A 119510-nucleotide genomic window follows, 5' to 3' on the forward strand; every position below is an offset into this window, starting at 1 on the left:
TAGACAGTGTTTTTCCCACAAATGTTTGAGTTTAGAATTTACTAAAGGAAATACGGTATTTTCCAGACTATAAGTCGCACTTTTTGTCATTGTTTGACTGAGGGTGTGACTTGTACTCAGGTGCGACTTATATATCAAAATATATCATTTCACATGTTTGTTATTTTCACGCTGACAGCTGCTAGAGGGCGCTCTAGGCTTATGTCCCATATCTGCTACTCCTGTACAACTAAAGATTTAAAAAAAAAAAACGGTAATCTAGCCACAGAAAGAAAGTTTGGAGTGAGCGAGTAACTTGTGAGGGACTGGCGAAAAGCGGAGGTTACTGCAATGAAGAAAGCAACAAAAGCTAATCGCGGGCTAAATGCTAGATGGCTACAGCTAGAGTAACAAGTTCACAAATGAGAGTTTGAACAATGGGATGCCGGGAGTGGCTTGTAAACAGTGCAGTTGCGCCTCCATGCCCTGGTAGTTACCAAGGCTGGTGCGACTTATACTCCAAAGCAACTTATACATGTTTTCTTCTTCTTCCTTATGCATTTTTTGACTGGTGCGACTTATACTCCGGAGCGACTTATAGTCTAGAAAATGCGGTAGCTAATTTTGTTCCACTACTGGGGGAAACAAAATCAGTTATAGTGCCTTTAATGCCTCTGGTTATGTTTAGAATGCCTTGATTTTAATATACACAAATCTTATCGCAATTGCAGAAAGATTCCTGGGTATTTTTTCCAAAATTGTGCAGCCTTGCAAGCCATAATGTACCGCTGCCCCTCTTGCCAGCTGAATTCTTTAGTCGTGTAGGAGGTAGTAGCCGCTCCTGCTGAGATAGGCACTATCGCCCCTAGGTAATAAATCTGGGATCACCATGTTTTATACCGTAGTTTCCTTGTCCCATCTGCTCTCTGTCAACAGACCTAAATGGGCGGGTTAGACCGAGGACAGGAAGCAACAGAGCAGAACATTACGAGGGTGCATTGGGCATTTGGGGGCTTCTGCAATGTGCCAAGTGTCGGGCCGTACAATATTGGAAAGATACATCATTGCAATTTTCTACTGACAAACATGGAGATTGTGCCTGGAAATGTTTTCAGCAGGGGGACGTTATAATGCTTCTATTATTTACGCTTTATTTGCAAGTTGTGAGCATTTAAATTGCAATTATCCTTCAACGCTGGTGTCAGAGTTTTTTTTTTTTTTGTTCCTTGTCCTGGGAGCTTAAGCGGGGGCCATGCTGCAGTGCCAATGCAGTATATACCACACACCGCTCTGATCATTCATCACACACGCACACACTCGGGCTGCTACTTCAATTTGATCCTGCGGAGAGATAAGTGAGAAAAAGACTGTTGAGCTTTAAATTTGAATAAAACGCTTTATGTTTTAGACCCAACAACATAACATCTAAAGGAACAGCAAGATTAATCACATTTGTAATTTGATGGTCAGATTTAGAAAATGGCAAAGGTTTCAATAATTCAAATCTATATCTTCCTGGGAAATCTTTAAGTGTTATATTAAAGGCCCTATACCTGATTCTTTTTAGCCATGTATTGTCCTCCTTCAGTATATTGTAAACTCAGACATTTGTGGAAAAAACAGGCTATTGTCTGCAGTATTACTTCTGTGACAGTGACCCTTCCAGTCACGAAACATTCATTTAAACTCATCTCTGTAAGGAACTGGGATGTTACTAATGTGTTTGGAAACATGAGAATGAGTTTCGACCACAACTAACAAGTAATTTACTTGCTTCCACTTTCATTGTATAGAAAAAGCAAGAAGGGCCTTTAATGTGACCCTTAAATAAGTTCATCAGTACTTTTTCTGGCTGTTTTTATGATGTCAAATTCTCTTAAATGTTCAGGACATGTTTTAAAATAGTGGTAGACATTTCAGAAACATTTGAATTAGCAATATATGCAAAAATATATTTTCCAATTGTAAATAAACATATAAATCAAATGAAAATAATTATCATCTGTATGTTTTTGTTGTTATTTTCGGAAACACTTTTTTTTTACTTTTACACTACCCTTGATACACTGTACCTCCCAAATTTTGTACAATATAATGTGAAGTGTAACAGTGTGTAAGGCTAGATACACAATGGAATAATGTGTATTAGTATTTTGGTGGTACATAATGTAATAAGACATCAAACCCAAACTGTAACCCTAACCTTAAGCCCCAACACTAAGGGTACTATGCCTTATTTCATCATGTACCTCCAAATAAAAGTACTAATACACATTATTCCATTGTGTATGAACTACATAGGTACAAGTTATTACAAATTGTTACAAAGATTGTATTGTATGACATTTAGTTTGGTACAATGTATGAAGGTAGTGCAAAATAAAGTGTGACATTTTTTGTCTTCATATTAGGTATCAAAAATCTAAACTGTCATTTTAGCCCCAGAAGAAACATCATCTTGAGTGATTTCCGCTTAATGTTTACACAGAATAAATTCAGACATTTTGAGAACATTTCCCACCCCAGAGTGCAACTTTGAATATTCTTTTTTTAATTTGGCCTCTCAAAACTGCGATGTTCTGTGATAACATCCTCGCTCCACACCAGTCATTAGTGATTAATCACTTGTTCTTGACGTTCAGCACAGATCAATAGGAAACAGTCATCTGACGGCCCGCTGGGTAATTGTTTCCTAGAACTCATTACAGAAGAACGAAGGTGGTTCGGATAGAGAAAGATCCACGAAGAACTTATGTTAACAAATAAAAAGTTGCCACACAAAAGCAGCCGGTGAGTCTGACGATACCAAGTATAAAAGCCTAAAAAACATCAAAAGAATCTTTGCAATAAAGTGATTTATTTATAAGAATATGTCAATCCTCAGTAATCAGTTATATGTTATTACATTCCACATAACATACCACTTTTGCCTTTTCATTTTGACCTATTTCACTTTAAGATAAATGTATGTAAGTTAGAAGAGAGAGGATGAGGCAGTGTGCACATCAGAGACTGGCAGACAATCGACCATGTAAACGGTCCAGCGAACAGACAAGAATCCTGGGAAATGTAGGAGTGCAGCACATTCAATTAAAACTGCTTTGTGCAGCGAGGTGTGTTGAGCCTCATTCATCACTGGCTTTTATAAACTTCCATTGTTTTCCACTCATCGATTTGGACTTTTCCGCCAACACAAAAAAAGACAAAACTTTCCCTAATTCATCGGCATCACAGTGCAGCCATACAGTATGATTCAATGATATATTATTGTTAACAAAATAGCAGCAAATGAACTCATACAGCGCTGATTTTGAAGTGTTGACTAAAAGTTGTAGTGAATTCTGATCTGAACATGATGAGTTTTAATAGATTCTTTGCTAATGAGAGGAGCATCGCCTTCTTAGACATAGTGTATCTTTCTATATTGCTCTCAGAACGTCACGGGTGATCACCTTAACGGGATTACACTGCAAATGCATAGGAACATAAACCTTAGACCTCTGACAGGAGCTGCTGTTGGGAGAAAATGAAAAATAAATCAGTATTTATAGGCGTCCTGAATAGAACATGAGCTTTGGGCTCCCTGATTTAGCAAAAAGGGCCAACTACCCCTTATAGAGACAGACAGTGCAGAATGGGAAAGGCTTCTTGAATTACAGGCTGCCTATAAATCCCAAGAGCTCTTCGGAACAGTGTAATCAGTGATGCGCCCCAAACAGGATAGGAGGACCTCTACTGTCCATTTAGATTTTCAAAGTGTATAATATCCTACTTTGCCAACAGCACGATCAATGAGTGTTTGAAGATCAGAGTTAAGACCAACAATGCATTGAAGTTAATACTCTGGTTAAAGTGCTTGTTAAATCCGGATCCATCCAAACAACACACACACGACTTCATTCAGTGCCGTTATACTGTCATGACATTGTTGATGAAGGCAGATCTCAGTTTGGATGTGGCATGAACAATAACTTTATGGTTTCATTAATTTGACAAAAAGCGAAAGGAAAAAAGACAACATAGCAGGCAGCATGTGGTCAACGCCGCGCGGTGACTGGTCATATTTAGTGTCTGAGATCATTTTGTCAAGTATTACTTTTCTCAAGTACGCACAAAACAATACTCTTAATCCAGCCTTTCTCAGACATCTTACAGTTTGTGCCATGAAAAGGTCCTCGGAGGAAGCATGATGAGAGAGTCGCTGTTTGGAGATGTTTTTACGTTGCTGTTCATCTATAGAGTAGTGCTTGAAGGTTTACTTGTCGGATTCTAGTTGATGACGTGTGTCTTTGCTTCTGAGGCCCGATGGAGTCCAAATGGTGCGGTGCCCAGGTGGTTTTGCTACGAGGTGACGATCTCTGCTCCCAAGTGCCATCTCTTCTGCGTCTCAGCAGCTGGAAAATATTCTGCAAAGAAACAAAACCCCAAACATGAAGTGAGAAAAAATGATTATGACACAAAGTAGGTGACAGGGACAAAGGCCACACATACCATCTTTACTGTAGTTCTTATTGTCCTTGTCTGTGGCATCCTCTTTCACCTGGGCACATAGGGAGTATTAGTATGTTCTTAATCCCTCAATGTGAAGGAAATAAAAAGGGCTTACCTCTGTTCTCCACTTTAGCTCACAGAAGACCCTCTCAAAGCACTCATGCATGTAGTTAAACTAAACAAGCAAAAGCAAAATGTCATTTATTTGCAGTTCAAATGTATTTCAAAGGTTATAGTAATCAACTCACGTATGGTGTGAATATCTTGACCCAGCGAGGCTTCTTCTCTCCGCGAGCGTACTCAAAGCAGAAGGCCATACCCTCCTCATCCGTGTCCCACCTCTGCATTTCCCCCCATTCGAACGTAATCACCTGGTTCTGCAACACACACGATCAAACACTATAGGAAACTGCAGGTCGAAAGGACACATCTTATTATAGCAAAACCGGAGTCGCTCTTGCCTCCAGTGTGCCCTCTTCAGTGCAAGCGTGCAGTTTAAAGTGCTGAATACTGATGGCTGTGATGACGTGGCCTTTACGTCGCGAGTCACACGAACAATGAGGAAACTGAATCTCATTGTAGCCCTCGCAAGTCCTCAGCAAATTTAAGTACTGAAAACAAAAGACACACAATAACATAGACAAGTGCAGTGAGATGGTTACGAATTCATTTAAATACAGTACAGCTAATAAACAAGTTTTGCAATTATATTTTCTTTATTGAAACGATGCGAACCAGGGATCTCTGACCTTTTTTAGCCGGTGATATTCTTTTAGATAATCAAATCAACAGAGAGCTACTTGTGTAATTATGCGACTAAGGAGGCCAAGATATTTCAACAAAATGATGGAATACTTTACTAAACCTCTTACCCTCCGCCTTAACCGAGCACATTTGCTCCAGTTTGGCATTACCCAGATCTAAAAGCTTTTTATACAAAGTGTCAAAACACCGTCAAAAACGAGGATGAAAGTACCACAAAAAAAGTTTTCAAAAAGAGTGAAAAAAAGTGACAAAAACGAAACAAAAAAGCGACAAAGAAGCAACAAAAACGTGCCGGAAAAGCAACAACAACACAACTAAAAAAACTTATGAAAACAAGATAAAAAACTACAAAAACCAGGGGGAAAAAAAGACCAAAACACGACATAAACGCTTAACAAATGTGACAAAAACACGCTGAAAATGCTACAAAAGTCACAATCAGTTGTGTTGGTCTTAGCTTTCAAATGAGACGCTACTCTGGTCTACAGTCTGTAAACTCCACTCAAGGAGCTTTTAGATTTAGGTAAAGCTGAACTAGAGAAAATCTGCTCGGTTAATTGGTTTGCAGATTCTATTTAAAGCAAAATTAAGTATCTCACGCCCCTAGAGGCCATAAGCGCCACTGCCGTAGCATGCTGCGTTTTTTTTACCTCATTGTCCGTGAGAGTAAATACTACGCTGATGGAAAAGACAAAGGGAGAGAGGGATATTGTACATCCAATTACACAATGGAGATAATTTTTTTCACTCAAACTTGGCTGCAAATACTGTTTAAGTGGCGCTAGCCCACAGTTAGCTTTGCCCGTTAGCCTGTTAGCTTCTTCTTCGTGATTCCATTAGTGTGTATTGGGGCCTCGAAGTTGCAATTGTGGTTTCCTGGCCAGAAACACTGGGGGAGATGAAAGACCCCCAATCATCCCATTAACACTTGTATCAGGATCTATTAAGGTGAACAAGTTACTTAGTACTGCTTTAAATGTTCAAAACAAAATGAAAATGCCTCTAAAGTCGTGTGAAGACATTATAGCCAAATAAATGTTTGTGAAAACCGAAGAATGAGTTGAGCCTTGATAAAAACTTTGAGGGAGTAACACAACATGAATATCTTAAGTTAAGGCTAAACTAAAAGAAAAAGAAATACCATTGACATCTTCTGCTGCTCCTCCAACTTCTGGAGCTGGTACGACTTCTGCTCAGCTTTGATAAAACCTTTGTTCACATCATCCACAGCCTGCAGAAAGCCAGCAATGAGTATTTTAGACATAAACAAAGGACGCTCACATTATCTCCACAACCTCACTCATCCCTATGTTGCCTCGACAACAGCAATGACATTGAAAGATTTACAGAGACGTTCTTTAACAGTGGACTAAACCATGACCTGATGGTAGAAGTAGGTGAGGGCGAGTGGGTTGTCGCTGAGCAGAACCTCCTCCTCTGTGGTGAAGAGCCACTTCCTCAGAGTGAGGCAGGTTCCTGGGACGGCTGAGGTATAGTTCTGCACGTACAGCTTATGGGGGAACTCGTTGGGGGCCAGTTTACGCACTAGAATTAAAGCGAGGCAAACAAAAGACAGGAGACATTAGCAATGGCGGTGAATATGGCAGCTCTGAAAAAGCAACTACTCACTGAAGGTGTGGCTGATGACCTCAAACAGAGCAAAGTAACTGTCCATTATACTATCCATGCCCAGTTTATTCACCGCAGCCTAAATGACACACAACAGTAAATAAGAGGAATCAACTGATAACAGGTCAGGTTTGTTTGACACTTTACCTGGTACACCTGGTCTGTGGTCGCATTTCTCCTCACTCTGACTGTAAGAGTGGTTTTATCTGGCATGGCTATTCTCAGCTCGACATCAGAGACACCGTTAAAGTTCTACAGTGATACAATTAGAAGAGGGGTTACGACTTTTCAATATCATAAAAACTCTTCTTCATAGGTTTTCTCACCTCGTCTGATTCTGATAGGAACTCTTGCATGATGTCACTTTCACCAATGATTCGAACAGAACAAACTGTCAAGAAAAGATAAAGTTATTATTGGAAAAAAACAAAGGCACCCTTCTCTTAATTAAGACATTTTTCTGACTGTTACTGCACATTGAACATTAAAGTAGTAGTTACTATGTAACTCATGCCCCTTATTAATTGTCCATGAGAGTAAATACTACGCTGAAAGAAAAGACAAAGGGAGAGAGGGATATTGTTCATCCAAATACACAATGGAGATATTTTTTCCACTCAAAGTTGGCTGTAAATACTGTTTAGTGGCACTAGCCCACAGTTAGCTTTGCCCGTTAGCTTCTTCTTCGTGATTCCATTAGTGTGTATTGGGGCCAGACCCCCAATCATCCCGTTAAAACTTGTATTATCCCCAGAGGGACTACGAAAAGGATTTAAGGTCTAAGTTACTTAGTACTGCTTTAATGCGAGACACTACAGGTGAATAGGGAAACTTTGTAAATTTACAGATATCAGTTTGAAACTATTGCTGTAGATCACTGGCATAAATATGAGAAAAAAATGTATTGAACCATCGAACCAGGTTTAAATTTATGGTTTTATTTTACTGGCATATTAGTTACAAATACTTTTCAGGGGGATTTTGGATATCTTGCTGCGTTTTAAAATAAGCGGTTTTATTAGTTCAAAAATCTGTTAAAAAATAAAATTAATTAAAAATTGGCCTGTTTTTTGACATTCAAAACTTCATCAATCAGGCTAGGAACTATATATTAAAAAATCCCTTTGAAAAAAGAAGTCTGTAGGTGCTACTGATGTGGAGCTGTCGTCACACAAATGTGGGGGATAATGCAATTTGAGAAAATGGCCGTTGAAATGACAATTTCTCATATCAATCTATGTGGAAACATTAAATCAGTGAAATTATTAAACATGTTATTGTGAAGATCAGGTTTAGATCAGTTTAGGTTAACAGTCTCCCCTTAAATATAAACCTGATTATACTCCATCAAAGGATTTGATGACATCAAATGGACAAAATGTTGATGCCAGGACAGTATTTCACAATGAACAGTCTACACACCTATTGAGAATCTTTAGAGCACGAGAGAATATTTTGCAGAGTGCTCTGACCCGTCAATAATAATGATCTTTGTGAGTAGTAACCTTGTGAGTGTGTAATCAGGTTGTCAGCTGACCTCTCTCTTTGAAAGCGTTTTGCAGAACAAGCAGTAATTATCCCATGTTATATCCTAATGGTGTAACTGCAGTTACTGTTTCTTACCTTTCTCTAAGTATTCCTCTAAGCCTCTGCGTCGTGCATCCAGCTGCTGCTCAGACAGGGTAAACGGCCATTTTCCAGGAAGTTTCGGGAAGGTGAAGTTTGCGAACTCTCTTTTGAGGTTTTGGTGTAAAATGACAAACTCCCGATAGCGCTTCGAGCACAACTGTCTGCCAGCCATGCACACGTTATAGGCCTGTGAGGAACAAAACAGCAAACATGAAAGAAGTTTAAAATCATGTTTAAACCTTTTAACCCCTGACTGAACTGAGCACTTTTTCTCCAGTTTGGCTTCACCCAAATCTAAAAGCATCTTGAACAAAGCGTCAAAACATCGGTGAAGACGAGGATGAAAATACAACCAAAAAAGCAACAAAAGAGCGACAAAAACACAATAAACATGCAACAAAAACATGATTAAAAAGTTAAGCAAAAAAGAGGCACAAAAAAGTTCCACAAACGTAACAAAGAAGCAACAAAATGCCACAAAAGCATCAATAACACAATACAAAAGTGGAAAAAACACAACAAAAAATTACAACAACCAGACAAAAAAAAAAGAGAGACAAAAACGCCTCAAAAATGTGACAATAACACATTGACAATGCAACAAAAAAGTCACAATTCGTTTTGTAGGTCTTAGCTTTCAAATGAGGGGTTACTCTGGCCTACAGTCTGTAAGCTCCAGTCGAGAAGCTTTTAGATTTGGGTAAAGAGGAACTGGAGAAAATGCATTCAGGTTAAGAGGTTTAGAAGAAATAAGAACAAAACTGAGCAGTGTAATGACTGTGCTAAAATGTCATAAACAAAATCATTTCATTGTTCCATTGTCATTAATATAAGATATTAAAATGCCAAAAGGCCATGAGGACTAACATGGGTCTAATAACAACAAATGAAGACAGACTAGAGGCGCTTTGCGTGTGAAATGTGTGGTATAAATAAACATGTCTTGCCTATTGTGATTATCTTGTTTTGAATGGTCCTCAAAATGACATCCGTAAGGGAAGAAAAAATAATGTGACTGAAACCCATGAATAATTAAAGAGAATTCTGTTAAGAAAAGGTTTGATTTGTTTATTCTGACCTGATCTGAACGTCATTGTTACATCTAAACATGAATAAGTAAATAATAGTAAATGATATAGGAGGTGTTACTTTGAACCGTCTTTACCAAACGAAGTGCTACTTAACACCTCGTTTTGATCCTACAATAAACAATGTTAACTGCGTGTAAGCGTATCCTCACCACAAACTTCTCCTGGTTAAGCTCTGTGTGTTTGTAGCTAGGCACAGAGATGGGCACAGCCTGTTTGTCGGAGTAGTCGTAGCAGGACTGGGCCGAGCCGTCGTCTCCGGGGTCTAGACAGTCGGCTTCCTGCGGCGGCACACACAGCACCATGAGCGCCAGCTCCCGCTCGCCGGCCCGGATCAGCTCCACCACCTGCTTATGGGTCGCCCCCTCAACGTTCACCCCATTGCTGACAAACACAGAGACAAGCAAAGCCTTAATGGAAGAGATAAAATGCATTAGAAATATTTTAAAGGGATGTTTCAGAGTTTGAACAGTTTAGTGGTGCTAGGCTAGTGCTAGGCTAGCGCATGTCTATGGTAACTAGTAGCCTGCATTAAAAACCTCTTCAAAATCATGGGGTAGTCCTCCAAACGTTGCCATATCTGATTTGGAGAAAGCTCCTTTGTGAATCCCACATGTAGTAACGCCGGCCGCAGATAAACAAACTACAGTAGATCCGGTAACCTAGCAGATCACTCCGCCGCTGCGTAGCTTACAACCAGGAAGCTGATGCTGCTCAAATATAAGTTCTTTTAAATGCAAAATGGTTATATTTCAAAAAAATATTCAGTCAACACATACGCTTATATCGGTAGTCTGGTGTTATAAGTGATTTGCCTCAGGTGCACTGTGCTTGGGTCAGACTGTTTTTAACGCAGGCTACTAGTTACCATAGACATGCACTAGCCTAGCACTAGCCTAGCGCCACTAAACTCTTCAAATAAAGGACTGCATGAAAAAAAACTCTCCAGAAAACAACAACACTGGATAACCAGGAAAAGGCCCTATGTCAAAAATCCTGAAATATCTCTTTAAAAGGAATACAAAAATAAAGTTTTACTGGGGTGAAATAGTTTGTATAATTTTAACTTAAGCCGTATGTGTGAGGCCATTATAGGGAAGCTTAGAAGGTACGTTTTCAAGGCAGGTTTAATGGTACAGGGTAAAGGTCCAGTCTCAAGTTATGGGGCAATGGATTCCAAAGTCGCACGCAAGTTGTAGTACACTCTCCTTGCAGTTGGGTCCAAATGACAGTGCCAAAGTAAATGGCCTGTAGTTAACTTTGCTTTAAAGCAGCCACACACCCATCTCTAAAGGCTCCGAGCATCGACTCTGGACTGTTGGATACTGTTAATGGGTAGTTTGGCAATTACAGGCCGGTATAAAAAGATGCAGAGTCTTAAGAGTTTTCCCTCAGCTGTGTATTATTCGTGTAAATGACAAGGCAAAAAGAGAGCATTGCCGAAAGGTAGTTTGAGTTGTGCTTGTAGACAATTGCCTTTAGTAACAGCACACGATAACTACCCTAGCTTTAAGATCCTGGTGAATATATTGTTATATCTTTGGTAATAAAGGGGAAGGCATTCATCGTGTTTGTGAGTTTGTCTATTTAGAAATGTTATGTTTTGATATAGTGTCGTATTTCATAATGCTAGCCTAATGTTAATCCGTATTTTAGTTTTTTGGGGGGGAGAAAAATAAGACAGAGGATTTTCCTGTTGTAACACACCCTCTGATTTGCCAAGTAAAGACAGTACAAGCGAGAGAATAATCAGTCTTATAAGGAGAACTGTCTCGTGTTTACTCATATATTATTCACAAACATGGAGCAATAATAATAATGGGCGGACAAGCTGCCAGGCTACTGCAGGGCATCCACTGACCGTGCATTGAGGAGAGCAACCAATTGGACGAGAGAGCCGTTCAGAGTGAGGCCAATCACGACTGAACTGGAGGCAAACCCCACTTTCTGCATCCCCCCCCCCCACCCCCCCACGGTTCACACAGGAGCATCACTGTGCTGCAGAGCTCACCCATAGCAACCAAATCAATCCCCCCCCCCCCCTAATAAAGCAGAAAGTGTCCGGCCAGATCACGCCCAAGAAAGTTGCACAGTAGACAAATTGATTATTGACAGGCAGCATCCAAAACACACTCGGGATTGACTTGTGTGTGTTACTAGTGATGATGCTTTGGCACAGGCAGGTCCATGTGTGCTGGGAATCACTAATGATGCCCGGCTCTGTTCTCTTAGGCAAACAGAGTCCTTCATTGATCTGGAAGAAACCGCCTTCCAAAGTGCAGATCGGTGCCGCAACGGAATAAATAAATAAAGCTGCTCTCAGCACTCACGAGGCAGGCGTTTCACCCTCGCAAAAACAACAAACACAAGTTATTAAGCACAACGTTATTGGGTTTTTTCATCACTTACACCTCGAGTATCCTGTCCCCCTTGGAGATCCCCGCTCGGTCCGCGGCTCCCCCGGGCAGGACGGCGCTGACATGCTGCAGAGGGGCGTACAGCTCCCCGTTGATGCTCCTCAGCTGCCCCCCCTCGCTCACCTGGCCGCGGACGTTGAAGCCGTAGCCCGAGTCCGACTTAACGATCCGCACGAGCCGTGGCCCCGAGGTGAGCGTTACCGTGGTGGTGGTGGTGCTGGTGGGGGTGACAGCCGTGGTGCTGGTGGGGGTGACAGCGGGAGTCTGACAGCTAGTGTACCGCGGGAGAGCCTGTGGCACCACCGGGGCCGCGGCCGAACAAAATCCCTGGTCCTCGCCGTCCGACATGTCTCAGGACAGATTCACCATTCACCCACAGGCCCCGGGTAGAGGCGGAATATCCCGCAAGAGTTGAGGCGCTAAGTAACAGGCTAATCAACACTGCTAGCTAGTGGCAGAGAGGAAACGAAACATCCTGAATGTTTCCGATGATTTCCGAGACCGCCCCGAAAACTCACGCACGCGCGCCCCGTTTTTAACCGCCTATTTATTTACTGTGAACAAGTGAAGAGTTCATCTGCAAAACAGTCTATGGCTAAAACAGATAAGTTTGGTAAAAAAAAAAAAAAAAAAAAAAAAGACAAATTAAACTAGCTAAAAATCCAAGAAAAAAATAACAAGAAATAAAAATAACATATCAACGGTTTCTCTTTGATTCACAGGCACAACATGGATCGCCATGAGCCTCGATTTGAGATTCACATCGTGCTCAACAGATGCATATTCTCCTTTCGCAGCTTTCTAATTCCTTTGCAGCATCAAGGCAAATAACCTCTTTACCCCTGCCTTAACCGAGCACATTTTCTCCAGTTTGGCTTTACCCAAATCTAAAAGCTTAAAGAAAACATCATCAGAATAGAGACACTACGTAAATAAAAAAATAAAAAAGCAACAAAAAGAAGCAATGAAAAAGCAACTATAAAACACAAAACATGACTAAAATGCAACTATAAAGTGACAACAACACGGCGACAACGCGACGAAGTTACAATCACTTTTGTAGGTCTTAGCTTTCAAATGAGGCGTTGTTCTCCAGTCGAGAAGCTTTTAAATTTGGGTAAAGCCAAACGGGAGAAAATGTGCTAGGTTCAGGTGGGGGTTAAGAGGTTAAAAGAGACCACAACAAAAGACTATAGGGGCTTTTCGACAGGACCAGACCGAAAGGGACCGGTGGGGTTTGAGGGTGTTTCGACAGCCAAAAGTGAACCCCTCCGCTCCCAAAGGGGGGTCCAAACCGCTCCAGTCCCAGATCACTTCAGCCATGGGGTCCAGAGAGGTTTTGCAAACTAGACCGTTTTGGGGGGATGCGGAAGGGGGGCTTGTCACCACTTTAGCAACTTGAGAAAAACTAGAGAAAAACTAGACTGAGGATTTTACTGTTTAACACACCCTCTGATTTGCAAAGTAGCCTACAGACAGTACAAGCGAGCCAATAATCAGTCTTATAAGGAGAACTGTCTCGTGTTTACTCATATATTATTCACAAACATGGGGCAATAAAAATAATGGGCGGACAAGCTGCCAGGCTACTGCAGGCTGCGGTTGTTGCCACATGAATATAAATGTTGAAAAAATTGGAGGGCTGGAGTGCTACTCGGATGTAAAAATGTGTATAAGTTTAGTCTTTTGGGTGCTCTTCAGTGCAGGGATCCGTTTCAGCAAAAAAACAAACAAACTGAGGCACTCCAAAGGTAGAAATATTAAAAAGCCTTTATTTAAACATGGCTAGATAAGGTAAAATTGCCAACGCGTTTCGGCTCTAGGCCTTCCTCAAGGCAGCCATCTCGAGCTTGCCCTGAGGAAGGCCTAAAGCCGAAACGCGTTGGCAATTTAACCTTATCTAGCCATGTTTAAACAAAGGCTTTTTCATATTTCTACCTTTGGAGTGCCTCAGTTTGTTTGATGAATATAAGTGTCTTTGGCCACTCCCATAACGACCCAGACCACTTTACCCTAAAGTCACTTGAAACACAAACTTGCGGGGGCTGCCCCTCCCTAAATGAACCGGTCTCAAGTGACCTGAACTGGTCTAGTCCTGTCGAAATCCCCCTTATTAAACAATGTAGAATTCATTTTTGTCAGTTCTTACGTTGGCCACAAGATGGCCAAAAGCCTTATGCGCGATTTCCACAAGACAAAGTGACCATTAAATGTCACTAAATTTCCCTGGTTGACAAAACTCCCTTTTCATTGACCTGAGCTGATTTAACTGCAGTTGAAGGACAAACTATACCCTTATAGTACAGGCTAAAAGTCCAAATATCGGTAGTGATTCACAGATGCTTATAAACACCCAGAAAAGAAGAGAATAGTGGAACAATGTGTAGCCTACAATGTGCTGATGATGAGTCTTAATAAAAATCCAATCCAATCCACTTTATTTATGTAGCACATTTAAACACCAAAATGTGTCCAAAGTGCTGCACATGCAACAAAATCAATAAAATCAAAACAATACAAATGAGCTCTACCGCTATATGGGTGTAAAACAATAAATATGAATAAAACAGTTTAAAAGAATAAATATAAATAAAAACACATTAAAAACTATAAATAAGAATAAAACTCAATAAAAAACTAAATAAAAAGACACAGGGGACCACACAACTTACGCGGTGCTAAAAGCCAGAGAATGAAAGTGAGTCTTAAGACGAGATTTAAAACACTCCGCGGTGGGGGCCGTACGGACGTGAAGGGGCAGAGCGTTCCACAGCTAAGGGCCGACAACGGCGAACGCTCTGTCCCCTCTGGTTTTACGGTTCGTCTTCGGAACCACGAGCTGGAGCTGGCCCTCAGACCTCAAAGCGCGTGGGGGGTGGTAAATTTGGAGGTCTGTGATATACTGCGGGGCCAGTCCATTCAGACCTTTAAAAACAAACAACAAAATTTTTAAATCTACTCTAAAATTAACAGGGAGCCAGTGCAAAGACGCAAGGATTGGGGTGATATGTTCACGTTTTTTGGTCCCTGTTAAAAGTCGTGACGCGGAGTTCTGGACTAACTGCAAGCGGGAAAGTGCTTTATGGCTGATGCCCGAGTAAAGTGCGTTGCAGTAGTCCAGACGACTTGAAATAAAAGCGTGCACGACTTGCTCAAAAAGATTAAAAGATAAAAACGGCTTAACTTTGGATAAAAGACGAAGATGATAAAAACCCGATTTTAAAACGCCATTGATCTGTTTATCAAATTTAAAATCACTGTCTATGGTGACGCCAAGGCTGGTGACTTTGGGACGCAAATAATTTTGTAGTGATCCCAAGTCCGTGAGGGTTGATCCAAATGTTATAATTTCTGTTTTTCCCTCATTCAGTTTAAAAAAATTCTGGGCTAACCAAGCCTTGACGTCACCTAGACAGTCGAGCAGGGGTGTCAGGGGGCTGTGGTCATTCTTGGCAAAGGGCATGTAAATTTGACAGTCATCTGCGTAAAAGTGGTAAGACATGCCATGCTTCTTAAAAATCTCTCCAAGTGGGAAGGGGTAAAGAGCAAAAAGAATGGGTCCCAGGATTGATCCCTGGGGGACTCCACAGTGAAGCGGGGCAGAAGACGAAGTGGAGTCCCCCAGCCTGACGGAGAACGACCTCTCTGACAGGTAGGACCTAAACCACTCCAACGCGGTCCCCCTGACACCCACACGATCTCTTAGGCGGTCTAAAATAATTGTGTGGTCGACTGTGTCAAACGCAGCCGTCAGGTCTAAAAGCACTAAAATGGGAGAGCCTCCAGAATCAGTCATTTAAAAACAGGTCATTAAAAACCTTTAAAAGTGCAGATTCAGTACTGTGCAAAGCTTTGTAGCCTGACTGATATAGGTCTAAAGTGCCATTTTCATCTACAAAAGGTTGCAACTGTGCAAAAACGCATTTCTCTAAGATTTTCGATACCAGGGGTAGTTTGGAGATTAGGCGATAATTTGCCAAATTTCCAGGGTCAACGTTAGGCTTTTTAATCAAAGGCTTTCTTACAAAAGGAGGGCACAATGCCAGAAACTAAGCTGCTGTTGATGATGTCCCTAACAGAAGAGCCAATGGTGTCCCAAACCTCTTTAAAAAAGCGAGGAGGGACCGGGTCTGTGGGACAGGAGGAGGGTTTAAGTTAAAAGAAAAAGAAACAAGAAACACCCACAACCATCTAGGCAAATCCTTTACAACCAAGTGTGTCAATTTCACCATTTCTTTCAATGAAAATAAAAACTTATAGTACTGAAGTGAATACCTAAAATAGCCGAATCAACAAACTTGCCCTGGCTCTGGCAACTTTTCAAGAGAAGCACACAAACTGTTCCCTCTTCATCTTGTCCTAAAGCAGTAAGGCACTTATTATTGATATTTCAATGTGTTTTGTCTGTGAATACAGCTCTTTATCAGCTTCCATGTCGTACTGTATATTAATCAGTTTCGACCCTCATCAACACTGTGTACTCATAAGATACTATTTTTATGTATCAATCTCTTGGTGGTAGTTTTGCTTTCCATATCCTGAAGACGTGATCATTTCCATTGCCTTGAAAAGTTATGGCAAAATGTACAAGTTGAAAGAGCACATTAAAGTACATTGTGCAATAATCAACCTCCTGCAACTACTGTATTTAACAGTTACATAGATATTGCTTTCTGTGACGCCCTTGTGTTGCCCCTCAGACATTCTGCCGTTATGCCTGAGGATACCAACCCATGCCAATGTAACAGTTAGTATATATCCGTGATGTCCTTGTGTTACTGCTCAGACATTCTGCCGTTATGCCTGAGGATAAATCATACCAGTGTCTGTGATAACAAACTTGTATATGACATAACATATTGGCAGCACATAAGCTCTTACACTAGTAAAAGTTGCTTTAAAATAATTTAGCTCACGTAGTAAGTAAAAAATGTTTTGACCAAAACAGTTAATCAAAAAGTTACTTGACCATCAAGTAACTATTTGAGCTTAAAAGTGTGATTTATTTTGTGATAGTATATAATATAATTCGAAAGACAAAACGTGTTAATGTCCACAAGAACACACAAACAAGACTGTGCCCAGTGTCTTTTAATTCGGTCATTTCACTTCAAATGGTCATTTAGAATCATTACACTTTTGCCTGACTCGGATCAAGACATGAACAGGTAGACACAACATACATGGCAAACTCTGTGAAATCAACTGTGCCGCTCCCATCAGCGTCCAGTGAGCTAAACATGCCTTTGGCATGTTCATTGCACTAAAGAAAAGAAAGACAGAGTTAACTTCAGCGTTGATTTACTTGGAGTGTAAACTCTATCTATAGGGCAGAGAATTTAAAGGGCATAAGTCACTGTCAGGTAACTAGGACAGGTAAAAATCACATTGAAATAACTTTTTTTTAATAATTAGTCATAATTATTAATTATTTCATAATTATAAGTATACAGTATAAGAGCAGAGAAAAGGTGTGCTGTCTAATCTGAGATTATGACATTACAACAAATTTTAGATCTGAAAACCACCACATAGAAGTAAATTTTTCTCATTTCTGAGAACTTGAAGCTGTATTCAAGACCTATGTATTTCCTTTTATGGCCATAGTTTGAACTGGAGTACAGATCTTAACATATTTAGCTGTTCGGTGCTTTGTTTTGTCCTGCTTAATGGGTTTTTACAGATTCTTTCTAATCACTGGTTTAGCAATAGGAACAGAGAACAGGCACAAATGAATTGAAGTGAAATTACAATTTCTCAATATTGTCAAAATAGTGGTAATGTAGTCTTAGGGGCATTCCTCTTGTCAGTTTAAGGATGAATGCGCTAAGTATGTCGTTCCCAATTGCAAGCAAATTTACAATCAAGTGAAGGGCTTGGAGATCTTCTGTTTTGAAATGTCTTTCAAGACCCTTGTGTCACTCCCATGGAGATACACTGCACTCCGCACTGCCCTCCATCTGGCATCATCTTGTGAAGCTATTCAAATTTCATCTTAATTATCTCTAAAAAATTGACTTTTACCATTAACTCTAAAGTGAATAATTTCGGATCAATTCTGATATATAGAGCCCATTTATCATTTCAACCATTTGACCAGATTTTCACTTGTGCCTTTTTAACTCTTCTCTCTTGAGCTGTACTTACCGAAAGATCTACTTTCAATTCATTGCGAAACATGATAGCCATTTGGTCCTTGGTCATTGTCACCCCATCTCCTGAATACGTCTTAAAGACGTTCCGGATCAACGCAATGCCCTGGAGGAGTTGTGACTGTGACATGATGGCTGCTGCAAGAATAAATCAATTGTAAGAGCACATAAGCAATTTGATTGTAATCACCAAGACACATACCGGGTCTGCTCAGCTCCTGTTGTTGCACAGATGTTGGTTTGAAGAATTTGTGAAAAGGGAACTGCGACAGGTTTTCTTATATAGGTCTCTAGGTCTATAGGTCGCCCCAGTGCTGTTATGCCAGGAGAAGATCATAACAATCCAGGTCAGAACTTGTCATATCGTGGATGTTCCCCATGAGAAAGACAGGCTTGATTAAAAAGACATTTATAAGCAAATGAGTAGTGACAACAAAACCCCACAGTAACAAGTTCAGACATAACCATATATTTCACTGGGTACTTAGCAACTCTTATGTTCACACGTATCACTGCCAATAATAAGAAGACCTTAGGCATCACCAAGGACAATATCAATCAATATCAGACTCCAAACATAATATGATTACCTGATGTTTTACCCAGTAAATGGCTTTCTTGTCCTCTATGCAATGGCTGTTTGTGGATATAGTGAAGAATTACCCCATAGAAATATCTGGCATACAAAATACCACAAATATGCATTACTCTCAGAGACTTGATTAGGTGTTGGCTTATCCAAGTGTCAACACAAACTGGTTTTAGGGCTGAAGACTGAGTAGCTGATGCAGATAATAAAAATCTAGCAGAAATTGAGAAGCATAGATGTGGGCATCAGCGGGTCACAACAGTTCTTTGTAGGTGCTTTTCCAGATTCTAGATAGAAACATTGTAGAAAGACAGAATAAGAAGGCAATCCGAGACACTCCTTCACGTGTCAACCACTGAGAGGTCTTAGTCAGGGCTCACCAATGTTGCCTTGACATTTTCTGACTTACTGTGCTCAAAGTGAATTGAGAAATGTGTTCATAAGGGACTCTGATACATGCTTAGACTATGTGCTTCACACTCCACCCTCAATGATGCTTTGTGCACAAAAGACAAGAAATTGTGAAATTGTCTTGTCAAACATTTTGATTTGATTTATTTCAAGGATAGCCCTGTTGAGATGAACTATCTCTTTTTCGGATCCTGAACAGAAAACAACATACACACAATAATCACATAACAATCACACAGTCTCATGTATTGCTCTGTCCATCCCCGCCCTCCCCCCAGATTGCCCTCATTTTTAATACAATACAATCTTAGGTAAAAAAAAAAAGAGGAAAAAAGCAGAAAGGTTAAATTGTTTGTACAGTAGGAAAATGTAACATTGACATTGACCAGTGGTTCCCAAACCTTCTGGCTGGGACCCCAAATCTGACATGTAAACAACTCGAGACCCCCATTGTATAAAGTTCAAGTTAATATGTATTTAAACAATTTGTTTTAAGTATTTGAATGGTTTTGAAAAATTATATTCTGTTATATACTCAAAAATATATCAAAAATAGTAGCAATTTTCTTTTCATTACATCTTGAAATCATTTGGGGACCCCCACCCAAGGCCTCGCGACCCCCCGAGGGGTCCCGACCCCCACTTTGGGAACCACTGACATTGGCATTTGAAATAATAATACAAGACTGTTGTGAATATATGAAAAGATGTAGTTGATCTATGTTCTATTGGTAAATTATTCCAATCAAATGAAGCTTTATAGCGAAAGCCTTTCTTTCCTGCCTCCTTTTTTACATGTGGCACTTGATAAAACGGACGGTCCAAATTTCTAAGTGCATATGATGACCTGAAAGGAACCATATGTTGTGTTAAATATGTAGGATAATCAAATCGAATGCATTTATAAATTAAAATAATCCAGTGGAGCCGTCTTCTGTCTTTGGGTTGGAGGCAGTTAAGTGTGTTATATTTAGTACAGTGATGAGTCAAATAATTACATCGGAGCAAAATCTGCAGAGCGAGTTTGTGAGTGTTGTCAGGTAAAGACAGTCTCCATAGTCTATTATTGGTAGTAGAGTTGCTGAGCTATCCTTTTCCTGAGGGTAAAACAGTAGAGGGATCTATATGGTTGACCAAGACAAGCATTTACTTTGTTTGTTATATGTTCAATATGGGGTTTAAATGTTAGTTCTTTTGCACTTCTTTTCTGCACAAAGTCAATTTTGGTCGACAAATGCTGGGACTAACGGGCACCTGCAGATTTCTCCATGGAGAGTAACTCTGCTAAAAGTGGGTCAAAGTCTCTTATAGAGGTTAGGAAATAATACGCTCAGTTTCACGGACACCATTTTTGATGTTAAAAACAGCAACAGGCAAGTCAGCATTTGTTGGCTTCAGTTTGGCTGCTTGCTTGATCTGCTTTAGTGTAAGTTAAATGGCTATTGGATTGTTCATCGCTTTCAGCTGATAAAGCAAGACGCGATAATGTTTGTTTTGTGAACTCACTTGACACAAAAGTAAGCATTTGCATTTGGACATTTGGACATAATGGCTTTTTGCGCGAATTGTAATATGTTGTTCTAAAATCGAAGGCGTATATTTCATCTATGTTTTACTGTTAATATCTAAAAAAGGTGTGCCTATCATGTCTTGGAAATGGAAGCGAGAGTGAATTGTAGCAACTCTTCAAATCATGCCTTAAAGTGATAGTCTGGAAGTCGACGTGTTTTACAAATGTTGTAAAATGTGCAAAATGAACCACCTGGTCTTGCATTTTGATGTAAAGTAAGTAATAATATATATTTATTATTTTTTTGCAAGGTCTATTCTTCCCAGATCTCAGCAACTAATCAGAGTCTATTATCCTCCCACGTTGACCAATGAGATGAGCTTTTCCTGTGAACCAGCCTGTCAGGTCCAATCAGGAGGCAGGGGGAGGAGCTTCATCGTTAACTTTTGAAAATCCTGTTCCTGCTCTCTTCATTTTGCTAACACGGAGGGCTTTCTGGTTAAAGAGGGGAGGAATTTGATTGTTATACTTTCAAATTGTACTTTATCTCTCCTCACTTTAAAAACGTACAGACTATCACTTTAAGATACACGTATTCCTCTTTAATTAGTTCTTGAAACTGGCACACATTATTTTTTATTATTAACACATCAAAGTTTGGTATTGCATTGTGTATTAAAAATAACAATAACATAAGGTTAGGTATTGGGTATCTTGGCACTGCTAAACAAGTTGGTGAATGAAACACGAGACTCCAGGTCCACCGCAGATGAGCAACAATGTGGCATTGTTAAATATTTGATGAGATCATGCTCTTTTCTCAAAGTCTCGACAAAACATGACAACGCATACTACATTTTGGACCAAATAATATTTAATATTATAACTGGCTTTCAATCCACACATGAACTGACAAAATAAAGATGTGCAAACGCTAGCCTAACTGACCTATTGAGACATTTTCTTCAGTTTTCTTCATTGTCCTCTCTGTTCTTGCCCCCCTTGCCTCCCTTGCCCATCTTAGATTGGTGGTAGCATTTAGCTAACACACACACACATCTGCAGAACTCCCTGAAGTTGACCTCGCCGTCGTGGTTCTTGTCGAGCATCTCCATGGCCTCGTTTATAGCCTCCCCACTGATCTTGTCCTGAAAACACACACACATGCAGGTCTGAGACTGTTTTATGGAATTTACTTTCACCATTTTTTCAGATGCTCTCCAAGTCTAAACTTGTTGGTGATTCTGCAATAATAATAATAATAATAATAATAATAATAATGATAATAATAATAATAATGATGATGATGATGATGATGAGAATGATAATGATGATGATGATAATAATAATAATAGCAGCGTCAATTCATTTTCCAGTTACCGTACTATCATCAGCTTTGCTTCTACTTTGGTGAGCACTCTCTGCAGAAGTGGGACTGAAGCCACTGACTTACACGTGTCATCCAAAACAACATCCTGTTCCATCTTTCTTATACAAAACTAACATTGCTCTAAAGTATCTGTAATGCAGTAATTGTTTACATGTTTCTAATATACTGTTACACTAAAGGTAGTGGTAAAAGTAAAGTAAGTACATCATAATATTGAATAAACAGCACTTTTACTTGAATATAGACCTACCTTCAACTCTGGACTCTGTATTTCTTTCTCCAGCAATTTCTTGAGCTCCTCTGGACTCAGCTGCTTCTTCTTTCCCCCTTCGTCGGCATACTCCATGAAGATGTCATGTATGGACATGATGATACTTTCCAAACGAGCCATACTGGAATCCAAACAAACACCATTTGTGCGCACATTTGTATAGTCTTCATGTTGCAACTACTCACCTTGTTCGCGTTCAGACCAGGTGATGATGTGTAGAGTCTGCACCGCTGAAGGAGTGGGGGACGGCTGTGGGAATAAACCCGCTCTTAAAGACCTGAGGAGGACAACCTGTACATACACACCAACTCTGATTCATGCGTGGAGAATGTGCGGCAGACTCCGCCCTCAAAGTAATTTAAGCCTGTCTCATCAATGGGAAACGAACAAATTAAAGATTCATTACAGTTTACTGCTCAGTCACGTCTAAATGAAAGTGCTAACGACCTACTTCATACTTTATCTACAACTGGGTTTCAGAGCGGAGTTCCCCAGTGCAGAGAGGGCACACTGTAGCCGGGATACATAAACAAATGGAAAACCTCAGTCACAGAGGCGTGCCACAAGTGGGGTGAGAGAAGGAGCTCCATATTTAGACCAAACATGCTGCTTTTTAAACCTAAAACTTGTGTCGTATAATTTGACAACTTTATGTGCACACACCTACCGTCTTGCCTGGCTGCATTGTTGCTGGTTTACACATGTTAAGCCTCCTTGACAGAACAGAGGCATTTTGTAACTCAAGATCCACCCCCACCACAAATTTTCCTCTTCTCTTTCCTTCACCTCTCCCCCGCTAAGTCTTTTCAAAGTGGACACTTTAACTTATTGGACGCTATCAGATTCTCTTTGCAGGGGACAGACGAGAAAAGAGAGTAAGAGGATTGTATGAAGTCTAAATCGCACAACAAAACGGTTACCTGTCCACACACTGCCTGTGGGATCAAAACCACTGGGGAGCAGAGGTAAAGTAACGAGACAGGCTATTTTTCACTGTCTGAATAAAATGCACTGTCATACTGTATTTTATTGAAGGAGTGGTCTATATATGAGAATAATTATGGATGGCTTTCTACCTCTAAATGTGACAGTGCCTTACCATTGTACCATTAACCGATCCACACTCAATGCACATACACAGTGGCTATACTGGGGACAAGGTTAAGTGAATAGTCTTGCCCAAGGACACAACATCAGTACTCGAGGACACTGCAGCCCAGGCACTTTTCCAGACACTCAAAGTCGCTGTACAGTCTCATTCTTACATTTATTACTAATTCATTCCAAACTCAGTTGTAGCAGCCCAGTGGCACAGCGGTTAAGTGCTCTCTGAAAGAAGGTACCAGGCTCAATTCCCACCCTGGCTGGACGGGAGCCTTTCTGTGTGGAGTTTTCAGGTTCTCCCTGTGTCTGTGTAGGTTTCTTCTGGTCACTCCAGTTTCCCCTATCACTAAAAACATGTACAATAGGCCAGGATGAATGAGAGTGTGCTTGATAGTGTGAGTTGGGGACAACGGATGGATGTTGCATGTTTCTCTCCCTGTGTCTGGATAGGTTTTCTCTGGGTGCTCTGGTTTCTCCCATTAACCCAATCATGCACAGTCGGTCAATCCTTCAGCCAGGTGATTCTGACCATCTGCCTGCCTTGCTCCTCATCTGGAGATGGGACCCCAGGCGCTGCATTGTGGTCACCCACTGCTCCTTCAGGGTTGCACATGCGGCATCGAAGGAAGGGTCAAATGCAGTGGACAAATTTCCTTCCCGGGACAATTAAATACACTTTAACCTTTACTTGCATGTGCCTTGTTTGTTCATTGACACGCATTATTATCCCCACCAAATAAACCATAGATAAAATAAATAAAGTAGATATATTTGTAGCCACAGCTGCCCTGGTGTAGACTATGAAGAGAAGCGGCCAATCTTCGCCATCGGCCCCTTCGACCACCACCAATCACTCTCGCCCAGCATTCACCCAGGCTAATAGGTGCTTCCTCATGGTCTTCCATCCAGGAACTGTAATAAGGTTAGTGCAATAAAGCCATAAATAGAATTGCTATATCCTATTATAAATGCTGAACCAAACGGACACAGTATACTACAATCAGATTTATATAAATGTCAAATGTCTGATTCCAATTAAATTTGATCTAAAAGTGCATTTCTGACATGGAATTCCTCAATTTGTCCAATCTTTTAGAGTTCAAACTGAGTGAGGAAAACTAATGTGTATTTGGTGCCATCTAGTGAGAACCCCAACTATCTACTATCCTTCAGTTGCTAATCTAGCCAAGGAAAGTTGTTTTTTGTATTGCATTTTTCATTTTGTTGTTGAAACACATTCCCTTTGGTGGATGCCATTATCATAGCCTTGGTTATTGTTTTAGATCAGCTGTAATAATGAGTAAGTTTAAGAAGTGATTAAGTTCTGAAACCCTAAAGCAGGGGTAGGCAAGTTTTCTTGGCGGAGGGCTGATTTTCTTTATCGTAAATAGACCGACGGCCGAAGCCGCTGATTAGCAGCCCAAAGTAAAGCACAACATTGGAAAAATTACCATCTTAAAGGAGATAAATGACTTAAAATTGCTTGCATTAGAGATCTTCTATGTTGAATTCGAGTCTAATTTGAAGTAATCTGAGATACAAATGTTTGCGCCAATGGAACAAATCAGACAAATAATTGTTTTTCACTTGAAAGGACACAAAGTTATCTGAATTAAGAGAACAACTACTACTAAAGGTTTTATCTTGTCTAAGACCAGACCAAATCTGCTCAAACCTTAGATTTAATCTGTTCATTCAAGTAAATTTATGTCATTTCTTCCTTAAAACGAGAGTGCACTTCTTTCAAATGCAAGTGTTGTACATCATATGTGACCTCATTGGGTGTGTTGACAGTATTTCTACCTTTTTTCTCCCATTTAACTCTAATAATGTTAAAAGTACTCTCTGATTTGTGTAATAATGTTTCTCAAAATCATCTTGAGGGCCAGAGGTTCTGTGCTGGAGGGCCAGATTTGGCCCCCGGGCCTGATGTTGCCAACCCCTGCCCCAAACCCTATCTTCTGTTCAATTATGTGCAGTTTTTTTTATAAGTTTGTAAGTCTGAATAAGTCCTAAATCATATTATAATGCTACTCTCACACCCTGATCTTATAGACCTGTATACGTTGAGTATTTTATACGTTTCATAGAAGAATCAGAAACAAATGCAAACACATTTTACCCAAGTTTTCCAAGAGTAAGAATGTTATCAGTATTCTGCTGAGGCACATAGTTGGTCTGTTTCTGATCCACTTGGTGCCAACACATTGACTCCAGATTTATCATTTCATAATCTGCCTCAGATTTGACCTCAGCACTATTCCCCACTGTCACTGAGCAAAACAGTTTTACAAACGAGAGTGCGTATTTAAATGAAGTTAAAACAAACAACCATTGCAGTTGCTGTTCATTATTTTATTAGTCACACATACTGTTTGTGTCAGTCAGTATTTTATCATAGTTTTCTACTTCTTTCCCTTATGTCCATGCAGTTTATTGTAATACTCGTCACAGGCCAAGCAAAGGCCGTTGGTGAGTGCGAGAAATTCTTCAAAGTCAATCTTGTCATCCTTGTTTTGGTCCAGATCTTTCATCATGCTCTCCACCACATTAGGGTTTTTCTGGGCCTGAGAGACAAAAAACAACACTTAACATTTTTTGTTTTGCTTTTTGAATACATGCCATACATTTTGATTAAAACACAGTCTTACTTTCAGGAAATTTGGCAGTTCTGTCTCAACAAGTTTTTTGAATTCTTTCTTGTTTAAGGTTGTTGCATCTTTGTCCTCCTTTGCGTATCGATGGAATACCTCAATAAGAGACTCCATAGATCCTTCCAAGGAAGTGACTCCAGCCATTGTTGCTGAAGAGAGAGCTGTTTAGTATTTAACTGTAAATTGACATAGTGTGGAAAAAGGGGAAAAGGAACAAAGTTAGGTGTTTCCTGAAACTACATTGTACAGAAGGTCTAGTGGGAGTGAGAGTTGGCTCCATCTCACATTCTTGTACACACAAGATACTACAAGATATACTGCAAGAGACTGATGGCACAAGAAACCACTGTAGTTAAAATGTTAGAAAATCTTCATATTTCCCGCTGTACTTTAGCTGAACTTTTGAAGTTAAACAGACACAAAAAGTTCAGGACATTCCAAGCTCTAAAAAGACACACACACATCCAGTTGGAGCATGCCTGGAGCATGAGGAAACTGTGTAATTCCTCAAAAATTTCCCCAAACCACAGCAGCAGTAAAAAGGTAAGCTCAAAGAGTATAAACAATCCTAATGTGTTGAAAACGTTAAATCAACATTGAATTAACAGGAACTTACCAGGATAAGAGCAGAGAGTAAGTTAAGAGGGTTGAGGATCCAGTGAAGGGGGCACGAATCAAGTTCTTCCGAGTTTTTATACAGTGGAACAACACGCCCAGTTCAGTGTGGGGAGAAGGAAGGGAGGAGGATGTAGCCAAAGCCGAGTGCAAATACCACACTCTCCACGACTGATAGAGGCCTACAAGAAGGCAGATCCCATAGAGCTATAGAATAATGCTGCGTAAAGAAGGTTTTGTATAGATTAAAGAAAAAACAAATCAGAAAATACTGAAATCCTTTTTACCAGCTTCAAACAAAGGAATGCAAAGTATAGCGGCGTATGTGTTATCATCATCTAACAATGTGACCACACCTCGCTAAGCTCACAGGGTGCTGAGAAAAGAGTGACGTAACCGACAAAGATTTTCTCTTCAAGTTTATTTATAAAACAAATGAAAAAGTTCTTATTCAAATTCAAACTTCAATGCTAACATTGCCCAGTTTGGGGGTCTGGAATGTGAACTGATGCATTAGTTAAACATTTGTTTGTTGACAAATGACATCACACATAGTGAAAGTGAGAGTATAATGCAGATGGTCAGTTCTTCCTCTTGCCCTTACTGGCAGCCTTTGCTGGGGTCACTGTGGGAACAGCAGCTTGGTAGAGGGCAGCAGACACTTTATTGATGTAGTACACGGCAAATAAAGAAAATATCAGGCTGTAAAGAGGAAAAATACAGGCACAATTATTAACAATTTAAACATTTTTGACATTTTTCATTATTTTATTCAATTTACCATGTGGTGACACAAACACGGTGAACCAGACCAGAGGCAAACAGTGAGAGGCACAGGCAGAGCAAAACTGGAAGGAGAAAAATGTAAATTTCACACTATATGAGATTCCTGCACATACAGTACATTAGATCTATACTGCCTTTATTACTTACTTTCTGGAAAAATCTTAGCTTGAAATCCCTTTCCAAAGATTAGATTTTCAAGATTATTAAATGCCTGGTCGAGACGTTCAGGAAATTATCTTTTGGATCAAGACATTTTTGAATACAGCAAACAAGAGGATTTCCCTCTAGAATCCCTGTGTGTGTGTTATTGTGTTCTGTGTAATGTGTATATAATACGTATAATCCATCATAATAATAACTATATGTAATAATATAATAACAACTTTAAAATGTGTGTTGTATTCTCCTCTAAGTACACACCTGTATATATTTTTTCTATCCATTCTACAAACCTGTAAATATCTGGTGAGTATTGGCTTAATATAAAGCACTGAATGAAAACAGCAGCAATAAATAAGTAACAAGGGGTAGACATTAATAAGCATTTTTGGCTTCAGCCCACTCCATTAGAGCAATGTTTTCTTATCTCTAATAACTGTTATTCTGTCTTGTTTAAAAAACCCAACTGTTCAAATAATGAATGATGATGATGCTGATGATGATGAAGATAATGAAACAAAGGATACAGTGAGGGAGCAGATGAAGAGGACTGAGCCCAGAAATCCTCCCAGAATGGTCAGCCACTCAGTGGAGCCCAGCTGTTTGCTGAACATCTGCATCCCAGCGAACACCAGCACAGACAGAAGACTGGACAGCACCAGGGATGTGCCTGTATTCACAGCTACACGGGAGAAAAGAGGCAGAAACAGAACTTTAAATATTGGGTATAGCGAGCACTACCTGTGCCCCCGAGCAGAGTTGGGGTCTGGAGTAACTGAATACAAGTATTTAGAATACCATGTGATCAGCTGCGCTCCAGGTACATTTGCCCTTTACAATGTGCTTTATAGCATTGCTATTTAGTGCTGAATAAGTTCACAACAGGCAGAGTTACAACCAAAGGTGGGTAGAGTAGCCAAAATATTTACTCAAGTTACAATAACATTACTTTGAAATAATGTGACTCAAGTACAAGTAAAGTGTAGTGATTCAAATAAATACTCAAGGTAAAGTAAAAAAGTACTTGAAGAAAATGTTACTTTGAGTGTAAAAGTCTGATTTATGTTTCAGTTGTGACATGAGTTATGAGAAACCAAAGTAATGTGAAATAATGTGAAAATCCTAACATTACAAACAAAATATCATATAAAAGGTATTTTCTGATGAACAAGGGGCACGAAACACAAACTACATTTTATGTCCACGTGAAGTTTTTGTAACTATAAAATTTACTTACAGTGGCACAACTTATTTTTTTTACTCAAATAAGGAGCAAGATACTCAATTACAAAATTACGCAAATAGAAGTAAAAAGTACTAAAAAACGACTGTAATAAATGCAGTTTCTTCAAAATGTTACTCGAGTCAAGTGCTTGTACTCGAGTAAATGTAACGGAGTACTACCCAGTTCTGCTATTGTAAGAATTCAGAATACAATACTCTGATTGGACAAAGGCAAATATTCAATATACTGTAGCTAAAAGCCATTTCAAAGGTTCCAACACTGGTGTGTCTGCTTCAGTGTTGGCCTGATTTTAAGCGCAGTGTTGCACATGAAGCAAAGGCCACGTCAGTGTCTCCACCAGATACACCAGACTCGGCACAGAACCAGCGCCACATTGTTTTACACGTCAAAGCAAGAGGATGAGGATTCAGAGAAATGCTCCCTCCGCATTAACAGGTTAACCACATTATAATCAACCAAAAACATGTTTTAAATCAACGACTCAGTTTGATATGAGGCGAACAGTACATTTGAGAGACGCGTCGAAAAAAGAAGCACGTTTAGCAATACTGCTTATAAATGCACGACTGTATGTAATACTTACCCATGTTTATAAACCAAAACAATCTGTGCAAATCCTGTATGAAATTAATTTCTTGGAGTCAGCTAATGTTACCGGCTACAGGAACTAAACCCGACCCGACTCAACGACCCGGAGCAGAAACACAGCGGACCAGTGGGCGGGGCCAGACTGTGGGCTTTTATTTGGATGAACCATAGATCCATGGATGAACCTGAACCACAGATTTATTATTTAAGACCTGAACCAACCAGAGACTGAACCCAGAACCCACTTTTAGTTCTTAGTCTGTGAGCACCATACAATATATTACTATAATATGTTTTTCATTACATGTTACATGCTGTTGCTAAAGAAGACTCCAAAAGACAAGTCACACATTTTGAATAAAACACGTTTATTTATTTTTTACAAAAATACTCCCCCCCCCGCACAGACTGAGACTTATAAAAATGGCTATTTGCAGAGTAGGATATTAAGCTAAAATAACACTAGTAAACCTTGTGATTGTTGTACAGTAAAAGCTCTATAAAACTATGAAACCTTTTTCTTAAAACCAAAGACAGCAATAAACAATGCGATCTCCACAACGGCAGGAAGGACACTGGAAGAAAAAAAAGACAAAAAAATTGTCACGTCCCACTTTCAAATGGTTCTCTTGTATAATAGACTTTGTTAAGAAATCCAAATAATGAACTATTAATGTAATTTGTTTTTTGGTCTTTAACAAAATAAATTCTTAATTAAACACACACCTGCAACAGGCAAAAATAACCCAGTACGTCCAGCATTCCCACTTTTCAAATACAAAAAAAGACAAGGAGACGGATGCACTGCAGTGCACAGCCAGGGCTGGTAGAGAGGTTTGTCAGGAAAAATAACCACATCAACACTACGTTTACCAACCTGCAAATGGCAAGGATCCACCAGTAGATGGTGCATTCCCATTGCTCAAAAAGATAGAAAAGTAGAGCTACTGAGGCACTGGCATGAGCTCCAATCGCTTTGATGGTACAAGTCACATTAAGTTGATTAGAGTCATGGAAATAACACAGACACAACAGGGTGCTTTACATACACAGTACTCTACATATTGAGCAATAATAACATAGTGACACTATTCAACAGGTCAAAAGATTTGATAAGGATACAAAGGAGTCCCTGACTGCAGTTGAACATGGACACTCCTGAGAAGAAACCCGCTAATTCTATGGCAAACAGACCAAGTGTGACAGAGAGTCCCACCACCAACCTGGAAAAAGATAAGAATACACAAATGTTGAAAATATTACAATTATAAGGCCTGACAAATCACTGTGAAGATTACATTGTCAAATTGTCGACTGGATTTGGGGTTTGGTTGAGTTGAGGACGTTTCACTTCTATTCACAGAAGCTAAATGTCTCTTGTGGTCAGAACGTAACACTGGACCCAAGCCAGAGCAGAAGGAAGGACTTTATTTGTAGGCCTAATGCGCCTTTCACAGACATAGCTACAAAGCGCTTTACATGGGACAATGTCGTAAGCTATTGTACATGTTTTTAGTGGTAAGGTACCCAGAGAAAACCTAGCCACACACGGGGAGAACATGCAAACTCCACACAGAAAGGCTAGAGAGAGGAAACCAAAACTGACAAATCTATTCAAGTTGTTTACAGTATTACTCAGTTAGCATGTCTGTGTTGTGCTCTGCCTCTGCCACTGAGCCAGTGTGCAAAGACGACCCACACCCATAAGCAACAATGGCTGTAATAATATCTTATGGTATCGTTCTTATCTTATACATGGGTATGTAAATAACACAACCTCTTTTATTTTAACCAGATCTTGTTCTTACCTTTTGTCCACCTCATCATATTGTTCTTGAGTGTATTCCAAAGGCAGACATGCCTTTACGTTATTTTCCTGTAAAACAAACAACCAAACAAGTTGTACTCAAGTTATATGATTGTAAACATAGCACACACATTTTGAAATCAATAAACATCTTTTGGACGTAATTATTTTATAGATTATTATGTTATATGGACTTACTCTCGACCAGAAGATAGTGATAACGATGACCAGATGGGCTATAATGGTGAGGAAGCGGGCAGGAATCAGGCTGCTCACCGCCGACATGTTCTTTCAAGAAACAAAACCGAGCTAATCCTTCCTTCATGAACACCAAATCTGATCTCTTTAGAAAAGACCGAAAGAGTATATAGGCCAATAGAAGAAAACAGAAATGTTATTGTTAGTCCACATCAGATTATTACATTAAATCTAAGTGAAGCTTCGTCAACCTGCGCGTTTATGAACAAAAACAGCGCGCCACGAACCACGTCGCTGCGTCGTCGTTGCTACAACAACCGCGATGAAGGTGCTTCACTATTTTCTGACCGGGGGGAAACAAAACTCTATTTGAGTTCCGCGCACGGACACCAACCACGACAAAAAATATTGCAGTGCCATCTAGTGGCTATATAGTGAACAGAAACAATAATTATTATAATTCACATGGTTACTCCAACGTTTTTCTCATGGCATAAGATAAGATAAGATGATACTTTATTGATCATGGGTTGGCATAGGGCCAATTAAAGAGGCAATCTAAAATATTTTATATCAAAATGATATATAATGTGGTTTTGAAAAAATAAACGTCTCATTCCACCTCCACCACTGCCGATGCTTCATGAGAAAATCGTTGTGGGTAGCACGCACACAGAGCGAGGTCCCAACGCAGAGTGCTGGTTTGGGCAGCATCACTTGGCTCGGTAGCTGCTTAGACTGAGGGCGAGGTATCAGCTCATGTATGAGGGATAGCATCCTACAGAATAGTCTACCATCCAATCTGAAGAAAAACAGCCTACAGAATCCGGATCGAAGCATGGCCGACGCTGAGCTACAAGCGTTCACGTCTATAATGGATGCGCTGGTTTGTCTATGCATGCTTATTATTCAGCTCCTGAATGACTTAACCGCTGTAATCTTTGTTTTATCCAGGCCGACACGTTTGATTAGGTCGAAGCTATTAGGACGCATAGCCTATAGCAAGATAGCCATAGTAGGTAGTCTGGAGGCTAAGAACTCCAATAATTTCAATGTAATCGACCCCAAAATGAAATAGGTTTCGAAAAAATTCAAGCGAAATGAAATAATACTTAATGCACGGGATAATGCACATAATATACATCAATGTGTTGTTTTTTGCTGGAGCACAGGCTGTTGGTGATGCAGGTTGTCATAGAGACGGGATGCAGGGTTGTGACGCTGGACCAGGCCTCAATGCCTTTTTTGTGTGTGGCTAAAGCAAGGCCTAAGTAACACGAAAAACGCATTTTTGCGTTTTATAATCAGTCAGTGTACGTAATGATATTCACAACATAGGCGGCTATAAGTTCATTTCGATTACTCAACAGTAAATTCTAGGATTGGATAAGAAAATATATACATGTTTTGAATCTCACAGTAAATTCACTTAGCTTTAATTACACAGCAAGAAAAGAGATCCATATTTATATCCGAATTACACATTTGTTTTTCTCTCCTTGTAGTCAAGCATGAAGAGCATGGAGAAGGAGCTGCACTGTCCTGTGTGTGATGGAATAGTGAAGCAGCCCATCCTTCTTCCCTGCCAGCACAGCGTGTGTCTCCTCTGTGCGGCCGAGGTCTTAGTGCAGAGAGGCTATCCTCCACCTGACCTCCCCCCTGAACCATTGTCTCCAGCCTCTACTCCCAACATGCGCTCTCCCCGCCAGGTCCGCAGACCCCCACCCAGGACACCAGACCGCCTCGAACATATTCTCAGAACAGGTAGACCTACAATCTTCTTTTCTTGACCACAAATCTCAAAGGTACAGCTTCAACATAAGCCTGAGTGGATTCTTAATAATAATTTGAACTTTTTGGTGCATGCCATTGTGCACTTCTCCCATGTGTCCATCATCTCCTTTTGTTCCTCATCCAGTGTGTGGGACGTATCCAGGGCGGCGCAGAAAGGACACCACTCCTCCCATGCTCTTCCCCTGCCCGTCCTGTCAGCAGGACGTGGAGCTGGGGGAGCGGGGTCTGACTGAGTGCCTGCGCAATCTCACTCTGGAACGCATTGTGCAAAGGTACCGTGTGAACAGTTTTAGCATTGATCCTGTGTTGAGAGTTTTCGTCAGTAACCATTCTCAGTCATGTGACTTATGGTTGGCTATCAGCAGTTTGAAACAGTGCCTATTTAAATTAAAATGGAATTAAAATGGAAACGAATGGACAACTCAAATAAATCTCTGTAGTGGTGGCCATAGTTTCAAACAGCTGATTTGCCAACCGAAATGACTGAGAATGGTCTATTGCTTCTGAGCATGTTTGCCATAAAGAACAAATGGAATACAGTAAGTGTAAGGCTGTTTATAACTAAAAGAGGCCTGACCTTCTGAGCAGACGAAGAAAGGAGTCCCGTCCCTTAGGTTGGAAACCACTGACCTAATGCATTAAGAAGAACTCCATTGTAGCTTTGAAAATAGTTCCCAACAAGAAACACATTTGCTCTTTTTTAGCTCAGAAACAGAGAGCACTCAGACAAAGTCTTGAACCCCCTTCTCTGACAGCGACAGCACATTCGGTCTCAGTTTAAATAGAAACAATACTATATAATAATACATTTTAATAATAATAGATTTTTTTTACTATAAAATAAGATATTTTATAGTCTTGAAAATAGTAAAATCTTCAACAACTGTTTCCTGTCCCAGGTCTTCAACCAATAAAGTGTTCTGTGTTCAGAAATAGTACAGAATGTTATGGGTGTTTCACAGCGGCAGGTCGGCGGAGCAGCTGCTCCCTTTAGGCCTGGTTTTGTTGGACAGGTCACACAAATGTGATGTTTTACTGCACAGGATGCTCTAACGAGCCAGCTGCTGTGATGTATTCAGGTCAGGCAGTTAAGAGTTGAACTCATAACTATGGAAAGTAAGCAGGACAAACTTGAGTACAGTTTCTCTTAGGTGTGCAGGTCTAAAGCTGTTCTTTATCTCTCTGTTGCTGTGTGTGCCTCAGGTACAGACACACCATCAGCCTGGGGAGTGTTGCCATCATGTGTGGCTTCTGTAAGCCTCCACAGTCTTTAGAGGCCACTAAAGGATGTGCTGACTGTAAAGCAAACTTTTGCAATGAATGTTTTAAACTCTACCACCCCTGGGGCACGCCCCGAGCTCAGCATGAGCACATATTACCAACAAACAACTTCCGACCGAAGGTTCGTGTGGTTTGGCGTTTTGGATTTCAGAGCATAGTCACTTTCAGGTTTTCACCCTAATTATTCTTTTGCCATAGGTCTTAACCTGTACCGTTCATGAGCAGGAGAAACTGCAGTGGTACTGCCGTAACTGTCAGAAGTTACTGTGCCAGTACTGCAAGCTCCGGCGTGTTCACCATGGACACAAAGTACTACCTATATCAGAGGCCTACCAAGCACTCAAAGTAAGTGTTTAGCCCTGCTGTACAATGTTTGGACTAAAGGAAGAAGCAATAACTCACCTCTCGTTACAGGACAAAGTCACCAAGCAGACCAATTTTATTTTGGCAAATCAAGATATTATAAAGAACCAGATTGCTCAGGTTGAGGCCACAATCAAACAAATGGAGGTAAAAGGGTTTGAATCCATTCAATTGAACATAATATATCTTTGTAGATATTGTATTCATGAGAAGGAAGCTGTTACACACAATTATGAGTAAAAACAAAATAGTGTTGAGAGTGTATAATGAGTCCCCTTTGTACAGGCCAACAGTGCAGTAGCGATGCAGTATCTAGTACAGAGTATCCGTGAGCTGGGGGCCACAGTTGCTGAGCGGCAGGCATCTTTGGCGTTGGCTCTGGAGGGCACACGGGGCCGCAGGGAGGAGGCTCTCTCCTGCCAGGTGTCGGAGCGGCGCAGTCTGCAGGAGAGTGGAGGGCTCATGGCCTTCACCCAGGAGCTGCTTAAAGAGACAGACCCACCGTGCTTTGTGCAGGCGTCCAGAGTCACACACAACAGGCAAGTGCAGCCAGAGCAGCCTTTAAAGTATGCTCTTAATGATCGGTACAGGTCAATTCTGTAACACTTTACACCAATCATGAAAGAATGACATCAGTAAAGAGTTGAGATTAAAAAAATATTCTTAAAGGGGCTAGATGCAAGTTGGCCATTTTATGCTCACTACTGCCACCTCAGGTCATGTGTGTAACTGCAGCTTCTATATTAAGCTTGTGCATGACAGCACTTCGGACCCAAATTAACACCTTTTTTAGTGACAGTGCAGGATTTTAGAGGCAGTTGTGGTGAACAGGTCTGGGCTCATTCTACACATTAGGACATTGTTGGAACGTGTAGGGGGAGGAAAATACTTAATTTGAACATTTTTTAAAACTCTGTATAGTCCCTTTAAGCTTCCATTTAAGTTCAGAAATCTCAGCCTATACTCCTTGCAGTATGTTACTTTCATTTGATAATTTTATCTAAGTACTGCAATGCAATGATTGTGTGCATTTTTAAACAAATAGTAATAACTACTACACCCTAGCTCAATCCAATCCAATTCACTTTATTTGTATAGCACAGTTAACCAACAGAGTGCTGCACATGAGATCCTAAAAACAACATACAATACTAATTTACTCTACCACAAAAGAAACAGATTCAAAATAAAACAAATGAGAATACATTTAAAAAGACAAAAAAAATAGATAAAACAATAAAACAAACAAGATAAAATAAATAACAGACACAGGGGAGAATAAAAATGGGTCTTAAGACGAGATTTAACACTCGCACAGTGTAACTAACTGTAACTAACTGACACAAAGCATCCACCTCCACCTGTATACTGTATAGTCTTATGTTGTTGTATGGTACAAAAGAAAATGTCATACTGAATGTGTGTGTGACAAATATACTTAACTGACTAAATTAGTAAATGCCTTTTTAATTTCTCTCTTTTCCTCACAGACTGGTAAAGGCCATAGAGAACCTGCAGAGTTTCACCCTCTCGGTGGACCCTTCGTTCAGACACTTCCATCTCGATGCCTCCAGAGAAGTCAAGCTCATCAGCAGTTTGAATTACATTCAGGGTTAGTCCTGTGATTATATTTCAATGTCATGTTTCGAATTGAGCAAGGCAAGTTTATTTGCAGGACACAAGTGTTCAGAGATAAAAGATAAAAGCTTTGCTCAGCGCAGATGGTAGAGCATAAACCCAAAGGTCGGCAGTTTGTTCATAGCTATCCCCTCTATGTACTTTTGTTGTTTCCTTGGGCAAGACACTTCTCCCTTGTATTAATGTGTGTGAATGGATAAGTGGTTTCTTGATGGAAAACGCACTGATTTTCCATTGGAGGTGTATAAATTGAAATGATAATTTAAATACAAATCAGTGTAAAATTAATTAAAAGCGGAGAGTGCAGATAAGGTACTTTTAGTTGTCACATGCAGAGCAAAACTTTGAACATACACTGGATACACTGGATTTAAACATTTTCGGAATTATTACTGTCTTCATATTATCTATCTGTAGCCCCAGTGGCCCCGGTCATTGATACCCAGAAGACGTTAGCGTATGACCAGCTGTTCGTGTGCTGGCGCCTGCCCCAGGACTCTGCCCCGGCTTGGCATTTCTCTGTGGAATACCAGCGGCGCTCCGGGGCGACTGGAGCCACGTGGGGCGGCACCCGGTCTCCCAATGCAGCTGTGTCCTGGCAGCGTCTGGACGAAGTGAGGGGGACCTCGGCAGTGATCGAGCGGCCGCAGATGGACAGTGTTTACGTGCTCAGGGTCAGAGGATGCAACAGGGCAGGCTTTGGAGAGTACAGTGAAGAGGTCTACCTGCACACGCCCCCTGCGCCTGGTGAGATGTTACAGTCAGCTATATTCCAGTCAGTATATTAAAGTGAATATAGGTCATGTTTAGTATTGATCATCTCCTATGTTTTGCTTTCTGACGATCCATCAACAGCTTTACATGCATTTTATCATTTATCATTGTTTGTGTTTTTATATTAAACTTTATGTATTTTTTTCTATTTATGTTCTTCATCTTTTTCCCAGTTCACGTAAATGCACCTAGTAGACAAGGTGACAGGTGAGTGTGTCTGCATATCATTCTTCTTGTTTGGGATCATCTAATCAGACATATTTACCATTTTTGTCTTCTTTTCTTCAAACTGAATGCTTTTCTTGTCGTAAATGTCTCCAACACTGCACTCTGATCCTAATTTTGTGACTTTCCCTCCGGCTGTTCCTGGTCTGTCCCCGTCTTCAGTTCTGAGTTTCTCCCTGGACTCTCGTTGGGGGCTTCACGCGGACCGCCTCGCTCTGGGTAAAGGACTGACTTATGCCCGCAGCGTCCCGGGGCTGTCGTTGCTGCAGGCAGCTGACCGTGCCCTCACCTCCTGCCACCTCACCTCTGACCTGCTGGTGGCGGACCTGGCCGTCACTCAGGGGCGACACTACTGGGCATGCTCAGTGGAGCCGGGCTCTTACCTGGTTAAGGTAAGGAGAGATTATTTAACGTTACATTTGTATTGTTATTCTCTTATCGATCATGACGCTGTTTTATGTCTTGCACAGGTGGGAGTGGGACAGGAGACCAAACTCCAGGAGTGGTTTCACCTTCCGCAGGACATGGCCAGCCCTCGGTAATTACCTCTTATAAACTGTAAACTTAGCGTGCATAGACCTTACTGTGTGGAGCTTGCATGGTCCTCCCGTGTCCCCTGCCTCACAACCTTGAAATGTAATTTTATTGTGCAGCGTATGTATAATGACAGATAAAGCACATCTGTTCAAGTTGGAACAGGATGTTAGTTTATTTACTGTACTTCTGTCTTTCTGGGTGCTCTGTAATGGAGAATTAGAGACCGTTTAAGAATATGTGTCTACATCAGGAGGTTTCAACCTTTGAACAAAGAAAGAAAGGATACTATTTCAAGAAAGAAGATTTATTTAATTTCCTGCTTAATTTTTTAGTGTTTGCAGATAACGCTATTATTTTGTGCACAAAAGGAAACTGCATCTATAAATGTGGCTTGTTTTGTCATGAGAGTAATGACATTTGACCAGTGGAAATGTAGAAAGATTTTGTTAAGCTACTTGGAAATGAGCTAATGGTAAATCCCAAACTAGCTGCCCTCTCTACTTTGAAGTATTCATGCCATTTGCTTTGCTAATGCATTTTGTGTCCCTTGTGCACCCCTGTAGCTGTGACCCGGACAGTGGCCATGACAGCGGAGCGGAGGATGCGCAGGATTCTCCCTCCTTCTGTTTCCTGACGATCGGCATGGGAAAGATCCTGCTCCCGCAGTCGCACACTCAGAGCCATGCCGACAGTCACAGCCAGGGGGCGGTGCTCTCTCACAGCAGCAGCGGCCACGGGTCTCTGTCCCACGGCCTGACCGCCCCTCTGCCCCCACGCCTCGGGGTCTGCATGGACTGTGACAAGGGCCGCGTCACCTTCTATGATGCCCACTCGCTGCGGGTGCTCTGGCACGGGCCCCTGGACTGCTCGGCCCCGGTGTGCCCTGCCTTCTGCTTCATTGGGGGCGGGGCTCTCCAGCTGCAGGACCTGGTGGCCAATCGGAATATAGAGGAGCCACTGCCGCGAAGGGTCACCATTCAGACAAGAGCAACCAACCTGGGGAAATAGCCAAAAATGGGTACACAATACTTCATAGTCAGGGCCGTTTCTAGTTATGTGGGGCCCTGTGCAAAGTCCTATCTGTGGGGCCCATTGAATAGTTTCAGTCATATCACTTTTCCTGTTATTAACCATTTTGAGGATTATTGAACATTCAAAAGAATATAAATCTATATTCAAAGGATGCAGTTGTAATGTGTGATCACATGAGACCCCTGGATGTACCCCAAAAATCTGGAAGCAGTCACTAATTTACCAGCAGTATAGAAAATAACACAAATATAACAACTTCTGACAATTGGTATTGGTAAGCTAGATGTTTTAGCCTTGGTGGGCCCCTTGTGGATGTGGGCCCTGTACATGATCACAACCTCTGAATAGCTAGAAGCGGCCCTGTCTATATTGACATGTGCAAGGTGTGTTCAGAGAAATAATAGAGACGCATAAACATAATAGAACTGATACACAGAAAAATGTTACAATTGAGCAATGTCTTCTTCTAAGGTTGAACCCCATCACAAAATCTTTTATCATTATTATTATTTATGACATCCTCGGATAATGGCGTTGAGAGTCCACATATAGTTTTGTGTTTTTTGAAATCTTTGGTTGAAAAAATCTCCTTATGGCATTTTTCACTGCACTCGTGTGATTATACAGTAAATAAGGGCTCTGATGAGGTGGGAACTCCTTGAACAAGGCAAAAATAATCTGATAAAAAAAAAAAAAAGTCTCAACACACCTTGTACTGTAATAAATGTTACTACATGGTTTCTAAAATGCCTTGAATTTATGTAACTTTGCAAATAGCGTGAACATTTAGTGATGCTTCTATACTTGAAACTCGCACTACAACCCAATAAGGCTTTTTATCCGACCGAATAATTGTATTTAGATACTAGATTGGCCTATGTTTCAGTGAATGTTACTTTGGCTCTTAATGTCTGTGAGGCACTTCTTAGAGAAAATATAATCCTTATCTGCAATATTTTAAACAAACTACAAATATGGAAAATTGTGCTTTATACATTTTGTTGGGATTTGATCAATTTAACCAGTTTGTGAAAAAAAATGTGTCTCTGTAATCTCAGCATATTAAGTGGCTCTATCAAAGCGTACCTTTAAGTTTACTTTTGAACATTTGCTGTAAGATAATGTGTTGCAGTGCGGACAAAGACTATGCAGTATGCGATTGACCACCTTCAAAACCTCTTTTGGCCCAGAGCAACAGGAGAATGAGCAGGCGGTGCCGACATGCAGACGAGCTGGTGGTTACTTGTAGAAGCATTGTAGATGACTTGTAATGTACTTTTTTATATTTTGCAACATTTTTGTATGAAGCATCAGCTATATCCACACTGTCTATGACAGGTTGTGAAAGTACTTTGATTGTAGGTGTAACCAGATTTTTGCCCCTCTTGATATTTTATATAAAGCTTCAGTTTTGCATTTCAAAAGGAAGCATGAAGTTTCCTGTTGGGGAAACACGTTTGCTATTTTCCCCAAGTGCATCTAAAATCCCAATCATGAAAATTCAGTGCAAACTGAATTTGACCAAACTTCCTTCAGTGGTAGAAGGCATGACAAAAGGAGGAATATGTGAGGAATGCTTTTGTGCTGGCTCCTGATTATAATATGCTGTAGGAAACTTTTAGATCACTTTTAATTTACTTTTTTCTGGTACTGCCACATCTTCTTGGCTCAGAATGGTTGATGCTTTCACCTGAAAATAGTCACGTTTCCCAAGAGCTTGCACACACGTGACATCATTCCTGTAGTGACAATGTTAGTGTGGTGTCACTTTAACTGATTGGGCTTTAGCTTGAAAAAACAGAACCGTTTCTGCCAGTTTAAACTAAAAACACATTACAAAAATTACATAATCTTCACTGAATTGTTTAATACGGGAACAAGTCAAAGTGAAGGCCATAAATTGCTGTAATATTGAATTGGAAGCTTCTATGGTAGAAATTGCCTTTTTTGGTTTAAGGTTAATAATATAATTACTGCCTACTGCCTATTCACATGAAACAATGAATGTCTTCTCAGCACAAATAACTGAAGATGAAGCAATATTCATGGCCAATATACTCACACTATGAAAAAGCGGTTGCATTTTTATTGTGTATTCTTGAACGTAAACCCAGCATATTTGCACGGCCTCACTAACAATATAAGGACATTTGGAAGTCACTATTTCACCACTGTAATATCTGAGTAAGATTGTAATGCCCGAGCAGACTGGCGATGACTGTACTTTGTGTTTTTGTTTGTTTGTTTGTACAAGCACTGGATGTTGTGACATAAATGGATGCTTGTAAGATAGTTGTCATATGTTACAGCTTAGCACATAAGTCTGTATCAACTTGAGTCTTCAGCAAATCAAGTAAAACAATAAATCGTACAATAAAAAGTGTGTCGATTTTTTGGCAATAGGCTTCAGTAACTACCCACATTTATTGAGTATTTAATACCCAAAAACAAGACCAAATTAGAAGTTTTACTGACTTTTTCAGTAACAACTACTCAAACACAGAAATACTCCCGTTGTTAACCCTAAGCCACATTAACAGGGATGTACCAGGAGGCCGCAGTGGGAGAGCCTGATGGACTGGTCTGATGTTTTCGACTCACAAACACACGCATGCTGCTGAGTGGGTTAAATATAGGTATGGTGCAACGTTGGAAGTTACTATCCATAACTGAATAACCGCGCAGCAGCCGTCATGAGCAAAGAAGTCAAAGTACATCACAAAACGGTAAAAAAAAAGCTTCAAATGATGAGGTGTGAAAATGCATTCTCCCAAATCATATTCAATAAATACATAAGAAAGATTTATTAATGACTCAGTGGTTACAGCACTTGTACACAGATGTGAAAGTCTGTGATTTGGACTTTCCATACAATTGTATAAAACTATAATATACCACCAATTTAAAGGTGCTGTACCAAATTCATAAACTGTAAGTTGTGGCTCAAACATCCCAATTCTCTACAGGGATGGTTTTCATCTATAAGCACCAGTTATGCAAACAAGTAATCTGCTACTAGTTGACAATGGATAACAGGGCTTTATAATCAGATGCACTGCCTTTTTCCACAAAAAGCTGCTGCAATTCCCAGTATAGGCCTCCTGAAGGGAAACATAACATCTAAATTCTATTGTACTAGGCTTGGGTAAGTGCTGAATACACAATACGTTCTTCAAGTAGCCTAATTTAAACTGGCCTCAATGTGAAAAGTGTTTGGCTCTAGATCACTGGTGGTAATAGTAGTATAGTGAGCCTGCCAGTGTCCTGTAGTACCAGAGCGATACCCAAAGGGGGCAGTATTGTCTGTGCGTTCTCAGGCGCCTGACTTTACCAAAGGAGAGGCCTGTCTGCAACTCTGCAACAGGTGCACCTTGTGTCAACACGGACTTATCACCCCGCGGATCTGTGGTGACATGTCAGAGATTACACACGGGCCGGCTTTTACAATGTACAATACACACTGGGCTTGTCTTTTGCCATTGGTTTGTGATTTGCATCAATTCTAGAGATCACTCACAGAGGGAGCAAACTGTACCTAACACATGTTCATTTCAGTAACTTTTCAAAACCTGTAGATTTAGTCACACCATGTATTATTTGTACCAAGTGCTTATACTGTTTTAATGCTTCAGTGTCTTGACTTAACATTGTTATTATGATGATGATGATTTTATAACAACAGTAATACTAACATGCTGATATATTGGGTGTAGGAATGAATAATTATACACAAGTGTAGCATTTTGTGAATGTTGACTTAATGTAAAGCATTGTTGCATCTCATTTAGACATGTAACTAACTTCATAAACTAAGTTAGTCCAGCAACCACATTATGCAAATTATTATAGATAGACTATATGAATGAGGGTGGGAGTAAATAGGTTTGTCTTCTTTCCACTCCTTTTCGAGCTAAAATTGTATTTATTTTATTTTGTTGGCCAATTATAGGGGCAAAGGAAGTGTGTTGTATGTAAAGGTAAAGATCTTGGACTGATATGGCATGTACCCATGTCTCTGTATTTGTTCTTGAACACTGAATAGTTTTGTTTAAATGGCTCTAAAGAAAATATTCAATTCAATTATATGTATTTATGGAGGCAAATGCAAATTAGTCAGTATGTTTTTCCTTTAAGTATTGTTACTTGAGTCATTTATTTGTGCTGTCCACCTTAAATGCATACAATGTTGTCATATTATACAATATACTGTAGGCATAGGCTCTTACTTGAGTACAATCTTTGGCTGCGTTGTCTTCCTCTGGACAGCCAGTATATCAGATAAATATAATGCAGGGAGTAAAACTATCCTGTTGATAGTGTAGTTGCATAATTTCCAGTTACAGGTCGAGGGTCACTGCATTTATGGTATTTTGCACATGATCCCCCATGACGTGCACGAAAGTGTGGAATGCACCTGAACTGTACATTTATGGCTGAAAGGAACACCATGTATTTCAGATGTGTTTCTAGTCGAACAAGGCCCCACGGTGTTGCTGTATAAGTTCTCTCCTCTGCTCTTCCCACAGGAATATATTTTGTTTTATATAGTTTCATTCAGATCAAATGTTTAATAATGGCACACTGAATAAACCCGTCAAGAGAAGTGAACAGCCCAAAAGTGCCCATATACCGGGAGAAGAATGTCAAGAATCAATGTTTGTCAATGTATGTCGGCATTTCAACCAACAAACCCCGTCCAAAATGCATTCTGCTTCAATCTTCCTTCATCTTGCCCAACTTTTCTTTAATCCCATCCAATTCAGAGTTCTCGAACACAACTCGGCCCATAGCTGTGAGAGATGCCAGAACCGAACACCAGATTCGACTGTAGCACTAAACCTGTGAAAAATGCTGAGTGTTGTGCAAAAAAAATACAAGTTGCACACAATCGCATGTGGCAAACTGAGAAATGTGCTCACTGTGCAGAAAGCTGTTTGTTATAGTGCCACACACACACACACACACCCGGAACAGCTGTGGCTCCTGTCTTGTCTCAGCACCTCTGCAAATCACTGCAGACGCTTGTAATTAGAGATTTATCTTTGAGATTCATTCACTAGGTTCATTACAAGGAGCTGTTTTAAAGAATAGTCTGGAAACATTATCTAATCGCTGAGAACAACAAGTCCTCCAAATCCATACGACACAAGTGGTCGTTTGTCTTATCCCTTAATTACGACCATATAAGACGTTTACTAAAACAGCGCCCCCAAGCTCCCATTGAGGGTATGTACATTACATTACATATAACCCAATTCAGAAACGACTTTATTTTACGTAGTGTTTTGCGATGACGATTCCAAAACTCAAACGCAAAGAAATAAATCACAAACTTGCCAAATGAGCCCCACATGCAATAAGTAAAGCAGCCCCAGATCTTCACCCCCGCCCACACCTGTGGAGGAACTGAACGTCCAGCGGTGCCAAAGGCTCTCCAAGCGCGCTCTGCGCTATTACGCATCACACCTCCCCAACCGCAGCAGCGGCTACAGGTCACCACTCTCATCATTTATTACATTATATGTGTGAGCTATAGGTTATCGCCATTTTACTCACAACAACAGCGACACCAAAGCACAACTCACCACTGACGCCTTCGTTTCTTCTCCTCCATATGCGTCACTGCCAACTCCATAAACTCTCCTGTCACTTCCATCTCTGTCCTCAAACGTCCTCGTGTCTCAGACTCCGTGTCTCCCGTACGTCCGGTTGTCCGGTGACCGCGGCGATCCTCGGATCCGCCCCGGGTTCCAGTGCGCATGATGCAGGGAAACACCGCTGTCACCCCGACAAAGTCGGGCCTCGGCTCCGCTGCTGTTCTCCACAAAGTCCCGCATCTCTGTCAGAGTTCCTCTTGAAAACGTGCTGCCAAATGTCCTGATCAAACTGATGTGGTTCATTTCTCCGCAGTTTCGTCATTTAAGGATAAAAATATAAAACATCACAGCTGTGTTTAGCTCGCGGGTTTTTCCAAGTAGATTTGACGGACACTCGCTCTGTCCAATGAAAACACGTGAATCAGCTCGAGGGCGTTTGGGCAGGTGAGCCTGCGCTCTGATTGGCTGAAGGGTCAGCTACGTCATATCCAGTAATATTTGTTAATAATTATCATCATTATATTATAAACAATCTGAAATAAACTGTTATAGAGCAATTCCTCTGATGTCTGTGATTTATATGAACAATGTTACACATTTTATTATTTTTCTATTCAAAATAAATGTCTTGGTCATAATAATCATTCTACCCATATGTGTTTCTATGACATAATGGGCTAAACACATGAGTGCAGATAAAGGTTAAGATCATTACAAAATGTGTCTCTGCATGTGGCCCCTCCTTCGACTCAGGCGAGCCGTCAGGAGCAGTGGGCAGGAGCGTGTAGCATCTGGGGACCATCTCCAGATGTGGAGCCAGGCTGATGGTCAGAATCACCTGCAGGAGGATTCACCTAATGCACATGTTTTATGTTTAAAGCAAATGTAATAGAGACACTGCAGATGTGAATGTTTTGTCATGTCTGATTGTGTGTGCGCAGATGAGCGGCACTGTCGCCAAGAAAAAAGACAAATCCCCCTCTGGGGCTAAAGACGTTTATCTTATCTTATCTTTTGTTGGGGTGCAGATGAACTCCACACTGAAAGGGAATTTAACCCAGGACCCTCTTGCTGTGAGGCCAGAGCACAAACCACTCAGCCACATGTGCCGCCCATCATGTAAATCATACAGGCGACTGTCACGTGTGTTTTAATAAAACATAGAAATGTAAACATGACTTTATCAAATAGTAATGAGGAGGTTGCATTATTTCTGATCTGTTTTGTGCAGAGGAACATCATCATCATTCCCTATGATGTAAACATCTAATGAACAGCTGCAGGGACAGATGTGCTTCATGGAGTTCTGGACAGTCCAATTGCGTCCAGTTCTTTAGGTTCCTTTGTGAGCCAGTGTACGACACTGAGATGGTCAAATGTACACGCTCACTTTTATGTTACATGACTTAACACTGGTGATCCACATGTGGCTGTGGCTCCTCCTGTGGCTCCACCGACATCACATATGATCAACCAACACACACATGCACCACATGTATGTGCGAACCCTCACGGTCCAGATGAAACGTGACATGATGAAAACTATAAGAATTATGTTTTTGTTTCTTAATTTTATCATAACCCCTGAGTAAATGTTTGTCTAATTAAGGTTTAGTGTTGATAAAGCAGAGAAAAAACATAAAACAATGTTGAAAATTCTGATATGTGTAAAAAATACCCCAGAAAAAAATAAATCACAATTATTTTGATGAGACACAAGAAAACAGGTTTAGATTCATTGCGCTTTGATTCATTTTCATTTTTTTCTTCAGTTTGCCGCTTGCAGATTTACTCAGTAAAAAGAGAACTACACTCGAGTACAGATACTACTTCAAAATAATATTACTTGAGTAAACAATTAAAAATATAAATAAATGGATCCCAGAAAGAATAGTTATTGCTGCGGTAAATACATAAATGCATAAGTAGTAGATGATAAGAAATGTACAAATAAATCAATCAAATCAAATACATAAACCCCTTTCTTTTTTCTTCCCACCTGTGCACCTTTTGCTATAGGGTTAAATCCTGCTTTAGTCCATATAAATCACAGGCATCAGAGGAAATGCTTTACAACAGTTTATTTCAGATTGTTTATAATATAATGATGATAATTATTAACAAATATTACTGGATATGACGTAGCTGACTCTTCAGCCAATCAGAGCGCAGGCTCACCTGCCCAAACGCCCTCAAGCTGATTCACGTGTTTTCATTGGACAGAGCGAGTGTCCGTCAAATCTAGTTGGAAAAACCCGCGAGCTAAACACAGCTGTGATGTTTTATATTTTTATCCTTAAATGACGAAACTGCGGAGAAATGAACCACATCAGTTTGATCAGGACATTTGGCAGCACGTTTTCAAGAGGAACTCTGACAGAGATGCGGGACTTTGTGGAGAACAGCAGCGGAGCCGAGGCCCGACTTTGTCGGGGTGACAGCGGTGTTTCCCTGCATCATGCGCACTGGAACCCGGGGCGGATCCGAGGATCGCCGCGGTCACCGGACAACCGGACGTACGGGAGACACGGAGTCTGAGACACGAGGACGTTTGAGGACAGAGATGGAAGCGGACAGGAGAGTTTATGGAGTTGGCAGTGACGCATATGGAGGAGAAGAAACGAAGGCGTCAATGGTGAGTTGTGCTTTGGTGTCGCTGTTGTTGTGAGTAAAATGGCGATAACCTATAGCTCACACATATAATGTAATAAATGATGAGAGTGGTGACCTGTAGCCGCTGCTGCGGTTGGGGAGGTGTGATGCGTAATAGCGCAGAGCGCGCTTGGAGAGCCTTTGGCACCGCTGGACGTTCAGTTCCTCCACAGGTGTGGGCGGGGGTGAAGATCTGGGGCTGCTTTACTTATTGCATGTGGGGCTCATTTGGCAAGTTTGTGATTTATTTCTGTGCGTTTGAGTTTTGGAATCGTCATCGCAAAACACTACGTAAAATAAAGTCGTTTCTGAATCGGGTTAAATGTAATGTAAATGTACATACCCTCAATGGGAGCTTGGGGGCGCTGTTTTAGTAAACGTCTTATATGGTCGTAATTAAGGGATAAGACAAACGACCACTTGTGTCGTTTTCTGTTGGAGGACAGTCTCGCTGAGAAGGATGAGGGAGACTAGGATTATGATTAGAGAGAGAGTCTGGTCCTGTGAAAAAAACGTTGTACCATAGGAATAATACAACAGAGTACCTGGATCAACATTTAACTTATGTTGCTTTGCTCCTTCCCTGTTAAACAGCATAAAGGTATTTTGCCAGGAGGTCTAGAATCTATTTTACAGGTTCTGACCCCAGTGAGTTGCACATGTTTTAATGACAGGAGAAAACAGAGCACCCAGAAGAAGCCTGGGCAGAAACAGGGGAAACATGCAAACTCCACACAGAACCTTCTTGCTGGACACCATTGGTTATTTTTGAAAACTGGATCCAAAACACAACATATTATCACACTTTTTTTTTTACTACGTTTTAACCTCTTAAACCTCCGCCTGAACCGAGCACATTTTCTCTAGTTCGGCTTTACCCAAATCTTAAAGCTTCTTGAAAAAAAAGTGTGGATGAAAATGCAACAAAGTGAGAAAAAAAAGACAAATAAGTGAGAAAAAAAAAGACAAAGAAGCAACAAAAGAGCGACTAAAACATGCCAGAGAAGCAACGATAATACAATAAAAAAGTGATGAGAAAACATGACAACAAAACTACGAAAACACGGAAGAAAAAAAACTGGGAAAGCACCTGAAAAAACGACAAAAACATGACTAAAGGACTGCGTAAAAAAACAAAAACAAAACTATGAAAACTCCACAAAAAATAGCGAAAACATGACAAAAAACTACGAAAACACCTCAAAAAAACATGAAAAAACAAATAAAAAACTGCGGAAAACCCCCCCCAATGAAAACAAAAAACATGGGGGGAAAAATTACAAAAACAACAAACTATAAAAACGAAACTACAAAAACATTAAAAAAAACTATGAAAACACAGATTAAAAAATAAAAAAAATAAAAAAAATAAAAAAAAATGAAAATACCACCAAAAAAAATAGCGGAAAAATGAGAAAAAAAAACAATGTAAAAAAATAAATGTAATAAAAACTACAAAAACTAAACTAAAAAACACATGGAAAAAGTTAGTGTTAGTTTTGTTGGTCTAAGCTTTCAAATGAGGCGTCACACTGTTGCTCTCCAGTCGAGAAGCCTTTAGATTTGGGTAAAGCCGAACTGGAGAATAATCTTCACCAGCTGATGTAATGTGGTGGTGCTTCTGCTGTTAAAGCCTCTCTGCACTCAAACTGCCTCCACAACAAAACAAGACAAACATAAAGCATGAAACAGCAAGGCTTAGTTGTCCAAAAGACTCGAGCCAGAACTCACATAACGCCGTCATTTTCAGTCATAAAAGTCCTGTCTCTATTTGTAATCTGTAATTAATTCACGATTTATCCGCTCTTTTTCTGCAGACGACCGACCATCTGTGCACTGAGGAAGGCGAATGAATATCTGTCACTGTCGGTGATTTGTGACCGGAGCTCAGCCATTTATATTGTACAGTAGACGCCTGTGGATCTGTCACATGGAGGCCTATAGAGTGAGGTACCTTTAACAGCTGCCAGTCAGGAAGTCAGCTGTGTGTGGGTCCGGAGGTGGAGGCTAGAACGAGGAGGCGTGCTCAGGCAGGTCCTCCAGCACCTCAGGCTGTGCTCCACGTACAGTTCTGTCGGATAATTTTAGACCTGCAAAATGTTAATTGTACAGCCATACGACGTCTGACTCTGCTGGTTCTGGTACACAGGGTACACACGCCGAGGTGGATGAAGTGTCTTGCTCCAGGGCACATTGGGTATTCTGCAAGAAGGGATAACGGGTCATCAAATGTGTTGTAGTTTTCACCACTAAAACAATTCATCAATACGTTTTACAGTTTGTTTCACTGTGGATTTTGTGACTAATATTTATGTAAGGGATAATCCCGCTTATACCATGGTCCCGCGAACTGAAATTGCTCATTGGGGCCTGCTTGCTTATTCTTTTAAATCAATTATCTCACTTTTTAAGCTGTTTTACCTTAAGCTAGTTCCAGCTCAATTGTTTAGCATTACCATGGAAACAGCTGCAGTGGAGAAAAAACATAAAAACTCTTAAAAAGAACCCTAATATTTCTGAAACTCAACGGAGAGTTACTGAACATAGCCTACTTATTTCTCAGACTCATTAGCCAAAAATGCCGCACCTACTAATAAAATGTTTTTTTTTGGGGGGGACTAAAGTCACTACTAGTACTTCCGGAGTTAGCGTTACACCATTAGCATTTTTCTCCACTAACCCGGATGTACCGATTTTGGCAAATAATACTTTTATAGCAGTAGGTTCAGCCTTTTTGGCTAATGGGTCTGATAAATAAGTATGTTCAGTAACTCTCTGTTGAGTTTCAGAAGTGTGGTATTAAAGAGTTTTTTGTAGTTTGCGGACCTGGAAGTAGAGCTGTGATGTCACCACTTAAAGGAATAGGCCACCGTTTTTACATACTAAGATATGTTCTTACCTCACTTTAGACGTGTTAATATATCCCCGTCTGGTCTTTGTCCGTGCGCTCTGTCACGCAAACGGAGCACATACGCAGCCTCTCCCACATGTCATATAGCTCCAAAAAAGCTCACGATAGAAGCTACCAAGCTCTTCCACGTGTTCCCTATTTAAATAAAGTTACGTGAAGTGTTTTCATGCGAAGTATATTTACACAGAAATGTAGCATGTCGATTTTATAAGCAGATAAAAATGGGGACTATATTGTGAGGCGTAATGATATGAGGAGTAAAACGTCCGCGCAGTAACTCCTAAAGGTTATTGACGGAAGTGAGCGGCGAAGTCTTTAGGAGTTACTACGCGGACGCTGTGCTCCTCGTATCATTACGCCTCACAATATAGTCCCCCTTTTTATTTGCTTATAAAATCGACATGCTACATTTCTGTGTAAATATACTTCGCATGAAAACACTTCACGTAACTTTATTTAAATAGGGAACACGTGGAAGAGCTTGGTAGCTTCTATCGTGAGCTTTTTCGGAGCTATGTGACATGTGGGAGAGGCTGCGTATGTGCTCCGTTTGCGTGACAGAGCGCGCGGACAAAGACCAGACGGGGATATATTAACTCGACTAAAGTGAGCTAAGAACATATCTTAGTATGTAAAAACGGTGGCCTATTCCTTTAAAGCTGGGGTATACCTGATTTTTCAACTTTGACATTTATTTTTTTGGCCCAAACTCGTTTCTAGCTCTTACAATCCCTCCTGCATGTCCAAATTGTTCTTGCAAATTGTTTATTTGCATGTTTCACGCCCGTGTACAGCTTTGAGCAGTGGAAAAGTGCAAAAGGGGTGGCCACCCCTAAAAAAAATGTTACTCATTTAGAGTAGTATTTCTATCTTCTATCGCTCAATAAATAATTAGGTGAAGACAATTTAACAATATCTGTTTTTTGCTGTGTTTATAACTCACCCTGAGGTGGTTAAAAACAAATTTACTTTTCAACAACAAAAAGTCAGGTAGCCCAGCTTATATAACTGTTATATAACTCTAAAAAAAAAAGAAGTGTTATTTAACTGTTGCTGGACTAGGTGTACATTATCACTTTTTAACGACACCCTCCAGCCAATCAAAATCGAGTATTCACACAGACCATGGTATAAATCAGTCTAAAAAGTAAGAGGAGTTTTGATGGTGGACAGCGGGGAAGGTGCGTGTGAGCAAAAACATTTCTGCTTAGGGCACCAAAATGGCTCGTAGCGGCCCCTGAAAAGGTCAGAAATGTATCATTGTGGGATCCAAATATTTCATAGGAGGATTTAAAGCTATATTCTCATGTAGTTACAAACTCTACTGATCGCCATTTTAACACTTTCTTTCCACAAGCTGTGATCACTTTCACCAAGGCACTTTCATTTTATGGACTTTTTACTGTACAGTCTTTTACCCTCAAGCGCATATGTGTATGTTTGTTTTTATGTTGTTTAATGTCCTTTAACATATCGACTTGCACATTTCGCACATTTTGTTCCAATGTGGTTTAATACAGCAAATGGCTAATAAACTGAATCTGAAACTACTTAACAGCACTCTCAGCATAATGGGAGGCAGGAAAAGATGGGAGTCTCTCCTCCACGAGAAAAAGCGAACACAACAGATAATAAATGATCACGTTAGTAAATTGGTGTTTGTCAATGTGCCCCTAACCACACAAATTCAATGTAACTTGTAATATGAGCATAATGGGCAGTGTGGGCCTTAAAAAAGCTGCATTTAGTTTGCAGATAAATGAACCTCTTTACCCCGGCCTTGAACCTGAAGCACATTTTCTTCTGTCAGCTTTGCCCAAAACGTTTACAGCCTCATTTGAAATTTAAGCTAAAACCTACAAAACTCATCTAAAGTAATCTTTTTCCTCATGTTGTTGCAGCGCAACACTTTTTTGTAATTTTTCTGTTACTCTTCTGTGTTTTTTCTCACATTCGTGTCACTCTTTTGTTGCATTTTCAACACTTTTTTGGGTGAAGCCAAACAGAAGAAAATGCACTCGGTTACGGCGGGGGGTAAGAGGTTAATAAACAAGAAACCAAGGCACTCTCCAGTGAAGTTAAAAAGCCTTTATTAGCCTAAAAGACCTTCATTGAGGGATAAACAGACTTAAAGGAGCTGTACCTGATTTTACAAAGAAACAGGGTCGCTCAAATTTCAAATTGCTATTTTCTGGTCCAAACTCATCTCAAACTTTCCTAATTCATTTACAACATCATAATTCGTCACAGGGACTGAATTTAAACCAGGTTTCACAACTTTCAGGGAGGAAAACTGTCACTTCACTGTAAAATATGCCTTATAGCCTGACATTTCATGACTGTTTAAAAGGCTTTAAAACCAGTATTTTTTGGATAAATGTCTGCTTTTGCCATATAGCCTTCTAAAGGACAAAACAAATGTTATTGCAATAACGGAAAATAAAAAAATCAAGGATAGCGCCTTTAAAGCAGTACTAAGTAACTCTTCCCCCTAGAGGCCATAAGCGCAACTGCAGGTGTAGTAGCAAGTTACGATTTTTTAACTTATTAATTGTCTTGGAGAGTAAATACTACGCCGACAGGAAAGACGAAGGGAGAGAGGGTTACTGTGCATCCAATTATACAATAGAAATATTTTTTTTCACTCAAACTTGGCTGTAAATACTGTTTAAAGTGACGTTAGCCCGCAGTTAGCTTTGCCCGTTAGCATGTTAGCTTCTTCTTCGTGATTCCATTAGTGTGTATTGCTTTCTCCGGACCGGTGGCAGTCAAATTGCAAACATGGTTTTCTGGTCAGAGACAACAGGGGAGATGAAAGACCCTCCAATCATCCCATAAACACTTGTATTACCCCCACAGGGACTACGAAAAGGATTTATTAAGGTAAACACGTTACTTAGTACTGCTTTAAAACACCATGTGGGCTACATACAAGTAACTCAGGGTTCCTCCACCTGTAACAGGAAGAGTGAGCACAGAGAGAAGCGGTAAATGTTTATTTCCAGTTCCTTTCTAACTTCTAAGTCATAAGCAAGGGGAAAGGATGCAGGAAAGGAGTGAAACCATATTCATACTCTTTCTATGTAACACTGCACCAAGGGAGCTGCAGATATTACCTACCCACATTTTAAATATACACAAGAAAAAATAATAAATTCATGAATTGTATCAAAGTTAATCAAGACAGGGTCCCCAAGCCACTTCCACACAGAGCTAGCCTGTGTCACTCAAACAAGATGATGATTTTTATCCCCCCCCCCACACATTTCTTTTTTCATATCAAAGCCCTGTCGTCCAGACTGTGCGCTGTTATCAAACATGACAGACTCTATATTTTGACTGTAATAAAATGAACGTGTGTTTCCCCTGACAGGCCGTAGCTCATTTCCAGTAAAGTGAGAAATGAAAGGTGAAAGCTGTACGTTCATCTGACAGTGTTTGAGTCCACACTGCGCCCCGTGACACCTTAATGATACCTCTGTCTGTACATCACTTTACGCTATGTTCCCATTAAGAGCGAGGGGCGGGGCTAAAGGAAGAAGGGACCAAAACAATTTAGACGAGAGAACATCGTGAACGGGACAGGGCTGTAAACGGCAACCTCAAATATGACGCTGTAGTAAATGTAAGTGAATGTAGCCTATGCATACAAAGAAGGTGATACAACCTGGGTGGCACAGACAGTGTTTGTAAAGGCTGTAGTTCTTCCTTCAAGTGCAGTGGTCCTAGGTTAGATTCCCTCTTTGCAAAATGGAGAGGGAATGAGGAGTTTAGATGGTGATCCAGTTCCCCTAATGAGCAGATGAAAAGTAAGTAAGTGCTTTATTTATCATAAAGCACTGAACAACAAAATAGGTGTTAGTCCTGAGCTGGCCAGGTGGAGGAAACATGGCTGGCTGCCTTCAGTGCTCCACTGATCCTCTGGAATGGCGCACCACCTCCTGGGTTTGTCCTTGTTTCAGAGCGTGGTGTCCTGCACTGATCAGCTCATCCACCTCCTCCTCCTTCCTCTTCCTCCTGCGCACTCCCAGTTTCCTCTTGTGACGCCTCCACTGTGCTGCCGATGTGGGGGCTCTTGGTGCTTCTTCAGTGTCTCAAAAGAAGACATTTGTAGGTCTCAAATGTCTTTAGCTCATAAGCTAGCTGTTTGTTTACTTTCTTCAGGACCATTACATTACAGCAAGATGACAAGACCTATACAACGAATAGCTTTTGCAACGGGACTGGCTGCTAGTTGGTCATTTCTATACTCACTACTGCCACCTCAGGTCTTATGCGTAACTGCAGTCTCTATTAAAGGGATTGGATGCAAGTTGGTCATTTTATACTCACTACTGCCACCTCAGGTCTTACGCGTAACTGCAGCTACTATATTAAGCTCGTGCATGACGGCACTTCAGACCCGAATTAACACCTTTTTGAGTGACAGTGCAGGATTATAGAGGCAGTTGTGGTGAATAGGTCTGAGCTCATTCTACACATTAGGACATTAATGGAACATGTAGGGGGAGGAAAATACATAATTTTAACATTTTTAAACTCTGCATAGTCCCGTTGACATTTAACTAAAATGTGCACCTGTTTCTGTTTATTTAGCCCACACCGGTACGTGCACATGTTCGGTGATGACTTTGTCTTTTAACAGGCGAGAGTCAAGTGGCAGAGAAAGGAGCTGAACCGTGGCATTTTTGTGACAAGTGTGTTGTGGTGGGCCCGCGGAGGGTTACCTCCTGTCAGGCCGTGCTTTGGGGGTCTGCTGATTATAAAACAAAAACATGGGGCTGGTAAAACTGGGAATAGAATGCCACTTGTGTGTGTGCACCTATAAATACCTTGTGTGCCAACTGCGAATACAAGCAGGGAATGCACATGAATATGCCATTACAGAGCAGCAGCATCAGTGTGGCATCACAGACAACACGAAAGTCCAAAGATTTCTATCATCTAAAAATAAGAAGTCAACTCAAGACGGCTATGTACTAAACAGTAAGAATATTAGGTGAAAATGTAATTAATGTACAAAGAAAGTAGACCTAATTTAAATACAGTATTGTTTATAAAGAAATACGTTTGTTCATGATGTATATTCAACACAACTTAGTGTCATTTTATACAACTGCTCTCGTGTCAGTGAGTTTTAAAGGCAGTGTCTCTCTCACCTCTGCACAGATAAATCATGGGGTTTTGACAGGTTCATGAGGCAGACGCGATGATCACAACAGATCATCTGAGTGAACAAAACAGGATGGAGGCACGGAGCTCAGCGCGAGGTCAGCATACCACAGTGTGAAGGAGCAGACAGCAGCGACAATAAAGAAATAGTGTCTGGGTTAACAGGACAAGAATACTTATAAATACCCATTAAAGTATCACAAGATGGACGTAGACATACTTTTTTAGCATGCATGATTGACTGTCCATTTGTGAACCATCCAAGAGAAATGATATGACGCACAGGCTGAGAGTGTGATGCAAAGTTGACTTTTTTTTTTCTTCATTAGCACGGAGTAGTATTAACACTTTAGATTACAGACCACACATTAAAGTGTAAGATTGAATAAAGGTTGCGTCTCACTTTAGATTACAGTCCACACTGGTGCATATTAGGTAAAGTGTATTTGTGCATTAGTTACATCATAATTGTCCCCAATATGCGAAACTTGTACGCCCTTTATAAAGCTGGCACATCTATAACGGTCTTATTTTATAAAAGTAGATATAGTTTAAAACAAACTTTTTGTGTGTGTCAAATTTAATGCTTTTTATTACCATGTTGGATGCCTAAATATTATATTTTGAATGCCCCAAATGCTAAAAATCTCAGCATTCCGTATGATTTGTAAACAGTCAATCAAACAAGGGCATGAAGGGAAATGTTGCGATCAAGAACTTGTTTTAGACCAGAGTTTTTGTTTTTTACATATGTATGCAATAAAAATAGTCGAGCGATGTCATTGTTGTGGGTTCTGTCTTTAAGGAGAAACTATATTTTCTAAGAAGTTAAGATTCAATGCCATTTTGGATCTGATTGAATGCTTTCATTTTGGCATAATTACTTTTAATGCTTTTCAGTGCCCCACAGAAACCCTGATATAGAATCTGAACTAAATTGTATGGAAGTTTTGCATTGCATTACCTTCCATACAAAGCTATCCTTGGTCCCAGTTTACTTCGCAGCATAGTAATAACATGGCAATAGGACGGAAATAACATTGCAACTATAGGAACAGCATGGGACTTGGGTCTTTATACTGACGTTTCCATATAGGACATCGTCTAAAAGAAAACCACAACAAACAAACAAACAAAAGTGAAAGGGGGGAGGGGTCCTAAAATGTCTGGAATGAAGGAGACATGCACATTCCTTTGCCCCGTTGTCCCCCCTCCAAACAGCAGCTGGGACAGGTGTGTTTTTAATGGTAGAAAGTGTCCTTGGCGTCCTGTTGTGGGGAGACTGTGTTTGTGCTGAGCCTGCACCCTGTCTGCGGCTCTCTGCATGTGAGCAAGAAGAAGAGCCCTGTGTAATTATAAACAACCAAAAAATTCCCTCTCAAACACACCCTAATGACCAGAATAGACACACGGGGTTGCAGGGAAGAGATCGGGAGACAATATCCCAATATCGCCCATGCAAAATACAGGAGTCAGCTCGTGTGTATTGTTTAAGGAGACAGTCTGTGGTGCAGGAAACAGAGAGATCCTGTTTATGAGGCAAAGGCATTGTTCGGCTGATTATACACCCCGCTCCCCGCTCACCCCTGGTACACGACTACAACACACTCGTATACAAAACATAGATCTTGTGTTACTACTTGGAGCACTCCCATAGACGAGAGCACAGCAGTGATTTCCCCTTTGACGCTTTAAACGCAGCCGCTGTGTCTGCTGAGGGGTGTGTCCAGAAGCAGGCGGCGTGTCCCTTTAAACAGGTCAAAACAGTGAGTTGCTGCTAATTTTAAATGACTGTGATTGTGAGGGCTGGACCAGGACTATAATGTATGTAGTCTAAACATTAGGGCTGGGACAATCCACTTTTGTCATGATCCGATACATATCACGATACTCGGAGGCCGATCCGATACAAATTGCAATACAATAAGTAATTATTATTTGTAATATGTTAACCTTAAAATGTATAAAAAGGAAAACAGTCATGTGTCTAAAGTCCATTTGACATTTAAGATCAAAAGTGCATTAACCTACAAAGTAGCAAAGCGCTGTTACTGGAAAACAAAGGAGTGCAGGATGAAAATGTCTTCTTTAAAAAAAAAGTGGCAAAAAGTGACAAAAATTAGACAAAAATGCGACAGAAAATATTTAAAATGCAACAAAAAATGGCCAAAAATGCGAGGGCAAATAAGTGACTTTTAAGTGACAAAAAAACATTTAAAAAGTGATGGCAACAACAAGGTTTGATCCGTTTTGTAGGTCTCCTCTTTCAAATGAGGTGTCCCGCTGGCCTATAGGCTCCAGTCGAGAAGCTTTTAGATTTGAGTAAAGCTGGACTGGAGAAAATGCGCTCGGTTAAGGGGCGGGGTAAGTGGTTCAATATAACAACATTGACCATAGTGCCTTACAAACGAGACCAGATACAAAATACAATAGGAAAAATTAAGGTGTTTCATATCCCCCAATATCACAACAGGAGTTGGCTTAACCTTTTAAGCCCCGCCTAAACCAAGTGCATTTTCTCCAGTTCAGCTTTACCCAAATCTAAAAGGTTACAGCCTATATGTTTACAGTGGGGGAATACAGTAGTTGGCCAAAATAGAAAGTATTGGGAACTGACCAAATACTTCCCCCCCCACTGTATATGTTGCACGATGGAATCGGAAAAAAAAAAAAATCCTAGTTGTGAACTTGTTTATAACAATGGCCAATAAAACATAGGCCAGTGTAAGGCCTCATTTGAAAGCTATGACCTAAAAACTCATCTAAACGGATCATTTTCCTGTTTCTGCGTCACTTTTTGGACATTTGTTTTCATCACTTTTTGTTGCATTTTCGTTACACATTTTTGTCAGTTTTTTGTCACTTTTCTGTTGTTTTTACGTCTTTTTTCTGTTGTGCCTTTATGGCTTTTTTGTTGCACTATCGCTGCTGTTTGGTTCACTTTGCGTTTTCTTGCTCTTTTCTCTTTTGTTGCCCTTTCAACCTTGTTTTCGTCTCATTTTTTGCTCATCTTTCATCTTGAACTGACCTGTCAAATAAAGCCTGTGGGCCAAACATTCCAAAAAAACAAAAACGAGGCCTAAACAAGACATGACAAAACTCTCATTCTGATTATGAAAAACCCTGGGTGGAAACACAGGATTATGGCTGTGTGACTCATTGCTTCTGATAATGTATTTCTATGGCAAATGCAGACCTCCATAGTGGTGTTGTTCTAGACTGTACACATGTTGAGTTTATATTGACTCACTGATAAGAGGTCCTGTTGCACTTTTTGCGCCGGAAAAATGAGCAAACTCCCTCCGCGTGTGTTTTCCAGCTAAAACATGACTAATGCGTTACCTTGAGGCTCCGGTGCCGTCTCTGACTGGATCTGGCAGCTTTATCTGAGCAGCATCATTCTCTCTTTGCTAATCGCAGATCAGATGAGCCTGACTCACATATGGTCTGTTCCGACAAGTCCAATATTAATCACTTTGTCTGCAGAGGAAAACAGCTCCATTGTTGATCAGTAAATACGAGTTGAGAAATCCAAGTTAAGATTAACCTCAGTCAGACCACAGTAGTTTTCCTTTTCATCTCAGTCATTTTTGGTTCTTGCCCAATTAAATCAACACTGGAAAGATTTTGTACATTTCTACATGCGCCTCAAGTCACACTTTTCTTTTGTTTTTGAATATGTTGAACACAATCAATGAAGTTTTTAAAGTGCATCATAAATAAAGTTTGTATGGTATGGTATTAAACTAAATAAATCTATCTATCCCATCCATCCATCCATCCATCCATCCATCCATCCATCCATCCATCCATCCATCCATCTATCTCATCTATCTATCTGTAATTAAAATGAATAAAGTGTAACAATTGCAGATGTTTGAGAACCCCAGTTACTGTTATTTTTACAATAGGCCTGGAGCAATAGACTCACTGTAGTTTATCTGTACAGTGATTACTAATTAACCTCATTATGGTGCTGCTCATTCTTCTTAAAGACATGTTTTTGCTGTTTATAAACACTGTGATCGCTCCCATATCAAGGTTTATATAGTCTATAGTTTATGGAGTTATTTGCGTGAATTGTGCAACTTTCTTTTTAACTCCATCTTGCTCTAGTGTTTCCCAATACAGTGGTACAGGGACAACTGGGACAAAGATAAATGTAACAGGAGCTGTAAATAATGTTTTAGTAACATTAACAAAGTGTATAAAAGAAAATGTTTATATATTGTAAGAAACAATAGATCATGAAACCACTGCTCTATGGCACATGTTGTGTCTGTACTCTACATGAGCAGGCTGTCCCTTAGAGCTCAGGAAGGCACACTAAAGTCACACATACACACACACTCTGTCTTGATCACAGGGTCCCGGGATGAGAACCTCTGGTCTGGCCTTTCCCACCGCTGCCCCGCGCACTATCAACACACCCGCAGCAAGGAGGTGGAGGTGAAGAAAGTGGCGACAGTCAATGGAAAGGACAGGCACTGTACATTACCGCTGCGCACAATGCTTACCTAAAAAGGAAAGAATAGGTTGCAACAATTTGTTAGGCAAATACGGTATTCTCATTAGTTATTGCTATGAACCCGTGTCAGTCTTACAAGCCAATGCAAAAGATTTATGGTGAGGCCATCAGATGTACAATGTAAGTGCATAGAAGAGTAAAGAATAGGGCTGGGTACTGTTAAACAATACCAGCATGGCTGATTCGCACTGCTGCCCCATCAAAGCAGCTCCTTTGTCTCCTCCTCTTACACAACGACCCCCGTCTCACACAAACAAACTAATCTGCTCTCATCTGTGGACACGCTCATTACAAAGCAGAAATCGCTGTTGCTACAAATGGGGTCAAGTTCACTTCTCTCCGAGTAAGCAAAGGTGGGTCATTGTGAGTTAACTCCTTTTGTACTCCCCCAAACTTTGTATTACAGCAATGTTACTGTCAGTCAACCTTATCACTTACATACTAGAATAATCACTCTTCACAATATGAGAAATTCGAGAAGCAATACAATCTTAAATCTGACATTATTTATGAGAGACTTGAACTTTATTATACTTTGCCTTACGATAGTTCCTTCTAGTCATTTATATATTTGCTTCTGCTCATACTGACATGTTTACATTGACTCTGAACAACAGGAAATAACGAAGCAGTCATATTTTTCAGTTAAAATGTATTAACAACATACCCTTAAGACTGAACAAAGTATAACAAACAATAACTTACTTTGACAACATATTGTAAACCAAATATATAATCACAATGTTTATAACCCCTGCAAAAGGCTTAGAAAAATATTACAAACAGGAAGTGGCTCTGTTACAAAAGAATCTATAGATAATCCTTATAAACATTATTAATATTTCACTGCTATTGATTGTTGTAAACATTGTGGGCGAGTGTCGTAAGGTCCATAAGGCGAGGTATGCAACTTCCTGATCCCCCTTGACCAGCTGTATCTGCACTAAGACATCTAGTAAAGCCAAAACAATCTTAGGACACACAAAGTAACAATGGCAACAATAGCAGCCGACAAGTGCGAGAAAAAGTCTTTGGCCAATCTGATGAGGGAAGATTAGACAGTCTACAGACATAAATGCTGGTGTTTCCCCCCAAACTTGAGCTATGATAAGGCACTTTAAGGACATACACATAACCGTATGCTGAACAGTTCAAAACGTAAGCTTAGTGTCTGATAGACGAAAGATTATTGTGCTTTGAGGCTCTTTTCATGTACCTTGCACTTGTTGAGCCTGTAACGCTTTTCCCAAGACTTTGTTTGACTTCAGTTCATTTTCACATAGCCATAGATTTGTAACCAGATGAGGTCGGACTATTTGAGGAAAATCTCCAGAACAAATACAATCGGATAATGCTGGTCAGGATGCCGGGCGTGTTGGGCACCTGTAACACAAGAGGAAACATGAGGAGATCACTTTATACAACAGATGATTTTTGATTAGTAAAAACTGTATGTTACTGACCACAATGTAGTAGTCGTCCAACTGAAGGCCATACAGCACCCAGGAGGTGGAGGTGAAGAAAGTGGCGACAGTCAATGGAAAGGACAGGCACTGTACATTACCGCTGCGCACAATGCTTACCTAAAAAGGAAAGAATAGGTTGCAACAATTTGTTAGGCAAATACGGTATTCTCATTAGTTATTGCTATGAACCCGTGTCAGTCTTACAAGCCAATGCAAAAGATTTATGGTGAGGCCATCAGATGTACAATGTAAGTGCATAGAAGAGTAAAGAATAGGGCTGGGTACTGTTAAACAATACCAGCATGGTATCGGGAAAAATAAAGCATCGAAAGGAGGTAGGCTACCGGAAAAATCAGCTTATATTGGTCAAGGAACAGCATTAAAGGAAGTCATTTGGTTGTTTCAGCATTTTTTTTAACTTATATTTGCCTCATTTTTTTAAACTTATTTTTGCTATTTTTTTATTTCAAATATTGTTCCTATTTCTCTAAATTTTTTCCAATTTTATGACCCAATTAATTTCCAATTTTTTCAACTATTTTCCTCCTTTTTTTATTATTACTATCATTATTATCATTATCATTATTATTATTATTATTATTATTATCATCATTATTATTATTATTCATTTATCAGTTTGTCCCAATTTTTTCTCCAAATTATTCCCCATTTTTCGCACATTTCATGACATTGGAGATGAACCCGATGTTGTAAATTTGCAGATCTTCCATTCCATTATAGTTCCGTTTCCTGGTTCAAGACGACAAATATTTTACTATATTTATCGGAAAGAGTATCTGTATCGAAAACCAAGTATCGTCAAAGTACCAGTATTGGAAAAAAAATTGACGGTACCCAACCCTAGTAAAGAACATGCCCAAATGGGAGTTCATGCAAAACAAAATTGAGAATACCTCATCTTCAACTTCTCAGCATGGCTACTAAATGAAAGCATTTTCCACTTTACAACACGTCTGGAAGTGTTTTATTAGAAACCTAAACTACATTAAGATGACACTGTATGAAAATGTCTATTTTATTGAAGGGGATTGTGCAAAGATACTGATATGCAAAGAATAACAGGATAAAGCAGATGAGAGGAAGAAAGGCAGGAAACTGGGGGCAGCTGGGAGAGCAGAGGCAGAAGGAGAGAAGGAGACAAACAGGAAAATGGACATGAACATGAGAAGACATAAAAGACAGAGTGGTCACCGGGGATAAATGCACGTGAACAGGTCACATTAAGGACTGAAGAGGCGAAATAAGTGCCGTGAAACAGAAACAAACATGCAGTGGAAAAATAACCCGTTTTCTAAGCACGTTAAGTTCAAGTAAAATGTGTGGGTATTTAAAAGTATTTCAAAATGTCTGAATTATGAATCACATATACTTTAACTTTGAGGTTTTTACAAATTATCACCAACAACGTTACCAGATCTGTGAGTGGAGACAGGTACATGCTGACTGTGATGGCACTACACGTGAGGCCGAGCTGGTTAAGCCGGGTGTCTCCCTCTGGTAGAAAAGAAGAGAAGTAGAACCAACCTCCAGCCAAAACTCCTCCAGCAAACAGCGTCTGAGCCAGGTAAGGCCTCTGCAAAAGAACAACAAAGCCTTGTATAAACAAGAGAAGGCTGCACACTGAACACAATGAGGCCTCAACAAGGAAACTATCATCTGTTTTATTTGTTTAAGGAAGGAATCGGCAACATTTAACTACCTTTTGCCACGCACTTGTTTTTGATGTTTTTTTCCTTTTTGTTGTGAACAAAGTTTAGTGTTTAGTGTTAGCTCAACAGGATAATAAAAGGTTGGAGACCCCTGGTTTAAGCTCATTAAAACGTTTTCCACATAATGGTATAGTGACAGTCCGCAGTACTGGGTCTCTATTTGGTCTCCAATTTGTTTGAGTGAAAATTCAAATCCAAAAAGCATCTAGTCTGATGTCAAGATTAGTCTGGCCTTGACTAACTACATCATAATAAAGGCAGTACACTCACCTTCGGTTTTGTGTAGTGAATGAACACGTTGATGTACAGTATCTGAAGTGTGGCCCCAATGACATTGACGAATACAATTGTTTGGTCACTTTTTAGGAGTCCATAATAAAGCCATCCCAAGTTACTGCGAAAAAAAAAAAAAAAATCAATCATAAATCAATCAACCAACAGCCCAAAACACATATTTGATAATGCACTCACTTAAGACACGTGGTGAGGAAAGGTAGGAACTGGATGTTATCGGTACTTCTGGTTTCCCGCATCTTCTTCAGGTCGGATCTAAAAATAAAAGGGGACACACATAGTACAGTCAGTACAGTACTAGAGTTACACACATTGCACAAATCACTCATTATCATTCATCTGCACGGTAGGCACGGTGTCCAGGTTCCGATTGACTAAAAATATGCATACACGATTATGTTTTAAGTCAAAGAGAAACCATTTGAAGTCCAAAAATCTAAAACTTACAGTCCTGTCGAGAACATTCCGACCGTAAACACGATACAAGCCCATGACAGAAGCGATAACAACTCCATGGAGCGAAAGAAAAAGAAAACAAATGCACACAACCGCACACTTCACCAATTTTATCCCTTTTTGGACTTATAAACAAATAAAAATGCTGCTAAGCCCGTGCTGACGTATGGTCTTCAGCTGTTGACTTCCGTGTTTGCAAAAGGAGTACTTTTTCCTGCACGCTGATTGGCTGCTGCGCTACACGGGCTTTTTTTTTTGTTATAAAAAAAAAAACTTTATTTAAAAAAACAGGTTTCAGTCGCCTATCGTGGATGAAACGTAAGTAAAACACTAAACAAATCAAAAATAAAGGAGTTTAATATTTTAACCAATAAACTTAGATGAAGTTCATGCCATAAGTTTTTTGGGAAGAGTACCCTGCTCAAGTAGCCATTACTGAAACAATTGCACGTTGTTTCTACTTTTACAACCTTAAGCAAATACTTTGTATTGGTAAAACTGTTAGCTATTTGAAATAGCTAACAGTTTTACCAATACAAATTTGATGTTTAAACTGCTTATTTAGAAGGATAACATGATCAGTTGCAAGTTCATCAGTTGTATAATTATCATTTTATTTCAGTGAAGCAGCAATTTTAATGAAGAAATATTGGGCAGAAAAGTTTTTTTATTTGAATTTTTTTTTAGGTAAAGTTCCACAGCAGCTTGACTCATTCATTTCCCATTGACTTAACATGGTCGGCACGGCAACAGTTTAAAATTGTTTGCCTTCATCTATGTCACTTCCTGTCTGTGTCCAATAAGGAAGTGACACTATAAACGTCACAAAAATGGCCAAACTAAAGAAAGCTGGGTACAATCTATGGCAAAATCTTAAATATAATTGTGTTAACTATATTTGAGCAAATATCATGTCTAATGTGTCATATGCACTTCAAGCTTCTTCCTTGTTTCCCGTTTTGAATACAAACCGTGATATTCTTTTATGCAGATGTATTATTATTTTTTTTCGTTTCCAATTTCAATTCCACAATGTTTTTTTTTTCTGTAAATAAAATATGTGCCAGAGGTTCTTATCTTACTGGATTTCATTGCCCAAGTGTACGTCATCGCCTCACCTTTTAAATGATTTTTTCCTCTGTTGGCATTATAGGCACAGCTGTCTGGGCTGACATCTTCTACTTGGAATGTAAATACATCTCCGTGAGCTCATGTTGGAGTAAAACATTACGTCTGGTCGTAGGTCAGTAAATACCACCATGTTAGCTCCACTCATTCACTCAAAGGTGACCCATGTATTGACCCACTGTATAGATACATAGGTGCTACATTGCCGCCATTTCTGAGATTATTTGATCATCTGCAGTGGATTTGTGCCATGACGTGATTATGGAAAGACCAACAAGTCGGTTTTGAGTTCTGTCTTTGAATGTAATGTTGTGTGGTTTGACATGAGGCAGCGACTTTTGACAGTTTTCAGTCAGTTCTTTGGGCAGGTAGGTTTGTACAGGGCGATTCTGTTCATTCCAATACACCACAATGTTCAACTCTCTCTCTCTGCATCTATATCTCTCGCTCTTTGTCTAACCACCACTGCAGATCTACAATTTAGAGGGAGGCACATACAATGTTGAATTTTAATGTTTAAGATTATTGTGAAAGAACTACAACACAGTTATGAACAAAACATTTGACCCTTCATGCACCTCACATTGCATTAAAAAAAAGGAAAGAAAACATTATTTTAGGATGTGTTAAGAAAATGAAAAAACGGCTCATTGCCCTAAGGCTCTGGACAAATCAATCAATTTCTATACAGTACAAAAAAAACTAGACAAAGTGCTCAGGATGTCAAGGATAGAATTAGTTATTTAAAAAGCCTTTATTGTGCTGGGCTGATGAATCTTAAAGTCTTTAAAACACATAGCTGGTTTCTTCCACGTGTATTGGCTCTAAACAAGCCTTTGTCAAGAAGTACAAAAAATATATAGATTTTTTAGTGTTATCTAAACTTTATAGTAGAAAATAAAGGGAGTTTAAAAATGTTAAAATGAAGTATTTTCCTCCACCTACATGTTCCAGCAATGTCCTAAGATGTAGAATGAGCCCAGACCTGTTCACCACAACTGCCTCTAAAATCCTGCACTGTCACGCAAAAAAGTTAGCCAGGCTAACGCCAGACTAAAATCACAAGTGATATTTAGTCTGGGGACCACCAATTCATTTTCTCGTAGGAGAGGTGTGGTGTACGATCGTCCATAGCCATTTATTGGGCGCTACGAATATCTATCATGTATCTGCACGTAGCCACAGCCATTCGTATCATCGTATCCGATGACGTATGACGTACCCGCTGTAAACTTTTGAGCTAAACTATTTAGAACATGGCCTAAAGCTTGATCGAAAAATAGCGTTGCGTCTGCTGCTGTCATGTTTGATCCGTAAATACACTTCTTTTAAAAATCCGTAAATAAACTACAAGCTTACGTGTATCGAATAGCGCGTCATCGTCTTGCCGTCCCTCCTCGTTCTCCGATTGGTTTCCAGATCCATGCGAAATTTTCGGCCATGGTCCCCAGGCTGCTGTGCAGTTCGAAATTATTCGAGCGCACACAGCAGTCTGGCGTTAGCCAAGTTACAAAAAAGTGTTAATTCGGTCCGAAGTGCCGTCATACACGAGCTTAATATAGAAGGTGCAGTTACACATATGACCAGAGTTGGCAGTAGTGAGTAGAAAATGGCCAACTTGTATCTAGCCCCTTTGAACCATACATTTTACTTACATTTTAATCACCATAATTTTTAAAGGTAAGGTAAAGGTGCTTTATTTGTCATTTGTCACATCAACTGTACAATGAAATTTGCTTTTGACCCATCCCTCGACGCCACCGGTCGACCCAGTGGGCAGTGCTGCGCCTGAGGACCCATCTCCAGATGTGGAGCCAGGCTGGTGGTCAGAAACACCTGGCTGCATGATGCACCTATTGCACATGTTTTTAGTGGCAAACCCTGACCTTTTAGCTGTGAAGCATGAGCGCTAACCGCTGCGCTACCGTGCCGCCCATATTTTTGCCTGTATCATGACATTTTGATTTGTCCTGAGATCCCTGGCCTTAAAAAATGGGAGCAGGCTGAATGAGTGTGAGTGCAGAGGCGAGAGTGACACATTCACAGCCAGTCGACACTTTGTGAGAGGGGCTCCGTCTCTGCGCTGTTGGCTCTCGCTTTCTGGCCCTCCTCTCTCTTGGCCTGCTTTCGCCTCCTCTGTTTGGTTTTCTGACTGTGAAACTAAAGCCAGGGCCAATGTGTTACTTACAGGGGATGAAAGGTGGAAGGGGCACAGGAGAAGGGAAGTTTGGCAAAGATGTAGATGTGGATTTATGGAGAGATCTGGGGAGTCCATAAAGTTCTAAACTGACCTTTGTTGTTAATGTTGCTCCCTCATATAAAAACATCTATAGTTTTGTTTAGTTCATGCATATTTCATTAATCTTGCATATGGATTTTCTCCTCAACAGCTCGAAACGCTCTTTTTCACTTTGTAATATCACAAGGTGATGCCCCCATTCTCCAAGTGCTCAAGTATGGTTTTAAATTCATATAACCTTTCCTATTTAAGTGAATTGCCTTCACTGCAAAGCAAGCCTTTGAGTGTTCATAAATTAGTGAATCATCTGTGCCTGTTTTCAACACATACATATTCTTTAGCTATTAAAAATGAGAATAAGATAAGACAAGATGATACTTTATTGATCTCACAGATGGAGAATACTCAGGTTTTGAGTCAATGCTTGATGAAAGCACATTTAATCAGGCTGCTGGTAAATATCAATGAGTGGAGTTTCAAAGATGAACAAGACAAATTTTAACATCACATTAGTTTTTATTTCACTAAAGTTTTTTTCACATTTTAAAACACTTTCTTATATTTTTTCCTATGTACAAATTTACATTATAAACATTTACAAAATGAAAAGTCCAATGTAATCGTTTTCAGGAAAGTCCCTTCAACTCTTTGTGCAAGTCAGATCACATTTATCAGTCTCTGTACCATGATAATGACGACACAACAGTTATGAGGAGAAACCATAATTACGGATGAATCTCAGCTCCCAAAGTTGCGTGTTGGTTGTGGCATAACCCGGATACAAAAGTGACTTGAACACTATGCTCTGTAGATTATTCACAATGAATTTGAGAGCCGATTGCTACACGACGACTATGACAACAGCTACCACTTAAGATGACATTAACAATAATACAAAGGACAATGACAAATACAGTGCATGGGGCTACGTGTACCAGTGATGACTTTGTCCAAACAGGTTTTTTTTTTCATCAAAAACATGTGCGTTCTATGGTCCATTATGAGAGTCCTCATATTGTAAAAGAAAAAAAAAAACATCTTCAAGGTTTTCTTCTTTGGAATGATCTACATTCCACATTCGCACGCCCACACTCTGACACACACTTCATTCATGTAAAAAATCTGTATAAAAAATGTCTCTTCATAGTCCCAATGACCAGCAATGGGTTTAAATAGTCTTTGATAAAGTCCTCCTTTCTTATTGTAGCCATAACGCTAATGCGACGGGCATCAATGTGAAGAATATTGACAAGGAGACCAAGTGTGTTCCCGAGCTGCCAATGCTCCTCTGGACATTGGGCTCCATCACATGAGGGTCATCTAAACAAGAAAAACAAAAGAAAGGGAGACATTGAGTAACAGCATAACAAACAACACACTTTCCACCGAGCTTATATTGATTGTATGTATAAGTGATTTGTATGGGGTCCTCACCTGCTGGGAGCCTGTTTGAAGGGTTGTGCACTCCTCCATTTGCTTGGAAGTTAATCTTTCCCGTATCAAAGGTGTTGCCAGTCTCCTCTGCTTTAGATTTGTCCATGTGTGTCTTCCCTTTATTCCCGACGACATCCACCTGAAGCCTCAGACACTCCTGGCCGTGGTGATGCATCGGCTTTGCTGCAGATAAACAAAAAACAATGACATTTTAGTGCTTTAGATCTCAAAATGTCACCTGCACTGATAACATTTTTGTTTGCATTTTTACGCTTGGGTCTTGTGCAGCCAGTGCAAAGGTTTGGTCTATGTTATATCTAGAATGTGATGTTAGATGGAGGAAAGAGGCCAGTGTTACTTGATGTGAAAATGAAGTTGTTTTGAAAGAAAAGGAAGTCTGCAAATGTCAAACCTTGCCATTGTTGTTTGTTTGGAATAAGCTCCGCAAACTTGCCATATTAAACTTTCAGCTTTTCAACTGACAACAAAAGTGCCAATGTGAGTGAGCAATCCTACCATTTTCTCATACCACTGTGAGAAAATAACTTTGTTTCATGTGGACAAAGATGCCAAACATCTGCACAATGAGAGGCAAACTCCACCACAGAATTCTAGCCTTCCCTCCATCTTAACATCCATTGATAGGCTCTCTATGTTTGAGAACACAATAAACAATAAATACTCACAGATATAGTAGTAGCTCTCTCCCTGTCGGAACTCCTTGCCCAGCGTGAAGGGGGTGAAGCGCTGGAACTTTTCGGAGAACTTTTCCGGGGCGTGTGGGGCGAAGGGGCGCGAGCACTCCCAGCGCAGCTGGTCGAAAGAGTGGGGCTTGCACACGTCGTAGTCCTCCTTCTCCACCATGTAGAGCACATATCGTTCGGCGGCGTGGGACGGCACCTCTCCGTGCGCGTAGTGGGGGCAGATGATGTCCAGATAGTCATTGATGCGCACTTCCACCGTGTACTCGTCCCAGAGGAAGCTGCACAGAGACAGGAAGGAGGGGGAGGTTAGTCACACAATGTAGTGTAGTAGCGGTGGGAGAACAGAATAAGATGATACTGTAATTGTTTCGAAGACGCCTAAACCATTTGGCGTGGTTGGAAATAACTTGATACATGAGTTGTTTTGCCAAGACTGGACGTATCAGGCTCATGTACAAATGGATAAAGCTAACAATAAGACAATCACACACATTTCTGATGGATTGCGATTGTGGATATATTGTTGGATTATAGATTATCAGCATAATCCCCCAAAGCTGTGACATTTTCATTTTTTTCCACTTCAGCCCATCCCTTTTCACTATAGGCTGATCGGTGTAGTCCTGTAACAGGTAGACACACGCATTGACAGTTGAAGCCCGTGTCCTGATTGCATGCGAACACGTGAACTTGTTTTGTTTTGTTGTTTTCATCACAGTGACACATTTGGAAAGAGCCGGATCAGGACGAACTGGTAAATTCTGTTCACGTCGATCCAAGAACACACCTCATGTGTCGTAAAACGTCCATCATCCTACTCACTGCGCACACGCCTTTTTCTTTATCTGCCCTGCAGCCCAGTCTCCACAAATCATGTCAGAGCCTTTACCACAGTTTCACTATTTTTAACCGGGGTGTGCACGGCTCCTACAGCCAATTTACCTCCGTCTGTGTCTCCAACTGTGCCATCAAAGACAAACCTCGCAGACAGACAGAGAGAAGACACTTCACCCTTTTCATCTTTACCTTTCATTTTGTTTTATTGCCTTCTTTTAGTGTCTCCCTATTCTCCAAAGAACTTGGTGCCACAGTAAAAAAACTAAACAAAAAAAACACAAGAACATGGCTGGAACTTTGTGTGCCGAAAACTAGACAAGACGCTGGAGTTTGTATCAAAAGTGTCCAAATAAGGTGAAGGTATTTGCTGTCCTAACATTTGGTGTGATATCTCAGTGCAGGTTAGCGACGAGTGGAACGCTAGCCGACTTCCAGCCAAAGTGCCAGGAGGTGAAGATAGATTGATATATACGCACAACTCTTATTACACCCTTAGGAGCAACAGGGCCCTAATCCAGCAACTCAATCTGCGTTTTAACTGCTGTGGACGTGTGCGGGGGGTGAAAGTGACAAGAGCTCCGGTGCGTCTACAGTTGTTTACGTGTGGTTTTGTAGGGCATCAAAGTGCTTCGTAGCCCCCTGTTGTTGCTGTTGTGACTCCCATGGCTTGGGCGCAGACAAACTGGCTCCAAAACACAGGCGTCCCCTCTCTCCCCAGCCCCTCCTGTCCTCAGTAGTTACCGCTGCTAACCGACCTGTCAAAACACGCTTTGTGCTGCGACCCGCTTTGAGCCACTAACAGGCTGTTCACCACTTTTCAGAAAGTTCCTGTTAGTGTGTTCGCAGGTGCATGTGCGGAATGAATACTTTGGTAGAATCTTAATTAGGCAAAGATCCTATTCTCTAATCATGTTCATGTATGTTTTGTTAGTAATAGAAGTGCAAACACTTGAAGCAGCTTTTGTGGTGTTTCCTGAAGTACATTCGTGGTTGTATATAGGCTGCGGTTTCTTCTTTCTCCTGTCCTTGTTAGTGTCCTCACCGACCTCTGCATGAAAATAGGCTTGCTTGTCAAAAGGCACCAAAAGGGATGGATTCTGTTGCTAATTTCATTCATAGCTGATAGTCATCGCTTTTTGAGAAAACTCCTCTTTCATCCGGCCCTACCTTCCACCCACCTTCCTCCCCCTTTTTCAATGCTCTGGCTAATTAAAAGCTGTTAGGGGTCTGGGTCGAAGTGTTCTTGAAAAAAGAAAAAAACAGCGGAGAAGGAATGAATGGGGTGTAATTATACTCTTTCCCTCCCCAAAGAAAGAATGACCAGAGGCTACAGGGCCTCTTCCACCTCTCCTACCTTACCCCCTGTGGAGCTCTCACTAACCAACACTAGGAAATAGGGCCCTTGCTGAGTGCTCTTGAGTTCTGTGCCCATTAGCATTTAGCTTCATTTGTTTATCATTCAATTACTGTTATCTTTATGCGACCACAAATCCACATGGAGCATCTAATCAAAGCATGACTCTGTTTTGTCCTGCTCTAGCTTATATATGCTAGTTTCTGTGTCTGTCTTTCCCATTTGGTTTAGAGCTAGTCCTTTTCTGTAAAATAGACATTGAAACCTATTGTTGGATGCAGCCCATCGCCCTGGCAACGACTACTACTACTTTTTTTATACGTCTGATCCTGCTTTTTGGTACAGCTTGATTTGTCATCTTGCTACGCTCCCACCGATCCTTCAAAAGCTCACCATTTGAAGCCCTCTGTCCTCACCACTACTGGCCCCTAGCTGACAGTTCTCAACATAGTGAGAGTCGCACGGACATGATAGCTGTGTGTGAGCAAGCGCCAGGTGTTGAAGCGCTGTTCGCAAACCTACTTTAGGCTCTCCTTCTTCGCCGCAGCACAGGAGAGGGATTCTCTGAAGACCCTTATCGAGGGCGACTCCCGCCTCGGGCTCATAGGCACATCTGTTCATAGAGCCCTCGCGGAGCCTGCAGTGTGCGAGAGCCGCTGAGGTGTGCGCAAACATGTAGGGTTGAAGGTGGCTGTAGCACCTCTTCCGCTCTCAAAGAGGTCACTTCTCACTTGATAGCGAACCTGGCTTGTGTGCGTCAGCAGCCGAGCGAGGTATAAAGAAGGAGCGAGGGTGATGTTATGACAGGGGGTGAGTTTCCCAACACTTGGAGCTTTGAAGTCCAGCTATTGTCTAGCTATTGTCTTTGCAGCCTGTCTCCTCCTTTGCACAGTGTGTCCCCTCCAGGCCTGCAATAATAATTTATGTTGTGGGAGAGGCAGCCCCCCCAGTAGTTATTTAGGATTTACGCTTTAGGTTTGTTAGAAATGCAACAAATATCTGATGGAGTGGGTGCAATTTGAAATGAACGCAATAACTACCCAATGACTTGGGAAAGAACTAGCTTGCAGAATGTCTTTGAGTTACATGTTTTTATACGCAACTTCGTTTTACATTTTGTGGCTTTTGAAAGCAAAATAGTGTTTCCATATTGTTCTAACGGCATATCCAAGCACGAATTAGCTGACTCTCTTTTACAACAAGGACCTAGTTACGTGCATTTCCGCGCCAAAATGATCAATGGTCCTTGTCATAACCTCCCTTTTCACTTCTTCATTAGGCTGGCTGATGATGTACGACCTGGCGCCCTACACCGTCCAATTTGGAGCCGACCACTTGGGCCCCGTGTCGCTCCAGTTGTCCCCCGAGCTCTCCCCTCTTTCGACCCAGCCAACTGACTTCTACGACGGCCTCCTGCGCTCATCTCTACAGGGAGCTCCTCTCACCGCGAGCCGGGTCACGGGGGCCAACGTTCAGGGTCACGACTTCTCACACATGGGCCTGCCCGAGTCGGCGGCGCTGGGAGATTTTTTTGGCCCCCTCGCACACAGTAAACAGATGCAGGTAATAATACGCGGTAAGTGCACTAAGGCAGGCATGTTGCGGTTCGAATTCCCCACTACTCGAGTTGCACTTTTACTATTGGGAGGCGTATGTGCACTGAATACTCCATTCATTTGCTGCGGTATGGCAGATTCGCGCCTCTGTCCGCACACACTGAGGAGCTGTCAGGGTTATAATGGGTTTAGCTTGCTCAGCGGTGGGCTATTAAATTAGAGCCAGTCTAGTACACAATGAAACGTCTCTTTACATTAGCTCCCGGTAAGTAATCCTCTATTTCTAATGTAGGCTTGGTCGAAAAGGTCCTATATTACGGGTGGTAGATGCATTTCATTCCTAGTTAAGGCTGCAAAACACTTTTAATGGTTGCAATAAGCCAATCATAAAGACTGAAATGATATATGTAATTTCCTTTGCAAGCAATGAAATATCTCGTCTTCATCAACCCTGTCGATGTTGTGATTCTGGTATTTTTTGGGGGGAATTCATGTTACTGGAAATGTTTATTATTCCTATTTTTTGTGTAGAGCTGTTGGGACTTTGTTGTAATCCACTCAGCGCTATGTTTAATCAGATGTAGGATCGCTCTACAGCACACTGTTAGCGCACAAGCGTCTAACATAAGGACAAGTGTTTCTTAATTGCCCGCATTTCCATTTTTGCCGTTGCTAAACTCTCCTCCCTCAATCCATCACTGTCCACTCTCTCCACCCTTCGTCTGCCTCTTCTTTTATCCGGACCAAATGATCCCTTCCCCCCCTCGTCCCTCCACTCCATTCTGCGCTGTCTCCTAAGTTGGACATAATATACCAGAGCGCTTCATCCAGGCTAATTTCCCCACACAAAATCCCTATTCTCCACTGGGTCACCCTTCACCCCGGCCTCCAATCCGCCTCCTCCCCAAATCTTTTCTCACACCGGGCCTTTTCTTCAGCCTTCCTCCATTATAGCGCCATGAATAGGAAAAGGCCAAATGGTATCATGCTTGGCTAATATGTTCTGCTTGGTTCAGCCAGGAGCTAGACCATATTATTCGCTGCGACTGAAAACAAGTTTGGTCAATTCCAACTTCTCTTATCTGAAAATAAATGTTATGTTGTTTTTTTTCCCCTTTAGGAGGCAGTAGTGTGCCGCTAGAGGACGCTGAGGTATGCTCGAAATGCCATGAATGAACTTGGCCTGCTTGCCCACACATAGTACTACGACTATGGGCAATGTTGTTGTGAAGAAATGCTATCTGGAGGTTGGCGGAAAACAGCTAGTGCAAAACAGTGGAAGGTTTGTGAGAAAAAAAAGGTAGGAGGAAGTCTGGAGGAAAGATAAGGCGTACAGAGGAAGAGCAGAGACTGGATCGAGCAAGGATGTCTCTAAAGTTGCTTTTTAGAACATGTTTGAAGAGGTCTTTGCAATTTGCTTATGACCACCACCTGTCAAACAATCTCTCATATTCATATTGCGCAAACAGATGCAGGTTACATCATCATAAATAAATTGAATTGTGTCTATGGGTCAGATGGACAGATTACATACCCTCAGTAATCTATGTTCGAATGTGGCGACAGATTAAAAGTGTGGGCAAGCAGACGGGACTTGGTCTGGCCTGTGCTGGAGTTGTATTTGGAGAGGGGGGGGGAGACGACAACTCTAACTCTGGCTATCTAAACTTTAGCTCCGGGCCGGACTGTCGTGTCGAGACAAGCATCGCCTACTTTAATAACACCAGACGAGACCGCACTAGGCCCAGACGCTGATAAACAGAATATTACATTACAGCAAAGATATGAGGATCAGGGGAAATAAACAGTCTGGGTACGGAAGGATCGGCCGCAGCCAAATTACGAGATATCACAGAGATATAAAGTTAAGAATAGCAAGCCGGAGGAGATGTCAAGCAGAGGGTGATGAAAGATTGAGTGGCCCGGAGCCAAAAACCAGGAATAAATCCAGCTGTTTGACTCTGGGGTAGATGGGGTTTGGGACAGGCAGGTACAAGCAGCTGAGACACCAGTATAGTAACAGTAATAGGAATGCCCGGCTGTGGCTAATATTAACCCCCAAAGTCCTCTCTGTTGCCCCCCTGCGTGTAAAATCGTGAGTCACACTTCTAACACACACTGCCTGTACGGTAAAGCGTCCGGGCCACTCCCCGAATGAACCCTCTGACGTTGTGGAAAGCCGAGCACGTATTTTCAGTCCACAACCAAAATAAAACTCACTTCCCGCTACAACAAGTAACTCCCAGACGCAAGTTGAGACGTGTATTGTAAAACAACAACACACCTGGCTTGGCAATACACGCCTATCCACCTGTTATGCATACAGTCTGTATTAGATTTAGGGATTAAGCCATTACATATTCAAAGGAGTACATTGGGCAAAGAGACAGGGACCCATACTCTCCGCTGGATTGCATGAATAGACAGGCTGCAGCCATCTGGTCACTGCCTTGTATGTAAGACAAATCACTGCAGCTCACAATCACGCGGCGGATCAATTAGCATCTATTATACATGGCCAGCTGCTGTCATTGCCCAGACGTGATGTATCTCATGTAACAGTGATGGGTGGCTAACTGCAGCTCGGGGGATTGGAGCTGGAAGAGATCAGATTAGAAAGTATAGACAAGAATGTGTAGGTCAAGACACAATGGCCTGTCTGTGGCCCTTTGCTGTCATGATCCCACCCGGACACATATTACCACAATGAGAAGCTTATAGAGTTCGCCATAAAGCCACATCAGAGCGCATATGATACTCTCTGTTAATGGCTCTGTCTATGGCTATATTTAGTTGAAAAAGGATTATGTTTTTTTTTTTTCTTTTACTGGTTATGCAATTCCCATTTGTACCAGAGTAGTCAAGGGATGGGATTAGGGGCAACAGCAGACATTTGACTTTGGGTCTCTATTTTGACGGGCCCAGAAGTCAGACAGTGGCATCGGTCTCGGGACACCTGGTTCCGCCCCCTCCGTTTACGTGACTCAGGTGTAACTCAGGTGTTTCAAGACCCCGGTACCGATGATGACTCACGCGCGGACTATCCCGTGACACTGTCGCCCCGCTTGACAACGAGACTGACGGCTCACGCTGCGTGATCCAATTAAGTCAATTGTCCTCGCTGCGTAACGGCCCGTTTTAGTCCGCACCATTGTCATTGTTAAAAGGGCAATTAGAGACCGCTATGTAATCAAGACCTTGTATCTTGAGCCCTCGTTTCGCTTTATCCATCTCCTCTGTGGGCAGGAGAAAGCAGAAGAGGCTGATTTGGTTACAGCGTTACAGTATGTGCAATAATACAGTGCTGCATCTCACGCCATAAAAGCTCAATAAATCGCAACAAAGACATCGCACGTCTGTCAAGCCCTATCGATCCCCAAAGAGTGGTCTAGGTATTGCGTTACATGCCCAACCCCTGAACACAATAATCAGCAATATGTGACTCCCTTTGTGGAGTGCAGCACCAACATTACGCACCGACCTCTTTCATTAAGACGCAAACTGCAGTAAAAATGCTCTGGAGTAACATTGGCTTTAAGTGTATAATGTAAACTAATAATAAAGTAACATCCACTTCCCGCATGTCAGTCTATTTTAGAGTACTATGGCTGTGTTAAATATATCCAGTGACAAACTGTGCGCCTGGCATCAACTTATTTCGCTTTTACGCACAGCCTGTGACAATCCACGAGTGTAGGTGACACAGCGCAGTCTAACATTAACTTGACAACTCCGGTGTTGAATGGTCACATGGATTCACAACAATAGCTCACTTGTGGCTTCTCACAGGCAGATTTACACGGGAATACAAGCCTATAAAAATACGAGTACAGTCTTAAAAGTTACCTGCTATGGGGTAATAATGAACTACGTATAACGATAGGCTACAGGTTATCGTAGACACACATGCAGAGACAGATACTAACTTTGGGTTTGAGCTGTTCCAGTAGACGCTGTGCCTCTCCGCTCCTGCGAACCACACGCCGATGCTCAGAGTCAAAAACACGACCAAATCCATAGCTCCACTTCTCGTTCTCCACAATGACATGTTCATTCAGGGGGGAAAAAAAATAAAGACTGACTCTCAGTGAAAACTTAACACAACTCGTGTTCTCCTGTCCTCGTAGTAAATAAGTTGTCTTGCTTTCTGTTGCAATTCGCCTCTGCCTTGTCGGAGCGCGTCCCGTGTGTTTTGTTGAGCCGCCGCACCGCCCACTCACTGCCAGCAGGCCAATCAAACCCGGGAGCGCTCGAGTCCCCGCCCACTGCCGTAGCCAAAGCCGCGCCACCAACTACTCGCGCTTTTAGAGCCTCTGACAGTGAAAAAAACAGCCTCCCATGAGCTGAAACAATATAAAGACCTGCGATAAGGCAATATCAATCAAATAAGTGTATAAGAGAGATAAGATAAGTCATTATTCATGGCAAGAAGAGGTAAAAATAACACACCGGGAATGTTGTTTTTTCCTCTCAGCTGAAATGTAGCAATGTCTTAAAAACGCACACTTTAACCACAGGCAAAATTGAATTGAAAACCCACATAAACACAGCTTAAATTACAACTGGAGTGTCCTACTATAGTTTTTTTTGCAACAAACTGTGTTGACTTTAAGGTTCTGATTTCTTCATACTGGTCATGTATTGTACTAGGCCTTATTTATGGTCAACCACATTGTGTTGACTTGAGCTCCGTGCCTATAGTTGTCCACCATATTCAATGCACTAATGCAGCCAAGAACGCTTAGGATATTTTTTGTGCATTTTTGGGGTCTGGTTCTTTGTCGACGACATGTTTCAACTCAAGGTGCCTGTTTTAGTCCAGGCTTGCTTGTCCTACTGATTAGCTTTGTCAAAGGGTAAAGAATTATGGCTGTCTTATCAGTGGGAGTCATCTCTTGGTCTCCGTACTGTCGCGTCCAAAGACAAGTAAGAGCAGCAGCCAGGCTCATGCGCAAGACGGCCTGAGTGAACCGCAGAGTGCACGGTGGCTGAGAGGATTGGTGTTATGGACCAAGCCGCAGGATAGACATGCTTCTCTTTTGGCTTCTTTGGTGATGCATTTTGGAGGGCAAGAGGTGGATTCACAGAGGTTCCAGGCTGAGGTCTATGTTGGGCAAACTAGCACACATGCGTAGTTTTCTGGCAGGGACTATCCTACTCAGTACTGACCAGTTTGAGTTCAGTTTGTCGATGCCTTTACTATTGTGCTATGCGATCAACGACGCCAGATTACTTTATATATTTCCCCTCTTTTTGGGGTTTTCCACATCAGATTTCAAAAGTAAAACATCTGCTTTCCTCTTGTGCTGTGATTTACACATTTATTTGGTACAGCAATTGACCTCTCAAAGCAACCATCCAATTTTTCTGGTTTTTAAGACCACTACAAAGACGGCACCACAAGAATCCGCTGACTTGTTGTAATCCTAGTGTCCTAGTATTGGATTTTTTTTATACAATTGCAATTAGATATGCAGTTGTTTTAGTATTTTTACTTTTTTTGTCTCTACTGTGTTTAGATTAAATGGTGGATTGTTTGTTTTGTTTAAGTGTCCAAACAGAACTTCCCTGTGAATCACCAGGAGCAGACTCGGGCAACAGGGCAGCCCCGCACAGTAGGAGGTGCAGTCCTTCTGTGCCGGGCGACTTCCGAGGTTCAAACATGGGATCTCCTCATGATGCATCCCTCAAACACATCACCCCACCAGACACAAAGACCAATTTAGCATTTCACAACCCACACGTCCGTCTCCTCCTCTGCGCCTGTGGCAGAGTCAGATGGCTGCGATCTCCCGTTGCACACACGCAGACATGTCGAGAATGTGTCTTCTACTGTACGCTCTGCATGTGCACAAACAAGCGAGCAAATATGAATGTGACAAGTGTTTGGTGTCAGCAGAAACGGCGCGACAAGAAAATGCAAGACTTTGGGCTTTTCAGTGACAGATGAACAGGGTAAACTGGACAGTGAGGCACGGCATGGGATTCAGCTATGTGGAGCGTTTTGAAAGGAGAAGTCAGAAACATTTGGACTTGGCCCGACAGATTGAGTCAAAGGAAGTCGTGGGAAGTCCTGAGAGCAGCACAAATACAGAACACACTTGTTTATTCCTCCGTCTCCAGGTGTTAGTGTATCTGTTGCTACATGCAAAAACTTAGTTACATAACTTGTGTCATCAACAAAGAAAACATTTTTGTTGTTATAATTATACCCGAGTGGTAAAGAAGTGAGCAGCTAAGGTAATTCAATCTTTTTGCACAACACTTTTAGGATATGGCAGTGAATATGTTTTGAGCTTTGTGTTATTTAAGTCTGAATACATTATATGTTTTGTCATTAACTGCATCCATGTAAAAGTATTCCTTCTACAACTCAAAGCCTTGAGGCCTTTCTACTCCTGAAGTAAACCATTGGAAGCACGTTAGGTCAAAGGGGGTGGTATGTACGAATGCCTTGAGTACCGTAGATATAAAATTCATTTACTCTGTTCAATGTTCAGCATTGAATTTTTCTCCTCACATAGATGATCCCTAGGTCAAGGCTAGTCATAGATTTCTAAAGCATACACATAGAATTTTGTTGAGGCAGGCCTTAATAGAAATTCTTCACAAGAAACTTTGAAGGGTTACTTCACTGAAAGAGGTTTTGTCCAACAGATTTGGCTCAAAATACTACAAAGTTTATTGAATTGACGTTGCTGAGTCAATGTTCCATAGAAGAAACCTAGTAGTTTTGTTAATGTATCTGTAAAGTATTTTCATCTGATTTTTTCTTTCAGATTTTTGTTGCATTACCTTTTGTCATTCCCTGCAGCCTTTATATCATCTGCAGATGCTCTGTTTGTGTTGCTTCCCTATTGCACATCTTTGAAGATGACCTTTTGTTGACACTGGAAAAAGAGGGTCATGTGGAAACCAGCATTATGATACACCGGGCACGGAATGAAGCGGCTTGAATGGACTAAATCACCATAATATGCTCCACATCAACTCAAGATAATCATAGGCCGCATTTCAGATAGTCTCCCTTTGTTCAGCTAACCTCTGTCATTAAGACTGGCTTTAGGCTTGTTAACACTTGGCATTGTTTTGTGCGCACATGGGCAGCTTGTCACCCTCCTGGCCTCTGTCCCTTTACTGACTGTGTTTCTCTTGCCCCCCCCCCCCACCCCCCCGGCTCATAGCAGCACACTCCGACAAGCTGCTCCTTCTCTCAAACCACAAAGGCAACTCTATTCAGCCTCCCCATTCATCTGCATACAGGTGGTCCCGGGTAGGCACACTTCTGTTAACCAGTGCACCATGTGTCTGGATTTAGCCACAGCGGGGGGGACACTACTCACGTATGCAATGACTACGGCTCCTAATGGCAATGTTTTTACCGAGAGCATCCATTGGAAAGCCACCTATAGTGCAATAGCTGTTAGAATATTAAGTGTAACGCATAAGCGCAGAGGGATTGAAGTGCGGCACACACGTTGTACAAGTTGCACTGAGTGTGGACAGCGGGGGGTAAAAGAGTCCCCTTCCCCCTTTTACGAACAACAGCTTTCAGCTCGCACAGGAATCATTAACTTGGGCATCAGCAGGCACACTTCAGTCATCCGTTGTGTCCGGGCCGCCCTCTCTGTCTCACATGGGACTGCACGTACACAAAGGCCCTAGTGAAATATTTAACCACCGCACGGCTCTGCTCATCATTTGTTCTGCTGCCTCTCCGTGCGCCTCGATTGCCTCCTCTCTCGGCTCATCTGTTGTCTCTGCTGTCTCCCGGTTCCATTTCTTCTCCTTCATCTGTTCAGTTATTTCCACAGAGCCCTCCTCAGCCCGCGGCCATCGCACACACACATTACGTTACTATAAACTTCTCCGCCGTTCTCGTACTTTCGCTGCTGCCTTGATCCTTACCCCCCTGGTTCTTGTGTGATCCTGTTTAGTCTACAACCATTTTCACTTTTTTCTCATCTGCTTCAACTAGAAAGTACCTGCGGCTGTACATTTGCTGGAAGAGGATCCATTATCCTCCTCCTCTCTCCCTGTGCGTCTGCCTCTCCTCACACGCTGCTGGCCCCAGCCCTATATTCATTAACATGGTGCTAATGATCCCAGATGGACTGACATGTACTTTATGGGGGCGAAGTGTGAGTGGCTTCTTCCAAGGGTGTGTGTGGGCGGGATGTACTGTATGTGTGTATGGCTGCTGGCTACATGTGTACGTATTTGTGTGCACATGCAAAACGTGCATGACTCAATCTACATACAAAAAGGCAGCCTGTTTGGCCCCCAGACATTGATCGCTTGGCCCTGCTGACAGAGACACAGCCAACAATAGAATTATTTGCGCTGTGGATGAGAAATACAAATTGTTTGGCTGTGAATGTGGCTAAAACAATGGAGGATGACAATGCATTGATGGTTGAGCTGAAAATGCATTGGAAATAAAGGGCAAAGCGCCATTTACAGTAGTGCCTATACGCCCAAATGCATAATGGTTGGAACTCTCTACTCTAAATGAATAATTGGCAAAAATGTGTTCAAAAGGATCAATATCTTCCAGTCTCAAGGAGTCACAAGCTGGTGTTGTGTTTGTGTCAGTCCCAAACAGAATTGTAACATAAAGGACATCTGGCAACTTCAACATTAAAATGCCATCCATTATTGGCTTTCAGACATAACATAATGCAGCTTCAGAAAATAAGAGTAATGGACTGTCAGGTTAAAATGTAAAAAAAAAAGTGTAAATGTACCTACAGCCAAGAAAAAACCAAGGCACACTGTCCGTTATGAAACATTAAAAAGCCTTTATTATGACATGGCCTTCAATTAAAATATGCACCAACAAGTTTCAGCCAAAGTGGCCTTCATTAGGATGCAGAAACAAATGCAGAGGTATGAACAACCTTATATATAATGACAACCACAAACAAGTGCACATGAAAAATTCATTAAAAAAAGAATACACCAAAGACGTTAAGACAGCACATGTAAAATGATCGCCAACGTGAAGTAGCCCCAAAAGGAACATACGGCTACAAATGACCACATACACCACAAGAAAACAGGATGGAGGTGGGTGTGAGAGAATGTTTTTAAATCTGTAAGCACTTTATGTTACATGAAATGTATGAAAAGCGCTATATAAATAAAGGTTAATTGATTGATTGAACAGCATAAACATATAAGAGTCTTATAATTATGGTGTGAAGTTTATCTCATCATTCAATCCACAACATTCTGCAGCTCATTGTTTGCTTATTTGATCAAGACAGTGCATATTAATGAACTCTTGAGTAAACACGCCACTTGTATGGGCCAATTTCCATCTGTTGTCCTGGAGCACACTGACATAGCTCTTATGTCAGTGTCATGTCGCTCTTAAAGGGATATTTCAGGATTTTTGACATAGGGCCTCATTTCCTAGTTATCCAGAGTGTTGCTGATTTCTGGAGATATTTTTTTGTAATTCATGCAGTCCTTATATTTGAAGAGTTTCGGTATCAGCTAGCCTGCATTAAAAACAGTCTGACCCGCTCCACAGTGCACCTGAGGCAAATCACTTATAACGCCAGACTAACCATATAAACGTCTGTGTCGGTAGAATCATTTTAACCATTTTGCATTTAAAAGAACTTATATTTGAGCAGCATCAGCTTCGTGGTTGTATAAGCTACGCAGTGGCGGAGTGATCTGCTAGAAAATAGGTCCCTATATTCCCAAAAATATTCTATAATTGGCATGAACTGCATGAATTACAAAAAAAAAACCTCTCCAGAAATCAACAACACTCTGGATAACTAGGAAATAAGGCCCTATGTCAAAAATCCTGAAATATCCCTTTAATGCTCATTATAAGAAAAGGCTGTTTTTTAAGCTACAAAGTGAGACATGAGTGCCATTTCGGAACCAAATCGTTTTCTTTGGCCTGGACCTCTGTTGCCAAAATCGAGCTGCAACACTTGAAAATTCAAATTGTCACTTACATTATTCATGGCAAAGGTATTGAATAGCGCACTGTCCCTCAGTAATGATCCTGTGGCCGTCAGAGTGCAAGAAAACAAGCTCTAAAATCAAGTGGAAAGACACCATTACCACCACTTCCTTATGTTTCACTTACTCTGGCCTATGTATCTTCAGTTTCACCAATCAATATGTGAGTGTTTTGCAAAGTGACCCCTACATCCTCAGATATGCGGGGTATGCTAAACGCGTCTAATGATAGGACCAGCACTTAAGTGAAGCCAGCGCAGCTAAAGCCCGGTGCTGCTGCTGCTGCTAACCAAGTTTAGCCCGACTAGTGCGCGACACAAACACACAGCGCTTGAGTTACAGTGTTACAGATGCGGGAGCAAAGTGCACGTCTGTCCGTCATGGATACATTAGCATTTTTCACATGCATACACACTGCCTTTGACCTCCTCCAAATATAGTTTACTGCAGACCTACTACTCGCATACCAGTGCAGCAAGTGTCCAACAAAGTGTCTTCCTCGTGTACGTATTAAGGTACATGTACTCACTACTAGGGCTGGGTACTGTTACCGTTACGTTATTTTTTTCTATACCAGTACTACTTGTTTTTTGATACTGATACCTAACAATACTTTTTCTGATACGTATACTGAAATATTTGTCGTCTAGAACCAGACAAATTAAAGGGATATTTCAGGATTTTTGACATAGGGCCTCATTTCCTTGTTATCCAGAGTGTTGTTGCTTTCTGGAGATATGTTTTTTTTAAATTCATGTAGTCCTTATATTTGAAGAGTTTGTGGCGCTAGGCTAGTGCTAGGCTAGCGCATGTCTATGGTAACTAGTAGCCTGCATTAAAAACAGTCTGACCCAAGCACAGTGCATCACTTGTAACCCCAATTCAATAACGACTTGCATCACATGAGTTGTCGCATTTTGAGGGACTATTTTCTTGCAGATCACTCCACTTTTTAATGCAGGCTAATGCACAAGCCTAGCGCCACAGAACTCTTCAAATATAAGGACTGCACGAATAAAAAAGAACACTCTGGATAACTAGGAAATGAGGCCCTATGTCAAAAATGTGTGCAAGATCTGCAAATTTACAATATCGGGTTTATCTCTAATGTCAAGAAATGTGTGAGAAATAGGGCATAGTTGGGGGGAAATGGCGCAAACATTGGATTGGATTGCATCAGGCTAAATCAAGCTGAGAGTTTCTGTATAAGATATGCAGTTGCGTGTAGCCAACATCGTCAAAACAAAATAGGAGAGAATGGGGGGACAAGTAACTTAGAAGTATCTCAAAGTAGTGTAACTCAGCTACATTTTTGAAACAGTAATATGTAATACAAACACATTACCTTTTTAAAGCTGTAACTACTAATATAGAAACTTACACTGACTTTAGGTGTGCATCATTATTCTTAACTTTTTCAGATTTTGAAGTTATTTGTTGTGAGTTGATGGCAGGCCGCCTTCTTGCATTGTACAGCAAGTCCAGTAAATGTTTTTCTCTGGTAATGAGTAAATGAAACAAGTGGGCATTACTCACTTGTATAACCTTTTGTAGCAACTGTACTTATCAAACAGTACTTTTAGTCTGAGTTCAGTAATAATAGGTTTCTCTTTTCATCGTCAGTGAAACTAAGTGAGAAAACTTTGTGTTATTATTTTGAAATCAATTTTTATCGTGTATTCTTAGAAAATATCTGAATGTTCATGTTATTCTCAGGTTTGTCTGTCCTATTACATCATTGCTAAAACTTAAAATAGACTTTTATGCTTGAACAGGCTTTCACTTTGATGAGTTTGCTTATTTATGCTTGTGTTACATGGTAAGTAACATGGGTGGACTAGTATATTTGGACATTTAAAGAAGACTTGCATTACTTCTATCTTACCAAAAGATTGTAGCCTTTTCATTTTTTCCAACTTTCCACATTTTGTTTTGTTGGAAATACAATCTGTGCATTATTGTTTATTGCCACTCTGCCAGAGTACATAAACATAAATCAAACCCCCAAAATAGTTTCCTGCAGGGTTAGTGCTCGCATACCAGTGCAGCAAGTGTCCATCCGCAGACGCCCGGCAGATCAACACAACAGACCACTCGGACAGCAGCCCTCCTTCCTCCCGGCCTCGTCGTGCCACACTGTCTTACTGGACCTCCTGTTCAGTCTCTCTGTTCTTTCTTTGTGCACCATTGGCACGGAGACGCTGCATAATCGTGAGCTACATTAGCGAGAACATAGTGGCTCGCGCTCTCATGTCAAGTGCCGTCCTAGTTCTTGTCACCCGAAACATGCAATGCACACTTCTGTCTGTTTACGTTACTTTTCGATTTCTTCACAGATTAGCACATTAGAGCAGTGCGTGTAAGACAGGGCTACGGCAGCTGTTGGCTTTGCACAGAGATACTTTTGTTTGTAAAGCAATTAAAAGTAACCTAAAAAAATATCCAAGAAGTGCACAAGAACAATGGGGAACTGTCTTAATACCATAGAGTCTAAAATTAAGAACTGACTTATTGTGGCCTAGTTCTTTCTCTGTAACTGCACGTAAATGGCGGCTGGCTCCGGAAGTTCCTGGCTCCTATGGCCTTTCATTGAAACTTTCTTGCACGTCTTTAAGTCATTATTTTACACAGGCTTGTCATTCTGAACTCCACGTGTTTGTTTTAACTTGCACAACATTGTCCTAATTTTATTCTTTCACTATTCTTATTTTCTGGAGCTGGCTCCAAAAACCCAGCCAAATTGCTAGCATGAATGAGCTTCAACTAGCCCGCACTGAACGCTATGGGGGAAGTCCATTCTTAATTTTACAGCCTATGTTTAGTACGCAATAATTTCGTGGCAGGCTGTCAGGAGCTGTGAAGAGCCCATGTGTCTTCAGAGCTTGAGCCGATCAAGTCCGTCTAGGATTTTGCCTATTGTACATGTTTTGATTTGGAATAAAAAGTTATGTGTATTTTTAAGCCACACATAGGAAGACAATTCTGCTGTATGGTGAATGAACCAGTGAAATTAGCCTAGAGTAATTTAGAAAGACTACTGTAACATAGAAACAATACATTTCTTTCTTTGTCCTGTGTAATTTAACCTGTTTGTGATCATTTAGGTTTTGTAATTTTACTACTACAGCCTGGACCGCTGAAGGCTACACTCAAACACTCTACACTAATGTGTTGCCCACTTGTTGCTTTGTGAACCTGTTGGCTGAGTCGACTTGTTGCCATGGAGATTCAGAGGGTCATCCTGCGAGACAGGTGGGAGGTCGGCACAGCTCAACTGCACTAAACATCTTCTCCGATTTAGCACGCTTCAGGACATATATCTTCACAAGTGTCCAGAAGCCAAAGAAGACCACACATACCGCACCCTGATAGTGCCCTCGCTCTGCTACGGTCTGTCCCGCTGTATCTTTGGCAGATAGGTTACATGCCCGACGTGTTTCGGCAGGTTTTTCCACGTCGCAGCCAAACACGATCAGCGGTGGGCGGGTCACTCGCTCAGACACTCTTGACTGATTTATGGGCATTTTGGCGCTGAGCCGCGGCGTGTCTTTGGCCAAGTGTGGACAGGTTGAAGTCCGGATTCTGATGGTAACAGGTGACAGAGCCAGGGGTGGAGGTCAAGACACCATATGGAGGTCACACTTAATGTTGACTTCAAATTCAGTTTTAGTCTAATCTTTTGACCAAACTGCTCTTTAGCTTTTGGCAAAAAAACTGACCAATTATTGCTTCATTAAGTATACATAAGGTATCAACGAAGGGGAATTGGGAAAATTTAAACCTAAACCAACAAGGGACACTTTTTGTGTGTCCTGTGTCAAACGGTGGAACAGTCTGGAGGATAATCACATATTCAAGTTAATGTATAAACAACTCGAGTTTCGTGTGGATTGAGAATGTGTCTATTGAGTATAATTGATATACTGATTCATCGGAAATATTCAGGAACCTGTGCAGGAATTTCAAAATTGTACATTTTTAAAGTTGACTATGAAGAAATGTGCTTATATTGGCTTGTTAAAGGCCCTATACCTGACATTTTATTATATTCAGCAAGGAAAGAAGAAGCCACCAAATTAAAATGTTAGTTGTGGTCTGAACTCTTTCCTACCATATTTGTAGCATCCCTATTCTTCACAGGGACGAGTTTAGAGAAGGCACATTTCACAACTTGTGGGGTCACTTGTCAGGGCCACTGTCACAGAAATGCTAGAACACTTGCCTGCAAGTTTGTGAAAGTGATATAAAAAATATCAAATATTTTATAATTAGATGCACCGTGTTTTTCCCTCAAATGTCTGAGCTTACAATATACTGAAGAAGGCTTTAACAACTGTTCCGTTACTAGAAAAGACATCAGCTATAGTGTCGTTAAGATGCTCGAATAAATGATCATTTATTAATTTAGTCAAGTTTTAGTTAGAGACATGTGTTGGCCTGTTGTACAATGATGTTTTAGAGTTACAGAGTATTTTGAAAGTCATTGATACATGTGTGAAAGATCCATTTGTATGATCTGGGGCTTCTTTGATTTAAAACAAAATGTTAAATTAAGTTTTGCTTGGATGATAAGTCTTGACCAATTCATCCCAACTGTTCCTTTTCATTTAGCTTTAATTAGTTATCTGAAGATGTGTCCACAATTTTTGTCTACCAATATTAAATGTGTCTCAGTTTGAAGGGAAAGTTAAACAGGCCTGCCAGAGAAGCAAGAGTTCAGGATGGGCGTAGGTCTGGTCTCCTTGCTCCTAACAGCGAGCAGATGGTCACTGCACTAACAGAATCAAATAGGCTGATTTAGTTAGACACGCGCACATTTATTCTGCAAGAAACGAGTCTCACGGGGAGGATTTTTCCAAGATCCGTCAACTGCATAAAAAAGGGAGGTTTATCTAGAGCAGATTTTCTATTAAAGACCTGAGTCATTGACATGAAATGTGCAGTTCTGATGTTGGCCTTTTGTTGGACTGTCAGAGAAGGCGATGTGCTTACAAAGGCGGCTGGCACATGGTGTAATCAAATCACTGGGAATTTTCACTTGTTTTTCAGAAGCCTTAAGTGAACTCCATATAAAATGACCATTGGGTGTGAGGGCAAATATGTAGACATTGTGATCATCGTCTGGCTTCGTTAACTTTCTCCTCTGAGCGCAATCGGCCAAATCTGTCAAACGTTCTGGCCAAGGATTCACAAAGAATTCTACAAGAATGTAAGATGGTTATTATCAAAGCAAACCTGTACGTGCTGAATGACTGTGATACTGTATGAATGGTGTAAGCGGTGAGTGAGGGATAATCTCCTGAAGTGGTAAGTGTTTTTATGATGTGAGTGATGTAATGATGCTGCTCTTCTCCATCTATTACTCTGTATACATTTTATGAACTTATGTGAGTATACATGCGTTTCCAATGACTTCATGCATAGTTCCGGCGGCCATTTTGAATACCGAAGTAGAATTATGCAGTACTACAACATGTGACAATATCTCTACTCAGGAGGAAAATGAAAGACAACTCGACAGTGGCATTTTTATTTACTTGTAGTCATTGCTTGAGAAGATAACACCTACAACACGGCAACCAGCAAATGTGGCACAGACGTAGCAGCTCTGTCTGTCGAGCTACAGCAGGATTTACTGAAGATCTGCTTCACTCTGAAGACTAAATGAACACGTCAAAGAGGAAACAGAAAACCTTTCTCTGTGGTTTTTACAGTTTGTCATGTTGACAGAGTCTCAGTCTGAGTCAGTGTTTGAGCTGCGCAAGGTGTTAGCATGCTACTGGTTAGCAACTGTCAACCAACTGTCAATGGCTTCAACATGATACACATATGTGTGGCTGAAATCTGTGAACACTGAGGAAATACTACATCAACAGCTCAGCTCTGACCTCTGTCACATGTTGTAGCCAAGGCTAGATGTTTGGAGTCTGGTTCAGGCCTTTCTCTTGGAGAGGTCAGAGCTGAGCTGTTGAAGCTAAATGCTAACCGGTAGGATGCTAATGTCTTCAACACTGACTCGCTGGTTTCTTCACATAAAAATGTGCTCTCTAGAGCCGTGTTTTTCCCGCTATCTTCTTGAGCAATGATTACGAGTACATAAAAATGCCACTGTCAATCAATTGTCTTTCATTTTCATCCTGAGTAGAGATTTTGTTACATGTTGTAGTACTGCATAATTCTACTTCGGTATTGAAAATGGCCCCCGTAACAACAAAAGTCACATGACTGAAAAGCATGTATAACATCAACCTGTCCAGGGGCTGTGGGTGGAAATTAGCATGATGAGAGTGTATAAAATTGTGAAAGCAATTATTATTATGTATACCGTATTTGTGATGGATGCTGATTGGGTAGCACTGTAGTATCATGGTTAGCAATTCTGCCTCGTATTCAGAAGGTCCGAATTCCAAAATCTTTCTGCGCGGAGTTTGCGTGTTCTTGGCTTTGTCCTGGCTGTTTCCCCTACTTCTACAACATGTACAATAACAGATTGACTTTATTTAATTACAAAGACAGGCTATAGAGTAGAAACAGCAACCGTTTTCAAAAAGGATCTGGACTGAACTCCTTTGTTAACGATTCCATTGGGACTTGGCATAATACATTTGTACACATAATACATCCTCTTCCTGGACACTAAATGCGTTCTCTAAATGTGCAGCTGCAGAGTAGGTAGAGGTTGGTTAAGGTGAGTCCCACTAAAAGGATCGGTCATTAAGTTGCATAATCTACAGTTAAACAGCGCGTAGCCGGACGGATTATTTCGACGCTCGTCACTGTCTCTATTGTTGCGTTCCTGCGATTAGGTATCAATCTCATTAGTATATCCTGCCCATAAGAAGAGAAGGTATGAAGAGCAGGCTCACAAAGACTGCACCTAACTGGCTTATGGGGCTCAAGACAGTGAGCTTTAAAAGACGGCTCATCCGTCTCAATGCTCAATATTTGAACACACTATATTTAACACTGCAAAGGGCCGTGCAGTGTCTTCATAAAGCCTGCATTTGCCTCAGCTTTGATAACATGAGAAAGTAAATTCAGTAATCAAATATTGGCTGCTAAAAGTATTATAGCTAATCTTGTTTTTCCACTTAATGCTTACAAGGGTAACGTCATTGACCTCACTTGACTCCAACTTCTAATTTGATTTGTTTGTACTTTGACCTTTGTCAATTCTATTTGAGCTGCTCTATAAAGGGAGAGATATAAAGAAGAGCATTGTTTTTGGCCTAACTGAACTGGAACGTTATCGCACACTAAATCAAGATCTCACCCCAAATGAATTTGTGTCACTTGAAGAACATTTTGGTCTTTATTCACTGGCTCTTTAATCTCACGTTTTCACAGATATTCTCTAATATTCCCTACTCCCACACAACAATAAATATCAATATGAAAATTAGGGATGTACCAATCTGATACTGGTATTGGATATCGGAGCTGACACTGGAAAAATATGATATTGGGGCTCATCGCTTTAAAAAAAAAACTTTTCCAGCTAAATCTAGGGGCGCATATGGGCATGCTACCCAGATAGCAAAATGGCATTGTTTCAGTATTGATATAGTGTCACTGTTGAAGGGACTATACCTAGTTTAAAAATGTTAAAATTAAGTGTTTTCCTCCCCCTACATGTTCCAGCCATGTAATGTGTAGAATGAGCCCTGACCTGTTCACCACAACTGCCTCTAAAATCCTGCACTGTCGCTCAGAAAGTTGTTCCTTCGGGTCCGAAGTGCCGTCATTCACGAGCTTAATATAGAAAGTGCAGTTACGCATAAGACCTGAGGTGGCAGTAGTGAGTATAAAATGACCAACTTGCATCTAGTCTCTTTAAGGTCCGTGATTGAAAGCGCTTGTTATGAAAGATGAACACGTTGATTTGTGATCTTTTCTGACATGGAATCAATGTCATGGAAATAACATTGATTAGGGGTTGTACAGATGCCAAAATTCATTTTCAAAACATGGATGCCTAGTCTTAACCTCCGCGAATGTATTAAAGGGGCTGGATGCAAGTTAGTCATTTTATGCTCACTACTGCCACCTCAGGTCTTATGCGTAACTGCAGCTTCTATATTAAGCTTTTGCATGACGGCAGTTGACCCGAATTAACATATTTTTGAGTGACAGTGCAGGATTTTAGAGGCAGTTGTGGTGAACAGGTCTGAGCTCATTCTACACATTAGGACATGGCTGGAACATGTAGGGGGATGAAAATACTTAGTTTTCACATTTTTAAACTCCGTATAGTCCCTTTAATCGTCGTGCAAAATGCCGTGGCGAGCAGTAGCATGCTAAAGCTAACGGCTACTAATCAAGGCTGGCTCAGAAACTATAGAAATAAGTAAAGTGGCATAATAAAATAAAATCAGGCTCTGCTAGAGTGGCCAAGTGTTTGTTTTTTAGTTTATGAAATTCTGTGAAAGAATAGATGATATAACATTTTTTTTAATGCACAACTTGTAATGATCAGATCAATCAATGATCAATGTAACCTCAATCGCCCGCCATATACCATATACCCTTGTTAAATGTGTTTATTAATAGATGTAATTGATAATTGATCTGTAACATCATGACAAGAAAAGATAAGACTTTATTGATCTTAAAATGGAGAAAACAGGACCATTCACTTTTTCACTCAAGAGAGTCTCTTGGTATCAGTTAACATCAGATATCGGCAGACACTCAAACCCCCGGTATCGGTATCAGAAGCCAAATATTGGTGCACCTCTAATGAAAATGTATTTACAAATATGGAATTTGCTGATTACTGTTGCAATGTTAATTTAGGCAAACCCAGGTTGAGTATTGCCATTTTAAAACTACAAAGGGGGTCTTTTACCAAGTGTTTGCTCATGTGCAAAACAAGTAGCATGTGCAAAAACGGATCAGCAGCAGTAATTTGTGCATTTTCTCGTTTACATATTAGGTTTAGCGCTCTAATACTGTAATACATGCAATTTCAAAAGGTCTTTTCGGTGCAACATGCTCACAAATAGCAACAGTACAGGATATTTTCCAGCTTGCACTCGCTATTTATCACTTGTCCTGATAAATGACCCCTAAGAGCACGTGCTACATACTCTCCTTTTAATTTCTGTGTTTCACTCAAACATAACAAAGGACCACAGTCTATGCGATATAGTAACAACACTGTAAAATACCACAATCCCGATTATACCGAGATCCTACAATACCATCCAACATCACGTCCCACTGTGTTCTTGATTCTCTAATCCTTTCCCCTGTTTTCAGACCACACAGCCTGACCTTTATTTCAAATATACTGTTGCCTTCTGAAATCGCTGGCTCCGTACTGTACTTTGAGCCAGAAATCGGTTTAGAAAATGCAGCAAATTTAAAACGTCACCTAAGTTTGACGGGATGAACGCCACATCTCAACTTAAGCTCTCCAAAATTTAGCGAGGGGTGGATAGTCCCGATAAGCCAGTCAGCGGAAAAGTAGCGTCAGTAGTTTGTGCATGCTGCTGTTGCATTTTTTAATGTTCATAGTGTCATTGCCCTGCTATGTCCGACTCACTTGCTGCTGGTGTGTTTACAGCGTGTACTATAAGCCAGGGTCAGTATGGAGGCCCGCTGTTTCCGATGCTATTTTGTCACTATTCTTGGGTGCAGTCTTAATAGCAGTGCTTCAAGCGTGGTTAGCCATCTGTGGTCAAAGCCATGTGACCTGCAGTCTCCTTACTGCACAGCTTCACCTCTGTAGCTCCAATACAAATCATGACTAGGGATGTCACGATTCTACATTTCTGATTATTGTTGCGATTTCTCGATTATTCCCGATGATCAAAATTAAGAAAATACAGATAATTTCACAAACACTTAACAGGCCTGTCTAAATGTTCACAAAAAAGAAATTATAAGTGCATTTTCTCTAGTTTGGAAAAATCTAAAAACTTCTAGACTGGAGAGCCTCATTTGTTTTTTGTCATGTTTTTGTCACTTTTTTTGTCGCTCTTTAGCCACTTTTATGTTGTATTATTGTTGCTTTACTGGCATGGTTTTGTTCCTCTATTGTCTCTTTTTTGTCACTCTTTTGTGACTTTTGTTGCTTTTGCATTGCTTATTTTGTCATGTTTTTATCGCTTTTCTATCACATATTTTTTGCAATTTCATCCTCGTGTTTGTTGCTATTTTTACATTTTTTTGAAAGAAACTTTTAAACTTAGGTAAGCCCAACTGGGGAAAATGTGCTTGGCTCAGGTGGGGGTTATGTAGGGATTCAAGGGATATTTCAGGATTTTTGACATAGGGCCTCATTTCCTAGTTATCCAGAGTGTTGATATTTTTTATTCATGCAGTCTTTATATTTGAAGAGTTTAGTGGCGCTAGGCTATAGCGCATGTAACTATGGTAACTAGTAGCCTGCACTAAAAACAGTCTGACCCGCTCCACAGTGCATCTGAGGCAAGTCACTTATAACACCAGACTAACCATATAAATGTCTGTGTTGATTAATTTTTAATATATAACTTACCTTGCATCACATGAATGACCGCATTTCAAGGGACTACTTTCTAGCAGATCACTCCGCCGCTGTGTAGCTTACAACCACGAAGCTGATGCTGCTCAAATCTAAGTTCTTTTAAATGCGTAATGGTTATATTTATTCTATTGACGCAGACATTTATATTGGTAGCTTGGTGTTATAAGTGAGTAAGGCTACTAATTACCATAGACATCCACTAGCCTAGCACTAGCCTAGCACCGCTAAACTCTTCAATTATAAAGACTGCATGAATTAAAAAATATATATCTCTCCAGAAATCACTCTGGATAACTAGGAAATGAGGCCCTATGTCAAAAATCCTGAAATATCCCTTTAAGGGTTGTTTTAATTGAAAACCTATTGAACATATGGTATCTGTTATCTTCATATTATTATTAGCCATATCTAAGGGAAGCAAATTGATGGGAATGTTTTCAGAAGATATTGTCTCATGTGCTTACGATTAACCTACCGTGAGCTTTTATAACAGCAATAAATGTAAAACTGATTAATCTTGACCTTGCTAATCATGACACATCAAGCATCTCTTCATTTCTAAAGGTCTGAACCATATCTATTTACCATTTTTCTGAGCATTGTGTGTTTTGTGTCATGATTTAAACAGCGATTTTGACTCTTTTGCAATGTTTCTCTCCGCTGCTGCGAAGAGGGGTTGCCGGTTCAAGTCCCTCTCCAGCTGTTTGTCCTGCAAGTGTCACTGAAAGGCGGTGTGATGGCTAGGGCCCCACAATAGGTCAGACGTGCTATTTCTAATTACAGAGCTGTACTTAGCGTATAGGGAGGGCTCTCGGTGCACTCTCCTGCTATAATTACAATCAGGCGGGACTCAGGCTGGCAGCGCAGGCTCTGTGTACGGGGCCGTGGTGTTAAACCACCCGTGGCTCTCATTAGAGGACACCAGCTCTAACTAGAGGAGTCTGCACGCGCTCAGACAGACATTACAGCTATGGTTCATGGGTTGTTTTTTTTTACGGCGTTCTGGCAAGCGCGGTTTCACACTTTTTTCCTGTCGTAACACACATGCATAGATGTATATGTGCACACGGCGGCACCCTGAGAGCGAGCGTGATCTCAAATAGACTTATTATGAATGGAGCTGGGAAAGAGCCAATTAGGAGTGTCTGATTCTAATTAGGCTATTCGTTTTACAAGTCCAGAAGGGAACCACGGAGGGCACGAAGTCAGCGAGCGGGGAGGGCGCTTAGACACGGATTTGAATGTTAGGAAGTGGTGCAGACGGAAAAAAGTGTTGGAAAATATTGAAAAGAGGGCACACGGTGGTTGAGTGGTCAGTGCTCCTGCTCTGCGACTCTGATCCTGAGTTTTCCTTAAGAGATGGGGATGAGTCCTGGCCGTGCACCTGCCCACTACTCCAGGTTTAGGCCTTTAAAGGATGGGTCAATACAGATCTCCCTTGTCGACTTAAATATTTTTGCAGATTTTTGCAGAACGAAATAAAAAGTTGTTTATGAGACTAAAATGATGACTATAATATCCAGAAATTCAGACTAAAAATAACTACCCTATTTTCCGGACTATAAGTCACACTTTTTTCATAGTTTGCCTTGGGGTGCTCATGTGCGACTTATATATCTTGTCAACGGTGCAGTTATGCCTCCATGCCCAGGTAGTTGCCAAGGCTGGTGCCACTTATACTCCAGATTTATAGGTTTTTTTCTTCTTCATTGTGCAGTTTTTGGCTGGTGCGACTTAAACTCTGGAGTGACTTATTGTTCGGAAAATACGGTAAAAATGAAAAGCAGAGGCTAAAATCATCCAAACTTCCAATGGGAGTTTTAAAGAGCCTCAAGTCATTTAAATTCACTGCCAAAGGAACAGGTTTGTGCTTTGTCCATGTGGAAGAAGAAACATGAAGCAGTGGATCTTGATCATATCGACTAAATCCATTTCAGATTAAGTCGACTAAATTTACATTCAATTCTAGACGACTAAAACTAGACGAAAACGGAAGAGAATCATTTCACTAAAACAGGGGTTTCCAAACTACGGCCCGTGGGCCACCTTCAATTGGCCTGCTGCAAAGTCTAAAGATATAATTGTTTTTGTTTTTTTTGCTTTAATTTAATATATCTAAATTAAATGAAAAAACATCAAAAGAAAGCTGTGATTCTGTGAGTCTGTATGTGGCCCTCGGTGAAAAAGGTTTGAACACCCCTGGACTAAAAGTAAATGACATTTTCGTCAAAGGACTAAGACCAAAACTAAACTGAAATATGTTGTAAAAATGATCACCGCAAATGACTATGCCTTAACCTTAATGATAAAATGTCCTCTCCCCAAGTTATAGTCACTATTCTCCAACATTAAGTGGAAGAGTCTCCAGTCATAGATAGGAGGAAGATAGGAGAGGGAAAGTGGGAGTAAGGGAGGGAGGGAGAGGGGGTGGACGGGAGTAACCTGATCTGGGTCCTGATAAAGCCACATTTATTTTGGAGGGCAACAGAAACAGCTCGTGTCACTACGCAGATCTACGGGAAACTGTAACGTAACACACAGACCGAGGGAAGTGTGATTACAGACAATTAGCCCCAAACATTAAAACCTCTCACGTTTGTTATTCTAATCACCCTTTTTCTTAAAAAACAAAAACCTCCAACAGCCTATTCACATTGTTGAGATCTATACACAATTCACGTCTAAAATGTTGAGCTGCATTGATTAAAAGAACTTTTCTGCGTATTATCTTTTGTGTCTTAGATTTCATGTTTAATTAACGGATTAAGCAATCAGTAAAAATAGCAAGAACATTGAGGCATCCAACTGCCGCCAATAACACTGCCTCAGAAGTACAGAAGTGTTAGAAGTTGCCATTTTTAAAGATGATAATTTATTAGATATCAAGTAGTCACCGTTGGAAACTACAGTGTAGGGCTAATGGCACATCGAACTCCTCCCCTTAGAAGAAGTTCAGACCTGCATCGGGAAGTTCAAAATGGACAAAGCTCGATGACATAATTGCTTCAAAGTTGAGCCTAACACATCATATAACTGGAGTCGTATGTACGTGACAGATTGAATGATTGTGCTGCACTGTAGTGATATCATCAACATTTACAGAGTGTCCACGTGCTGAACACACTCCCTCTCTCCGGGGCCTGGGCGGTGTGTGTGTGTGTGTGTGTGTGTGTGTGTGTGTCTAAGTGTTTGGGTGGAGTTTCTGAGCCGCTCTGTCTGAGCTAAAGCTGTTTCTTCTGGACCGATACCAACTATTCTCTTGACATTTATTTTTGTGGCAGGGCTTCGCAATTTTGGACATTTCAAATGCGATTACGTTTGTGATGTCTGTTTTCAGATCTCCGCTCAGTTTGTCGTACACTTTGAGAGGAGACTGAAACATGAATTGTTAGACTTCTGAACTTCTGCACAATCACACACACACATGTTTACAGAGGTATAAAGTACAGGGTTCACAGGTTTAGGTGTCTGTGTGGAGACAGGGTAGTTTATTGTTTGCAAAAGAAATTGTGCTGCATTGCAAGTTCAAGTTGATAGTGATTATTTCTGCGCCCCATAATGCATTAGATAGTAGTTACAGAGCAGATGTACAGTAGTTGTGCTTTTGTGACCTGACCCACATAGGCAACCCATAGACAACTCACAGTAGGGTAAGCTCTACTTAATGCAACTACACAGACACCTACTTGAGCTTACAGCCACCTGGGCCGGTGCCATTAGTGCAAAATACTCGTGCCGAAAAGAAGTTGGCAAAGCCCGAAGGACAAAAGTCCACCGTATTTAGGGCAGTTTCTCGCTTCTCTCTGTCCTTAAAGCACGGTCCCCTCTGGTCTCTCAAATGAAAGTTTTGGCTTGCACTGGTGTGACTCGACCAATCGAAAGCATCAGACACATTCACACAGACAAAGTAATTGAGTGAACAGCGCAGACAGTCTGGCATGTCGATCAAAACAACACATTTCTCTTGTTTTGGACCGGTCTGAAGAGCTGATAGATGGATGGAGAGGTGCATGTACAGACAGAGACTAACAAGCGCAGGCTGAAGAAGGGGCTGGACGGAGCTCAGAGAGACCACCATAATTAAAGCACTACTGGCCAGTTGGTCAGTTGCCTTGGTAACCACAGACACAGATGAACGGGCTTATGTGAAATATAAAACTGTAAAACCGAGTGCTGCATCATTAAATTAAACCCAACCCCAATTAGACGTTGCATTATGACCTCCCCGAGTTTCCAGTGATTCTCAAACTTTTCACACCAATGGCACCTGAGGAGATATATGGCTTTCCAAGTAGAAAAACTAGTGCCAAACCAGTTCTAAAATAGGACTAATGTATCTCAATATGTACCTCGGGCTGTGTGGGTCTGTGTGTCTGTCATGCTCTCTCTGCTGTTGTGCAAGTTGTGCATAATTGGTAGTTTTAACTATGAACTTCGCTCAAGAGTTCCAAACGGGTCCCCAGGCGCTGTGCTGTAGTCGCTCACTGCTCCTGACAGGTTTAACCCCAGCATCATTGAAGGATGGGTCAAATGTGGAGGACCCACTGACCCACAACAACAAACTTCTCCCATAATCTTGTTGCTGGACACTAACTGCAACCCTTAGTTTGTCTCCATTGTCCAACACTGTATTCTTGCCCATTGTTCATGGTCTGATGTGGACAAAATGTTAATGTGCTGACGAGTATAATCCAAAGACCTGACTACTATGATATGAATAAATTACGTTTTTTTCCCATCCTCCTCTTGGCAGTTGTGATAATGTCAGACCTCATTGGCAAGCCTTGTATGTGATCATGCAGCTTGATTTATGACTGATTCTCTGCAGGTGTACGTGCATGAAGTCAGTCCATTTGAGAAGCGTGTGCACCTTGCCCCAGCAGCTCATATAAAACAGGTAAGGCAGCGAGTGTACAGCGGTTATCATAACTCAATATAACTTCTTGTTTATCTCGTAAGTGTGGCCAAAGTTCAGTTCGCCTCAAAGAAAGGACTTTGGAAGCTGCGTTGTTGACGTGAACTGACAGAATTCTCACACCATTCTGTGCGAATCTGGAATATATTCAGATCCCACCGCGACAGGCACCGCGCTGCTCTCACGGCGGCTATTGTCTGCCCATCAAACCGCTATTGTGTCCGGCGCATGCATGTGTGCGCTGATTGACTTGTGCAGAAGCGAGTGGGAATAGACGTGTGTGTGTACACGTATGAAAGCATTCCTCCAAAGCTTCACAGGCCTCTAAATGCAAAAGCAACACTCACTGATGTTGGATGTGACAATGCTGGCTCAAAACAACAAGTTAAAGAGGCCATTGTCACAAAAGAACGACGCAGAGGAAGCAATGGGGTACCAAGAAATAATAGTAATGCTAGCAGTACTGTCATTTCCTATGCCAAATACTTTCCCAATGATTGCTGAAGTACTGTATGTTGCACTTCACCCTGTAGCCAGCTAGCTAGGTTAGCTCGGCAGTTCATAAGTTAATCGTCAACTTATACAGTAATGATTAATCCACAGATGGGTCAAACAATGTGATAATAATCCTTTTGTCTCCCTGTGCAGAATATCAGCTCGAACTTGCTGCGTATGGTGACGTTAGCATTAGCCAGCACATTTTCCCCGCATCCACACGTCTTGCCTCCTTATCACAGCGGGTGACATCATGGCTACTGGTAAGGGCGCACGCTGATACTACACTGTTGACATCATGTGGTAACTCTAACCGTGTTTACCTCTCCACCTGCACCATCATTGTGAGCTCACGGTGTGGTCAGCAAAATGACGGTCACTGAAACTCAAAACCCCGAGCTGCGCCACGGGAAAGTCTCTGCAGATAACGCCTGGCGGAGCTGCTAATTGTAGCCTGTGCGCTTTTTGTTGGCTCAGTGCTGCAGTGGGAGGATTTGGTTTGGGTTTCTGGAGACACTGCGCAGAGTAAACAGTAAAATGTGGAAGGATTAACATCGCCTGTAGTAAAGGCTCTCTTATAAAACCATGTTCATTATTTGCTAAATTCAAGGCCGCAGCCATGAATTTCAGCAAGGTTTTAATCATACACCTTCTTTTTCATTTCGACTTCATACTGAGCATTTCAGTCTCAAATATTTTTCTGGACATTTTATTCATGAAAAGCTGCATATTTTGAATGTCTCAACATTGCGTAACAATATAATTAAATAAGAAGAATTGGGATTTATATTCTTTACCAAACACTGAACAAATAATAAGTTAGTTACATGGTCTGTAAAGGGATAACCCATTGTTGTAGACTTTTTTTTTTTTTGTAGAAGGTTCATACTGTCTTCTTAGGTTAAGAATATTACAGGTTCTGAGGAAGATCACAGGAAGTGATCGAAACTAGTCAAGCAGGTAAACTTAACCTTCTGTCCTACTATAAGAAACAAACCTGTAATATTCCATTGTAGTAGAGATTTTCAAATATTATCAACTGGACTGGGTTTGTTGAATTGACTCTGTGCACAACTTCAAATCATAACAATGCCGCCTAAGAAGTGACTTCCTGTTTCGATCCGGCACACCAAAATAAAAGCACCATTGTATTTATGAGTTAAAGGGACTATACGGAGTTTAAAATTAGTATTTTCCTCCCCTATACGTTTCAACAATGTCCTAATGTGTAGAATGAGCCCAGACATATTCACCACAACTGCCTCTAAAATCCTGCACTGTCACTCAAAAAGGTGTTAATTCGGGTCCGAAGTGCCGTCATGCACCAGCTTAATATAGAAGGTGCAGTTACACGTATGGCCTGAGGTGGCAGTAGTGAGTATGAAATGGCAAACTTGCATCTAGCCCCTTTAAGCAGTTCATTAGTTCAACTTTCTTTCTAGCTAGCTATTAACAGACACATTTAAAATGAGTGTATTTAACTATATTGTAATGTTGCAAGTACCTGCTGAACTGATCAATGAGACGAGCTGTGTGTTTTTATTGGATTGAAACAGGAAGTCACTTGTTGTGCGGCGTTGATTTGATTTGAAGTTATGCATAGAGTCAATTGAGGATGTTTCGCTGCCGTCTTCAAAAGCTTCTCCTTGTTGAGGTCAAAATGTAAGATTGATTCATTCCACCAGCTATAAGTCTATCTAAACTCTGAGGACAGCCATAACTTACCAGTAAACAAATAGTGCAGAAGGTTGATTATGGCAGTTGAATTCGACCTTTGACTTGAATCGAAAACAATTGAAATGTCCTCAACTCCACCACTAAGTCAAGCTGATGATATTTGAAAATCTCTTCTCCGATCACCAAACATTACTGTTCCATAAGAAACCAACGTCTTGTATTACTGTTTCCACTATTATTAGATATTACTGTAAAAATTAATGTGCGAACGGGCTGACACAGATACCTCCCCGCCATACATCTGCCACTCATGCTCCCTGTCTTCACACAATTTCTTTATTTAAAAACATGCATGTGACAACAGAATACCCGCTCTGGTCCTGAAGATCAAAATCCCATCTCTCCTTTTCCTGGTTTCTGTGGCGTTTCCTCATTCCGCACAGGCCCGCAGTGTCTCCATGAAGCACGTTTGTTATCTGCCCACTGATGGATTCTGTTTGTGTCCGACGGGAAACAATTAGGCCAGTGTGCGTGAATAGGATCAGCGCTGGTGTGAAAAGAGCCAGTGATCAAGGCCAGAGCTGAACAAACTCATCAACACTGCATTGGTTTGGACAGGGACATAGCCAAACATGAGATGAAAACGCAGACGGGGGAGATATGGAAGAGAGGAGAGCAAACAGGGAAACTCAAACAAATCCCACCCAACTGGTCCAGGCTCAATAACACGGATATTTCATTAAAAGCAAACTCTGAAAGGCACAGGGCAACCTTTTCCTTTCGATGCTTCCTTCTACTACTGCCATGGTAGGAAAGGAAGCAGACATCTGTTAAAAACACCACACGTACAATTTGGACTTAACAGCTGAGCCGAGGGGCACAGGTGTCTGAGAACCAGAGGTCACTGCTTGAGGTGAGTCTCTCGGATGGACTGGAATCCTCTTTGAAAGACCTAATGATCTAACGTAGAGTGAAAAGAATAGAAAGCAACAATAGAGGTGAAAACTAAGATGCTTCTGGATTTGTAGGTCAATATAATATCCAAACACATTTCTGGCTGATTCATAATGGCCATTATGTCAAGTATTATTATTCAGAGTTTCTGCGCAGCTTTAAAAAGCAATTTCAGACCAACATTTCTTCATTAACCTCTTAACCCCCACTTAAACCAAGCACATTTTCTCCAATTTGGCTTTACCCAAATGTAAAAGCTTCTTGAAAAAACTAGCGACATAACAGCGTCAGAAATTAGACGAAAAGGAGGATGAAAATGCATAAAAAGGGACAAAAATGTGAAGAGATTACAAAACTGTAATAAAAAAGTGACAAAAATGTAATGAAAAAGTGACAAAAATGTGATAAATAAGTAACAAAAATGTAACAAAAAAGTGACAAAAATGTATTAAAAAAAGTGACAAAAATGTGATAAATAAGTAACAAAAAAGTGACAAAAATGTATTAAAAAAAGTGACAAAAATGTGATAAATAAGTAACAAAACTGTAATAAAAAAGTGACAAAAATGTAATGAAAAAGTGACAAAAATGTGATAAATAAGTAACAAAAATGTAACAAAAAAGTGACAAAAATGTATTAAAAAAGTGACAAAAATGTGATAAATAAGTAACAAAAATGTAACAAAAAAGTGACAAAATGTGATAAATAAGTAACAAAAATGTAACAAAAATGTGACAAAAATGTGATGAAAAAGTAACAAAACTAATAAAAAAAGTGACAAAACTAATAAAAATGTGACAAAAATGTGATGAAAAAGTACAAAAAATGTACAAAAAAGTGACAAAACTGTAAGAAAAAAGTGACAAAACTAATAAAAAAGTGACAAAACTGTAAGAAAAAAGTGCCAAAATGTGATGAAAAAGTAACAAAAATCCACAAAAAAGCAATGGAGGTCAAAAAGGTGTCTACAATGCATCAAAAATGTTTGAAAAAGATCTGTTGTTTTAGTTTTGCAGTTCTTAGCTTTCAAATGTGGTGTTACACTGGCCTATAGACTGTAAGCTATTAGATTTGGGTAAGAAAATCCACTTGGCTGAGGCGGGGGGTTAAGAGGTTAAATTGCTGCTTCACTGCAATACAACAAATGTTATTCATCTAAATAAGTCATATTTTAAAAAGCATTAAAACCTGTCATATGCACTTTAAATAAAATAAATAAAAAAACAAAATAAATAAAAAACATTTGAAACTACACATATGTGAATTGCGGTCAAACATCAAAAATAAATGTGAACTTTAACTTATTAATTAGTTTTGCCCCTTAAAATGAATAAAATCTGAAATTGCCTTTTGCAGTGGGTGTCCTGGGCAGTTAGCATGATTATTTTGGGAGTCTGGCCTTAATCGTCTGAGAACCCCTGGGTAAGACATTTGTTCGGCCATCTTAAGCGGGTTGTGTACAAGTATTTGTCGGATTATTATTCACTGAGCATAAATCTGAGTCTGTGTGACTCCAGGTGCGAGAACATAAACGCTGTCTGTGTTGACATTAGCATTAGCCTGCAGCTAGCTCATCCACCCATGAACTACAGGTGTTTGTAATTACTAATTAGCAAAGGCTGAAATGCCAGAGAAGCAGCTGAATGTCATCAATCACAATTACCTCCGGATCATCACAAATGCCATTTCACACCACGGTCCAGGGAATGACTCATTTACAAAAGGCACAATGAGAGAAAAGTACAATTCCTCTGCACTGCATAGCTGTATAATGCATTTGTAATTGTACTTACCATTGTGGAAGAACTTGTCTGTTGAGAGTATTGTTGTGGATTTTCTTGCTTAATAAAGCTTAAAGAGAAGTTTGTCTAGTCAACATGTGAAGTTTATTACACAAATGCATTTGCGGAGAGGGTTACACAGACCGCGGAGATCATTGTAAGCTCTACCTGCTCAGCTTTGGCCTCCTCTTTTATAAGGTGGGCGCCACAGACAGAGCAGGTAGACAGGGGTCATACACAACAAAGGGAAGCCCAGAAACACAGAGAAATGGTAATACAGTTGGAGATGTTAATGCAGCCACCACAAGGCACTTTGCATGGTAATGAAATCATGGTGGCGTTTGGAGGCAGAAGGAGATCTTTTGCTGTTGGGGAGATGGGCCATGTGGGACCTTTGTCTAAAGGTGCGAGGGCCTCGTCTGGGGTCCAGGAAAGGCCGGTCTCTCTACCTGGTTTAGTCAAAGGCCCAGCAGGGGACCCAAGACAGGACGCCACCTATCTGGTGTGGTCACCTATCTAACTAACTAAATACTAATACTAAAATGCCATAACACTCCTTTCCCTTGATGATTACAAAATCCAGTTTTTGTATAAATCACATTCAGTTAAGCATCAGAGACATTGAAATCACACCACCGTCAAACTTGTGTTCGGGAGAAACATTGACACAAAGTAAAACAGGAGTTGTTTGATGGGCAAAATGCCGTCACCCAAGTACAGACTCTTCAATAAGGGACAAGTTCACGAGAGAAGAAACACATTTGTCAATAAAAGGAACACATTATAGCTGCAAACATTGTGTCACCGTAAACCTTCAGCCAAAGGCAAAATTAGCAAGAAACCTGTAGAATGTGTGAGGCCTGCATATAGTGCAAGAGTCAATGCCAGCCTTATCTGTCCGAGGCATGCTATGCGGGAGTTCAGCAGTCTTTCCTGTGCAAGGCAAATGTTCACGGCTTGCGACGAGACTCTCTTTGGGGCCTTCCCCACACTCGTTTGGGCCGAGTCTCGGGGGTCAGAGATGGCCTTGGGCAGGAGAGTTGGACACGTGGGAGTCGGAGCGTTGTGTTCTTCTCGGGGTGTCTCTCGTTGTTGTTGTTGTTGTTGTTGTTGGCCGGTTCCAGCGTCGGAGGTCGCACAACAGCCCACCCCTTCAGCGTCGGGAGCCGCGGTTGTGCCTGCTCCGTCCCCACCATCGGTGTCAGCGTTCTGGGGTCATCTGTGGCAGCATCCCCTAGCAGTGGTTGGCGTGGATCCATGTCGTCCCCTCTGCGCTTCCCTCCTGCGAGGTTCTCGTGGTCACTTTGTGCCCATGGGCCTTGGCCATGGGCCTCCATTCATTCTGTGAGGCAGATCTTGTGACACAACAATTTACTTTCTGACAGCATTAAAATATCTTCTTATTCAACACCCAATATCCCCCCTTTTGACACGTATTATGTGTCAAAGCGTTTGTCTGCAGCCGGTCTCCACCTGCTATAGAACAAAAAGTTGTTAGTTTCAGGTTTGTTAGTGGTTAGTGGTTATTATATACGAGGCTCAGCCTGTTGGAAGAATTTTGTCATCATGTTCATATTACAGGTCGCATCTACGCCTGTAATCAGTACCAGAGATGCATGACAAAACAAACAGACACACGCACGCACACAGCAACCGACAAAGACACAAAACACAACACAGAAGTCGCTTGCGCAGATAGTCGTCAGGTCAGGTAAAAAAAAGTCAAGTTTTGTGTGATGAGGCCTTCATCATGTTTTTTTTTTCAACCCACGGAATCTGTTGGAAAATTTCTATTTCCTTTGGGCTGGATTTTCACATTGTTTGCACAGAATTTGGTGAGCGCTCTTATTTTGAAAGCCTGATTGTCTTTCTTGTAGGGATGCATCCATGTACTTCATCATGGGGGACTTAAAAATAAAGAGAAAAAATCAGAGAAAAAACAACCCCAAAGTACACAAAAAGGTAAACTCAAAAGCATCAGAAGTTAGCTGATATCTTGAACAACAACAAAAAGAAGGACGACGAAGACCCGAGTTACCAACGTGACATAAGTTTTGCACAAAGAAAATGTGAAACCACATTATACAATACGTTGTTTTGTTTTGAAGATGATTAGTCCCATTTTGATTTCACCTGGTTCACGTGACAAATATTTGTAGTAATGCAACCTGTGTGTTTTTTTTTTTTTTTTTGCATTATGTAGAAAGAACATTTTAGGTCTTTGTCTAATTCAGTCTAGAAGATCAGCTCTTGGCTGCCAATAAGAGTTTTAATCCTTTAATCGTTCTGAGTTGAGGCGATCCTCAGCATACATTTTGGCATCTGTTCATCAGATTATGAAAAAGATGTCTGTTTGGATAAAATTTCATCACTTCCCATCTTTTTGGTGAAGGTTTCTCTCCAATTTTTTTCTTATCTATCTATTTTTTCCCTAATGCAAACCTGGTGAATAGACAAAATGGGGCATAGCTGACATCAAATCACATTATGTAAAATCGCCTGTACCTCTTAATTTACACCAAACAGTGGAAGTGTTTTTCTATTTCGATCAACCCAAAGACGCAGCAAAATAAAACAAAACAAAAGACTGCGTTTTACTGCGATGCAGCATCTCGCTCTACTCACACCATGTGGATCCTTTCTAAGTCGTCTCATCCTTTCTGGTCTTCTCCACCTCCAACTGCCCAGTGATGTAATGTCCGTATAAAAGCCCACTTCGAGTTGGCTTCACTGCCAGCGTCCTCCACTGAGGATAATAATGCATATTTGTCCATCTCTCGCTTTGCCTGTTCTTCGGCCACAGTCCTTTACCCAGCTCTCCTGGCTGTGTCCAGTGTCCATGCAGTGTTACACTTTGGTCTTCCAAAGTGTTCCAGACTCTTCTGCTGAAGAGCTGGTTGATGCAGTGTGGACGAGCCACGTGTCCCGAGTGCTGTGGCTGGAGTTGTTGTAGCAGGCAGGCACTTACGAGTTTGTCTTTGTCTTCAGGGCTATTTGAGTGGAGTTTCAGGCACAGTTCAGGCGTGGAGAAGACCGTCCAGTTTGAGCTAGCTCCAGAAGAAAGAAACATCTGTGAAAGACAAAAAGCAAAATCTGCCAGTATGCTGCTCTTTTACACATTGCGTTCAAAATAGTAAAGTATTAAATTTGTTATGGAACATTATCTGTCCATATTAAAGTTCTGCAGTCATTGCTCCCTTAACTTTCCCATTTTATTTCATTTATTTTGTATGGTTTTTTGTTTGTTTGTTTTATTTACTACTTACTTATAGGTGGGCAATAACAGTTCCACATTACAGTTAACATTGTTTTCGTCTAACAAAATGTTCACATTACCTCATAATTATCCAAAAAATAAAAACATTTCTAATCACAAAGGAATCCAACTAAAAGAAAGAGGCTTAAATATTTCACTGTGGGACCTATACCTTTGTGTCTAATAACATCATGGTCAAACGTTCTGGACGTGAAATCTCTTTTCTTTTTGCACATTTTTTGTTTTTTGTTTTTAGTATCTCTACATTGACTTTTCCCCATTTTCTTTCTCACAGACACAGGGGTTTCTAGCCCGCTTAGTTTCATTTTACCTGCTCTTCCCCGCTTTCGGGCGTTCGGATCCCCCCCTGTTACAACCATAACAGGCGCGCGTTTTTGGATCGAACGGGCCGGCTGAGACGCAAAGAGTTCAGGCTGCTTTTCAAAGCAATCACTAACGCGCAGCCGCCAGATAAGTCTTACACACTCTACGCAAATAAACAAAGTACTGAAAAACATTTCTAGCCACAAATGTTCTAGACGTGCAATCTCTTTCTGCACGCTTTTTTTTTTTTTTTGTTACTGGTTTTGCCTTTGTTCAGCTGTTTTTCAAGCCAAACCAACCCGTTTTTCTAATGCCATTATAATGGGACTCCTGAAATCCCCCATTGTCTCTTACAGACGAATCGCGCTAACCTCACGTAGCCGCAGCCTTCTGTCTCGCGTTCTATGGATCGGACCGGCCGGCTACACAAATGGCAATGAACAGAAATACCTTAAAATACGAAAATAAATCAAGAAAACGTGTACACTCAAGCGCTGCCCTGGGCTTACACATTTGAAAAGACAACAAAACTCACCACAAGCAGGTTCTTTTAAGGTCCTGTGTTAGCCAAAACTTGTCCTGCGGGAGACGAACGCGTGCCCTCCTTCGTCTCAAAAGCTGGCTGAGGTACTGAGGCTGGTCTTCCCAGGTCGGCCAAAACGCACCGTCGTCTCCACGCCGAAAACAAATTATAGCTAAAGACTTGCCAACAACGCCAAAATTGTTGTGGATTTTCTTGCTTAATAAAGCTTAAAGAGAAGTTTGTCTAGTCAACATGTGAAGTTTATTACACAAATGCATTTGCGGAGAGGGTTACACAGACCGCGGAGATCATTGTAAGCTCTACCTGCTCAGCTTTGGCCTCCTCTTTTATAAGGTGGGCGCCACAGACAGAGCAGGTAGACAGGGGTCATACACAACAAAGGGAAGCCCAGAAACACAGAGAAATGGTAATACAGTTGGAGATGTTAATGCAGCCACCACAAGGCACTTTGCATGGTAATGAAATCATGGTGGCGTTTGGAGGCAGAAGGAGATCTTTTGCTGTTGGGGAGATGGGCCATTTGGGACCTTTGTCTAAAGGTGCGAGGGCCTCGTCTGGGGTCCAGGAAAGGCCGGTCTCTCTACCTGGTTTAGTCAAAGGCCCAGCAGGGGACCCAAGACAGGACGCCACCTATCTGGTGTGGTCACCTATCTAACTAACTAAATACTAATACTAAAATGCCATAACACTATCCAACCAAATATAAAGTTATTCATATGTACCACAGCTTTCCTGCTCCCACTGTAAGGTACATACTTCATTCTGCTTCATAACAACAGCAGTGATAAGTCAGGGCATGTTCCTTTGATGCCAGCAGCAGGTGGTTGTGGGAAATGTAGTCTGTCTTGGCTCCTCTTCTGGACACTGCATCTAAACAAATACATTCACAAGCAACCCATTTAATACTTAAAGCTAAATAAGAAAAATCTAAATTAAAGTTCATGATGTTATTTTTAACTTAAGCCTATTTTTTGCTGTGTAATGCCTGGCCCACTGACTTACTGCTCCTCAAAGCATTAGTGTAATCCTGTCTTTTCTACATTACAGGCCTACCCCTCCCTCCCCACTCACTCACACACGCATTTGTATTATTATTGCCCGCCAGACCCTGTTAATCTCTTCAACAACCAGCATGTGGTATTCTTTATACTTCCAGCATTAATATTTATTCAAAAAAAGAGAAAAGTGCCTCGGATTTTTCTTTTTTTTTTGCCTATACTTACGTTTTGATCCTGAGGACCACCTGACCTTCTGTACAGACAATTCTACTCACTGAAGCCATCACTTTGTTCCTCTCAAAAAAGCACACTGCTGTTGCGTCCTTGGGCAAGACACTTCACCCACCTCCAGTGTCTGCGTATGAATGAGAGCGTGAATGGGTGAGTGGTTCCCTGATGTAAAACGCTTTTGGTAAAAGCCCTATATAAGTTGAGACCATTTACCAATGTTTATAGCCAGTGGTCATGCCCCTGGCTACTTCTCATTATACGTGTATAATAATTGGTTACTATGAACTATTGTATGTGTATAAATAAATAATAAATGTAAATTCTCAGTTCGCTCAGTTAAATTCATAAGCTCATCTATGTAAACCAGTGCAGACAATTCGTTTTCGTTGCATGGATGCCTCGCAGATTTGTGAAGCTGTCCTCATTTTGGGGCAGTGTGTGCCCACTTGAAGGTTTCTGGTTTGATTTGACCAGTGCCTATAATGCCATTGTGCCACTGGAGGCGCGGATTGGCGCCCACACATCCTCCTGCCTCCCCACTGGGCAGTTGTGGCTGCTTATGTAAATGTAGCACGGTAAGTGAAGAATGAATGAATAATGCATGAAATTGAAGCGCTACAGTGAGCCTCTTGGAAAGAGCAAAATAAGACAATACATATTGTTATGGATTGGACCACGGCGCTGCAGATTTAGTATCCGTCCATATCAAACAAACAGAAATGTATTTTGTTGTTTGCATCATAGCAGCAGAAAAGCTTGTGTAGGGGCAAATAATACATCAGGTTTTATGGTATTGAAAGTTCAGCTATAGATGGATTCAAAAACATCTTTTCAATCGGATTGCGTAATTGCAGGCAGCTGCTTGTCCTATACAATATGTGACAAACGTGTGTCTTGGTTTGTAAAGCATTTCCCTCTAAAGTGTGGAACAAAGCTGCCACATTCATTGTGTGATCTGCATGAGAAGCGCTCCCTTAGGCTCCGTGCAGAAAGAAGGCATCAGCATAAGTGTTGTTTATGATCCGGAGCATGTGGCCAGCGGGGAGCAGTGTCCGCTGCTTACAGTAAATCACAAATTCAGATGACAACATGTATTTCTCATTTTCTCCTGATAGTGCTGAGATTTCCTTTTACATAAATGTACCGCTCTGGTGTCAAAAAAGGTCTTTCATAATGAGGGTTAAGACAGTTTCCATATTCGTATCAGCTGCAGGTCATAAGAGGAACAGAGAGAAGGATTTGTCTCCCAATTGTTATTTTTATAATAGAATTATGTTGCCGAACAACAGCACTCAGAGTTATGACAATGTAATCTGAATAACCGTGTTACACAATGACCACTGTCATAACTGTAACAGTTATTTGTGGCATGCGCCCAACGTAAAGGTCATAGATTATTGACCCGGCCAGTGAACGGGCGGACTTCCATAATCCATATGAGAAATCCAATTACGAGAATGGTTGCATAAATGCGATTTATGGATTTATGTTGCTTATTTAGGAATACAATAGAAATAATCCCTTATTTGAGGCAGTAGACTGACAGGAATTATTAAATTAAATTGGTTTTCCTTTTTGTCATTCAACAACAAAAATGATCATATTGATGTCTATTATATGTAATTCAAGAAACTGTTTTTATTGCAGACAGCATTCTAGGAAGCAAATGTTGCATGGGACATTGAGCTGCCCTCAAACAATAAGCAGAGATTAAAACAGTGAAACAAAACAATGTGATGTCCAGGCAAACATAATGTCCAGACAGAGGTGATGCCCAAATAAGCGTCAGCAGGTGATAGAAACATGCCCGGACCGTCTCCAGTCCTTTGACTCGATTTCATGGCAAGGAAAAACTCAAAAACCCAGTGGGAGAAAAGAAAAACCACAGAACCACAGAAGAACTCCCATGGACGGACAAGCTATAGATATACCCAGGGCTGATGGGAGTCCCTCTGCAGACAGGGCCAATGGAAGCCCGTGGAAGAACCTCCAGTCATTGTTGGAACTTCAGTTTTAGTTGTCCAGTCCCTGTTTGGATAGGGTTCCTCCGCGGATAGGGCTGAAGATTCCGATACTATCGTAACAGAGACGGGTAACACCATGCGAATAGTGATGAACAGACAACAGATAAAGGAAATATTGTATCTCATAATGAAAAGACAAACTGAGCATGAAGAGCTCGAGAATAGGGCTCTGTGTACCATATTACATCTTATTGTCATGCCTTTATTGTGTGCTAAAGCTATGCGAACCTGTCAACCTTCAAAACATCTTTATTCAAAAGCTTCTAGAGTTAATTATGTATATTTTTTCAGTGCGGTTATTTATTTATGCTTTTATGAATGAATTTGCTGGGGGTCCCATGCCTAGGGCAAAAAATGCTTACAATATAATATGAAATGTGGACACAAAATTCTGCATGGATTGGCCTATAAACATTTAAAACATTAAGTAATAATAATGATAACGATAATATAAAAATGGTGACCAAAGAGAAGCAACATGTCCAGAGAGCCCTGTCAGGCTGTGGCCTAAATGGCCCTTCACTAAAGACTACAGAGCCCAGAATAAAGGGAGTCTCTTTGCCCTATGTTGCTGGTCTGAGAAACTTCAGAGAATCTTTAGACAACACAGAATCCCAGTGTACCACAAACCAGTGAACACACTGAGACAAAAATGAGTTCATCCCAAAGACAAAACCCTCTTCATTATTCTATTCGATGCAAAGAAGAGGAATGCAAAGAACATTACATTGGAGGAACCAAACAACTGCTACAGAAGAGGCTTTATCAACACTGCAGGGAAAGCACAAGCTGCCCCCAGTCTGCTTTCCACCTCCACCTCAAAGCCACCAACCACAAATTTGAACTAAAGACAACGTTGGTTTGAAGGAGGAGTCAAAGAAGCAATTTTTGTGAAGAATCAATATCCCTGTCATGCTAATGAGGCTGAAACTCAGCCCAGGACAGATCAACAGGCAGGCCATTAGCAGTGATCTCAGGTGTGAGCTGGGTCATTAGAACTACAAAGATGTTTACCCACAGGCACATGTGAGAGTAGCCGTTGATAGAGGGGAGGGACTGAGCCAAGCTAAACTCCTCCCAGTGGTCCATATATAGAGCGGGCTGAGCTTAAACTTTAGTGTTGCTGACGAAGCCGTTTGGATGAGAAGATGGACAACTCCTGTACGACTGAGAGCCTACACAGACAATAAGCAGAGATGTTTGTCACATTCTGAATCAGCTCCCAATAAGCCGGTTCTCTTGTGTAACTTAATTTCTCTCTTGAACACATTTGTGAATGAATTTGATGAGCGGCTGTAACACAATCCGAGTGTGAATATGTGGTAATAAGCGCCGCGGTGTTAGCTGGTCGAATCTGTAACGTTGTTGTTTTTGTGTGATCCGTCTGTCATTTTGTCCTGAGTTGTCCACGGCTCGACTTAGGAAATAGTCTGTTTGAAGAGTTGATTTAGGGTGACTTGTCCGGAACCAGACTCTGAACACAGCAGCACAAGTTTAATGCAACAGATAAGAAGATGAAGAGAGAGAGTGAGGGAGAGAGAAAGAGGTCATTTGTGCTTTTCCAGATAAAACACTTACTGCAGAAGCTTAGGCCTCTGCATGGCTGTCCAGACATCATGTGACCCAGTGATCTGGCATGTGGCACATTTGAAATTCACTTTGTCATGCCATATACAGTCAATATTCAAATGAACTCTCTCTCTCTCTTTCATTTTTGTATTTTCTCTTCAAACCGATTCAGCAAACTTCCCCTTATTGAGTTTTATCTACCACATAGTCTTTCCTGTAAATTATACAACAGCATTTGTAGACCGTAACATGATTTGACAGTCTTGCCTTGGTCAGATTGAAAGCATTTGCCATAAAGTTACCTTGACAACCACATTCATCATTTGTGAAGCAACATTCAATTCAGCATGACTGAAGTGGGCGATAAGGACATGGATAAAGCATTTCACAGAAGCTGACTTTACACTTCCATTCTGTTTAAATGGATAAGGTTTTTTAATTAACTCATGAGACCCGCGGTTCACTCTCAACAAATGTTTTTAAAATGCCACGGCATACCAGTGTGTGCGGCATGAATGCAGGCTTTCATTGCTCCAAGGTGAAGTTCATTTGTTTGCGTTTGATAAGCCCGTTACTACGCAGTCACGGCCGGAAGTCATTCAGACACAGATGTAAACAAGACTTTAGGAGTGGGTTTTAATGCCGGCATGAGGAGAGTAGTATTGAGGCAGCCGAGGGATTATGAAGAAATCTAGGGACAAAACAGTGCCATGTGCCCCGTGGCCCAGACTCCTGCAGAGAGCGAGCCGGTGTTTACAAGCAGCCTGCAGATTGTCAACAGCAGCAGGGACCAACATTCAGGATTGTGTTTAAAGTGCACGATTACTGAGATGAAGAGAAGCCAGATGCAGCTTTTTCATTTTATTTGTCTTTATGTTTATTTATAAAACACATAAAAACAATTCTCATTTACATTGCGACCTGGCTGCACTAAAAACGAACTTGAATGGAGAATTTTCTCTAGTTTGGATTTATTTATTAATATGGCCTATGTGATTTAGCTTATTTTATGACATTTCGAACAAATGGTTGGTTTGGTTCACAAAGGGCTCTTGTCCAATTTGCAGTGTTATTATGTTATATTATGTCCAATTGACAAGTTGTAAACCTCCCGGAGCAAGTAAACTTTGCACATGCAGATCAACTAATGGTTTTAAGTGAATATTAGGACTATATTAATTTAAATTTCTGCTCTCTGAGAACTTGCGTGCATAGGTTTGTGCTTCTTTATCTATTCATGTTGCAACCACCTAAACAGAGAGGTCGTCTGACAGCCAGTTTGACTCCAGCTCAGACTCGTGCTGCCGTCACTTCATCCGCACGTCGGTTAAAATACTTTTGTTTTCAAATTCACATTCAGATTCTAAAAGCTTTTTGTTTTTTTCTCAAAGGGCAATTATGTTTGCAGTCATTGCTTAAAGATGAAAGACAGCAAAAACAAAAGCAAAACATCATTCACACTGAACAAAGCATCAGTTTGGAAGGTGAGGTGCCAGTTGATCTCAGCAATTACAGAATGGAAGAATAAAGGAATCAAAACAATACGCAGATGTACTGAAATGTTGAATGAAAAATGAAAAAGCCTATGTAATAGCTCACAAAGGGGAGGGAAAAATGTGTGAGGGATTTGTGACGGTTGGACTCTGAGATTGTTTGTTTGTATACTTTATTTTCCCAATGTTCAATAGTAACTAACCACATCTCTGCAGTTTAGGACAGCTGGATTCAAGACACTTTACTTTAACCAGGGTTGAATGATATACTAAACTTTTATTCACTCATATTGATCAATCTGGATTTTTTACTCAATTTTATTTTTTCATAATGAATATAAACAGCTGATTCCTGAACTTGGACATACCTTTTAGACAAACCTCAGCTCAAACAAAAACAAGTGCTTTCATCCAATATCATTTTACACATAAAAAAAATCTTCCATTGTCTCATCCAAACTCCAAAACTCCAAAAAAAGAAATGTCTGTAAACCTGTGAAGTCCTATGATGATTAAGAGATTGACCAAAGTAGAGATTGTGATTTTGACTCAATTTTGATTTATTGCCCAGCCCTAACTTTAACCCAGAATAAACCCATAATATATTAACCTGATAATTCTATTTCATGATGGTGAGTGTGCAAACAACAGTTGAAGAAACTTTCCATGAACAAACCATTTCCAAAGAGGCAAAAACAATAAAGGAGTGCACCTGTATTTAGCTGCACTCATCTTCATTACAGAACGGTGGTAACGGTTTGTGAACGTAATGGCGCTGCATACTAACCACCTGTGGTAAGTCAGCTGCATCTCTGTAAACCAGGCTCCCTCACTGTGACCTGGCATGTGCTCGGAGACTAACATGTTTGCCATGTGAGACCCACAAATACATGTGCACATGGAGCATCACACTCGATACATGCACATATGTGGGAATATGGACTCTGCAAAAAGACGTCCTGGTGTGCTCTCGTGGACAGCATGTGTAGATGTTCCCCTGATGATACTTTAGTTTGACACGAGCTACTCAAGTTTTTTGAAAAGTAGTTTTTAAATGCAGTGATTAAGAAACATTTGGCTTGAAAGTGTTATATAGTACTTTTGGCCACCATAGATTTGATGTTTGAGATTCTAATTGAATATAATGAAAAACAAGTAAGAGTTGCTCAACAACAACAAGACAAACCTATAGCTGCCTTTGTTATGCTGGAATATGGGCACTTCTGAACATGTTTTGACTGTAGTGTAGGCGTAACTACTTCCGTCTCCTCAAACGGGCAAAACTGGTTGTTGTTATTGTCAGAAACCAAGTACGTCAGGCAGAAGAGTGCCTTAAGGTCATCTCAGCAGGAAATCTCTGGGCAGATAATCTGAGATTACTCGGCCGTGGAGGAAGACATGACTGCAGCTCCCATTAATCAATTTGGTTTAAATCCATTAAGTCTATCTGGGAGTCTGTCTGAGTCCCTTAAGACCAGCATAAGGCCCATGTGAGAAGATGAAGGATAAGGCGTGGACACAGTGAGCAGTGGCAGGTTTGTAAACAGTGACTTTTACTCAAGTACATTTACTCGAGTCACTTTGTAACGTTAAAAAAGACAATAAAATAACTTAAAGCGTACTTTTTCTGCTACTTGAGTAACCGAGAAGGACAGAGGGGAACATAGAAGTGAAAATAATTGTTTTAAAGTAGCGTTACTCTTATTAGGCTTAGGTTTTGGCTTTTCTGCTCACCTCTGGAGCCTAGAGGGGAGAGGACGAGAGGAAGATGAGGATAGTGTAGTGGGTGACCAGCGTAAGCCGTCACTAACAGCACCCTCCTAAACACGGGGGGGGACATGTCTGTCAGAGCGGCTGTTCGGCGGGAGGAGAGAAACAGAGATGCCACCCTGCGATGAGGCCAAACTCCTGGTGTCCCATGTGATAGAACTGATGCACAAACAAGGATTTCAAGGCTAGATAAGGAGTGTCGGGGGTCTAATGAAATACGGGCATATACATAATTCCTCTGAGCGTCGTCTACGGGCAGGCTGTGAAAGGCTGTCATCAAACCTGACAGTGTGTGCTCCATGGAACTGCGTCAGTGGAGCTCCAGAAGTGCCTTTTCACGGGCAATGACGGCACAAGCTAAAGAGAAGACGTTCAAACTGTGGAGGGTCCTGGCTCTGTGCTCCCTGACAGGGCTGCCACATGTGAAAACGTGAGGTCCACTGACACGTGAAGTTATACATAATATCGTTATTTGGGATGTTAGTTTAAAGTAAGCTTGAAAGGAGAATATGTACATACATTTTTTTCTGATAATGAGTGAAGTGTTGCTTGAGAGTTGCAGCAGAGAAGTAACTTCACCCATTTGTTTGGACATTGCTTTGGTGATCTGTTTCACTGTTTTGATGTTTGGTGCAGCCCTTTAACGTCTTAATCTAAAGACTTCTTGAAAAAAGTGTCAAAAACGCATGTGTGACCAAAATGTGGCCATAAAGTGCCGACAACACAGGGAAAAGGATCCATTTAGATGAGTTTTGTAGGTCTTAGCTTTCAAATGAGGCGTTACTCTGGCTTATAGGCTGTAAACTTTTAGATTTGGGTAACAAGAACTGGAGAAAATGCACTTGGTTAAGGCGGGGCTTAAGAGGTTGTTATATTGGAGGAAATAAAACCCCTTGATTTGATCTAGAGCTTTACCAATACGAGCTTTCTTTTCCATTTATCTGATACAAGTTGAGCACTGGCAGTAAACAATGGATTTAAGACCTTCAGTCAGAAAGGGAATAATCATTGAATGTGTTACATGACCTTTTACTGACCTGCACCGCAAAAGGTAAATAAAGGAACAGGCCACTGCTTTTCCATATTGAGATATGTTCTTTTACATGAGCTTAGACGAGTTGATGCGTACCTGTCTGGTCTTTGTGCGTGCGCTCAGTCATGCAAAAAAAATAAAAATAAAAGATGTTAGCATTTAGCCTCTCCTCCTCTCCTCTATGGGGCCAAACAGGGTGAAGTTAGAAGCGACCAAGCTCTTCCACGTTTTCCCTATTTAAATACGGTTACATGAGTAGTTACACTATCCAAGTCTAGGCACACAAAATTAAACATGTCGATTTTCTTAGTGGATAAAAGGGGAACTATATTGTAAGGCGTAACAACACCTAAAGAGCACTTCGACGTCCGCGCAGTAATATCTTCACTTTACTGCACGGACAACAATTTAATGCTAACAACAACTTTGGTCTTTTTGCGTGACTGAGCGAACACATCAACTCTCAAAGGCCTGTTCCTTTAAGATGAAGTTGGCCTTTTTCACTGGATAATTTCATTTGTTCTGAGATGTTTCTGACTCGTTTGAAGACATTTCATCTTTATTTAGGATTAATTTCTTTGCCAATGGGGTAAAATATAAAATAAAAATCTAATCAAGTCATTGAAACCCACGCTTGATATTTACTTTACTGTGACTTGTTATTTTAATTGAAATATGTGCTCATAGTTGCAATTATGCTTGATTAAAATGTACTAAGATTTTGATTTTTTAAAGATTGACATAAAAGAAAGAACAAATGTTGGACCAGAAATGTGTCACAATATAAAACATTGAAAATAACAATAACATGCTTTACAAACAAATCCCATTAGCCACAAGTTCTCAATTAGATTATGCTCTGCCTCTAGATGTTTTACTTTATTATCCAGGACTTGAGGAGCTCCAGTAGTCTGCCTTTTCATGAGCGATGACGGGAGAAGCAAAACAAGAGATGTTGAACCTGCGAGGGCTCTGTGCTCCCCGAGAGGAGCTGCCATATGTGATAAAACGTGACACTGGGGAGTGCACATTATCGTGATCTGTGATGTCAGTATAAAATATGCTTGAAAGGAAAGCACATGGACTGCAATGTGTTTTTTTTTTCTTCTGTTAATGGATGAATTTATGGACGTATTTGTACTGTTTAAAAGGTTAAGTCCTATACTACGCTTTTCTCAGGCTTTTTAAACTTTTGGACTCCTCATCTTTTTTGTAGGCGTCCACCAAAATATTCGGGCACCACCCTGGACCCAGTGACTCAGGGCCACACCAATAACTAAGCAATCCTTTCCATTTGTCGAAAACATTTTGAATACTGAAAGTCAAGCCTTGTGATGCAATGGTAAAAATGACTAAATCCTATCGGGATTATTATAAATATGTCACATGACCTGTTTCTAACCTAACCTTAACTGTTTCATTTCACTCAGATCTGTAGGTTTTCTTTCTTACTAAAGCAAAAACAGAACCTCAAGTCTTGCATTTCTTGCCATTGAAGGGCTTAATCATCCAGAACTTGACCGAACTGTTTTCGTTTCATTATGGTGCATAGATTTCGTCTCATATTCCAGGAAAGAGTTATTACTCGACTCAGAAAATCAGAAATATATAAGATGTCACAGACGATGACTTTATCCTTAAGGCGTTTGGTTTGAGAAATAGAAGGATCAGCTTCAGTGATCAGTGATGGAATTGCCTCTTCAAACCCCACAGGAAACAAGGAGAAGCCTCTTTAGGATTGGCCCAGACCGAGGCGTGGAGAGGAGCTGCAATAGAGAGAGTAATGTTACTTTGAAATAGTTTGGGTCAAATAGAATGAAATATGGTTGGGGTTAGGCATATGTTTAAGCTTAAGATAGTGTGAAAATATTGGTATTTCTTACTATTACGCTAATTTATCAGTAAGTTTCTTCTCCTTGTTGTTTAATCCGCTTACACCAGGGTCCCATAAACTGAAACTGTTAACCTCTTAACCCCCACCTGAACCGGGCACATTTTCTCCAATTTGGCATTACCCAAATCTAAAAGCTTTGTAGGAAGAAAATGGTCAGAATAGCAACCGAAACGGGACAAAAAATGCCACAAAAGAGCGACAAAAACAAGACGAAACCGAGGATGAAAATGCAAAAAAACAAAAGCATCATAATAGCAACAGAAACAAGCCAAAAAAGCCGCGAAAAAGCCACAAGAAAGCGTCAAAAGAGCGACAAAAACGTGATGAAAAAGCTGTAAAAACCGTTTAGACCGGTTTTGTAGGTCTCTATACCTTTTAGATTTGGGTAAAGCTAAACTGGAGACAATACACTTGGTTAAGGTGGGGGCTAAGAGGTTCATTTGTGCCTGTTTGCTTTTATTTTTTTCAGTCCTGGGGTTGTTTCACTTTTTTTTACCTGCAGCTAGTTCCAGCTCAATTGTTTGTCGTTGCTATGGAAACAGCTGCAGTGGAGGGATATGGACTTGGAACTTATTTTTCTCACTGATTTACTCACATGAACCAAATGTTAAATAATGTTAAATATCTAGAAAGAAAAGTGTGGCCCCTTGTGTGGTCACTCAACACTGTTCACTTGAGTAAATGATTATTGATTATCCTTACCTAACTCTGGATGGGGGCTGCCATAAGGACTTGCAGTCGGTGAGACAGTGAGCACAGGTGTAAGTGAACCCCACGTCATCCCCAAACAGTAGCCCGACCAACCAAAACTGCGTCATGACCAGACTGGATGATTAATCTGGTGGGCGTCTGATTTTATTTTTTCTCATAG

At 40.9% G+C, this 119510-nt stretch overlaps 7 protein-coding genes and 1 long non-coding RNA gene across 9 annotated transcripts; 1 reads left to right on the plus strand and 7 right to left on the minus strand.

The window, feature by feature from the left end:
* Positions 1 to 2531: 2531 nt before the first annotated feature.
* On the minus strand, positions 2532 to 12492 carry snx27b (sorting nexin 27b). The gene is made up of 13 exons (XM_079560956.1): positions 11991 to 12492; positions 9734 to 9965; positions 8488 to 8680; positions 7191 to 7255; positions 7012 to 7116; positions 6865 to 6943; positions 6617 to 6780; positions 6377 to 6466; positions 4932 to 5081; positions 4719 to 4847; positions 4586 to 4645; positions 4471 to 4519; positions 2532 to 4385 (listed from the first exon to the last, which is right to left on the minus strand). Exons 1-13 carry the CDS (start codon positions 12344 to 12346, stop codon positions 4321 to 4323), a joined length of 1737 nt encoding a protein of 578 aa, XP_079417082.1. The 5' UTR covers positions 12347 to 12492; the 3' UTR covers positions 2532 to 4320.
* A 4589-nt stretch (positions 12493 to 17081) lies between these two features.
* On the minus strand, positions 17082 to 18490 carry LOC306966261. The gene is made up of 3 exons (XR_013793093.1): positions 18353 to 18490; positions 18146 to 18288; positions 17082 to 17261 (listed from the first exon to the last, which is right to left on the minus strand). It is a non-coding gene; the product is annotated as an uncharacterized lncRNA (long non-coding RNA).
* Positions 18491 to 21516: 3026 nt separating this feature from the next.
* s100w (S100 calcium binding protein W) lies at positions 21517 to 22731 on the minus strand. Its single transcript, XM_079560955.1, has 3 exons — positions 22507 to 22731; positions 22301 to 22442; positions 21517 to 21808 (listed from the first exon to the last, which is right to left on the minus strand). The coding sequence occupies exons 2-3, from the start codon at positions 22439 to 22441 to the stop codon at positions 21626 to 21628; spliced, it is 324 nt and encodes a 107-aa protein (XP_079417081.1). The 5' UTR covers position 22442; positions 22507 to 22731; the 3' UTR covers positions 21517 to 21625.
* A 4480-nt stretch (positions 22732 to 27211) lies between these two features.
* krtcap2 (keratinocyte associated protein 2) lies at positions 27212 to 29585 on the minus strand. Its single transcript, XM_079560954.1, has 5 exons — positions 29469 to 29585; positions 28167 to 28321; positions 27628 to 27691; positions 27476 to 27542; positions 27212 to 27396 (listed from the first exon to the last, which is right to left on the minus strand). Exons 1-5 carry the CDS (start codon positions 29470 to 29472, stop codon positions 27276 to 27278), a joined length of 411 nt encoding a protein of 136 aa, XP_079417080.1. The 5' UTR covers positions 29473 to 29585; the 3' UTR covers positions 27212 to 27275.
* Positions 29586 to 29880: 295 nt separating this feature from the next.
* Positions 29881 to 31812, minus strand: LOC306966256 (transmembrane protein 107-like). 2 transcript variants are annotated; one of them, XM_079560952.1, is made up of 6 exons: positions 31703 to 31812; positions 31479 to 31623; positions 31282 to 31349; positions 30596 to 30696; positions 30351 to 30447; positions 29881 to 30048 (listed from the first exon to the last, which is right to left on the minus strand). In XM_079560952.1, the coding sequence occupies exons 2-6, from the start codon at positions 31563 to 31565 to the stop codon at positions 29979 to 29981; spliced, it is 423 nt and encodes a 140-aa protein (XP_079417078.1). In that variant the 5' UTR covers positions 31566 to 31623; positions 31703 to 31812; the 3' UTR covers positions 29881 to 29978. The 2 variants fall into 2 exon arrangements, with proteins under 2 accessions (XP_079417078.1, XP_079417079.1); XM_079560953.1 differs by lacking the exon at positions 30351 to 30447 and adding an exon at positions 30200 to 30296 and having other exon boundaries at positions 31479 to 31806.
* Positions 31813 to 32140: 328 nt separating this feature from the next.
* trim46a (tripartite motif containing 46a) lies at positions 32141 to 39380 on the plus strand. The gene is made up of 12 exons (XM_079560934.1): positions 32141 to 32364; positions 32984 to 33242; positions 33397 to 33544; positions 34476 to 34674; positions 34752 to 34898; positions 34968 to 35063; positions 35202 to 35455; positions 36407 to 36528; positions 36972 to 37301; positions 37716 to 37945; positions 38024 to 38091; positions 38654 to 39380. The coding sequence occupies exons 1-12, from the start codon at positions 32242 to 32244 to the stop codon at positions 39096 to 39098; spliced, it is 2421 nt and encodes an 806-aa protein (XP_079417060.1). The 5' UTR covers positions 32141 to 32241; the 3' UTR covers positions 39099 to 39380.
* A 21256-nt stretch (positions 39381 to 60636) lies between these two features.
* On the minus strand, positions 60637 to 64102 carry slc50a1 (solute carrier family 50 member 1). The gene is made up of 6 exons (XM_079560947.1): positions 63920 to 64102; positions 63650 to 63727; positions 63449 to 63572; positions 62881 to 63042; positions 61446 to 61565; positions 60637 to 61365 (listed from the first exon to the last, which is right to left on the minus strand). Exons 1-6 carry the CDS (start codon positions 63985 to 63987, stop codon positions 61258 to 61260), a joined length of 660 nt encoding a protein of 219 aa, XP_079417073.1. The 5' UTR covers positions 63988 to 64102; the 3' UTR covers positions 60637 to 61257.
* A 3719-nt stretch (positions 64103 to 67821) lies between these two features.
* Positions 67822 to 77334, minus strand: efna1b (ephrin-A1b). The gene is made up of 4 exons (XM_079560945.1): positions 77107 to 77334; positions 69416 to 69711; positions 68730 to 68912; positions 67822 to 68615 (listed from the first exon to the last, which is right to left on the minus strand). The coding sequence occupies exons 1-4, from the start codon at positions 77232 to 77234 to the stop codon at positions 68494 to 68496; spliced, it is 729 nt and encodes a 242-aa protein (XP_079417071.1). The 5' UTR covers positions 77235 to 77334; the 3' UTR covers positions 67822 to 68493.
* Positions 77335 to 119510: the final 42176 nt, after the last annotated feature.

Source organism: Gobius niger, assembly GCF_951799975.1.
Source record: "Gobius niger genome assembly, chromosome: 8".
NCBI classification, from domain to species: Eukaryota; Metazoa; Chordata; class Actinopteri; order Gobiiformes; family Gobiidae; genus Gobius; species Gobius niger.

Coding starts and splice junctions, on each gene's coding strand:
- snx27b (XM_079560956.1), bottom strand. CDS start 12,346: ATGTCGGACGGCGAGGACCAGGGATTTTGTTCGGCCGCGGCCCCGGTG. Junction 5,082..6,376: donor AGCAGCAGAAGATGTCAATG/GTATTTCTTTTT, acceptor TTTTGTTTTCAG/TACTTAAATTTGCTGAGGAC. Junction 4,520..4,585: donor AGCTAAAGTGGAGAACAGAG/GTAAGCCCTTTT, acceptor CTATGTGCCCAG/GTGAAAGAGGATGCCACAGA.
- s100w (XM_079560955.1), bottom strand. CDS start 22,441: ATGGCTCGTTTGGAAAGTATCATCATGTCCATACATGACATCTTCATG. Junction 21,809..22,300: donor TACAGAGTCCAGAGTTGAAG/GTAGGTCTATAT, acceptor GTGTGTTTTCAG/GACAAGATCAGTGGGGAGGC.
- krtcap2 (XM_079560954.1), bottom strand. Junction 27,692..28,166: donor TCTTCATCTGCTCCCTCACT/GTATCCTTTGTT, acceptor CGTCTCGACCAG/GCATTTAATAATCTTGAAAA. Junction 27,397..27,475: donor CGTGTTTGTGTCACCACATG/GTAAATTGAATA, acceptor TCCTCTTTACAG/CCTGATATTTTCTTTATTTG.
- LOC306966256 (XM_079560952.1), bottom strand. CDS start 31,565: ATGTCGGCGGTGAGCAGCCTGATTCCTGCCCGCTTCCTCACCATTATA. Junction 31,350..31,478: donor TCACTATCTTCTGGTCGAGA/GTAAGTCCATAT, acceptor TTTGTTTTACAG/GAAAATAACGTAAAGGCATG. Junction 30,697..31,281: donor TATGATGAGGTGGACAAAAG/GTAAGAACAAGA, acceptor ATCTTTTTCCAG/GTTGGTGGTGGGACTCTCTG.
- trim46a (XM_079560934.1), top strand. CDS start 32,242: ATGAGGGATAGCATCCTACAGAATAGTCTACCATCCAATCTGAAGAAA. Junction 36,529..36,971: donor CAGTTTGAATTACATTCAGG/GTTAGTCCTGTG, acceptor ATCTATCTGTAG/CCCCAGTGGCCCCGGTCATT. Junction 37,302..37,715: donor GCACACGCCCCCTGCGCCTG/GTGAGATGTTAC, acceptor CCCCGTCTTCAG/TTCTGAGTTTCTCCCTGGAC.
- slc50a1 (XM_079560947.1), bottom strand. CDS start 63,987: ATGGAGTTGTTATCGCTTCTGTCATGGGCTTGTATCGTGTTTACGGTC. Junction 63,573..63,649: donor TTCCTCACCACGTGTCTTAA/GTGAGTGCATTA, acceptor TTTTTTTCGCAG/TAACTTGGGATGGCTTTATT. Junction 63,043..63,448: donor TTCACTACACAAAACCGAAG/GTGAGTGTACTG, acceptor GTTCTTTTGCAG/AGGCCTTACCTGGCTCAGAC.
- efna1b (XM_079560945.1), bottom strand. CDS start 77,234: ATGAACATGTCATTGTGGAGAACGAGAAGTGGAGCTATGGATTTGGTC. Junction 69,712..77,106: donor TGGAACAGCTCAAACCCAAA/GTTAGTATCTGT, acceptor GTCTCTGTGCAG/CTTCCTCTGGGACGAGTACA. Junction 68,913..69,415: donor AGAGAGCTACTACTATATCT/GTGAGTATTTAT, acceptor GTTTATCTGCAG/CAAAGCCGATGCATCACCAC.